Source organism: Armigeres subalbatus, chromosome 1 (assembly GCF_024139115.2).
Source record: "Armigeres subalbatus isolate Guangzhou_Male chromosome 1, GZ_Asu_2, whole genome shotgun sequence".
In the NCBI taxonomy this organism is placed as follows: Eukaryota; Metazoa; Arthropoda; class Insecta; order Diptera; family Culicidae; genus Armigeres; species Armigeres subalbatus.
The window spans coordinates 301,540,829-301,652,365 of NC_085139.1; the positions used below are offsets into that span (position 1 = coordinate 301,540,829).

Below are 111,537 nucleotides of genomic sequence, written 5' to 3' on the forward strand. Positions count from 1 at the left end.
GCTCTTAATGGGAAAGAATCTATGTAGGCCAAACAAAAAGATCATTAGATGTAAGGTTCAAGGAGCATATGGTGGAAGCACAGACAAACAGACATAACACATTGAACATTTACTCATCAAATTCATCGTCGTTCAAACACTAACGACATCTGTTGATTTCGTGAGCAAACGTCAAACTCGAGCAAAAACGATGCGCGCGCCACGAGTGATCGATTGGCCGACTAATGATAATTTGAATTGACCAGTAAATCAGTGAACAATGGAAATTTGTCGAGTGTTATGTCTGTTTGTCTGTGGTGGAAGTAAGCAAAGCGAAAAGGAAAAATGATAAAGGGATTGTATTACGAATTTAGATCTAAGGTAGCAGAACATGTATACAGTGTTGACCCGATTTTGTCACTCCCCGATTTTATCACGTTTTCGACCCGATTTTGTCATCCCAAAATTTTTGAAAATTTTAGTCTTTCTTTTTATTTCCGTAAATAATACCGCAAACAACAGTGTCATGCAATAACTTTCACCGTCTGTAGTTTATTCCCTCCCCTCGGATATGTTATCTTGCCGCGATGGGTGGGCTTACGCCATTAGCACTGATATGGCAACCAAAGACATATCCTGTCGTGGTGATATCACATGTTGACTATTTTTGTTCAATGCCGTGTCACAATTTGACATTGACGCACTGATTTTACAGATGTGCATGTGAACCAACGGCCATCGTGGCTTGGAGCTTGGAATAGTAATGCGGGTCTTCCACGAAAGGCTGAATCACAAAAGGCTGAAAACTCATAAGGCTGAAAAGTAAAAAAATCACCTAAGGCTGAAATAACAAAAGGCTGAAACTCGAAAGGCTGAAAAATCATGAGAAACCAATTTAAGTAGAAGAATTCACATTTGACGTTAATAGGGACACAAACTAAAATGATCCACAACCTTCTTGTTGTCTTTCAATTTTTATACGGAATTCTTATTTTTAGTCTATACAGCTCAAAATTTTTTGAGGTAACATAGAAAGGAACAAGACTTTATTGTTCTTGATTCTTGTATTTGGTTTTTGATTCTTGTCAAGATTACTTTCTTATTTTTTATTATTTATTCTCTATTCTTCTCTCTTCTTCCTTCTTCTTTTTCCTTCTCTATTATTCTTTCTTTCTTCTCCTTTTTTCTTCATTTTTCTCATTTTTTGCCTTCTTTCTTTTTTAGCCCTTGCTAGTTCCTTCTTCGTTCTACCTTTCTTCTTATTTCTTTCTTCTTAATTCATCCTTCCTTGTTCCTTTTTCCTTCTTTCTTCTTCTACCTCTCCTGTTCCTTCTTTGTTCTTCCTACTTCTTTTTTCTGGTTTCTTCTTCCTTCATATTTCTTTTTTCTTTTTCTTCCTTTTCCTTTTTTTTCTTCTTCATTCTTCCTTCTTCCATGTCCTTGTTTTCCATCCCTTTTTGTCTTCCTTCCTCTATCTTCTTCCTTTTCCTAGTGTCTTCTTTCTTTTTCCTTATTTATTTTTCTCTATTCTTTCTTCATTCCACCTCTTTTCTTCTTTCAATCTTTTTTCCTTTTCCTTTTTTCGTCCTTCCTTCTTCGGTATTTTCTTCCTGCTTCCTTATGCCTTATTTCTTCATCTGTTTTTTTCTTCCTTCATTTTCCTTCCTTTTCCCTTTTCCTTCTCCTTTCTTTTACTGTCTTCCTTTTCTTTTTTTCTTCATTTTAGTTTCGTTTTCTTTCTTCCTTCTTACTTGGTTCTTCTTGCTTAATCATTATTCCTTCTTCCATATTTATCTTACTTTTTCCTCCTTTTTTCTTCTTTATTTTTCTTCAATCTTTCATCTTTTCCCTTCTCTTTTCTTTCGTCATATCTTCCCCTTGTTTCAGTTTCTTCTTCCTTTCCCTTGTTTCTTCCATCCTTATCCTTTCTTCTTCTGTCTTCTTTCTTCCTTGTTTCTTCTTGCTTCATCATTATTCCTTCTTCCAACTTTACCTTACTTTTTCCTTTTTCTTTCTTCTATGTTCTTTCTTCAATCTTTTATCTTTTTTCCTTCTCCCTTCTTCCGTCTTCTTTCTCTCTTCTTCCTTCTCCTTTACTTTCTTTCCTCCTTCCTTCTTTTCTGTGCAATTTTTATTCTTTATTCTTACGAGACACTGAAGACAACCTTACTGTTGAGGTCGAAATACAATTAGGTGGTGGAATTAAATGGGATTGTACAAACTCGTCTTATGACAAGTGAAGACATTCCACTAAAAAGCTAAAATATATTTTTTTCTTTCTTTTTTATTCTGAATTCTTTATTTTTCATTTTTTTTTATTTTTATTTTTTATCTTTACTCTTCATTATTATTTATTATTTATTCCTTATTCGTTAATCTTTATTCTTTATTATTTCTTCTTTATTTTTTATTCTTTATTATTTATTCTTTGTTTTTCTTTACTCTATTCTTTATTCTTTATTTCTTATTCTTTATTCTCTATTCGTTTTTCTTTATCCTTTATACTTTATTCTTTTTATTTATCTTTTATTTTTCATTCTTCTTCCTTTATTCATTATTCATTATTCACTATAAAACTACTCAACATAGTTGGTACAACATATCGTATGGTTGGGATGCATTTCATCCCATCAATTTCAGCCTTCTGATACTTTCAGCCTTTTGAGACTTTCAGCCTTTCGGGATTTCAGCCTTATGAGTATTCAGCCTTATGTGTTTCAGCCTTTCGTAGGGCACCCGCACTATGTCACCGAAGGCAGTGCAGGGCATTGCGGCCTACCACTTCAAGGTGGTTCAGGCTGTGCTGATAGATTTCAGCGCAGTTCCTACACTAAACTTCAAAGATAGACGTGTTGCCTAGTGTTAAGACATTACAGATTGGCCGAGGCCCGGGGATACGTTGATAATAACAGAATCATCCTAACTTGAATGGTTTACAGCAAAGATTGTACATTTCCCTACTTCTAAAACGAAAATGCTATCACTCCTAGGTAAAAATATTCTGGGTTTCGTTCGGATGCATTGAGTTATTCTCTCTCCCATATGTCGGAAATACGAAAACGTTTTTTTTTTTGCCATAATAATACTCAATGGTATTGGATTTTATAATTCCAAAAATGATTTCATCTGGATTTCAGTCTGATTAATTTGTATCACACATTCATGGTAGATAATTGTCAAAAAAAACAATATAACAAACACACACTATTCATCCAACTGCTTGATAGATCTACTTAAAGCTACACAATATTATATTTTCTATTTTTCATAATCTAGTTTAGGTTTAGATGTCGACCTTCGGCTCGCACCCATGAAATTTGGGTTCGGATGTGTCCTGAGTCGCCTCATTAGACACTGAATGCGGACGTGATTGCTCGCCCGCCGAAGAATTGTCAGCCACACTGTTGCTGGGCGTGTCCTGCTTCTGATGCCTACGTGACATTATGTTGGGATGGAAGTTCTTATAGTAGCATACCATCGACAAGATTCCGATCATGAAAAGCACAATCGGAGCTGCACTCAGCAGTGGCAGATAATAGGACTCTTTGATAGTGGCGTTTCGCACATAACAGAGGTAGATTATAACACAGACGAGATTTTCCGTCCCGCACAAGCTATAGTAGATGAGGTATCTATAGAATGTCCGTCCCACTCTCGGCAGGATGTATGTAAAAATGAACACTACTCCCAAAACCAGAGAAAACACAAAACTGTGCAGCATAGTCGAACTGCAGAAGGGCGAACGGTCAAAGAAGAATATCCACAAGGTCATGGTAAAAGAATGTAAGAAACACGCGATCAGCGTGTACTGTGGGTAGATACTGGCCACGATTGCAATCGCCAGGATTCTTGACATGGTAACGCAGAAATGCCACAGAATTTGCGAAATAGTACCCAACCAGGAGATGTGCCGCTTATCAGGCTGGGAAAATCGTATGCACCGATAGTAAGAAGCCATGCACCACGCGATGCCAGTAATGGCTCCGAATATTGCGAGCAATTGAGGCCATGTTATACGATCCTCACCGGATAGGACGATCGTCAGCTGGAGAATTTTCTGCGGAGCGGCTTCCAACAAACATTCGAATATTCGCACCAATGCGACGTCACTGTCCTCCTGGATCATAAACTCGTAACATTTCTTCTGCACGTCGCGGTCGTTTCGGGCCTCAGCAATCTTGCTTTGGATGGCGTACGCCAACGATTGGCAGTAACGGAAAAACAACGGAATGATAATGGTGAAAAACAGTATCTCACAGCATCTTTTGCGAACCTTTTTGTGCTCTTTCATGTCTTCCAGGTACCTGCGATAGAAAGATGTATTACATCAAGGGGAACATCAAGAAGCTGCAAATGCTGCTTACATGTATACCATCAACGCGCTGGTCACAATACCGGGAATGATAATGCAACAGGTGGTCCATATGAAATAATCCACTTTTCCTTTCCGATAGTAGTCGTATGCAAGGTTGATGTTCAACAAGATGCTCACTATCCTACTGATGATGGAAACCACGGTCCACACGATATCCGAGTTGGTCACGGTGAAATTGCCTTCGTCGGTGCGAGTTAGGAAATCGAGCGGCTGTTTGGCCAGCACACTCAAACGAGAACCATCCGTTTCGGTGGCCGTGGTTGATCGAGGTGTGCCATTTCCATTGCTGTAGGAATCGGATTTATCCTGCATTTTGGTGTCTAGATGGTGATGATGTATCGTTAACTAAAAGGACGGAATTTGTCTCCTATATCAGATCTTGGTTCACTGTCATGCTCACTCTTACGGACCACTAATTTACTAATATCTTTGATATTCTGAGGAAAACGAAAGTGCGTCAAAAGATCGCATCATCATCACTCCCAGATTCCTTTAGGCGCACAGCAGAGATGACAATAATATTTGTGTTTTTGCTGTATACTCTCTGACATCGCCTTGAAGTGCAATGCACGTTCACACACCGCCATCTATACACGAAATCATTTCAGTTGTACAGTATTGGTCACAAAAAATGCAACATGATCGAATCAGAAAAGCAAAGTACATAATTTATGTATACGAATATGTGTGACAACCGAGCTCCCTGAGACATTTTCAAATTTTATACATTACGCCTAGTAATAGACATTTGGAAGAAAGTTCGCAGTACCAAACCGAATTCATGGACGTACGTTAGATATTGCAGTCATGCCGACAATACAACATGCCAACAAATCATCTGTTCATCGACTTAAAAGCCGCCTGTAATACAAATTGATCGAGACCAGCTATGGCAGCTAATGCACGAATGCGAAATTTCGGATGCACGAATGCGAAATTTCGGATGCACTAACACGGTGCACTAAGACGACCATTATGAACGGTTATGAACGTAGTTCGAGTTTCAGGAGCGCCTTTGAATCCCTTTGAAACGCGCTGAGGGCGGCAATGTGATGCACGTTCGTGTCTGCTACGATTTTCGGCATTGACGACATTGATGTCCATGAAAAGATGGAATAAGCCTACATCAGATTAACGAGCGAAACTAAGCGAATCTGACTTGTCATCAACCCATCGAGGACACGGGGAAGCTCAAGAGAGGACGATATTAGCCACCCATTACAAGTTTGCTTTCGATGGTGACAAAATCAAGATGTTAGAAGAATTCGTATACTTGCCAGCAGGGAAATTCGGTGACGTATTAATGGCAGTAAATCGTACGTACGTTGGACTCCACAGGAGCGTCTTGATCGAATCTGCAAGCCATGACTATGTTTGAATAAAATTCTTCAGTTATTATTGTGCCTTACAACAAAATGACAATTTTCGTGATCATTTCCAAGGGTCTCATAGATGTGTGAAATGTATCCGCAGTACAAATAGCACGTGCTATCAAAGCTTTCATCGCAAGAATCCACCACGTAACGACCAAATTTTCGAAAATATGAAGGTAATTTTTTTCTGGAGGTATGTTTTTCTTAGGCGACTATCTGCCGCTTATTTTTTGTTGCGACTGGTCCAGGTAATTGTCTCGACTTCCCTGGGCATAAAAGTATCATCGTGTTAGCCTCATGATATACGAATGCAAAAATGGTAACTTGGTTAAGAAACCTCGCGGTTAATAACTGTGGATGTGCTGAATGAACACTAAGCAGCGAGGCGGCAATGTCCCAGAGGGAGATGTAATGCCAATAAGAAGACAAGAAGAAAAATAAGCGAAGGAGAAGATTTTTTGTATGAGCGGTACAATACATAGTCGCACATTAAACGAACAATTAGCTCCAATTAATTTACTTTGAAGACACAATAGGTTATGGTTTTTTTCATCGTTTTCAAGCCGAAACTTTGAATAATCAAAAAGGTCCGATAGCCTTTCAAGCAGGTCAAGTCAAGCAGGATCAAGCGGAAGTTTGCTGTGCAAGCAATTTCAAGTCTGCCGAGCCATCAAGCTGAAGCAGAATGTGGACGGATCGTATGAAGCTGTGGACTCTGCGAAGAACTGAAAGGCAAGAGCTATAAGTCCTTATTTTTATTGAGCCGATTAATTACGTTCACGATAAGGAGGCGAAAACGCAACTTGAAATGTGCTTGAAGCTGGAAAACAGCATTTGAGGATTCCGGTTTGACCATGCGAATCCGCCTCTTTCACAAGCTGGGAAAATCGGTGTATGAAACGAGTGATTTCCACAACGTACCAATTAAAAGAGCAATGGTCATGGCACAGTGCTGACGGCATTCGAATTATTATTTATTCAAACTAAGGCCGAAGTAGCCTGTGCGGTATATAAGAGTCTCCTCCATTCGGCTCGGTCCATGGCTACACGTCGCCAACCACGCAGTCTACGGAGAGTCCGCAAGTCATGTTCCACCTAATCGATCCACCTTGCCCGCTGCGCACCTCGCCTTCTTGTGCCCGTGGGATCGTTTTCGAGAACCATTTTCAGCGGGTTACTGTCCGACATTCTGGCTACGTGCCCGGCCCACCGCAGTCGTCCGATTTTCGCGGTGTTAACGATTCGATCGAAGCGTCTTGCGGAGTCCAAAATACGTACGATTTCCAGCCACTATGCGTCTCCGAATATCTATCATTTTCGGCAGTCACCAGTGAGCCCAAGTACACAAATTCTTCTACCACCTCGATTTCGTCACCACCGATGCAAACTCGCGATGGGTGGCTCACATTGTCTTCTCTTGAACCTCTTCCTATCATGTACTTCGTATTCGACGTTTTGATGACTAGTCCGTTCCGCTTGGCTTCCCTCTTCAGTCTGATGTAGGCTTCCTCCATCTTCTCAAAGTTACGTGCCATAATATCTATGTCGTCGGCGAAGCCATCTGGACGGACTTGTACCACTGAAAATTGTACCACTCGTGTTAATCCCTGCTCTTCGTATTACCCCTTCCAAAGCGTTGTTGAATAGCAGACACGAAAGACCATCACCTTGCCGTAACTCTCTGCGGGTTTCGAAGGGACTCGAGAATGCCCCTGAAACTCGAACTACGCACATCACCCGATCCATTGTCGCTTTGATCAACCGTGTCAGTTTATCGGGAAATCCGTGTTCGTGCATTAGCTGCCATAGCTGGTCCCGATCGATTGTATCATATGCGGCTTTGAAGTCGATGAATAGATGATGTATGGGCACGTTGTATTCGCGGCATTTCTGCAGTACTTGGCGAATGGCGAACACCTGGTCCGTGGTGGAGCGTTCGCCCATAAAACCCGCCTGGTACTGCCCCACGAACTCCCTTGAAATTGGTGCTAGTCGACGACATAAAATTTGGGAGAGTACCTTGTAGACGGCGTTCAGCAATGTGATTGCGCGGTAGTTGCTACAATCCAGCTTATCGGCCTTTTTTGTAGATGGGACACACGAGATCCGGAGCCGGTAAAATTATGTCCTGCGCGCGTTCTCCCAGGTTCATCACCATACCGCCATCTTCGTCTGCCACATCGCCGTTCAGGGGCTCTTCGTAGTGCTGCCGCCACCTTTGGATCACCTCACGCTCGTTTGTAATAAGGTTCCCGTTTATGTCCTTACACATATCGGGCTGTGGCACGTGGCCCTTACGTGAACGATTAAACTTCTCATAGAACTTTCGTGCGTTATTAGCGCGGAACAGTTCCTCCGTCTCTTCACGGTCTCGGCCTTCCTGCTGGCGCTTTTTCCTCCGGAAAATCGAGTTTTGTCTGTTCCGCGCCCGTTTGTATCGTGCCTCGTTCGCCCTCGTGCAGTGTTGCAGCAATCTCGCCCATGCTGCATTCTTCTCTTCCACTAACTGCTCACATTCGCCGTCATACCAGTCCAGTCGTTTCTCTGATCCGGGGGCACCGTGCCAAGTGCAGCGGTTGCGATGCTACCAATGGCGGATCGGATATCTCTCCAACCATCTTCAAGAGACGATGCACCTTGCTGCTCTTCCGTTGGGAGTCCCACTTCCAGCTGCTGCGCGTATTCTTGGGCTAGTCCACCGTCTTGGAGCTGCCCAATGTTAAGCCGCGGCGTGCGACTTCGACGCGTATTGTACACCGTCTAGAGTTTTGAGCGCAGACATACTGCAACGAGGTAGTGGTCGGATTCAATATTCGCACTGCGGTAGGTGCGGACGTTCGTGATGTCGGAGACGAATTTACCGTCGATTAGAACGTGGTTGATTTGGTTTTCCGTTTCTTGGTTAGGTGATCTCCATGTGGGCTTGTGGATATTTTTGCGGGGAAAGAAGGTGCTTCGGACTACCATTCGAAAAGCTATCGTGCCTACGATCTAGTGATGAAGATGATTTCGTGAAGCCATAATGTGACATTTATCGATGAGAACGATGTTGGTACCACCCTTTCGATAGTCAACAGGTAGTAGCAAACCAGAGTTCATCATGCTGAATGACTAACAAGCGGTATCATTGTCTCTAAATCTCAAATATGCTACTGTCAAGCAATCAATTTCCTTAAATGATTCACTGGTCCAGTCCAGGTCGATAAAAGTGACTGGAACGAGAAAGATTTTGAGGAAACTGAAAGCAACATTAGTGCTTCCGATTATACCGTGACAAACGTGATTGTGCTCCCACCACGTCAAACTTCAAATCCTCCATCGACACAGGTGATGATGCGGGTGGCCGTGGTCTCAAACTTTCAGGCAAGTACATATAATGATTTGATCGGAAGCACAAACATTCAGGCAAGTATAAAGTTTTTGCTATTTCGAGTAGAGGCTTCCCCTCTTCTCATTCTGCTCAGATCTTGTGGGTCGTCCTTGGGGCCTGTGATATTGCTACCACTTACTGGTTTACCTTCCCAGCAGCTGAATGACGAGCGTCTTATCATTTGGGATGGTCCAGTTACGGGATGGTCCAGGGCAATGTCGCATGACGATGCCAACAAGTGGAAGATTACTATGCAAGAGGAGTACGATTAACTGATGGACGACCAGAAATGGACCCGAACGGAACTGCGTACAAGATTATATAATAGTCTTCCTGTGGGTAAGAAGGCGATCCGTTGGAGGTGGATACACAGAAGTAAGGACGTAAACGGACATCTTGAACGGTTTCGCCATGAAGGGGCTCTATCATCGAAAGAAGTAGATTGCAGGCCTGGTAGCGAGTCACTTTTTAGTGACTTGGTCACTATTTTATGATTTTGCATCCAAAAGTCACTAAAGTCACTATTTTTCGGAAAATGGTCACTAAAGTCACTATTTTTGCATTGCCTGTTGTAAAAAAGTTCAAAATAAAAAATATTTGTACCTATTATTGTCAACCAACTCAAATGTGAATCTGGTAGCAATATATTGAATTTGGGAAATATGCACCAAAGAAGTTCCAAGTGTGTTGTGAAAATCGTTAGGTTATTTCCTATTCATGTCTTTTTCTTCACGAATGGAATTTGCGAAAGGCTAACCTCAAGGAAAAAGTACAGAATTGAAGAGTATTGAAACCAGAACCACGTCTGTTGGTTAGCGTTGATATCATCCGGTGACAAAGACAGTAAACAGCCTCAGTTTCATCACATGACAAAGAATATGTTCGATGTTTCTCAACGTCGCGTCAGGGAGTATAATGAGCGATAAGGGCGTCGATGACAAGAAAGTACATTATGATTGTTAAATCCGCCCTGCGATCCTTCGAGATAAAGTCTCAGTAAAAAAATGTAGAGCAAGTTATGTCAGCAGTAATTCTAGCACAAGCCACTAGATTCAAAACTTTTTGATTTAAATTATTTCAGAAATATTACATTTTTATAAAAAAGGTTCCGTTTATTAACAATTAAGAATAGATACCCAAAAATTTAGTGTGGAGGTGAATGGATTGGTCGGATTTTTTTATCTGAAATAAAGTTTATTTGACCATCAATTTTTAATTAACTTTAATACTCAAGTCTGCCACTTAGAAATTGAAGTTTATAAGAATTTCTGGAATTCTAATAAGAGACCATCGTTTTATTGGATTTTCAAACTTTTCCTCAGAATGCCACGTAGAGCTCAAACTCTCAAAAACTTCATTTAAATTTGTTATTAAACCATAGTTTAATAACAGGTAAAATCGCATTTTTTTAAATTTCTTCATTATTTTATTATTTTATATTTCTCAAACAGATGGTCCTGCCAAAGATTTCTAACCTTTGTGAGTTCAAATAGCTCACCGTCTAGGAATCAAATAGATCATTTTATATTATTCTTTGGCTGTTATACAGAAAACAACATAATAACGCCGGGTAGATACCTTCTTGTGGTATGTTACTTAATATGAGGTACCATGGCCACATTCACAAGTAACCAATAAGCACTATATTTCGCCAAATCAGCCATATAGTGCTACCTTAATGCTAATAAGTTTTTGAACAGCCGTATAGTGGCCCTATATGGCAGTTTGGCGTAATATAGTGGGGTTCAATTAAAGATAATTGCCTATTTCCGGGGATTAAACCACCCGACTTGGACGTTAATTTACAATGTTATGAAAACTCATATGTGGATATGTACGTTATGTGGAAGATATTGATTTGGAAAATGTATTGGAGGTAACCACTTTCCCTTCGATGGGACTCGAACCCATGACCCTACAGTACGCTAGACTGGTGCTTTAACCAACTAAGCTACGAAGGACCTCCGTCGGCCTTCGCAACCTAGCGGCTACTGAACGAGCTCGAGATTCCAAAATTGGACGCATAGTCAAATCACTCGCAATCCATTTCTCAAGCCAATACTTCCACATGTGTATTGTACACGTCCACATTAGAGGAGCGTGAGTATTTAGAATGTCTGGCGGCTATACACATTCTTCATCAGCAACGGTACTGATCAAGTGAGGTTGTGTAAGCTATTTGCCAGTCGGTCGTCAAGCTCAGACCCGACCGCATTGCGTAGGCAAGAGCACGCAACTCAAGTTCAGTTCAATTCGACGGAATCCAACCCTGATGTGCCGCTTGAACAAGACACTGTACGAACTGAAAAAAATCCAGCCGTGTCTGGAACAAAAAGCTGGTTTTAATGCTGAAAGAGTTTGGGCTGACCCAGGCGGAATACGACTCGTGTGTAATCCAAGGCGGAAGTACCTATAATATTCGTGGCAGTATACGTATACGCCGTCATGCTGTTTTCGAATGAGAGTGATTGGATCGAGCATACAAAAGCGTGGGCCGGGCACGTACCCAGAATGTCTCACAACATGGCAAGGGCACGGTAGGCATGATCTATCAATCATATGGAAGACGATTTGCAGCCCATCCGTGGACCGAACTGTATGGAGACAACACTTGTACTAAAGAGACCCTCGAGATAAGAAGAGATCGATGAATGGATGGAACAATGAAATGGGTATACTAGATCGAAAAAAGCTCGTTGTAATGAAAAACGACAACAATCCAAATGTCATTTTGTTTTGTCTAGAAATTTGAATATCAGTTGGAAAGTATACACAGGTGTATCAGTGCGCGAAACGCGTTTTTTTCGGAGGAATAAATTCTAACCTCAAACATTTTGATTTGCGTCGGAAGTGCTCTTTCGGCCATTTTGATTATTGTTGACTTGTGAAAAAGTGTGCGGATCACGTTTGAATCAGACTCCATTGGTTTTGACTCCCAACAAATAAGGTAGGTCTCGGTTCTGCTCCGCGGTCTCGAAAGAGACTCGTGGGTGGACATGGATGAGGATGAAGATGAGGCTCATAACCTCATAGATAAGGACGGATCTGGTACAGGTTACGAGTCGGCTAGCGATGGCTCCATGGCTCATCGCAGAAAATGGAGTCATCATCGGACGAAGAGGAAAACTGCAGAAAAAGAAAATTAAGAAGGACAAATCGACTCAGAACATTACGCAGACAACCGAACACACCGACGACAAGAACTTGAACACGACGAAACACGACAAGAAAAAGGACAAGAACGCAACCCATACGGACAAAGCTAAGAATAAGGGCATGAAAAAGAAAAATGAGGCCAATGGTTTTCTGGAAGATGGATGGATTCAGAATAAAATCTACAAGACATTTATCATGGAACCAACTGACGAAAAACACAAACTACACATAATGGAAATAGCTAAATTTCTCCAAAACATCAAAATCACTCAATACAAACAGCTCAAACCCGCCGGAAACCATCGCTTCAAAATAACTTTCGACAATCCCAGACACGCTGAAAACTTGATCAATTCCAAAATACTGACAGAAACATACAAATACAAAATCTACGTCCCTAAAATGTTCCAGGAAACCATTGGCGTCATTAGGGACATACCACTATCGTTCACGGATGATGAACTTCTGGAAAACCTTGAATGTGAGCGAATCAAAATAACGAAAGTAGAGCGAATCCAAAAATGGTTGACAAAAAGCTAGTACCCACATACTCAGTTAAAATTTACGCGGAAGGAGAAAAACTACCACAAGAAGTGGTGGTTTATACAATACCAAGAAAAGTTGACGTGTATTTGTTTCCGCTGAAATTCTGCTGGAAGTGTTTGCGTTATGGGCATATCTCGAAGGCGTGTAAATCAGATCAAACCCGATGCTACAACTGCTCACTAAATGGACATGAGGGAAAAGACTGCACATCACTCAATACCTTGTGCTTCCATTGCAGAGGATCGCACAAAGCATTTGACACAAATTGCAGGGAACGAGACCGACAAGACAATATTCGAAAAGCGATCGCATATAATAAACTGTCCTTTGACGAAGCCGAAAAACTCTACCCCAAACAATCACAAACACAACAACGACTCCAATCACTAGTAGACTTCCCTACAATCACTCCACCAACCACACAAAATGAAATACACACAATCAAAGAAACACCGAAGCCCATAACTAACTATTCCACCCAAACAGTTACCAAGACAATGCCAGGGACACACGGACTGAAAGAAAACGAAGACTCCAACTACATTACCAAGACAGAGCTAACCCAAATAGTAAACAAACTCAAAATTGAAATAGTTAAACAACTAAATTTAAACAAACTCATCAACAAAATCAAAGAAATTCAGGAAAAAATATCAGAGAACATTACAGACTCAAACGACCTCAATAAGGGAACCGACAAGCAGTTCCTTCGCAACATTAGTGAGCAGTTGAATGAACTGATCAATCCCGAAATACTACAACCTGCAAAACCACCCTTTAAACAGTAATGGATTTAGTTCGTAATTTAACGATACTACAGAACAATATCAATAGCATCAGACCTGTATCTAACCGTTCACTACTCACCAAATTATTACAAAAACATAATGTCGACATTGCAATATTATCAGAAATTTGGTTGAAACCCGATGAAAATTTCAAATTTACCGGTTATAAATTCATCAAAAAAACAAGAGATAACGGCTACGGCGGCGTAGCCTTCTTGATAAAAAACGAAATAGCTTTCCAAGAAATCCCCTTACCAGATATCCAGCCTGTAGAAGCAATAGCAATAAAAACCACGAACACTATTAATCCAATACTGTTTATTTCGATTTACATACCTCCGAGTCCCATAAATAACAGTCAGATTAGGAACCCTCTTTCAACTCTTTTAAACTTTATTGACCAAGTAAATCTCAGAACAGTTTTAGCGGGTGATTTTAATGCTCACCATCCGGTATGGAATGTGTCGGACAAAACATGCCCAAGAGGGGAACTTCTTTTAGGCTCAATAGAAAATAGGAACATGGTAATTTTAAATGATGGTACTTCAACAATGATAACTCACCCAAACAAACTACCTTCCGCAATAGACCTAACACTAGTTTCAAATTGTCTTGCCCCATTGGCTGAATGGTCAGTATTAGACGAGGAAATTTGTGGAGATCACAAAATAATAATTCTTAAAATAATAAATCAGGCACAAAAGTTTATCTACAATACCAGTCTTATAAACAAGAAAAAGTCAATCCAAAACATTAACGCAATAGACCCAAATAGCATAACATCACCAGAACAACTAAGTAACATATTTAAAAGCGAAATCGATAAAACAAAATATAAACCAAATAAAAAATTTAACCCAAAAACATGGTGGAACAGTAACATTCAACAACTCTTTGATAAAAAACAAAATAAATTTCACAATTATCTTAGAAATCTTACAATGCAAAATTTCACTGAATTCAAAAAAGCTAGAGCAATCTTAAAAACAGAAATAAGAAAAGCCAAAAGAAAAAGTTTTCAAGATCTCACAGATACACTAACACCAGATCTAAACATAAAACAATTATGGTCGACAGTAAAGCTAATCAGTGGTGGCTTTCCATCGAAAAACAACCTTAGATTAATGAATGATAGGGAGTTAGCCGATAAATTCATGGACCTCAATTTTCCCAGCATAACATCCGATATACAGTACAAAGTAAACAAAACCCCCTCGCCTTTAACAATAACCCCAAATGAACTAATCAATACAATAAGATCAAAAAAGGATAGCTCGGCACCAGGTCATGATAACATCTCTTACTATATTTTAAAGCATGTAGATGTTGAACTTATAAAAGTCATAACAACAATGTGTAACAAAGTTCTAAATAGTCTTAAAATTCCTGAAAGCTGGTTGATCATAAAAGTTATACCTATTCTAAAACCGGGTAAAAATGAACACTCTCCAAACTCTTACCGACCTATCTGCCTTATACCAATATTCCTTAAAACAATTAATATTAAAATTAAACAAGAAATAGTCAAATTTATACACAATGGAAGAACATTATCCCCATACTCGTTTGGTTTTAGAAGCAAAACATCCTCTATAAATTGTGTTAATTATGTAGTACATAGCATAGAAAAAGCAAAATCTCAAAAAAAGTGTATAATGGTCACATTTTTAGATCTTTCAAAAGCATTTGACAATGTCGACATTACCATCCTTTTGAAAATAATAATTGAAAAGAACTTCCCTCCACACATCACTGATTGGCTTTTCTTTTATCTAAGTAAACGTACAGTACAGTTGACATTAAACGACGGCTCCACAGTAACAAAAATATCTAATAAAGGTCTTCCACAAGGATGCCCTATATCACCCGTATTATTCAACATTTATACATCCACATTACATGACATAACAGAAGATGGTACACTCATTCAATTTGCCGATGACTTTTCCATAATAGCAATAGGGACAGATCCAACAGAAGCTAGCAATAATATGAACAGTACACTAGATATAATATGCACAGAATTAAATAAACTAGGCTTAAAAGTGAACCCAGAAAAATCCGCTACCATTATATTTATGAATAAGCCCCCAGACAATATTAACATCGTAATAAACAACATCCCAGTAGAGATAAAGTTTATTCACAAACACTTAGGAATTTGGATAGACCATAAGTTAAACTTTAAAGCACACATTACACACACAGTTAATAAAGCTAAGAAGAAGATAAATGTTTTAAAGATGTTGAGCAGAAAAAAGGGAGGGTGTCACCCTAAAGTCCTACAAAGAATAAGCAATTCAATAGTCCGATCGCAGTTAGATTATGGTTTAACAATATATTCCAAAGCATGTAAAACAGACCTAACCAGAATAGAAAAAGTACAAAATCTTGCAATCAGAACTTCCAACAGATACCTTCAATCAACCCCCAACCATATTCTCTATGCAGAAATAGGCGAACTACCCATACAATACAGAGCCCAATATTTAGCATACAAGGAAATATTAAAAACATTAAATTTCGAAATTAGCCCGATAACAAACCACATAAAATCATTAATAAACTCAGACGAACTCCCTAAGCAGCATAGTTACCTTGAAAAAATAGCATCGATTAACAACTACCACATTCTACAATGCAAAATACAAAATTATCCAATTATAACTAGAGACCATAGTTTAGTAGAAATAATACCGCACATAAAAAATATAAATAGAAAAAAATACTCCACTTGCTTTACAGAAATCAATAGTTCAAAAGCTCATTAGAGAAGAAATACATACTTTACACAGACGGCTCTAAAACCGAAGTCGGCGTAGGATATGGCATATATGACCAGGAAAACAGAATCTCTTTGAACTATAAATTGAATTCAGAATTCTCTATTATGAATGCTGAGCTAGTTGGTATAATCGAGGCCCTAGAATACGCGATCAGTGTTAATCAATTTAGAATAGCTATCCTTACGGATTCACAATCTAGTTGCATGGCACTCATAAACAACACCATAGAAAATTATCTAGTACAACAGTTCAACACAATAGTTAGTTGCAACAATTTACAGAAAATTATTATTCAATGGATACCAGGCCACATTGATATTGTCGGCAATGACAGAGCAGATGAAGCTGCTAAGCTAGGAATTATTAAATCCAATGCAGAATATTATCCCCTAACTACAGGTGACTCACTTGTTAGTTTTAAAAAAGAGTTGGTTAGAGAGTGGAACGAAGAGTATGTAACAAAATCACAGGAAAAAGGCAAAGAACACTTCCAAATTATGAACACGGTAGAAATGAAGCCATGGCATTACAAGATGGAAATGACTACGACACAGACTATTACCATAGGACGAATAAGAACACTACACACAGCTACTAAAGACAGACTCTATCGATGGAACCTTATCCAATCGGAAAACTGTGATGACTGCGACGTTCAAGAAAATTTGACCCACATCCTCTATGACTGTCCAAAGTATAATTTGGCTAGACAAAAGTATCCTGTACTGGATCGTAAAACCGACCTCATCCGTGTCCTAAAAACAAAAAACAAATGAATACATTCAAATAGCCGAATTTGTGAAGGAGATCGGAACCAATGTTTGAAGGATTCCCGCGTATCAACAATAAATAGAATAAATAATAAGTATCAACTCTTTGATTTGCACTGGATTCACAAGACTGCAATTTTGGAATTGATCGGAACTGCATCTGACAGAGGTCAATCAAAATATTTACTCGCTACCGTACCGTCAATTGACAAGACAACCATCACTTGATACACCTGGCATATATGGACCAACAGGTCTGTGCCACAAAAAGGGAAAGAAAAAAAAAAAAAAAAAAAATTTGAATATATCGACATATGCACGGAAGCTTTGGAATACCCATTAAATGAGGCAAATTCACTCATTTTTATAAAATGTGCTGAGATGTCATAAAATGAGTATTTTTTCATCAATCAAAAGAGTATTTTCTCCCCATCAACAAGTATCTCTTCCGAAAGGTTAGATTGGGTAAATTGTATGCATTACATATATTTGTCCGCCGCGGTCGCCATTTCTGATATTTTCAGTTTCTACGTAGAAAACTCATTATTCTGTTTGAAACTCGCCCGGCAAAACGAGAAAAACGCATTATGGTTGATCTACTCTCTTGAAGCGTGAGGTAAGTTGAAATAATTTTAGTTTGTCTTAGACTGTTTGCGCAAAGGAAACAAATAGCCGTCCTCATACACAGGAATTTTAAATAAAATTCTGTTTTCTAGTGAAAAACTTGCCTGTGAATCATGGAAATATTGGCCCATAGGATAGTCACTGGCCATAAACTCCAGTCAGGAACGAAACGACGAGTGGGAGAAAAAGCATCGCGATGTGTATCCTATTCCCCGATCCGACAGTGTCAATGAAAGGCGGTCACTTCAAGGCAGAAACAAGAAGCACTGTGAAAACAACATTCAATTCCGGATCATATCAGAAGGGTCAAGTCTCATCATTGGACTTTCGGAGGATGATCACAACAGGGGCTCAAAGTATGGGACATCATCCAGTCGAAGGTTGTAAAAGGACAAGTATCAGAAGAAACAGATACGACACGATGTGGGACCGCAGCCAACGAACCAGCTAGGTTTGATGAAAGGAGCAAGGAGGAGGTTGAGCACTTGAATATATGAAAGAAAGAGTTATTTATTTGTTGCCACACAAAGTAAATTTTTAAATAAAAGATAACATATCCATGCGTTTTAAATTATTAAACAAGGTATTTCATGTTGATTCCATTTTATTTCATTCTAACCTCAATTCTGTTGTTTTGATGAAATGAGGATTTTTTACCCATTTCTTAAAGAATAAACAAGAGTATTAAAAGCCCATTTTTGAAGTTTGGGGCACGTACTCATTAATGGGTAAACGTGATTTACCCATTAAATGAGTTATGCCGCTTTTGTTAGAAATGGGTACGAAAATACCCATTAATGGGTACTTGCGTGCTACCGTGTGGAGAGTGCATCATGAACAAAATATGACCAGAACACATAGAGATAGAAATACATCGAAATAGAGAGGTTGTCGAGATAAAGAAAGCAAAAATGAATGTGGATTGTAATGACCGAGAGAACCATCGACACAGATATTGAGATATGAATATGAGAGATATTGAGATACGAAACAAAATCTAAATTCGGCTGATGTACATAAAAATAAATTACGAGACTACGAAACTTGGTGTGTATCAGTGGATAAAATCATATCATAACATTTATGTTGTACTTTAAAGCTTATGGCTGGTTTCATTTTCGATTCACTTCAAACGACCTTTTTAAAAATCGTGTTTGAATCCATGGTTTCCCATTTATTAGATACTGACTGATAGAAATGTAATTCAATTGAAGTGCATCTTTCTATAAACATACATACTCGTATTAGTAGCGGTTTATGCTTATCAAACGTGCGGCTTGCGCAAAACGTGTAGGTATCCAAATCAAATGCATACAAAACCAAACGAAAGAGGGTAGGGGAGACTGGGTAGACTTGATCCCCTTTTCTGATTTCCGATGTATTACAACCAAAAATAAATAAACATACACGATTTCAACACAGACTCTCTAAGAAATATAGTATTTAACTTTACTGATGTATGACAGTCCTTAAATTATTGTTGTTATTGATACACAATCGATTTTTTGGAGAGCTGTCAAAAATCGACTGAAAATATTCGGGGGAAATTGATCCCTCCAAGAACTTGCTTTGATAAAATTAGAAAGGTGCCCTCAAGTTTTTTAAATATTTTCCCTTCAAAATACGCGGAATTATCGAATTATCTGTAAAAAAAATGAAAGACTGGTCATTGTTATGAAAAGTTGTTCATATTTTGCGAGGCTAATAAAAAAATCTTTAGGAAGGTCAAAACATACAAACCGCCCTGCAGAATAAACAAGGTTGTCAATCCAAAGAATAACTCACCACATAAAGGTCATTTGTCTAGAGGATCTGTACTAAAAAAATACGCTAGAACAAAACTACTTTAGTTCTCGATAAAACAGGGGGTGATCAAATCTCCCCGGGGATCAAGTCTACCCACCTTCCCCTAATAAATTAATGAGAGAAAACAGAGCGCATATTTTAATCGTTCGTATAGCTCGCTCTCCCATACAAATACCAATGAATTTGAACACACCAAAACAGTGCGCGAATAGGTTTAAATATCATGGGACCATCTGACGACCGGTCATCGCATTGTTGTAGGTTTAATTCGTCTCCTCTATCTCAATCAAATGGTGGGTGGTGGTGTGGCGCCTACTTAGAAGTCATCCGCACTAGCCATAGCCGTATCGTTCGCCGCAAAGCGCTATCAGTCTCTAACGGGTTCCTACGATCGTTGGACGCAACAGAACGAGCAATGAAGTGCTACCATTCGTTGAGACTTATTTTGGCCTGCCAATTGGGAAGTGTGCACAGCTAAAAATAAATCTGTATTAATTAGTACAACCGGCGGATTAAAATAGGCGCTATTTTAGTGTTTGATAAGTGTGATTACCATTAAAAATAGATCGGCAAATCCAGTTTTATTGTCATGTCCCGCTAGGCAGCGTGTCTGCGTGTGTTTTTATAAGCATTACCAAGCTCATCATAAGGCATATGTAGACAGTCCGAATCAAGCTCTGTGTAACTTGTTTCCATTCAAGCATCACTAATATTAAGCAAGTGCGATTGAGACAAACGTACGGAATGTGTTCGTGTGCAGATTAAACATTCAAAACATATGTCAGAGTGGCTTAGCCAATTTCTTCTGTTGCTTTTAGTATTGTTTTTGCCTATTTCTTACGTGAGTCTATTTACATTTCCCCAAATAGATGGAAGGAATATTTTGAGCAAACTACGTTGTCATAAAGACTTGCCTCGTAGATTCCTCTCTACAAAATTTATTATGATCGAAACGGTTACACCGTTTGATTGCGGCAATGTTTGTTCAGTGGAAGTGATAAGTTGGAATTCGAGAGATAAAACTTTTTTTTCCGGGTGTGAATGGAATACATATTTGCTGATAAAAAAATACAAGGCGGTGTGATTTAAGCCATTTAAGTTCAAGAACAGAGCGAAGTCGTGAAGATTTACAAAAGGATTATTCCACAACAAGATGCAATTGGGAAGTGCCTTATCTCTCGGCGCCTATCTGTAGAAACTATAGTCGTCGCCATGAAAGTGTATTACTGCGTGTAATGCACCAGCCCAGGGTGCATCCATTGACTGTAGAGGAGTCTGGAATGCACGAGAGAGAACTGTAGTTTATAGTTGTTTGTAGTGAAGAGTGTAAATATCATAGCAGCGCTCAAATAAGAACAAATTTAGATTAGACAACAATAAGGGTAAGTAGTTAATCTGTTTATCATAACCATCACATTATATTATTGTCTATGGAATGCTTGTATTATTTATCACTAGCAGACCCGACGAACTTCGTTTCGCTTAAAATTAATTAATTCTCTGATTAGATCTCGAGTTATGAAGTAATTGATTTTCAATTTGTATGACAGCCCCCCTTTCCAAAGCGGGGAGGGGTATCGAACCATCTTAAGAACCTTCCCCGACCCCAAAAACCTCTGCATACAAATTTTCACGCCGATCGGTTCAGTAGTTTCCGAGTCAATAAGGTTCAGACAGACAGAATTGAGTCATTTATCATTTATTCAGTGCATTTGCAATTCTTGTGTGCAAGAAATCAATCCATAGCTGATGGTTATCCTATTTATTCAGATTTCATTCATTATTCAATTTGTGGTAGATATATAGTATATAGGGCCCTATATACTGCCTGTAATCCACTATTTGTCCATTTTTGCTGCGTTTCCTATTCGCATAGAACAGGTATGCGATAACAGGCGATGCCAATTTGATAAAAATATATATTTGAAAACTTCATTTCGTCTATTCAAATTAAAGCCGGTGTGGTCTATGCCACTGTTTTCTTCATTGTCCGACATTCTGCCTCTATTCCGATCGAAGTGTCTTGTGGAGTACAAATTACGTACGATTTCCTGCTACGATGCGTTTCCGAATTTCTCTGCAAGTATCGTTGTCGGATGGAGTGAAACGCTCCGACCGAATAGAGTTCGCCGCCGCACCAAACTAATTATCTACAAGACGCTCATTAAATCAGAAGTCCTCTACTGACACTAGACCTGAACGCTGCACGTGGAGGACCAAGATCGACGCGCACTTGGAGCTTTCGAAAGGATCATCTATGGTAGCGTGCAGATTGCAGACGGTACGTGTATTAGACGAATGGACCACTAGTTGCATCACCTGTTGTGAGAACCACCCATAGTTCTAAACGCGGAAATCGGACGACTGCGGTGGGCTGGACACGTACCCAGAATGCCAAACAATAACCCGGTAAAAAAACTCAAAGGTGCAGCCCAATCGGGTTGTACGCAAAGGTGACGTTGAACTACGTAGCTATGTGGTACAGATTTACGACTTTTCTGTTCGATGAGACCAATTAAAGCAAGCGTTTTTCAAGCCCATGGTGAATCTGTTTTCGTTGTTTATCCTGTTCTCCTGAGATTGAGTGGACATTACGAACCATAGTGATGTATATAAGTTTTAGACCAACATTTAAAAAAGACGATAAAAATAAAATTTTCAAATAAACGAGGATGAATAACACTCTCAACCGATCACATATCCAAATTATGAATTAAAAAAACTCGCTAGAGAGTAAGAATCGTTTGATAATTGTATCTCGATTCGAAGCATTATTGGTAAATGCTACTTTTGAACTTATTTTCCTACATAACACCAATACACAATGCCAAACATCCGATTGAGCTTCATTGTTGACATTAAATTGGAATTAGTTAGGTTTACATTGAAATAATAATTTTGTGTTTATAATTAATCGTTTGCAAGATTTGAAAAGGAGGGCCCTCCTTAGCCATGCGGTAAGACGCGCAGGCTAAAAGCAAGACCATGCTGAGGGTGGCTGGGTTCGATTCCCGGTGCCGGTCTAGGAAATTTTCGGATTGGATTGAAACAATTGTCTCGACTTCCCTGGGCATAAAAGTATCAACGTGTTAGCCTCATGATATACGAATGCAACAATTGGCTTAGAAACCTCGCAGTTAATAACTGTGGAAGTGCTTAATGAATACGAAACTGCGAGGCGGCTCTGTCCCAGTGTGGGGATGTAATGCCAATGAGAAGAAGAAGAAGATTTGAAAAGTTATCGCCGATGACAACTCTCCTACTTTCCACACCTGATCAGTTATCATTGAATGATGATTGCAATAATCTGGCTGATAGTGTGCCGCTGCCTTGACCGCTGCTTGACAGTTTGAAAGTTTATTGATAATAATTATCATTCCTTCACGTGAGTTGCGCCGGACTTTGCATTTACTCCGGCAGACACCTAGGAATCAGTGAAAACGAGCCGAAAAAAAATACCAGAACGCATCCACTGCAGCAGCGAAGAAGATTTCGATACTCTCTACTGGCATCAATAGACATAAGCGAGAAGCTATCGTCAAATGCCCCATGCTTTAGAGAGAAAACGCGCGTGTAAGTTAGCAGAAACATTGCCCAGTTGCATTAATTTGACGTCTATGCTGGCCTGAGGGCCCCAGTTAGAGGGGAACTTGAGAACAAAAGCGCAGAATCCGGAGATGGCGAGATCGATTCTCGATCTGATCTAAGATGTTTCAGGTGGGAAACATTCTAATGCTATGGCAGCAAGGAAAGCTTTCAATTAATAACTAAAGAAATACTAATAGATTACTTTGAAAAGCAGGCCAAGTTCCAGTTGGAATGTAGTGCTATGGAAGAAGAAGCTTGCTATGCACTCATGAGATTGACTGATTCACCGAAACCGATTCCTAAACTGTTAGCAAGTTTCAATACTAAATATTATCATACGTAAATATTGTAATACACTGGAGTCAGTTTTTACGCGGAGGATATGGGCCGCGTAAATTAAAACAACGTAAAAAACCGCGTAAATCCCAAAATATGTCTGAATAATCCGCGTAAATCCCAAAATTTGAGTGAAAAAAAATCGCTCAAAAATACGATTCGTGTTAAAAAACCGCCTAAAAAACGACTTCAGTGTACATCAGATATGAAGCGTTGACTCTTCCTTGATCGAATGGTCCATGAAAATAGAAAATCCATCGAGAAACGGCTGAGATATTAATGATCAAAGTCTATCATATTTTCGTGACGTTTTTCAATTTTTTGCAATTTTAAAGTGTACCCCAATATAGAAAAGACAGACGTAGTTCTACGTCAATAGTTATCGACAACGATCCGACGGACACAAGCAGGCGAAGTGTCTAACTAGAAAGCCGGTTCGTTCAAGTGAAAGACGATCTATGGACCCTCCGTAAACTGCGTGACTGGCGTAGTGGCAAAGTGGCAAAACGCACCACAGTTAGAAGCGAGAGAAACCCCTTCTGTCTAGCAACATCTATTCGTCGTTTCCAACTGACGATTTCGGTAATAAAAACCCAAGAAGCAACAATTCATTCCAGCTGCCTCAGGTCCACAAAAAGTAAAAGGAGGAGTGCCCGCCTGTGTTTGTGAAGGTCGATCCGCCGGATTCGCACTCAAAGATCCGTCATTTAATCGCGAAAAGACCCTCTGTCTAATTGTGAATTTCGTCGGCTGACGGAGAACAAAACTGTCCCAAGAGCAGGGTTTGAATCCAAAAGAGAATGAGGGGTTGTATACAAGACACGACCGCTCGACGTAAACTACGTAAAACCAAATATAGTACACCGAACCAATTATTCCGCTCTATTTAGAAGAGAAGAAACTATCCCACCGACACTACTACCCAGCTTTAGTAGCATCTCCCACTGTGTGAGGAAGTAAGGACCCCACTGTCTAGCAGCTGGGTTAACCCATTCACACACCTCAGTTTAACAATTGATAATACCCTAAAAGTAGGCAATTATCAAGGCTTGGAACGCGCTACATAGGGTATGAATAATGCATGAAAGAACTAAAATTTTCAATACTTTAGCGATGATACTCAAAAGTTTCAATAGTACTGGCAAATTGGTGGAGAGTTTATGAATCGATTGATATATAAATCTTTAAAATCCATTGAAAGATATAGGACCTATTAATGTTACAAATCTTACATGATTTCGTGACGGTCTCCAATTTTGAAATTTTCATTTTACACCCTGTATCCGAGTCTTCCCCTTAGGCGTAGTTTACGTCAAAAGTCTTTTGAGTACACAGCCCATGAGAATTCAGATATTCGAGGACCCTCGACATTCGCTTGGCCACGACAGATATCATGACATAATACCTCACCAGGTGGAAGATCTGTATTAACGTTTGTTTATTTCGTTTGCTTTCTTTTCGTTTGCTGTTGCTTTTCCGATTTGGTCGTGTGATTTATTACGTCGAAACATTAGAACGTTTCTGTTTCTTAAACATTCTTTTAAATAAGTGAAATTACGTCAACCGGATAAAAAGTTTCGCGCGTTACGATCAAGTATAAAGAGTTTGCATTAAATTGATGAAATATTTGATTATGGCTCAGTCAAACGTTCCCAACCAAATTGCAAAGATGGTAGAATGCAAAAACTGTGCGCGCCAAATTTCCTCCGAAGTTGGATTATACGTTGTTTGTGCTGGACCGTGCAATCATTCGTTTCACGCTTCATGTGTTGGTATGAATAAAGATCAGCTGCGTTCCATATCAAACGGTCATAGGGGAGCTCTGTGGATGTGTGATGGATGCCTTAATTGCTATCAAAATTGGAAGAATTCTAAGCAAAATACAACGTTGCCTGACCCTATCACCCTACAAATCGACATATGTACTACAAGACCTACAAACTCAAGTTTCTCGAATCATGGATGCACTGAAATTACGAGCTTCGAATGATCTAGCACCACATTCTGAAACTAATCGATATGCGACACCTATTGCTGCTTCTCAGTTGTTGAAAAAGGAGGACGAGACCATCGTGTGCCCTACAATAAATATTGCGAAAAATGAACACAAGGGTGGATTAACACATCAACATCGAGTCTCGTTGGATGGATCGTTCTCATTGTTGTTAACAAACATAGACAACTCTGTTTCTGAAGATGTAGTGAGGGACATGGTTCATCGATGTATTGGAGCTCCGGTTCGTGATTGCGAGAAAGTGATCAAACTTGTGTCTAAACAGGTAGATTGTAGATCGCTAGATTATATTTCATTCAGAGTAGTACTGAAAGAAAAATGGAAAGTGTTAGCATTGAGTGAATCGACTTGGCCAAATGGTGTAAGATTTCGCGAATTTGTGAATCATTCGATTGATGTGTGGAAACCAAGCTCGTCTAGTTTTACTTAGTTTATCAATTTGCGAAACGTTTCAAATGAATAATGTATATTGTTCTTGAGTGCTGTTTGTTTGCCAGTTTGTTATAAATATTTTCTTTCTGATCTTCTGAGCATATTATTAACATTTATACATTAGACTAGATTTAAGCCATTCAATTAAACCACAAACAGGTTCGTTGGATTAATAAAGTAATAATAATAATAACATGACGAAGACCCAGGTCACCAACGTCCCTATACTCAAAATCTCCCAAACATGTTCTGCCTGAGAATTATATAACCGGTTTTAGTGGCACGACAGTGGAATGGGCTACCGAGGCTGACTACTTTAGTTTGACCCTCGACAGCAAGCTTATTTTTCGGCAACAGATTGACAAAATTGTGAGAAAACGGCAAGACGTGTTTTCCTTTCGACTGTCACAGTTTTTTTCTTCGTGACAATTTGACATAATGTCATTTGAATGACATTTTGCCTCCCACGCCCCAGATTACATAATTACAGCAAAGTCATGTAAGACAAAGTTGTAGGTCCATTTAAGCGCTATAAGTTCGTCATACAACATGAATTGATAGCTACTTTCTGAAAAAAGTTCTGCGAAAATTATACAAACGAATGCAAATGACATTTTACAACACTGGTTGCCACCACTGCCACGAAACGTTATTGCGAAAGTCCCAACGGCTTCGTAAGAATATCCGCCACCATGTCTTCAGTCGCGCAATACAAAAGTTCTAGCTTTTTCTGCGCACACAACTCTTTAACGTAACACTCTTTCGTTTCTATATGGACCGCCGAGTAATACGACCAGAATCAACAAACTGAATACAACTCTGATTATCCTCCAGAATACATGTTGCACTGTTCTGCTTCTCACCCAAATCTTCCAAAATTCTTCGTAGCCAAACTGCCTCCTGACTTGCTTCACCAAGTGCCACGTACTCGGATTCCATGGAGGAAAGAGTCACACGAAGCTGCAAATGGCTCCCCATGCAACCGCACCACCAGCGTAGAGCAAAGGAACACAATACCTGTGGTCGAGCGTCGAGTGTTCGGTTCTCCCGCCCAGTCAGCGTCGGAGTACCCAACAAGCCCTGTATCACTATTATACTCCAGTCGTGCACCCTTAGTACACTTTAGCTATCGAAGTACTTTCTTCGCGGCTGCCCAATCAGCTGCCGTAGGTGAACACACTTTCCTTCCCAATATTGAAGCACTCACATATAGTAATGCGCGGACAAGACTGCGATAAGTGGTATTGTCGGGGAACGGAACGCTGGAATCCTTCACGTTGCAATCTTGTCAACCAAAGCTGTGGCACCACCACAAGGCCACATGGAGATCACCTAACCACGAAAGGGAAAACCAAATCGACCACGTTCTAATCGACAGTAAATTCTTCTCCGATATCACAAACGTTAACACTTAACGCAGTGCGAATATTGAATCCGCCCACTACCTCGTTGCAGTATGCCTGCGCTCAAAACTCTCGACGGTGTACAACACGTGTCGAAGTCGAACGCCGCGGCTTAGCATTGGGTGGCTACAAGACGGTAGACTAATCCAAGGATAGGCGCAGCAGCTAGAAGTGGCACTCCCAACGACAGAGCAGCTAGGCGCAGCGTCTCTTGAAGATGGCTGGAGAGGTATTCGATCCGTCATTGGTAGCACCGTAACCGCTGCACTTGGATGACGGCGAATGTGAGCAGTTAGTGGAAGAGAAGAATGCAGCATGGACGAGATTGCTGCAACACCGCACGAAGGCGAACGAGGCACGATATAAACGGGCGCGGAACAGATAAAACTCGATTTTCCGGAGGAAAAAGCGCCAGCAGGAAGATCGAAACCGTGAAGAGACGGAGCAACTGTACCGCGATAATAACACACGAAAGTTCTATGAGAAGTTGAATCGTTCACGTAAGGGCCACGTGCCACAGCCTGATAAGTGTAAGGACATCAACGTAAACCTTCTTGCGAACGAGCGTGAGGTGATCCAAAGGTGGCGGTAGCACTACGAAGAACACCTGAATGGCGATGTGGCAGACGAAGTTGGCGGTATGGTGATGGACCTGGGAGATCGCACGAAGGACATAACTTTACCGGCTCCGGATCTCCATGAAATCCAGAAGGAGATTGGCCGGCTGAAGAACAACAAAGCCCTTGGGGTTGACCAACTACCAGGAGAGCTTTTAAACACGGTGGTGAGGCACTGGCTAGAACGCTGCACTGGGTCATTACCAAGATTTGGGAAGGGAGGTTTTGCAGCAGGAGTGGATGAAAGGTGTCGTGTGTCCCATCTACAAAAAGGGCGATAAGCTGGATTGTAGCAACTACCGCGCAATCACATTGCTGAGCGCCGCCTACAAGGTACTTTCCCAAATTTTATGCCGCCGACTAACACCAATTGCAAGAAAGTTCGTGGGGCAGTACCAGGCGGGATTTATGGGCGAACGCTCCACCACGGACCAGATGTTCGCCATTCGCCAAGTACTGCAGAAATGCCGCGAATACAACGTGCCCACACATCATCTATTCATCGACTTCAAAGGCGCAGATGATACAATCGATCGGGATCAGCTAAGGCAGCTAATACACGAACACGGATTTCCGGATAAACTGAAACGGTCAGGGCTTGTAAAAAGTGCAGATTTGTGAATATACTCTATGATAATTTGTTGCATGGAAATTCTCAGATTCGTCGAAAGAGAGGAGATACACATATTCGATGTACTGTGTTTGTCGCACAAATACTGCACGAGAGAGTTGTCGTGCTTCATTTTTGCGTATGAAGTATTGTTGCTCGGTGTTGCAACCTACTCACAACATCATTTAGCGACAAAGCTTCTCTCTCGCTTTGCTTGTGTTGCTGGCATTATTTACTGGTTTGTTTTGCTCGGAAGTTCCATTTCTACGGGTCGGGACCGAGAAGGATTGCTTCATGCTACAACATGGCACTGAGGAGATACATGTTTAATTCGTTCAGTACTGTAGTAAGAGAGCGTATAGACACAATCAACATACGTTCACAATTCGCACGCTGGAAGCGTGTAATAATAGAATGGTGGAGCATAGGGAATGCACCTAAATTTTGAACTAAAAACGGGAATTTCAATAATTCAATTATTTTCTATGAGAACATTAATGCTTTCAGAGAAATAATACCAATAATACCTTATGGTAACTTGGAAAAAAAAATAATACCTTATGTGAATAAATCCTTAGAATATTCAGAAAATTGTCTCCCACAAACTTTTTCCAACTCCAGCATTTTCAGTTATAAAACATGCCATCAAAACAGGAAGTACTGTGGCACACATAGTACAGTACTTTTAAGCGAACAAAGATCGTAGGAAAAGTACACGGTGGACAATATTAAGCGTGAAAATGTTTCGAAAACTGCTAAAGTATTTTTGGTCTACTGAGCTCCATTATATACAAACGTGATTGGAAGACCAAAGACACGAAGCAACTCATCAATAGGATAAGAACATTTAAAAAATTTAGAATTCATCTGCATTGTGGCGCTAGCGTCTATGAGACAACCAGTTGAATAAGATATCTCGGAGTCTGTGAAATTTAGACAGTTGTGATATTCTACAAAGTTGTTCGAAAGATCAAACCCATTGTGAACAACATTTCAATAATTTGGAATTCATCCGCATGGTGGCGCTATCGTCTATGAGACAACCAGTTGAATAAGATATCTCGGAGTCTGTAAAATTTAGACAGTTGTGATATTCTACAATTGGGGGCCCTGTACATTGGGCCCCTACATTGGGGCCCTCCTTAGCCGTGCGGTAAGACGCGCGGCTACAAAGCAAAACCATGCTGAGGGTGGCTGGGTTCGATTCCCGGTGCCGGTCTAGACAATTTTCGGATTGGAAATTGTCTCGACTTCCCTGGGCATAAAAGTATCATCGTGTTAGCCTCATGATATACAAATGCAAAAATGGTAACTTGGCTTAGAAACCTCGCAGTTAATAACTGTGGAAGTGCTTAATGAACACTAAGCTGCGAGGCGGCTCTGTCCCAGTGTGGGGATGTAATGCCAATAAGAAGAAGAAGAAGAAGGATATTCTACAAAGTTGTTCGAAAGATTAAACCCGGAGAATATCTCATTATTTCGTAATTCATCCGCATTGTGACACTAGCGTATATGAGACAACCAGTTGAATTAGATATCTCAGAATCTGTGATATTCAGAGAGTTGTGATCAGAGTTGCAAAGTGTCACCGTTCAAGTCATGCAAAGCGTGACAATAACAAAATCCAAGTCATGTGTGATGCTTAATGTGGATCTCACATGCTTGGTGTAACGATCACCATGAAAGTAACATTTTAGCAACTAGCGCTTGGTCACTCACCATGTCTTCACTCTTCTACCTGTGATCACCAGCATGAATGATAGGAAAACTTTCCTGATGTTGTGGTTGTCATATCCATGTCATCTTGACTATCGTGATGATCACTTGACCTATGCGGTGTTTGGTTCGAAATCAACGCTCGACAGCAATGAAATAATCCCTTTAGCGGAAATTAATGGATTGTGATAATATGTAATAAATGTAATAAAAATGCATGAAGCCAAAATAGAACTTTTGGGTAAATGTTCCCAGTGTTCTTATTGTTTATGTTGACTTTATGTGCAATATTCTAAGAGGTGCTGTAAAAAGAAAAGTACATACATACCCGACTAGAAGAGCATAACATAAATTGAACACAATTTTAACATATTGTGATATTTATAACTTATTTCGATACAATTTTGTTTTCAGTAGTCATTATCTTTCAAATATTGTAACAGGATTCTATCATAATATGATTTGAAAAATGCTTAACACCGAATTGCCCAACAGTAGGCAATTAAAATAAATGTAGCAAAGTCTCCCAGCCATAGATATCACAACGCTAATATAATTTGAAGAGGTTGCCTTATTTGTAATGTTGTTAATTTCATGTTCTCGAAAAATATTCTTGTTCAGACAAAAACAAAACAATTATGATTGTTGATCACAATCTGGAGATCTATCACGATTTGTAAAAAATCCAACTGAACAGAAACAATATATTTTGTATCTGATTCTGTTATAAATTTCTAACAAAATATGTTATTTTTATGATAAAATCGTAACAAAATTTGATAGTTTTTTGTTTCCAGTAGTGTAGTTTTTGATAGAAATTTAGATATTTTAACAACATCCTGCACCATGTTTCTAACAAATTCTGTTATAAAAATTTAGTATAACATAATAACATAGGATGATATAATTTTGATATGACCTTCTAGTCGGGTAGTTTTTCCAAATTTGATCCAGACTATCTTTTGAAAAAGGCCAAATTTTTTTTATTGATTTTTTTCAAATGGATACAATCAAAAAACGACGCATCCTACAAAACAAATGTTGTATGGGTGACTATCGCAAAATCAGTCAAAGTTTCTAATAAAGATATCGGAAACAATTCAAATTGAGCCCTACACTGAAAAAAATCAGTTTTAAAGATTAAAACTCGATTTGCGAAAAAATGCTTTTTTTGATTTGTATGAAATTGTGTCTCAAGATAGGAAATTATGTTCCCTACCAACCGTCCATACATCGCAAGCTTGACACTTTTAAGGGAAAAAAGTTTTTCTACCAAAAATTTTTTTTTGTCGGAGATTTGTTTTTTTTAGTGTCAAGGAGTGTCAGTGGAATTAACATATACATACATATACTAAAATATTCCTGTACAGTCAAGCAGAGTACAATATTTAGGTCGTAACTAATCGCAACGGATAAAAATACACTGAAAATAATTTCGACAAGAAAAAGTTTTTGTTGAAAAAAACTTTTTTTCCTTCAAAGTGCCCAGCTTGCGATGTACGGACGGTTGGTAGGGAACATAATCACCTATCGTGAGGCACAATTTCATTCAAATTAAAAAGTGCGTTTTTTTGCAAATCGAGTTTTAATTTTAAAAACTGTTTTTTTTTTCCAGTGTGGGGTTCAAGTAGTCATCCATAAAACATTTTTTTTATAGGATGCGTCGTTTTTTGATTGTATCCATTTGAAAAAATCATTAAAAAAATTTGGCCTTTTTTAAAAGATAGTCTGGATCAAATTTGTAAAAACTTAGTTTAACTAACTAGGCCAAATTCACCATTCACCAGCCATTCACAAATACGGCCCATACAAATTTCAAAACCCTTGCATACAAAATACGTTACGAGAGGGTGGGTGGGGGCTGAAAATGGTCCATTTTAGCGTTATGTAATTTGTGAATGAACCCTTAATTTAACTATTGATTTATCCGATTTATCAATTAAAAACGACGTCAGTCCAATCAAACGACGACAAAATCAATCAATAACGGTGCTCACCTGCACTTTTGACAGCTGACCGACCTGATGCTCTTTATGGCTCTCAGCTTGTGGTTGTGAATCTGGGTGTCACGCTTACCTAAGGTACTCACGTGTCAGCTTCTACATGTCACGATGCGCTTGCAGTGATTGTCAGTAAAGAACATGGTTTAAAAGCGTGGTGGTTTTTGTTTTCATATCTGATCATCTGGTGATGGTCACGACATTTTGCAAGACTGGTTGTGATATTCCACAAAGTTGTAGATCAATTCTTAACTGAACTAATCTTCAACATAATGGTTTTTGGCTTCCAAACAAATTTGTAGTATACAGCTACTTGCCAAATTGTATAGATTCCGAGATATCCTACCTTGCCGAAGGTCTCATGTACACTAGCGCCGTTCGGTGGATCAATTCTGAACTAAACTAGTCTTTAACATGATGGTTTTGACCTTTCGAACAACTTTGTTGAAGACGGCTTCTTTCTAGATTGAATAGCTTCCAAAATATCCAACCTTGCCGAAAGTTTTTTGTACACTAGCGCCATTGAGTGGATGAATTCTGAACTAAACTAATCTTCAACTTAATGGTTTTGCCTTTCCGGACAACTTTTTAGAAGACAACTACTTTCTAAGTTGAACAGGTTCCGAGGTATCCTACCTTGCCGAAGATCTCATGTACACTAGCGCCGTTCGGTGGATCAATTCTGAACTAAACTATTCTTCAACATAATGGTTTTGATCTTTTGAACAACTTTGTAGAAGACGGCTTCTTTCTAAATTGAATAGATTCCGAGATATCCTACCTTGCCGAAAGTCTCTTGTACACTAGCGCCGTTGGTTGGATGAATTCTGAACTAAACTAATCTTCAACATGATGGTTTTTACCATCCAAACAGATTTGTAGAATACAGCTACTTGCTAAATTGTATGGATTCTAAGATATTCTACTTTGCTGAAAGTCTTATGTATACTAGCGCCTTTGGGTGTGCGAATTTCGAACTAAACTAATCTCCAACATAATGGTTTTGACTTTCCGAACAACTTTGTAGAAGACGGCTACTTTCCAAGTTGAATAGATTCCGAGATATCCTACCTTGCCTGAACTAAGCTTATCTTTAACATAATGGTTTTAAACTTGTGAACAACTTTATAGAAGACGGTTTCTTTCTGAATTGAATAGATTCCGAGATATCCTACATCATCTTCCAAAAATATTTGTAGAGTACGTCTACTTGCTAAATTGTATGGATTCCGAGATATCCTATCTTGCAGAAAGTCTCATGAACAATGAATTCCGAACTAAATTAATCTTCAACAAAATGGTTTTGACCTTCCGAAGAACTTTGTGAAAGACGACTACTTTCTTAATCTAACCGCTTCCAAGATATATTAGATATACTATACCCCATTAGTCTCTAACCCGTAGGAATAAACGCATTTTTTTAATGCGCTTGTGAATCAAACTGCTTCGTAAAAACACGTATTCAGAGAGAAGCGCTACATTTGTCTCGTATATTGCAGCCTGAGAACAGCTGCAAAATTCCGAATTGTGTTGGTTTGTTATGTATCATCTTCTCCCGTAATACAACGCAGGAGTGACATCAACACAAGAGTTCGTTACAATCGCTTCTCTCTGTAGGCGATCAAACAACGAACATGTATGATTCAGTAGCTTATGTGTGACAAGAGCATCGAAGCTTCGTGTTGCTTGCCGAATTTGTTTCCTCACTACCACTGGCTGCTTGTGAAGCAAGCAAGAGAATGAGGCATGCGTGGTTTGCTCATCTTCATTGGATTGCAAGCCCTGGAAACGGTTGATCAAAGCGACGATGGATCGGGTGATGTGCGTAGGGGCGTTCTCGAGTTCCTTCGAAACCCGCAGAGGGTTACGGCAACGTGATGGTCTTTCGTGTCTGCTATTCAACATCGCTTTGGAAGGGGTAATACGAAGAGCAGGGATTAACACGAGTGGTACAATTTTCAATAAGTCCGTCCAGCTATTTGGCTTCGCCGACGACATAGATATTATGGCACGTAACTTCGAGGGAAGCCAAGCGGATCGGACTAGTCATCAACACGTCGAAAACGAAGTACATGATAGGAAGAGGTTGAAGAGAAGACAATGTGAGCCAGCCACCGCGAGTTTGCATCGGTGGTGACGAAATCGAGGTGGTAGATGAATTTGTGTACTTGGGCTCACTGGTGACTGCTGAAGAGCAGAGAAATTCGGAGACGCATAGTGGCTGCAAATCGTTGGTACTTTGGACTCCGCAAGACGCTCCGATCGAATAGAGTTCGTCGCCGTACCAAACTGACAATCTATAAAACGCTCATTAGACCGGTAGTCCTCTGCGGACACGAAACCTGGACGATGCTCGTGGAGGACCAACGGGCACTTGGAGTTTTCGAAAGGAAAGTGCTGTGTACCATCTATGGTGGGGTACAGATGGTGGACGGTACGTGGAGGAGGCGAATGAACCACGAGTTGCATGAGCTGCTGGGAGAACCATCTATCGTTCCCACTGCAAAAATCCACCGCAGTGGGCCGGGCACGTAGCCAGAATGTCGGACAGTAACCCGGTGAAAATGGTTTTCGACAACGACCCGATGGGCACAAGAAGGCGAGGTGGGCAGCGGGCAAGGTGGATCGATCAGGTGGAAGATAACTTACGGACCCTCCGTAGACTGCGTGGTTGGCGACGTGTATCCATGGACCGAGCAGAATGGAGAAGACTCTTATATACCGCGCAGGCCACTTCGGCCCTAGTCTGAATAAATAAATAATAATAAGAAACAAACCAAATTCCTTTTTATTGCTTTGTTTTTGATGGGATGGAAATAGGAGCTATGGGATGAAATGCCGAACCGTTCCCCTACCTGTTGTTGAAAATGCTCCAACTATAATTCAAAGACAAGAAGAAAGACAACGTGGGCTCCTTGGCTGGCTTGGCTGGCCTCGTATGATCTCTTTAAAAAAAACCCGACTTAATCCACCTACAGTGAACGCAACCCTTCTTACACTTTTGAATGGTTGTGTGTGCCCAGTGCATATTACAATTTCTATGCATATGACCTTCAATTGAATATAAAATAACTGATATTATCATGCTTTTATCGATTTCAAAATAAATGAAAGGATATTTCTGGAAATTTAACAATTTTGAAAAAATACAAAAGACTGCAGATTTGATTTGCCGCCTCAAATGGCAATATTACAGCTTCTGTTTAAGCCCAAAAGAGTTCAAATCGGGTAATAGACGGCTGAGATATTGGTGTGACAATTCTTCATTAGTAGTCTGAAATATGTCTCATATTCGTATTTCACAGATATCTCTGAAACCGAATTTCCAATTGCAGAAAAAAATTAATGAGTCCAATGACAAAAACATAGCTTTCGTTTAAAGAAAAAATCGCACAAATCGGTCCAAGGACGACTGAGATCTTGATGCGACATATTTTACCAATGTGTGAAGTTGATACGTCTAATGCTTTATGTTCGTATTTCAGAGATATCTCCGGAACCCAATGTCTAATTGCAAAAACAAAATACAATGGGTTCAATGGCAAAGTCATAGCTTTCGTTTAAAGATAAAATCATGCAAATTGGTTTACAGACGGCTGTGACCATTATTTTGTAACCATTATGTGACATTATTTTGTTAGTTTTCTGAAAATACACTTCATGTTCGTATTTCTCACATATCTCTGGAACCAATCCGATTGTCCGATTGCAAAAAAAAATGAACTTGTACAATGACAAAGTCATAGCTTTCGTTTAGTGTTAAAATCGTGCAAATCGGTCCACGGACGGCTGAGATCTTGATGTGACATTTTTGTAACGCACACACGCACACACACACATACATACATGTGCTCAGTTCGTCGAGCTGAGTTGATTGGCCTCGGATAAAAAGTCGGTTTTTCAAGTGATCTTTATACCCTTCTTAGGGTGTAAGAAGGGTAAAAAGGGATATCATTGGATTTTTTTTAATTTTCAAAAAAAATGCACAAAGGCTGCAGATTTGATTTGCAACCAAGCCCGATGATTTGCAACCATTGAAGCCCGAACGAGTTCAAATCGAACCATAGATGGCTGAGATATTGATGTGGCCATTTTTTATTAGTTTTCTAAAAATATGCCTCATGTTCGTACTTCACAGATATCTCGGAAGCTAAATGTCCGATTACAAAAACATTTTAAAGCGTTCAATGGCAAAGACATAGCTTTCGTTTAAAGATAAAATCATGCAAATCGGGTTACAGACAGCTGAGATCTTGATGCGACATTATTTTGCAAATGTTGGTGTTGAATCGCTGAGAATTGAAAGACCGCACCGATATTTGAACAGCTATATTTTACGTGTTTATGAGCTTCAAATCTGTAAATACGTAGTTCATCTTAGTTTAGTTTAGTTTACAATTCTAATCAGTTACTCACATTTCAGTGACGCTTTATTTTGAATGGCCTTTCAGGTCAGCATTCAACTGCTCTATTGAGTGTGGTTAAGTATGACCCTGAATAGTTATAATTAGGCTATATTGCATGTTCATAGTATAATTTATAATACAATTACCTTTCCTAGCTGTACAGTTATAAGATTAAGCTAGTATGTAAGTTTAGTCGTAGGTAGCAATAACAAATTATTTAGAAATTAACAATATATTTATCAAACCAAACACCTTATTGCACGTGAGGTAGATTGACATTGACCTGTCATTTCTCATCGTTGACGTTCCATCTAGAGCTCCCTACTCATAGACTGGCCGCTTGCCGCCTGGCGCTCAGCCGACTGTGTTGCCAATTTTCTCGAGGTGCTTGTTGCAACAGTTGGGAACAAAATACGTCTAATGCTTTATGTTCGTTCATTCATTTATTTAGTTAACATCTAAATAGATAACACTGAATCAACAATTTGACGCCACAATGCACGGTTCGAGGCCGCATCTCTCCATCCTCGAATGCGCCCCACGCTCGCCAAGTCGTTCTGCACCTGGTCTGCCCATCTCGCTCGCTGCGCTCCACGCCGTCTCGTACCTGCCGAATCGGAAGCGAACACCATCTTTGCAGGGTTGCTGTCCGGCATTCTTGCAACATGTCCTGCCCATCGTACCCTTCCGGCTTTAGCTACCTTCTGGATACTGGGTTCGCCGTAGAGTTGGGCGAGCTCATGGTTCATTCTTCGCCGCCACACACCGTCTTCTTGCACACCGCCAAAGATGGTCCTAAGCACCCGTCTCTCGAATACTCCGAGTGCTTGCAAGTCCTCCTCGAGCATTGTCCATGTGTCATGTCCGTAGAGGACTACCGGTCTTATTAACGTCTTGTACATGACACATTTGGTGCGGTGGCGAATCTTTTTCGACCGCAGTTTCTTCTGGAGCCCGTAGTAGGCCCGACTTCCACAGATGATGCGCCTTCGTATTTCACGACTAACGTTGTTGTCAGCCGTTAGCAAGGATCCGAGGTAGACGAATTCCTCGACCACCTCGAAGGTATCCCCGTCTATCGTAACACTGCTTCCCAGGCGGGCCCTGTCGCGCTCGGTTCCGCCCACAAGCATGTACTTTGTCTTTGACGCATTCACCACCAGTCCAACTTTTGTTGCTTCACGTTTCAGGCGGGTGTACAGTTCTGCCACCTTTGCAAATGTTCGGCCGACAATGTCCATGTCATCCGCGAAGCAAATAAATTGGCTGGATCTGTTGAAAATCGTACCCCGGCTGTTACACCCGGCTCTCCGCATGACACCTTCTAGCGCAATATTGAACAACAGGCACGAAAGTCCATCACCTTGTCTTAGTCCCCGGCGCGATTCGAACGAACTGGAGTGTTCGCCCGAAATCTTCACACAGTTTTGCACACCATCCACCGTTGCTTTGATCAGTCTGGTAAGCTTCCCAGGGAAGCTGTTCTCGTCCATAATTTTCCATAGCTCTACGCGGTCTATACTGTCGTATGCCGCCTTGAAATCAACGAACAGATGGTGCGTTGGGACCTGGTATTCACGGCATTTTTGAAGGATTTGCCGTACAGTAAAGATCTGGTCCGTTGTCGAGCGGCCGTCAACGAAGCCGGCTTGATAACTTCCCACGAACTCGTTCACTAATGGTGACAGACGACGGAAGATGATCTGGGATATCACTTTGTAGGCGGCATTAAGGATGGTGATCGCTCGAAAGTTCTCACACTCCAGTTTGTCACCTTTCTTGTAGATGGGGCATATAACCCTTCCTTCCACTCCTCCGGTAGCTGTTCGGTTTCCCAGATTCTGACTATCAGTTTGTGCAGGCAAGTGGCCAGCTTTTCCGGGCCCATCTTGATGAGCTCAGCTCCGATACCATCCTTACCAGCTGCTTTATTGGTCTTTAGTTGTTGAATGGCATCCTTAACTTCCCTCAAGGTGGGGGCTGGTTGGCTTCCATCGTCCGCTGAACTGACGTAGTCATCTCCTCCGCTGCCTTGACTTTCACTGCCTGTACTCTCAGCGCCATTCAGATGTTCCTCGTAGTGCTGTTTCCACCTTTCGATCACCACACGTTCGTCCGTCAAGATGCTCCCATCCTTATCCCGGCACATTTCGGCTCGCGGCACGAAGCCTGTGCGGGATGCGTTGAGCTTCTGATAGAACTTGCGTGTATCTTGAGAACGGCACAGCTGTTCCATCTCCTCGCACTCCGCTTCTTCCAGGCGGCGTTTCTTCTCCTGAAAAAGGCGGGTCTGCTGTCTCCGCTTCCGTCTATAACGTTCCACGTTCTGCCGCGTACCTTGCTGCAGCGCGACCGCCCGCGCTGCGTCCTTCTCCTCCAGAATCTGTCTGCACTCTTCGTCGAACCAATCGTTCCGTCGACTTCGACCCATATACCCGACGTTGTTCTCCGCTGCGTCGTTAATGGCTGCTTTGACTGTACTCCAGCAGTCCTCAAGAGGGGCCCCATCGAGCTCACCCTCTTCCGGCAACGCTGCCTCGAGATGCTGCGCGTATGCAGTGGCGACATCAGGTTGCTTCAGTCGCTCTAGGTCGTACCGCGGCGGTCGTCGGTACCGAACATTGTTGATGACGGATAGTTTTGGGCGCAGTTTCACCATCACCAGATAGTGGTCAGAGTCGATGTTAGCGCCACGATATGTCCTGACGTCGATAATGTCGGAGAAGTGCCGTCCATCAATCAGAACGTGGTCGATTTGTGATTCTGTCTGCAGTGGTGATCTCCAGGTGTACCGATACGGGAGGCTGTGTTGGAAGTAGGTGCTACGAATGGCCATATTCTTGGAGGCGGCGAAATCAATTAGTCGTAGGCCGTTTTCGTTCGTCAGCCGGTGAGCGCTGAACTTTCCAATAGTCGGTCTAAACTCCTCTTCTTGGCCAACCTGAGCGTTCAAATCTCCTATGATGATTTTGACGTCGTGGCTCGGGCAGCTGTCGTACTCACGTTCCAGCTGCGCGTAGAATGCGTCCTTATCATCATCAGTGCTTCCGGAGTGTGGGCTATGGACGTTGATTATGCTGAAGTTGAAGAACCGGCCTTTGATCCTCAACCTGCACATTCTTTCATTGATCGGCCACCACCCGATCACGCGCCTTTGCATATCGCCCATCACTATGAAAGCTGTTCCCAGCTCGTGTGTGTTGCCGCAGCTCTGGTAGATGTTATGATTACCTCTAAACGTTCGCACCATTGATCCCTTCCAACAAACCTCCTGCAGCGCTACGATCCGGAGAGGAGCAAACCCCCCCTTCCCTGTCAGCATACGACCATAGTTCCCACCGGGGTTGGTTACCCGATCTTCCCTAAGGTTGCTCGTATCCCGGCCAGCACCGCGGGGAGGTAGGGATAGGAGTTGCTGGGTAATTACCTATTTTATTCCTTCAATTACCTATTTTATTCCTTCAGGTACGCGAAGTACCAATGGTACGCTTTACCCAGCATTTGCCGTGCCGCTTTATGTTCGCTTTATGTTCGTATTTCACAGATATCTCTGGAACCCAATATCTGACTGGAAAAAAAAATTAATGGGTGCTATCGCGAAGCCATAGCTTTCGTACAAAAATGAAAGCGTGCAAATCGGATCACAGACGGTTGAGATCATTATGTGGCATTATTTTGTTAGTTTTCGTTAGTTAGTTTATGTGGCATTAGCACACACGCACACACGCACACACGCACACACACATACATACACATGCTCAGTTCGTCGAGCTGAGTTGATTGGTATATATGACTTGGGTCTCCGAGTCTCGGATAAAAAGTCGATTTTTCAAGTGATCTTAATACCCTTCTTAGGGTGTAAGAAGGGTAAAAAAATAGTGGTTCAATGGTAAAGCCATAGCTTTCGTTTAAAGATAAAAGCATGCAAATCGGTCCACTGACGGCTGAGATCTTGATGTGACATTATTTTGTTAGTTTTCTGGAAATACGCTTCATGTTCGTATTTCTCACATATCTCTGGGACCAAATATCCGATTGGAGAAAAAATCAACGCGTTCAATGGCACAGACATACTTTCCATTTAAACATAAAATTGTACAAATCGGTCCGCAGACAGCTGAGATCATGATGTGATATTATTTTGCCAATGTTGTGAACAAAATACGTCTAATGGTTTATGTTCGTATTTCACAGATATCTTTGGAACCCAATATCTGATTGTAGAAAAAAATAATGTGTTCTATCGCGAAGCCATAGCTTTCATATAAAAATGAAAGCGTACAAATCGGATCACATACGGCTGAGTTGATTATGTGACATTATTTTGTTAGTTAAGGTACACTGGGGGAAGTGGAAAAGGAAAAATCGATAGTTAATGTTCAAATTATTGTAAAACCAATTTAAATGATCTAAATCAGCGGTTCTCAACCTGGGGTACATGTACCCCTGGGGTTACCTTTGCTGGCCCTAGGGGGTACCTCGAACAAAAATTCGTAATGGCGGACGAATTACAATTCCAATCAAAATTTATTGATAAAGTTTTGATAATTGTGTGTTTTTTTATTTCAAAACTTGGTTTTGTAAATACATAATATGCATGGCGATTCCAATAGAATCCTGCCCTCTACAACCAGAACAGATTTCTTCCAAGCAGCTCGAAGGCTTCCTTACAAAAGGCTCGGACGGAGGACTCCTTTCAAGTTGTTCAGAAGCCTTTTTTCAAAAGGTTCGGAAGCTTGGAAACCTCCTTTCAAGAGGCCTGGAAACCTCCTTTCAAGAGGCCTGGAAACCTCCTCTCAAGAGGCCTGGAAACCTCCTTCCAAGAGGCCTGGAAGCCTCCTTTCAAGAGGCCTGGAAGCCTCCTTCCAAGAGGCCTGGAAGCCTCCTTCCAAGAGGCCTGGAAGCCTCCTTCCAAGAGGCCTGGAAGCCTCCTTTCAAGAGCCCTGGAAGCCTCCTTTCAAGAGGCCTGGAAGCCTCCTTTCAAGAGGCCTGGAAGCCTCCTTTCAAGAGGCCTGGAAGCCTCCTTTCAAGAGGCCTGGAAGCCTCCTTTCAAGAGGCCTGAAAGCCTCCTTTCAAGAGGCCTGGAAGCCTCCTTTCAAGAGGCCTGGAAGCCTCCTTTCAAGAGGCCTGGAAGCCTCCTTTCAAGAGGCCTGGAAGCCTCCTTCCAAGAGGCCTGGAAGCCTCCTTTCAAGAGGCCTGGAAGCCTCCTTTCAAGAGGCCTGGAAGCCTCATTTCAAGAGGCCTGGAATCTTCCTTTCCAAAGGCTAGGAAAGCTCTTTTCCAAAGGCTCGGAAAGCTCCTTTGAAGAGTCTACGAAGCTTCTCTACAAGAGGTTCAGAAGCCTTTTATCAAGACGCTCGGAAGCCTGCTTTCAAGAAACCCGAAAGCCTCGTGTTAAGAAGCCTGAAAGCCTCTTTTCAAGAGGCTCGGAAGCCTTCTTTCAAAAAGCTCAAAAGGCTCCTTTCAAGAGATTCGGAAGGTTCTTTTCTAAAGACTCAGAAAGCTCTTTACAAAAGGCTCGAAAGCCTGCTTCTAAGTGACTCGTAAGCCTCCTTTTAAGAGGCTCGGAAGCCTCCTTTTAAGAGGCCCGGAAGCCTACTTTTAAGAGGCTCGGAAGCCTCCTTTTGAAAGGCTTCTTTTCAAGCGGCTCGAAATGTTCCTTTCAAAAGGCTCGGTCAGCTCTTTTCAAGAGGATCGGAATTCTATCTTCAAGAGGCTCGGAAGCGTACTTTCAAGAGGCTTTGCAGTGTCCTTTCAATATGCAAAGCCTCTCAACAAGATACGTGGAAGCCTACTTTCATGAGGGGGTACCTCAATGCAAAAGTTCGAAGGGGTACCTCTCAAGAAAAAGGTTGAAAACCGCTGATCTAAATGCATTCAATCATTATGGGCTCCCAAAAACAGTCCATTTTGCACCAACTGTGCGGTAATTCATACCATTTTAGCCGCTTGAAATTTATAAAAATATATTTGAAATTTGGGAGTTATTTTTCCACTTAACCTAGTGGAATGGGGTAAGTGGAAAACCCAAATTATCTTGACCTTCAATTGTGATGAGTAGTGATATATGATTAAAATCAAGACGGTAATTGCTCTGAGTATCTTTTGTTGAATAATTTCATTGGATTAAAGGAATACACCCGATTCTTTTTTTACACGAGGGATGCGTTCCGTGTAAAAAAAGTTTACAGTTCCAATTTTGAAAAACCGTGAAAAAAAAGTTTGATGATTTCTCGACGAATCATGCAAAATGGAGCAACTTTGCTAAAATTATGTATGGGATTTTTTTTACACGGCCGTGTAAAAAAATCCGTGTAAGAACAAAATCTGGTATAGGTCCCCAAGGAATGCTTGAAATAGCCTTCTCGAACACTAAGTGTACGTAAAATCTGTATGTTCGCCTCAAAGATGAACTTTTTTGAGGGAGAATGGGACTTACAGTGTTATAAACTTATCGACTCAGTTTAACGAATTGATATTATGTCGGTGTGTGTGTGTTTGTTTGTATGTGTGTGCGCAATACACGTACAAAATTATCACCTATTTTCATGCACTTGTCCCTACCCGATTTGTTCGCAACAAATTGCATTCAACGGCGAAACTTGTTATGAATATAAATGAATATGTATTATGGAATATATTTACCTATCAGTGCTATTTTATCTTTCTCGTACATTTTTTTCATATGTAAAACATGTGAAAGGCATCAATACCGATAGGTGGATTAATAAGGCGTTTTCTTATGTATGTTAGTCCAATCACCACTGAAATCACAATGATAACAAAGAAGGAACATATTAAGCTATGAAAGCTATCGAAATAAACCATGAAGGGAAGGAAAAATTTGCGTGATCAGAACATTTTCCACTTCCCCCGCAGTGTTCGATACCAGGGGTAAGTGTAAAATCTTTAAATTATTTACTTTCATGGTACAAACCACTACTAATTGAATGTGATTAGTTTAATTGTATTATGTACAATGGTCACCTGTGGTGCAAAATCACCGGAAAAGGGAACAATTTATGCAAGTAAGAATTGATTTTATGAATGCAAAAATCAACTTCTCGCGAAACCTAAAATGACTGCTTCAGCGTAAACTGTGTTAGTGTAAGTATAACACAGATTTTAACATAGTATTAGTGTGAACAGTAAACTATATTTTTGCACAATGTTATGGTGTGGTAAAAACTGTAAAGTCTGTACAATTGAAATTTTTCGAGTCGATTTTTACACTTACCCCCTTTTTCCACTTCCCCCAGTGTACCTTATCTGAAAATACATTTAAGATTCGTATTTCACGAATATCTCTTTTTTTTTTTTTTTTTTTTTTTTTTTTTTTTTTACAAGGGAGAATGCATTTACACACTAACCCAGTACACGTGCATTGTAGTTGCCAAACTACCACACGGAAGTGTACTGGAGTGTCGGACTCGACCATACCGGTAATACCGACCTTGGGCTCCGCCATCGTTTCCCCCAGGAACTACCTCCCAGTACTACTTCTGGGGGGACGGCAGTACTAAGCGTACTCACTCATTATCGCTCACACAGGCACTCGTCCCACGCGAGACTGACTCGCACCCCATTCACTCCATTTGAGTCTTACTTGGATGCTCTCCCGGACGCTCCGCTGCCATGCCTCGAGGTAACTGCCTGGGCCTACAGATATTGCGCTACGACACTCTGCCTCAGCACGAGCAGATCAATCACACCACTGCCGAAGCAGACCATACGCTACCCTGCCGAAGCAGGGACACTCCCCATGCACCACATGTGCACAACTGTAGGTGTGTGGGTACAACCCACTGCTACCCTGCCGCCGAAGCAGCTTCTCCAAAGACCATTCGCTCCATGTGACCCTTTTTCAGGTGCTCACTCTAACACTCCACTGCAATGCCTCGAGGTGTCGATGGGATACCTCGACTCCTGCCTCAGCATGTGCAGTCCATACTCAGACTTCTGCTGCGCTTTGAGGTGACAATAGCGGCGGAGACACGCTATGACACTCCTGCCTCAGCACAACCAGATCACTCACTCCCTGCCGAAGCAGCTCACGCGCTACCCTACCGAAGTAGGTACACTCCACAACTTATTCTAACACTCCACTGCCATGCCTCGAGGTGTCGATAGCGGTAGCAACGCTACGACACTCTTACCTTAGCATGTGCAGTCCATACTCAGACTTCTGCTGCGCTTCGAGGCTGCCATAGCGGCGGCGACTCGCTATGACACCCCGGCCTCAGCACAAACCGATCACGCCCCCCCTCCCAACGCAGCTCACGCACTACCCTACCGAAGTAGGGACACTCCACATGCCAGTTGGCACTCCCTCCCTGGGCTTGTGCTTTTGAAGCGGCACACAGTCGCTTTGATAGAGTCCGCTTACGGGCACTTGTGGTTTTTTGGGAGGGATTTTAGCAGAGCCCACTGCTAAATCCCACCACGCCCTAGGCAGTTCTCCCTGACTCGCAGACAGCTGGGGAGGGGTCGTCAAGCCCTTGGACATGGTCCCTGCTGCCCCAACGAATATCTCTGAGAGGATCGTAGTGTGCTGTGGTAGCTGATGGACGTGGAAAAAAAACCTCCCGTCAAATCCGTGTTCAAATCTCCAAAAAAATGAAATAAGAAAGCTAGAGGATATTCGATATTAGTCCAATATTTCTTGGCCAGAGTCACCGTCAGCAAAGGATCCTATAACATGTTCGTCATCTTTAACTAAAACTCGGTATCGGCGATAGCAGCAGTTGGCAGCAAATCCGGTAGCAGTTCCCAGTCCTCCCACCGGATGCATCCTTAGTGCAGCAACCAACAACTCATCGTGGCACCAGCAGTGGCAGCTTCCGGTTACTACAACTTACCCGAGACATAGAAGAATCGATTAAATCGACATAATCTGGAGTTTAATTCTTGCACCGTGTATATGGATATACCTTGTGGAGCTCGTTAAGTATCATTTTTTATTCAATGTTTTATTTCATATTTAATTCGTTTTCAGAGAATGTACTTTTTATTCACTTTGTTTCCTTTTATTATTTTTTATAGGGCAAAACATGTATAGAAAATGTGTTGGTATTATTTTGTTTGCATAAGCCATAATTCGAAGAACGCCATTAAACCTTTGCAAAATTTTACTTTTTTTCAAATTGTAAACTCGTATTCGTGCCATGTTATATGCACATGGTTTAGCGTGACCTCCGCATGCATTATCTTCAAGCTTAAATTATATAAATTAGGTTTATATTGATATAAACATTAAATATAGATTTCAAAAAGCAAAAATTCTAAAGTAATGTACAGAAACCTGGCTTTACTCTATGTATTTTAAGTTCCAAGAAAAAATATCTCATATGTTCAATGTTATTTAAATATTCTTACATATCGATTTTTTCTGTCTATACGGAAAATTATTTTGAATGAACCATAATTTTTGGGTAATGACGAACTGATGGTATAGGTATACTGTTGGTTTTAATTGATTATTTTATCTTGATCATCCATACGATGGGTCTTTTAATACCAGGCTAGCTAGTTGTTTTATTTGATGTATCTGTTTTTATTCCTTATTTTAATAACTCCATAGCATTGTTAAGGCGAAGGACTTTAGGACATCAGAATAATATAAAATTAAAAACAAATGTTGGCCTAACAAAAAAAGTAAATATACCTTCAGTAGGTTAAATATCTAGAAACCATTCGCAAATATATACTCTCTTGAGAGCTGTCGGTCACTGGTGAACGTTCAGATCCAGGTGTCTTATGTCGTTTTCGGTTTTAAACCTGGGTCAGGTCCGACCCCGACTCTGAATAACCGAACGAAAAACGAATCGGGATCGAGTCAGTATGATGGTATTAGTGAGAACTCAAGCCCTATCATCTGTTTTGCTTACAATTCGCACTTTTATCAGCTGGCAGAAACAGACATATTTCATCTATTGAATTTTGTTATTTATTAGAGTTATTTTTTTTCTTGTTTTATGAATTATGGGGGAAATCAGACGTTTCTTCTGTTAATTGTTTAATGACTAAAATGATTATTAATCCATCTATAAATTAATGTAGGGGGGTCCCGAAGCGTAGTTGGCTACACGTTCGCCTTTCAAGCGAATGGTCATGGGTTCGATTCCCAGCCCCTCCACCAAAACCCTCGTCAGTCGCCGGACGCGCAGCCTTTGCGGTGGCGTATTGGGGTGCACGCCTCACCGTCAGGGCTGCCTGATGACGACTGACAACTTGTTCTTCTCGGAGGCATTCCTCCAACGTTACCCGGATAAATGGCAACCGGACAATGCAATGATCATTGGATACACGACATGGACAAAACGAACACAATGGACTCACGACGAGATGGACCAGCAACGACAACAACAATGAATAATGGAAAAATCTAAAAATAGATTCTGTGTGGATTCTGGCTGCAGAATACCACAGTAGATCTCGGCACAGTAGCGGTTAAGTAACACAGAGTGCCTATCAAATAAATAAAGGAATAAAAAAAATGAAATAAATTAATGTGATTAGGAGCTTATGATGAATGACGACGGTAATGCGGTTTGCCGTGAAAGAATTTTTGCCAATCCGTGTTTCCTGATAAACTATTATTCTGATTCTATATGGCTTTAATGGTAACAGTAATTGTGTTACAGTAGATTTGAATTATCAATTATGTCATTGAAATGGAACAGATCAAGAAAATATGGAACACTTTGTAAAGAATCCAATACAAAATTTATTTAGATTTGGTGCCTTTTATTTTAAAACAAAGAATCAAATCGTACAAGAGTTGAACAGCATTTTTTTTGCTATTTGTATTCTTTCTGCTATTTTTCTTCCCAGAGGGGACCCTTTGGGATAAATTGCGATTTCGTCAGAACTGCAAAGCCAAAAATTTAAAAATACAAAAATACAAATACAAATACAAAAGAGGCAAATAATTTTTCACTACAAAATCTAAACAGTAGATTCAACATAATAAATATCAATGAGAATAAATATGTCTTGTGGGTTTTTTAACGAATTACAATTAAAAACCTTTCTTCCACTCAAAAATTATGCACAATTCGTAGTTGCTAAAGCCTTATAAATGGTTAATGCCAGGGTTAATACATTATGTGTATATTCTTCAAATCCGTAACCTTGAACAAATTATGCACAGAACTGCAATAATGAATAAAATAATGGTAAGAACATTTTGGTATAAATAACTTCATAGCAGCAAATACTCTGGTACGCTTTTTCCCATTAATAGAGCAATTATACCTAAAGTATATGTACGAATACACAACGTAATAGTGAACAAATAGCAGCTACCTTCTCGTCACTGCATTTCATAAATCACATTTTCAACAAAATATTCAACCCTCATTTTGTTTATAATGGAGCTACCATCTGAGGTAATCAGCGAAAAATATGTCAATATCTGAACCCGATTTACCATCAGAGAAACTTGAAGACAGCAGAACATTAAAATAATCAATTTTTGCGTGGAAGACAGCAACCAAATTGATAAATTTAACAAATGAAACAAACAAAATCAAATACCCATCCGTGTCTTTTACGTTTTCATTTTCCTTTAGCGTAAACATAAACACCAGTTTGACAGTTTGTGTTCGAATGTATTGGTGAATCTAGGTTGGATCTCGATAAATCGGCAGAGCGAACCTCATTCATTTTGGGTCGGATCTGGTGCGGATCGCGATCCAACCTGAACGAATAACCGAACGTTTTGACAGCTGTTAGAGCGGATCCGGTGCAGAACTAGGTTCGACCCAGCAATAACCGAAAACGACATTAATTAAGTAGCACACAATATGCTTGCTTTTCAATTTAATTGAAATCCGCATAAAAAAGTGTCGACGATCACGATCACGCATGACATAATAATAATAATTAATAATTAATATACATATATCTGAGAGTAACAGACAATTGATATATATTCATAATCTTTTTAGATAAATATTCTTGGATTTCCAAAAGTCTATATGTGATATTGATGGATAAAAAGAAGATTTTCCAAATGTTGAAAGCCTGATTCTGAATATTTTGGAACACGTTGTAGAATTTTAGGATTAAGTAATTTTAGATTACAAATAAATGAAAATTGTTTACCTTTTGAAAAAATGAATGCATCGGAGCCTTTATTAAGTTTTTACACTACAACGGTTTCTTATTAAAGAATCTGATGTAAATATTTTAAAACAATGGCATTGCCATAACATCTTTAAAAAAAAACTTGTTGGATTTAATGTTTTCATAGTTGTAAAAATACCTATAATTGATACTTTTGGCTCGTCATGTTTCATACGTGGTTTTACTGATGAGAAATTTCAGGTAAATCAAACATATAAATTTAAAGTTTGGAAATCAAAATTGTCATTCCCGTTGGACGATACAGCTATAAAGGCCTCATTCGCATGCAAACTTGCCTGCGATATTTATGATTTGCATCTTCTTTCTTCTCGTAAGCTATAATGTTTTACTTTCCATTATTTTTCTCTAATTCATTCATTTTTTTCTGTAAAACCCTGTTTACACAATGTTTATATTTTATATTTGAAATATACTAGGAGTATAACTCTGATTCTAGATGTAAAACAATTATTATTTAGAGATGAGCCAACCCAGGGCTGGAAATCTCTTTAATATGGATAGTAATAATAATAAAGATAATAATAATTACTATTCCTAAAGGAAATTATTTTTGAACTTTCAAATGTTGGATTATTTTTAAAATGAACTGGAAATTCTGGCATACTTGATGCGTCTTAACTGTATGGTATACACTTAATTTTTTTCACCGGGATCTCAGCAAAATGTTGAACTTTTACCGAGAACCGCACAGCCGTGCCCCAGCAAACATGTTTTTTGCCGAGATTTCTGTCAAACTTGCTGATAATCAGCAAATAATTTGCCGAAATTCAGCTAACAAACGCTTTTTTTGCCGATATAGCAGTTTTTTTTATTTTGCTGGCGCACGGCTGTGCGGATTTTTGCCGAGCTGCAGAAATAAAAACTGAGTGTGTAAACTTTGAAAGTAGAACGATTCAGAAAATTTCGTACAGTCGCTGATAAAAATGAATCTTCATTTATTTGTAGCAAGCGTTATTCAGGATGGTCAATTCTTACCCAAGAGTGACTTTATGTGAACGCATATGGCTGAGCTGGATCTATTTGACTGCATCAGCGACAAACGACGAACCCAACAAATACTTTTGGGGCTGCCAAATCTGCCGCAATTGGGAATTGCAATAACGGTTCCATGTAGAAGCAAAGGAGGATGAGAAATGCAAAACTTCAGAACATCATGCGGTCCTTTATGGATATCACTGGTCCTTCCAAATTGAAGAAATGGACAGCTAAATGAAGAACTTGGACGAACGTGGACAAATTTAATTGGTGAGCACGTTCCAGTACTTTTTCTTTATTTCTATCATTGATTCATCGATTGGTAATTTCATAAAATCTAACACTAAATACGTACAGGGCATCGTTTGCTGCTATTGCCGCGGATATTGTGGGAGTCCCAGATATCCGGTTCACGCTTTAGTAAGTAGCGGTGGCTCTTCTCGACCTTCTACTCCCTGAGTAGTTAGTACGAATAAGGGCGTCCTTGTGAAGTTTTGCTGTACCTGTTATGAGCCACTAGTACATCCCATCCCCGCACTACCTGAAGAAACCTTTCTTGCTTCAGATGTGCATCCTTTTTGTTGTACTAGCCTTCGTAACAAAAAGGGCACCATTACGGAGCACGAGATCTGATCAAATTATTCGTATTACTACTTGACCAACGCCCCCAGATGGGTGAGGGATAGAGGATGACTCACACACACTCACACACGTATTTCACGAATATCTCTGAAACTAAATATCCGATTGCAAAAAATTCAATTCAATAGCAAAGGCATAGCTTCCGTTTAAAGATCAAATCATTCAAATCGGTCCACAGACGGCTGAGATCTTGATGTAACATTATTTTGCACTTAATGTTTGTATTTCTCGAATATCTCGCAAACTATATGCCCCATTGCAAAAAAATTTCAATGCGTTCAATGGCAAAGGCATAGCTATCGTTTAACGATAAAATCATGCAAATCGGTTCACAGACGGCTGAGATCTAGATGTGACATTTTTTGAAACACACACACGCACACACATACATACACATGCTCAGTTCGTCGAGCTGAGTTGATTGGTATATATGACTTGGGTCTCCGAGTCTCGGATAAAAAGTCGGTTTTTCAAGCGATCTTTATACCCTTCTTAGGATGTAAGAAGAAGGGTAAAAAGGGAGATGTTGTATGTCTATCGCCAAATGAAGTAAGCCATAATTACTAGCAGAAAATGGATATAGGTATGTCACATTTAGTTTTTCAGTTTTTTTTTTCTGACTACTGGTAAAAGAACAGTCATGATATATTAGTGCTTAATACAAACTGTCTTATTATTCTCTTCAATATCATAACAAATAGGTACAAACATGATCAGGCTTTTAAATGTCGCGACGAACAATATTGTAGAGCGCCTAAATTGTGGAGAACCGCTTTAGGCAATGCTGGCAATGTGATTAGGTCGTATTTCACACATTTTACTTCACTCCACAAGCATGAGAGGGTTGAAAGAAGCAGGATGATACCGCCTTAACAATAATGATACGACCAGCCCACCCAAGAGCAACGACAAAAAAACAATGATTGCAATATCGCCTCGTTAAATAGTTATGCAAACACGGTTGACGCCGCACCGGTCACTGCATGCATGGAAAGCCACACGACAGACGATAATGGGAAAATTAATGTCCGCTTTGCAAACATACTTCGCAAGCAACGCCATCACTGCTATGATACCATCTCTTCTCTTCACATTAGATATCGGTCGACTGCAAATTGATGTAAATTTATGACTTTGTTCGTCTTCTCTTTCTTCCCGAACAGATGGTGTTCCACCTGATGTTGGTCGTTCTAACGGTCACTTCAACAGTGGTGCAATGCCGGATAGTGGCCGAACATCCTGGATTAAACTCGCTAACAACTGAATCCATTATGACGACCCCGTCAGTTGCCACCCCTTCCGCAGAAACAGCTACATCTGCTGTTCCGGAACCGATCAGCAGCAGTACGTCCACCACCGTGTCAAGTACGACTACTTCCACTACACCCGAGCCAACAACGACCCCGTCTACGTCTACGTCCACAACGACCACGGAAGCGACGACCTCCACCACAACAACCACCACCACCACCACTTCGACGACGACCGTCCCTACCACCACAACGACGCTGATTCCGCCCACCAACGAGCTCGGCTGTTACAATGCCGCCCCGGAACTGTGCCACAATCGCAGCAACGAGTGCGAGTGCAGTCCCGATCCGCTCATCCCGGGAGCCATGTACTGCTGCAACGTGACGGACATCAACAAAGCAATCGCGTGCGCCTCCAATGGTGGATCCGAAGGAAGCTCGTGGCGCTACATTCACATGCGGAACGTCACCGTCCGGGAGCTGGTGCTGAACGTGTCCAACCGGTACATCAAAACGCTCCTGTCCGTTTCGTTTACCGATGGCTCGATCCGGAAGATTAGCACTTCGTTCACGCGCTTCTCGTCGCCAGTTTGCTTCAACATTTCCAACAACAACATCAGCGAAATCGAACCGAGGGCGCTGAAGGAGCTTCGCAATCTGAAATCGTTGGACATTTCCCATAACAATCTGTCGACGATTCCGTCCATGGGGGCCAACTTGACGCTGGATATTAGGTAATGGTGGGTGTTATGGAAAGTTCGATTTTTTAAATTTCCCGTTCTATCTTTTCAGAGGCAACAGCGGAATGTTGTGCAAATCCGTACTGGAATCGCTCAAGGAGGGCATCAAGTTTGTCGACGAAACCTCCACATTCTGCCTTACGAACCGAACCTTCAACTGGTTCGATTCGACGGACTTCATTCCTCTGCCTCAGCTTCTCCTGAGCCAACGTATTCAGAATGACTGTCCCACGAATTGCACCTGCGCGCTGGAGCGCCTCAACTTTGATCTGAACAACACCGATCGCAAAACGTTTACCGCCCAAGTGGACTGCTCCGCGTTGGGATTGATGGACTTTCCGGAGCATCTTCCCCCGGATACGGTCACGCTGAACGTGTCTAATAACAATGTAAGTTGCAAGATTGCACTCAACGAAAGCAGTCGTTTGTCCTAACACAAATTCTTCAATTGCAGATAACCAGTTTGAAGGCATTGATCGGAAAATCCTACAGCACTCTGCAACGTTTGTATGCGGACAACAACCAGATCGCCTCGCTAAGCGACCTGGAAGGAACGGACTTCATATCCCGGTTCACCGTTTTTTCGATTCGATGGAACAAACTAAAAACCATCCAAACCTACCAGTTCCGATCCAGTCTGGATCTCGGATCGTACATGTTCCTCGAGGGAAACCCTATGATATGTGACTGTACCGCGGCGAAAAACCTAAAAAATTGGCTCCTCAGTAAGAAGGCCCAGGTGTTTGATCACGACCAGATCTACTGCGAAGGAAACACGCACCTGACCAAGGTCGTGCAGATCCAGGAGAGCAAACTGTGCCAGTCGCAGCACGACTGGACCGACTACATCTACTATCTGATTGCGACGGAAATCATTCTGCTGATCGCACTGATCGGCAAAGTGTCGTACGACTACTGGGTGTTCAAGACGGCCGGTTACCTTCCGTGGCCGGCGAACAAAATGCCCAAGCTGCCGTGCGACTGTCTGTGCGAGTGAGTTCGCGACCGTATGGAAGTGCCTCTCTATCTCTCTGATTAGGTAAATCTCAAAGTGCCTTGTACCGTCTGTGATTGAACTTTTGAAGCGTATTGATCGATAACAAGATTTCGAAGAATCTTCAGTAAACTAACTGATTAGTGTAGCCAAATTACGTGTTTTGGAGCAACTATAATAATTGAAAGAACTGACCTTAATGTTATCCATAACGGAGAAAGCGGAGGCTCTTTGTTCTGATAAACGATACGTTAATAAGCAACCAAATATAACGCTTGTTTAGCATCAGATGGCAGAACGAAACAAGAATTCGAAGAATCTTTAGTAGAATAACTTTTTGAACAGGTTCGAATAAACAAAGACGTATTTTATTGTTTAACTAGCTTACCTTTCTTCGCCTTCTTTTGTGTATGATTCTTCCCCTGACCGTTGTGGCTGTGGCTATGACCGTTGTGAACTCGATCTTCTCCTAACTTCTTCTTTGCTTTAGATTTGGCGATCAGCTTCCTTTTCTTGGCACGCTCCTGCATTTCGAAAGCCGGCAGCGTTCGGATGGCCGCCCGCTTGGGTGCCTTCTGTTCCAGCTTCTTCCTCTCCCGTTTCGAACTTTTCCTTAGCTTCAGCATGTACTCCGGCACAGTTCCACCCGATTGCTTGATCAGCTGGGCTATGCTCCGCAGGTTGACCGTATCATCCTTGGTGAAATAGGTGACCGCTTTACCGCGTCTGCCAGCACGTCCCGTTCGACCGATTCTGTGGACGTAGCTAATCGTGGAAGGAGGGAAATCGTAGTTCACCACTAGATTCACCCCCTTAAAGTCAATTCCTCGACTCATTAGCTCTGTACAAATCAAAATCCATATCTTCCCCTCCCGGAAAGACCGCACCACATTATCTCGCTCCCTTTGACTCCGATCAGCGTGGATCACATCCGCATTCAAACCGTCATAGATCAACTCCGTAAACAATTGCTGGGCGCGATCCTTGCTTTGCACAAAAACAAGAACCGGCGGCGTCAATCCCTTGTGAACCATCTCTCGGAAAGCCAACAACTTACCACTCTCGCTTCCAACAAACAATAACTCTTGCTCCACCAAATCCACTGCCATGTTTGCTACCCCAACTGAAAATCGCACCCTATTAGACATATTTTCACTGGCCCAGGCAGTAACTTCTTTCGTGATTGTTGCACTGAAAAATGCCACTACCTTGCAAGGATTTGTGCAGGCATTCATAATTGAATCCAATTGGTCTCGGAAACTGTTCTTCGACTCCTCAAACAACTTATCCGCCTCATCCACAACAACGTACTGAATATTGCTTAAATCTATCAACGGAGGCTCGCGGTTTGCCAGGAAGCAGATCCTGTTCGGAGTCGTAACCAAAATATCGTAGTGCTTCCTACTTTCCAACCCATAATCCGTGGTAGTCTCATCAACTTTCGTAATCACGTGGGTCCTCAAATTAATCTCCTCGCATAACCGGAGCGCTTCTCGCTGTGTCTGCTTCGCCAGTTCTCTCGTAGGGCACACCACCAGCGCCCGGAAGCCGCATTTCATTGGCTTCTTCAGGTGGTGAATTATAGGAATCAAGAAGGCGGCCGTCTTCCCCGACCCGGTCGGGGCACAGGCATGCAGCGGATGACCCTCCAGCAGAACCGGTATCGCCTGCATCTGCACTGGAGTAGGCGCTTTATAGCCACAATCTTCAATGTTTTTTATCAACTGATTGGACACATTATACTTCTCGGCCAATTCACGGAACTGCTCAATCGGATCCGGAACCGTCACCTTCGCCCCCTTCTTAACCTTGATCTGATGCAAATTGCGCAATCGATTCACCTTGAACTGACGGTACCGTTCACGTTTCTCCGGTGACATCAGGCGAACGCGTTTACGTTCCGAATCATCACCGGTGAACTCCTCGTCATCCTCGCTTTTAATTTCCTCCTTGATATCATCCTCGCTAAGCACCAGCGGACTGTGCGAAAACAGCGGAACCGAATCCGCTACAGAGGCGCCTTCCTCCTCTTCTTTGATCTCCAACTTCACCTCGGCAAGTGATTCGACTTCCGTGGCCTTCGGAGTGGATTCCGTGCGCTGCGAATGGGTACAGAAACCAAAATCAAACACAATCGTTACCCCTACTGCGAGATAGCAGCACACGAACCTTTCGCTTCAGCAGCGATGGATTATTTTTGGAAGAAAACTTTGCACCACATGTCAGCTTGCGGAATAAATCACTGGTATCCATTTCGAACAGCAAATCTACATCAGTTTTGTTTTAAATTAAATTATTTTAAATTTTGAATCATTCATCACACGTGCATGCGAATGTTTTCAAAGCCCGCGGTCAACGATTAAATTTTGTTTTGATTTGCATGAGACCGAAAAGTCAAATCATAGATCACGGGCGTACACTGATAAAAAAATACACGTTCGATTCATGTTTTTCGGAATATGGATATTTTCAATAAGCTGACACCATGAAGTCTAGTGTAATCCACATCACTATGATGTTCTTGACATTCTTATTTCAAATGACAAAGTTAGTATCTGAATTCATTATTGATACACCACGATATGATATGCATATCCATGAAGACCCATAACAAATACACGTACGACTCGTATGTTTCAAAATGTTGATATTTCATTCCAAGTTACACCATCAAGTCTAATGTATTTCACATCACTGCGATGTTCTTTACAAACTCAGTTTAAATGACAATGTTTATAGAAAATTCCATACTTGATACACCACGATGTCATATGTTTATCTTAAATATGTTATGAATCAATTGAAACGAATTTAGGTATGGATTCTGATGATTCTCCAATTGTCATCATTCCAATAAAGTCGCACATGTTCATGCATGTTTCGAAAAGGTTGTGACAATTTTCAGCTATCAGCGATAGTGAACTATAGTTTTATATTAAATTCCACTCAATAAATAAGAAAAATACTATGTTTGAATATTATTTATGAAGAAATATACTCGTGTTTCTATAATGGTTATAAAGCGGTGGTGGAAGGATGAGGCATTTCACTGTTCAGTGACCCAAAGGGCACAAGACATTGCGGCATCTGTGGAACAAGCAACTTCGCACATAAATAGACGAAAAAAGTGAAGTTTACCAAATTTAAACTAAACTGCTGTCTATGTACAAAGAAGTTCTCGAAATCTTTTTATTCTATATAGTTTAAAACCGTAAAAAAATGTAGATTTTTTTTTCTTTAAATAATTTGTTTTTATTTCATTTGATCCATTCGGAATGCGATTTCTATTATACGGTTGAAAACCAATAACAATACAGAAGTAAGTTGAATATTTTATTATTTTTTTATATACTTATATAAATATTTCAAAATTGATTTTCTTGCTCTGGGAAAACTGGCTGACCTGCTGTGGCTCCTCGTTGGTGTTGAATCGAATCGGAGCATACTAACTTGGTGCATTTTCTTATTTATTCCATGTTCTCCTCCCTTCCTGTTATTGGTAGGCATCAGCACCGAACCGATCACGTTTTCCGGCAGCAATCCTTTGAATTTCTTGGTGATCTGTGTAGATGATGAGAATCTTATTCATTGGTTGCAGATTTCGGAAGATGAAAGCACTTACCTGTCCTAGAACAAACTCTTCGGCCTCAGTTCGTTAATGCTGGTTGGTGTGGTTCAGCATTTCTTAACATAATAAATACAATCACCTACATTTTAATCACACTTGTTCGAATTTTATTCTATCCGTTCGGAATGCGATTTCCATCATAGTTTCGAAAACCAACGAGAGACGGCTAATCAAATAATAGTTGAAGTTATGAAAACTGTTTTTCGAAATGGATTTCGATCCGCTGACGGAAATCGGATTCCGGACGGATATGCAATCATCATTATCATTTAAATATGAAAGAAAACACGAAATTCACTTGTTATAACAAACGAAATTCAACACGAATACATTTCGATATCACATATCTAACAAGTGACTCTGACAAGTCAAGCAACAGAATTCTATTTGTTTTACACGTTAATATCGTGTGGTTTGTTTATAAACAAATGCAGAGTTTTGAATGAGCGATGTCATATGTTTTACACGTGCGATATTGATTTGCTTTGACAACATGCGCAGATTCATGTGTAGAACACACGGTCTTCTCGTGTATTTTTTTTATAGTGTAGGAAAAAGTAGGAGTCTTGAGTAAAGATCTCGACGATCTCGACTCTCGATTCTGAGGTGTCGGATGTTAAGTCGAAGTATTGCCTGATAGGCCTTTTCATGTGACACTGCCGCCCGGATAAAAATGTACTATTGGTTCAATAGTGTAAACAATTGAATTACCATACCATGTACGGTATACAATAGGATACATTGTTTCTTGATGGTTACACAGATTGTATCAACACTGAGGATACAATACATCAACATATTTCTCTAATGTAACAATACTTGCAATTGTTTTTGAAACGTTTTCGTACATAAGATTCATACATTGATAACTTTTGAAATGTTTCATTACATTGCATATAAACTATTTAACAATATTTACCTCATATACGAATACAATACAATCCATTGTATTTTGAACAGATTTGTTCGGATATTTCTAGAGTGCTTTGAGAATAGGTCGTATGTGCAAAAGAGAGTTTCTCTTTGCTTCCTTTCTCTTTCGATTATTACAGATCTATACTACACTTTACTCCATGTTTCTTGGCAGATGACTAAAGATAATAGCTTTGTCTAGCGTTCTGAAGTGAAAATGTACCAAAATATGCAAAACTACTTTATATATTAGCGAAAGAGAGCGTGACCAAAGAGAGCCTCTCTTCTGCACATACGACCTATTCTCAAAGCAATCTAGATTTCAACAATATATTAACCATACACTCTATTGTGTGACGAAAAAAATGTATGGAAAAATCTCAGATTTTGTATAGTTACGATACTTAACAACCCGTACATTGCGAAAACTTCATTTACATTTGAATAAATGGTTCATAACAATGCATTCAAATGTATTTCTAAGGTTTCATTTACAATAGGCGAATTCGAGCAAAGCTCATCGATCATTTCGACATCTGGTGGTTGTCACAAGAACCACGAATAAAGTGTCGTTGGCCAAAAAGTGCATTGGCAGCATACGGAGGAGTACGATTTTCGCGTTTTCTGGTTAATCCAACCATTTATGAAAGCTGAAATAGTCGCAAACTGGAAGAAAATTTTGTTCTCTTTGGGATGATATTCCATCCGGTGAGTGCTTGCATATGATTTTTCCGATTAAATAGCACATCTCTTGCAGTGCCTCCACCGCACTATCGTGGTTATGAATTCCCGGATTTTATATTCGCGGCTTATTTGGGTGGGATTCATCTTCAACAGCTGCTTAAAGACTGTAAGAAGCCATTGCCAGTGGAAAACATGTGACTATTTACCAAAAAGTGAAGTAAATTTTATGGAGAAAATTTGATTTTGAATGTAAATAATCGCTTCTGACGACTTTTCTCCCAAACTCTCGCAGCGCACTCTACCACTGGATCCTTCTCGAATTCGCCTATATAATCTATCGCCAATTCAATGTTGTTAATAGTAGTGTTACAATAAATTGTACTGTTATTCTACTGTATTTTTTATTCGGGCGGGACTGCACTTGTTTACAACCGCTGAGCAAACCGTTCAAATCGGACGCTGCCACTTTCATAGGGCACTGCACGGAAACATCTCTTTCTCCTTCGTTCCTCATAAATTTTGACGTTTACTGGCCTTGTTGTTTTCTAATTTCTATGCAGCGAGAAAGAGACAAAGCAGTCCGTGCCAAGGCCAAATTTTGCGTATAGGCCTTTTGTCGAGACGTTTAAAATCAGCTTATTTTACCGTCAATTAACAGTTCTTCTATGAAAATGAGAGCTTCGGGTTTGCACGGCCTGTTCAGTATGGTTGTAAACTAGGATAGGATGTGCCAAGTATTCAGTAAAAATCGTACCGATTTGCTGTCACAATCGTTTCTGTTACCAACCCTGTCAGCAGTACAACCACTTTTGCTCGGGTACGGTGAATGCCACGATGCGACCGTTGTTACCATGACGACCTAAGCGCACATCGAAGTAGGCGAGTATGGTACATCGTGGTAGGCAAACGTGGTGCGTCGAAGTAGGCGTTTTTTTCAATTTGAGTTTTTCACTCACTCCACATCTTTCTGCTGTGTAAGACGCACGTGTAAAAACATTTTTCTATCAATAAAATTGAAATCTGTTAAAATTAAATAAATGATTAGTAAGTTTAATCTATTTAATCTATAAAAATAAAACGAAAAAGTGATTGGCCCAATTTGATACCCTGTGGTGTGGACCGTCCCTTCATCAGCGGAATAGGCTTAATGCAACAGGTGAGCACTGTCCCCGCGTTTCGCTACCAGGAAGTAGCTTACATTTTGGTCCTGCTCCCGCAGGTGAGCACAGTCCCCGCGTTTCGCTACCAGGAAGTAGCTTACATTTTGGTCCTTCTCCCGCAGGTGAGCACTGTCCCCGCGTTTCGCTACCAGGAAGTAGCTTACATTTTGGTCCTTCTCCCGCAGGTGAGCACTGTCCCCGCGTTTCGCTACCAGGAAGTAGCTTACATTTTGGTCCTTCGAAAGCCAACTGCCAGTTTATATGGAACCACAGTTGCGCCGCTCTACACGAGAAAATAGAGGCATACCACCGAAGCGATTGGACAATTTCCTCATAGGACTTCCAAGTCAATCTACAATGTTTCGTACACCGGTTAATCAGCAAGGTGAGTCAAATCAGCGAATTGAATTGTCAGTGCCCTCTTTCAAAAATGTTACGGTGAACAACCCTGTTACTGGTTCCCGTGCATCGCTTGGTGCTGATCTTTCTGTTCGACATTCGAATGCAAGCCGATCTTCACGATCCAGCAAAGCCGATAGCCAACTGAAGGCACTGTTATTGGAAGAGCAGATCGAAGAAGAGGAACTGAAGGCTTCAATAGAACGAGACACTATCCTGGCTGAACAACAACTAGCTGCGCTTCGAATTCAACAAGATTTGACGTTAAAAACGGAGCAGAGAAAAGCAGAGTTCCTGAAACGAAAACGTGAGCGTGAGATGAAAAAAGAGGAAATAAGACAAGGGGCACGACACTTCCGCTTTTATAGAAAAAATCACAAAAAAACTCATCAAACTATTTTTGATTTTCAAATATCCTATCAAATTCATCTAAGCGTGCATTATCATCATCTATTCTTTGATATCTGTTTCTAATCTTTAATATCCCATCCAAGCATATGTCAATTTTGGCAAAAGGCCTTTTCATGAGACGTTTAAAGACAACTGAGTTTGACAGGGCATGAAATAATGGCGAAATGATACAAAAGAGATACACAAAAACAATCAAGAATCTTCAATGAATCCAACCAACTGTGCAGGAACCGAGACAGGAACCAGGACAGGAACACCCGAGGGGGATGCAGACCATTTCGTTCTTGCTTCGGTTTCTGTACCATTCGTTAAATTTACGGCATGATACATTTTCAAGTACATTTCTTCACAATGCCCCATAGATCATCATCCGCACGATGCATTCAAATTATTTTAAATACACAGCTCTGCGAATAAACGGTGTTCATCAAGCTCTCCCCGATCAATGGTCGGAAACGGCACAGGGGCCGGATCATCTAGGAATATCATAATATTGATCAGGAGCGAGGACATCGGTGACGATGATGCATATAACCTCGATAACTTGTTTGGCAAAAATCTGTAAAGGTTATTGTGTACACTCAGAATAAAGTGCATATTATTGCTATTATTTTCGCACATATATTTTGACCAGTTACTTTGGCTGTTGTAAAATATGTGCGACACTAATAATTAATGATCGACGCAGTCATGATAAATTATATGTGCAGACCATTTATAATACGATAAGACCTGCGCATAGATTTCATAATGAAGTATTTCAAATCATTTATTAGTGCTGCACTTAATTTTGAATACAAATCTCATAGGAGAAGATAGCAAGGATCATTATATTTAGAAAATCAATTCAAACTCAGACCGACATTATTTATGCAATAAGTAATTTATTTCTAATATTAAGGCATGTTGTCCACGTAAAGCGGCTGCTTTACCGTTTTTCTCCGGTGCACACCTGCAGCATGCTTCTTTAAATTCGATTGAAATCATTTTTCTTCAAAATATTTTCTGATTGGTCCCTTCACTTTTGGTATGAAGTTTGAATTACCAATTGTCTCGAAAAATGGGACCCTTCTGTTGGTGGACAACAACCGCATTCTGTTCAACATTAGTTCCTGAAGAATGTACCTGATCCGAAAAGAGAAATATACAGAATTGAATATGTGTTGTGTTTATCATGACTAGTAAAAAAAAAATAAAACTCACGACTGCATGTTCCACGTTTGACCTGTAGCATCCTGCAATAGAAACAGAATAACTTCCGCTGTTGAGATGTTCCTGTTTCATATTATAGCGAAAAACAGTAGGGTTAAGAGCTTCGGGAAAAGTTAACCTCAATTGCCAGGATGGAGCTGTTCGGCAGGCACTTAATTTCAATTCTTCATCGCATTTTTCGTTTCACTCCTATTTAGAAAAAAAATTGAGGATCATATATATAGATGGTAAATACGAAACTATGAGAACTCATTTTGGTTACTTACCGTTTAATCAATTACTGATATGGTAATGCCGGTGAAGCTGATATTGATTTCCGAGCAAATTTGTCTAGCAGATTTTTCCGGCTGAAGGTTTTTGTTGTTATTTTTGCTTTATGACAAGCTTTTAAATTATATGTGCAGCATATTGTTTTCTATTTAGTGCACTTCAAATTCATTCAACTAAATATTGTGTTCCACAAACCTTAGAAATAGTTTTTATTAGGCGCATATAAATCTTAAATTGTGCCTCCAGTTAAAGTTTTAAGTGCGAATACATTTAGAATATATCATTTGATTTATTTGAGTGTAGAATAATAACAAAACAAAACCAAGGATACTATATATGTTTGCTTGTCATTTGTCTTTACCATCTCCCTTTTGACCATCATTCTGACAGCATCTTGACAATATGCCACACGGAAATATCCCGAAATATCCGTATCCAAGCATTTCTAATCTCATGAAAGACAAGCCAACTCATGATATTCTTATCTAAGACACTGAAAGTAATGTTTGGAACAAATATTATCTAAAAACCGATGAAAAGTACGGGTATTTTTTTGTGAATTGGCTTGTGTCGTCCCCCTTGATTATTCCGCTCTATTTAGAAGAGAAGAAACTATCCCACCGACACTACTACCCAGCTTTAGTAGCATCTCCCACTCTGTGAGGGAGTAAGGACCCCACTGTCTAGCAGCTGGGTCAACCCATTCACACACCTCAGTTCAACAATTGATAATACCCTAAAAGTAGGCAATTATCAAGGATTGGAACGCGCTGCATAGGGTATGAATGATGCATGAAAGAACTAAAATTTTCAATAGTTTAGCGATGATATTCAAAAGTTTCAATAGTACTGGCAAATTGATGGAGAGTTCATGAATCGATTGATATATAAATCTTTAAAATCCATTGAAAGATAAAGGACCTATTAATGTTACAAATCTTACACATGATTTCGTGACGGTCTCCAATTTTGAAATTTTCATTTTACACCCTGTATCCGAGTCTTCCCCTTAGGCGTAGTTTACGTCAAAAGTCTTTTGAGTACACAGCCCATGAGAATTCAGATATTCGAGGACCCTCGACATTCGCTTGGCCACGACAGATATCATGACATAATACCTCACCAGGTGGAAGATCTGTATTAACACGACGAAGACCCAGGTCACCAACGTCCCTATACTCAAAATCTCCCAAACATGTTCTGCCTGAGAATTATATAACCGGTTTTAATGGCACGACAGTGGAATGGGCTACCGAGGCTGACTACTTTAGTTTGACCCTCGACAGCAAGCTTATTTTTCGGCAACAGATGGACACAATTGTGAGAAAACGGCAAGACGTGTTTTTTAATTTTGAATGTACTCATAACGCTTGAGTAGGGCTATATTTTTGTCCAAGGGTACATTGCTCTAAGTATAACATCTGAGGCTGGAGAGTGAAAACCCTCCAAAATGTCACGTGTCATTTGACATAATGTCATTTGAATGACATTTTGCCTCCCACGCCCCAGATTACATAATTACAGCAAAGTCATGTAAGACAAAGTTGTAGGTCCATTTAAGCGCTATAAGTTCGTCATACAACATGAATTGATAGCTACTTTCTGAAAACAGTTCTGCGAAAATTATACAAACGAATGCAAATGACATTTTACAACACTGGTTGCCACCACTGCCACGAAACGTTATTGCGAAAGTCCCAATGGCTTCGTAAGAATATCCGCCACCATGTCTTCAGTCGCGCAATACAAAAGTTCTAGCTTTTTCTGCGCACACAACTCTTTAACGTAACACTCTTTCGTTTCTATATGGACCACCGAGTAATACGACCAGAATCAACAAACTGAATACAACTCTGATTATCCTCCAGAATACATGTTGCACTGTTCTGCTTCTCACCCAAATCTTCCAAAATTCTTCGTAGCCAAACTGCCTCCTGACTTGCTTCACCGAGTGCCACGTACTCGGATTCCATGGAGGAAAGAGTCACACAATGCTGCAAATGGCTCCCCCATGCAACCGCACCACCAGCGTAGAGCAAAGGAACACAATACCTGTGGTCGAGCGTCGAGTGTTCGGTTCTCCCGCCCAGGCAGCGTCGGAGTACCCAACAAGTCCTGTATCACTATTATACTCCAGTCGTGCACCCTTAGTACACTTTAGGTATCGAAATACTCTCTTCGCGGCTGCCCAATCAGCTGCCGTAGGTGAACACACTTTTCTTCCAAATATTGAAGAACTCACATATAGTAAAGCGCCGACAAGACTGCGATAAGTGGTATTGTCGTGGAACGGAACGCTGGAATCCTTCACGTTGCAATCTTGTCAACCAAAGCTGTGGCACCACCACAAGGCCACATGGAGATCACCTAACAAAGAAACGGAAAACCAAATCGACCACGTTCTAATCGACAGTAAATTCTTCTCCGATATCACAAACGTCCACACTTAACGCAGTGCGAATATTGAATCCGCCCACTACCTCGTTGCAGAATGCCTGCGCTCAAAACTCTCGACGGTGTACAACACGTGTCGAAGTCGAACGCCGCGGCTTAACATTGGGCGGCTACAAGACGGTAGACTAGTCCAAGGATAGCCGCAGCAGCTGGAAGTGGCACTCCCAACGGAAGAGCAGCTAGGCGCAGCGTCTCTTGAAGATGGCTGGAGAGATATTCGATCCGTCATTGGTAGCACCGTAACAGTGTTAGAGATTCTTATTGCTGGGGGACTTTGTCTTGCCCTTGTCGTGACCTCAGGGTCGTATAATTGCTAGCTCTTGGGAGAATTGGAGGGTGGTCTTAGGGAGGGCGGAAATGCTTCCCTTAATAAAATGGTCGAGGTGGAGTAAACGAGCTAATGAAAATTCAGATGGAAATAATAGTTTATAAAAGGTCTAGAAACCGTTGTAATTAGATTTACATTATATATTATTATTCATTATTAATTGGGGATTAGGAAATAATAGGAAATGCACATCACATACCAAATCTCACTTCTCCTGAGTGCCGAGCGGGGACAGTGCATACCGTGGGCACTGGATCCAGAGCACCGACTTGGCGTGGCACCCTTCAAAACTTGGCTGTTTTTTTTTCTTCCTTTGGACGACACTTAATGCTTCGGCCGGACCGTATCGTGGAAAGCCGGCGGTTTCCGTCGGATGACTTCTTCGAGGATGAGCGTTCTCACCGGGCCCCCACGTGGCACGTCGGTGGCTTTCGAGACTTTTTCCACACCTTGACCGGGCCAAAACGTGGCACACCGGTAACCTTCGGAACGAGCAATCGTGATCCGCCAAATAGACAACAAAAGTAGCCGGGTCTGGCCGGGGAAAGCTTGGCAGGTAGCTCCAGAAGACGCTATTGTCGACACAAAACACGTTGCAGCGGATTCTGGGGTCTGTATCACACAACTCGCTAAACTGGCACTTTTTCCGCTCCTCCGTTTGGCACACACGACTGGCAAGCCGAAGAAACTGGGCTTCACCGATTTGGCGAATAAAGTGGCGCACTAATTTAAAGAAAAAAAAAGGCGTGATTAGATTCGCGCACTATACGAGGTGGTGTGTTTGACGGTTCACCTTCTAAGAGAGCTATCGTAGGTCCGACAACTGTCGGTTGTTTTATTTCCCGTTATTTTTCCGTTCTTTTCTACACGTTCTCGCGCCTTCGGGAGCTGACGCGGCGCCAGTAACAGTCATAATCGACTGTGGCTGCCATGGGTTGTGCATAAGCGATGATCGGCGTGTGATCGAATAGGATTGGGGGAATTCAAGGAACATAGGGTTTTCGATATTTTCGTTGCATTTTTCATTTCAGATTTCAAAGGGTTTAGGCCCAATCAATATTAATGTGCATTATGTACAAGAAACAAAAACTGAATGGAAAATCTTATGTAAACTCATTTGACAGGTTACATTCATCCCCCACCTCGAGTAAAAAAAAATACATTTTTTTTTTGAGAAGTCAAAGTCAAGGAATCTGTCCTAGTAGCTCTCTTTTCAATTAGAGTTAGATTGATTTGGCGAATTGATTTTTCCGTTCAAATGAGAGGAACTCTTCTCCGCAAAATCACTTAACTCTCATTGATAGAGTCTGGCTATTAGAATAGAATGGACCACGGTAGCTCTCTTTTCACTGAATGGTGAATAGATTTGGCGGAATGATTTGTCCGTTCTTATGAGAGGAACTCTTTTCCGCAAAATCACAAACCATTCAGCAATAGAGTCTGGCTACCTGAATGGAATACGGCGGGAGGCGGTAACTTTCTTTTTAATGAAGGGTGAACAGCTTCGGCGGAATGATTTGTCCGTTCTTATGAGAGGAACTCTTTTCCGCAAAATCACACACCATTCCGTAATAGAGTCTGGTTACCTGACTGGAAAAGGATATTGGGCTCTACACAAAGTAGCTCTCTTTTAATTCAGCGGTGAACTGATTTAGTGGAATGATTTGTCCGTTCTGACGAGAGGAACTCTTTTCCACCAGATCACAAACCGTTCAATTAAAGAGTCTAGCTACGAAGGAATAGGTCTTGGTCAGGAGTTCTCGCTGTTGCAGCTCTCTTTTGGTTACGAGTTGACTAGATCTGGTGGAATGATTTGTCCGTTCTTATGAGAGGAACTCTTTTCCACCAGATCACTTAACACTCAACCATAGAGTCTGGCTGCTCAGCTAGTGAACGAAGTGAATCAAAATAATATGCATCACCGGGGTCATGCCCTTCCGGCATAAGGGTTCGTCAGAAAAAGCAGGTCCAACCTCTCGAAATCAAATCTTTAGAAATATTAAGCTTTTATTTACCGAATTGATACTTTTATTGTAAATTTAACTTAAGCTAAGAAGAGAAAAATAAGTATTCTAGAAACCTCTTCATTTTATTTAATCATCACCGAAGTGAAATTCGGGATTAAAAAATACTCATTCACACTTTCATTCATTCCCCCACCTTTCAGACAATTTTCATTCACACCTTCCATTCACATGGTTGTCTGGCTAAAAACTATCCTACCAAGAACAACACATTCGCACCCACCAGTTATCGACTATTGTATTAATTCTAGGGCCCTTATAATAAATTTAAGAAGGTCTAGCGTTCTCGCTAGACTCATTCGATCGTAGGTATCATTCGATCGACGAAATTTACCACCTGGGAGGCGTTACTATTTTAGTAAACAATCGCCTTAAATGTGACACTGGCAACGCCAGCGGTTGTCACTAAAGAAGAAAACGAGATGAATGAGAGGAAGAGGCATCATATGATGTGTATCAGGAGGAAACAACCATTGAAACTCTAACGACGACGAGAACCGAGAAGCATGAATGACGCATGTTTTTTTTTTTTTTTTTTTGTTCTATTTGTTTTTCTCCGGTGAGAGGCAATTTACCGAATTTTCAATAGTCCTTCTAGGGGAATTGAGTTGGGAAGAGAAAGCGAAACAGATGTTCCTACCGGCAGATTCTACACTACCCTGGTTTCAGGTGAACGGCTGGCCAGATTCCTAAGTTTTTCCCGCTTAGGTCCTCCAGCTCATAGGAGGATGAGCCGATTTTAGCTTTCACCCGGCAGGGTAGATATTGCCGGCCAAGTTTGGCATTGTAATTTTCGACGGCCGAAGACTGCTTCATGTTCTTCCGGTAGACTAACTGTCCTACCGCAAAGGACTTGGCGAACGTACGGTTACGCAGATTGTAACGGCTTCGGGAAACGTCGTGAGATTTTTCGAGATTTTTCCGAACGATCTCGTGAATGTTCGTGAACATCTGTTTGCGTCTTTCCACTTTCTCTTCCGCGGATAATTCGTCTCCGTGACGAGATAGACGGTGGTCGGACCCCTGCTCCGATAGCTCTTGTCCGTGGGTAATGAAGTACGGAGTGAACCCGGTCGAGGCATGGATACTGGTGTTGAGCATTAGCTCAATTTCGGGCACTTTTGTATCCCATACACGCTGGTCTTCCTGGACATAAGTGCGTATGGCCGCGTTTATTGTCCGGTTGACGCGCTCGACCGGATTCGATTGCGAATGGTAGCGGGAGTTCAGCCAGTGTGTGATTTTGAAGTGGTCTAATAATTCTTTGAAGTCCTTTGAAGTGAAAGTACTGCCATTGTCGGTGATAATGGTTTCAGGGACAGAATTCCGGTAGAACCACTGATTCTTCAAAATCACACACATGGCTGAACTATCCAGTTTTTTCATCGGGTGAATCATTACCCACTTCGAGAAATAGTCACATATCACTAAGATGTGCTGATTCCCCTTCCGGCTCCGTGGCAACGGACCAACAAAATCCATCGAAATGATTTGCCACGGCCGGGACGCACAGCGCATTTTCCCCATTTCCGGGGTTGTTTGGACGTAAGACGGCTTGACCTCCTTACAGGTGGAACAAGCGTGAATATATGCTCTGACGTCCTTGGCCATCTTGGGCCAATAATAGCGCTGTTGGACACGAGCTATCGTTTTGTCAAACCCAGGATGGAAGTGCTCATCGTGAGCTTGCCTCAAAATCTCCGCAACATCATCGGCTGGAACTACTTGCTTCCATTCGAATCGCGAGTCAAAAGGTACATTCCGGGCAGTGACGAACTTATACAGCCTGCCATCTTCAACCTTGAAGTCGACGAAGTCGTCTGGGCGGCTGCTGACCTTATCCATCAAGGAGGCGTACCAATTTAAAGAAAAAAAAAGGCGTGATTAGATTCGCGCACTATACGAGGTGGTGTGTTTGACGGTTCACCTTCTAAGAGAGCTGTCGTAGGTCCGACAACTGTTTTTATTTCCCGTTATTTTTCCGTTCTTTTCCACACGTTCTCGCGCCTTCGGGAGCTGATGCGGCGCGAGTGACAGTCATCATCGACTGTGGCTGCCATGGGTTGTGCATAAGCGATGATCGGCGTGTGATCGAATAGGATTGGGGGAATTCAAGGAACATAGGGTTTTCGATATTTTCGTTGCATTTTTCATTTCAGATTTCAAAGGGTTTAGGCCCAATCAATATTAATGTGCATTATGTACAAGAAACAAAAACTGAATGGAAAATCTTATGTAATCTCATTTGACAGGTTACAACAGCTGCACTTGGATGACGGCGAATGTGAGCAGTTAGTGGAAGAAAAGAATGCAGCATGGACAAGATTGCTGCAACACCGCACGAAGGCGAACGAGGCACGATATAAACGGGCGCGGAACAGATAAAACTCGATTTTCCGGAGGAAAAAGCGCCAGCAGGAAGATCGAGACCGTGAAGAGACGGAGCAACTGTACCGCGATAATAACACACGAAAGTTCTATGAGAAGTTGAATCGTTCACGTAAGGGCCACGTGCCACAGCCTGATAAGTGTAAGGTAAACCTTCTTGCGAACGAGTGTGAGGTGATCCAAAGGTGGCGGTAGCACTACGAAGAACACCTGAATGGCGATGTGGCAGACGAAGTTGGCGGTATGGTGATGGACCTGGGAGATCGCACGAAGGACATAACTTTACCGGCTCCGGATCTCCATGAAATCCAGAAGGAGATTGGCCGGCTGAAAAACAACAAAGCCCTTGGGGTTGACCAACTACCAGGAGAGCTTTTAAACACGGTGGTGAGGTACTGGCTAGAACGCTGCACTGGGTCATTACCAAGATTTGGGAAGGGAGGTTTTGCCGCAGGAGTGGATGAAAGGTGTCGTGTGTCCCATCTACAAAAAGGGCGATAAGCTGGATTGTAGCAACTACCGCGCAATCACATTGCTGAGCGCCGCCTACAAGGTACTTTCCCAAATTTTATGCCGCCGACTAACACCAATTGCAAGAGAGTTCGTGGGGCAGTACCAGGCGGGATTTATGGGCGAACGCTCCACCACGGACCAGGTGTTCGCCATTCGCCAAGTACTGCAGAAATGCCGCGAATACAACGTGCCCACACATCATCTATTCATCGACTTCAAAGGCGCAGATGATACAATCGATCGGGACCAGCTATGGCAGCTAATACACGAACACGGATTTCCGGATAAACTGAAACGGTTGATCATGCGTAGTTCGAGTTTCAGGGGCATTCTCGAGTCCCTTCGAAGCGCGCAGAGGGTTACGGCAAGGTGATGGTCTTTCGTGTCTGCTATTCAACATCGCTTTGGAAGGGGTAATACGAAGAGCAGGGATTAACACGAGTGGTACAATTTTCAATAAGTCCGTCCAGCTATTTGGCTTCGCCGACGACATAGATATTATGTCACGTAACTTCGAGGGAAGCCAGGCGGATCGGACTAGTCATCAACACGTCGAAGATGAAGTACATGATAGGAAGAGGTTCAAGAGAAGACAACGTGAGCCAGCCACCGCGAGTTTGCATCGGTGGTGACGAAATCGAGGTGGTAGATGAATTTGTGTACTTGGGCTCACTGGGGACTGCTGAAAATGATACCAGCAGAGAGATTCGGAGACGCATAGTTGCTGCAAATCGTTGGTACTTTGGACTCTGCAAGACGCTCCGATCGAATCGAGTTCGTCGCCGTACCAAACTGACAATCTATAAAACGCTCATTAGACCGGTAGTCCTCTACGGACACGAGACCTGGACGATGCTCGTGGAGGACCAACGGGCACTTGGAGTTTTCGAAAGGAAAGTGCTGTGTACCATCTATGGTTGGGTACGGCGGACGGTACGCGGAGGAGGCGAATGAACCACGAGTTGCATGAGCTGCTGGGAGAACCATCCATCCTTCACACTGCGAAAATCGGATGACTGCGGTGGGCCGGGCACAAGAAGGCGAGGCGCGCAGCGGGTAAGGTGGATCGATCAGGTGGAAGATGACTTGCGGACCCTCCGTAGACTGCGTGGTTGGCGACGTGTATCCATGGACCGAGCCGAATACCGCACCGCACAGGCCACTTCGGCCCTAGTCTGAATAAATAAATAATAATAAGAAACAAACCAAATTCCTTTTAATTGTTTTGTTTTTGATGGGATGGAAATAGGAGCTATGAGATGAAATGCCGAACCGTTCCCCTACCTGTTGTTGAAAATGCTCCAGCTATAATTCAAAGACAAGAAGAAAGACAACGTGGGCTCCTTGGCTGGCTGGCCTTGGCTTGCTAAGCTGGCCTCGTACGATCTCTTTTAAAAAAGGGAGATGTTGTATGTCTATCGCCAAATGAAGTAAGCCATAATTACTAGCAGAAAATGGATATAGGGTAAAATGCCCAATAGTGGACCCCCTAGTAGCGAAATTTTGCTCTTCCTGGCATAAGGAGTGGAAATTTTCAAAATATTAATTTTGCGTGATATCTAATATCAAGCTCTGCATCTCCTCTTCACGATACATACATAAAACACTCAAATACTCGACGTTATTCTTTGAAATTAACATTGTAAAGTCGGACTGAATTCGCCCTATAGTAGACCCCCTGGGGGTCCATAATACAAATGACACACTGGTGGTATAAGTACCATGGTACAAAAATCTTGAAATGAGTTCCGTACCGATTATTGTCATTATCAAAGATAGTCTTGGAATAATTTTCTTGTCCTCTTGTACCATGGTACAAGTACCACAGGTGTGTCCTTAGTATAATAGGAAATTGCTTCCCTATAGTCGACACTTCATTTGATTTTCATGTTTCGTTTCGGGACGTTCTTCTTCCCTATTATGGACCCCCCAAAATATTCCTATAGGACACTCTCGTGTTTATTTTTTATAGAATTGTAAAAAATCATCTAATTTTACTTTCCATAGCATTTTCAATGCATGTAATCAAATCATAGGACTGTAAGGTAGGTTCTCTCGATGGAATTTCAAAGCAAAATGTTTCCATTGTGCTGTAATAATGAAAAAATGGCTGGAGGGTCCACTATTGGTTGAGGGTCCACTATTGGGCATTTTACCCTAGGTATGTCACATTTATGGCGGTAAGCTCCAACGAGGATAATACGCCAATCAAGTATTATCCTCGATTTTCATAAGCACCAAGCGGCATTATCCTCGATTTTCATCCTGGTATTAACTTTAATACGCCGATTTTGGCGTATTAAGATAATCCGAGATTTTTTAAATGTACGCAGCCAAAACCGTACTTGCTCTCACGCACACCTGCAAAGGTAAATAACGACAGCTGCATGTTTACTTTTTGCGCTCTGCTTCGAATCCAAGTTTTTCGTTCTGATGCAAAAGTTTTAAAATAAAAAGTATTTTGTCGATCCCTAAAATAACGCGTAAGTACCTACAAAATATATAAGCCAACGAAAGTCGTTATCTTCTAATGTTAATCCGTCATTCCCTTGCAGTTTGTTTTGCAACGACGCTCCGATGGAACAACTGAAGATGTTGGAAGCAGGTTGGAAGTAGTGCTGTTGCCAACGATCACGTTAGTTTTTGATTCGCTATTCGTCGGATCGCTAAACCATTTTATTAAAACTTTGTGGTCTCTAGAACCGATATTGAACGACGTGGCGCACCGGCGCTAAGTGCTCGAGATCAGGCGAAAAAATTGGTTCCGGATAAAAAGATACCATCGTTATCAATCATATCCGTAAGTAACCAGTGAAAATGTCGATTCCTTCTATTCATTAGAAACTGATTTTTTCCTTGCAGTTTATCGATAAAATCGGATGGGAAAGGTGTGTCTAATTATGCATCTATTTCAATCAAAATTCAGGTGGCATTAGTGGCCGTTTGTGTGCTAATTAATAAGAGAGTTCACAAAGTGGTCCAGGAGATCCTTTCTTTTCAAAGATGGGCCGGATATGTATTCAATCATCAAAAAGTAACAACAGAACAACCTGACAAAGCCATATAACAATGATAATAATGTAAATGTTCCAGAACATGATTTTTAAAAATAAATTCAAATACAAACGAAACATTTGTTGAGTTTCTGAGCTATCATGCGAAATGCCAATACAAATCTAAATTATAGTGTTTCTCGATTTTACCATTTGATTTTTTTGTCGTTATTATATTGAAATAAGTAAATATCCCAATAACCTGTCGAATAAGGTTACAGCGAAGCGATTTGCAAAATGAGTCAAGCAACCGTTTTCAAGTTTTGCGGATACGAACAGACCATTTCATTTTTAGTATATATACAGATAAATAAGACGTAGATTGTAATGGATTATTTAATAATTTATTCAGACCGGAGTGGCCTGTGCAGAACATAAAAGTCGTCTCCATTCAGCTCGGTCCATGACTGTACGCCGCCAGCCACGAAGTCTGCGGAGGGTGCACGAATCGTCTTCCACCGGATCGATCGTTCTTGTTCATTGGTCACCTAGCCTGCTTGTTCCCGTCGGATCGCTATCGAGCACCATTTTCACCGTGTTATTGTTCGACATTCTGGCTACGTGCCCGGCCCATCACTGTCTTTCGATTTTTGCTGAAAAACATTTGAAGCGGAATTAACAATTACTATGAAATTTCATCGTAGATTTTCGAAAAGTTCCAACAATTTCTAGTTGCATTCTTTTTGGATAAGCTCAGAGAATCCGTTCACAAACACCGTATCAAAGACATCGCTCTTGAAGTTTTTTAAAGAAGAAATTCATGAAGAACTTTCAAGAGTTCCTATAAAAATTCTAATAACTCCAAAAAGTTTCAAGAAATACAAAATCCTGGTGGAAAATCCGATTTTTTTTAAAGAAACCTCTCGATGAATACCGATGGAATTCCTTTAAGAACCATATCAAAATTTCCGCTAGTTTTTCTTCTCCAGGAACTCAGCTAGGATTTTTTTTCCAGTAAATCTATCCAGGAATTCGTCTAATAATTCCTTCGATATATTCTCCAGGAATTCATATAGAGTTCGTCCATGAATTTCTCTGGAACTTCCTCCAGGAATTCCTTTGGAGGTCCCTCCTGGAATACCTCTGGAAGTTCCTCCAAGAATCCCTCCGATTTTTTTCGGAAGTTCCTCTAGGAATTCCTCCGAGAGTTCCTTCAGGAATTCCTCTGGAAGTTCCTCCAGGAATTCCTCTGGAAGTTCCTCCGGAAGTTCCCCCCAAGAAATCCTCCGGAAGCTCCTCAAAGAATTCCTCCGGAAGTTCCTCAATGAATTTCTCCGGAAGTTTCTCCTAAAATTCCTCCAGGAATTCGTCATATAATTCCTCCGGAAGTTCCTCCAAGAATCCCTTCGGAAGTTTTTCTAGGAATTCTTCCGGAAGTTTCCTGTTCCACGTTTCGAGTTCCACGAATTCCTCCAGGTATTCTGAAAGTTCATCCAGGAATTCCTAAAAAAGTTCCTCCAGGAATTCCTCCGGAAGTTCCTCTGAAGTGCTTGAAGGATTTCTGAAGTTTTTTCAGTAATTTATCCTCGAAGAAATGCCTGGAGGAACTCCGCGAGGATTTTCCCAAGGGGCACGACACTTCCGCTTTTATAGAAAAAATCACAAAAAACTCATCAAACTATTTTTGATTTTCAAATATCCTATCAAATTCATCTAAGCGTGCATTATCATCATCTATTCTTTGATATCTGTTTCTAATCTTTAATATCCCATCCAAGCATATGTCAATTTTGGCAAAAGGCCTTTTCATGAGACGTTTAAAGACAACTGAGTTTGACAGGGCATGAAATAATGGCGAAATGATACAAAAGAGATACACAAAAACAATCAAGAATCTTCAATGAATCCAACCAACTGTGCAGGAACCGAGACAGGAACCAGGACAGGAACACCCGAGGGGGATGCAGACCATTTCGTTCTTGCTTCGGTTTCTGTACCATTCGTTAAATTTACGGCATGATACATTTTCAAGTACATTTCTTCACAATGCCCCATAGATCATCATCCATCATCCGCACGATGCATTCAAATTATTTTAAATACACAGCTCTGCGAATAAACGGTGTTCATCAAGCTCTCCCCGATCAATGGTCGGAAACGGCACAGGGGCCGGATCATCTAGGAATATCATAATATTGATCAGGAGCGAGGACATCGGTGACGATGATGCATGTAACCTCGATAACTTGTTTGCAAAAATCTGTAAAGGTTATTGTGTAGAATAATAACAAAACAAAACCAAGGATACTATATATGTTTGCTTGTCATTTGACTTTACCATCTCCTTTTGACCATCATTCTGACAGCATCTTGACAATATGCCACACGGAAATATCCCGAAATATCCGTATCCAAGCATTTCTAATCTCATGAAAGACAAGCCAACTCATGATATTCTTATCTAAGACACTGAAAGTAATGTTTGGAACAAATATTATCTAAAAACCGATGAAAAGTACGGGTATTTTTTTGTGAATTGGCTTGTGTCGTCCCCCTTGGATTTTCCGGAGGAATCCTCTGAGGAATTCCCGGAGGACGTCCGGGTGGAATTATATGATGAATTCCTGGAAGAATTTTAGGAAGAATTTCTATAAAAAATTCCGGAGAAATGCCTGGAGGAACTTCCAGAGGAACTTCAGTAGGAATTCCAGGAGGAATTTCATGAAGAATTTCTGGAGTAACCTAGGAAGAACTTTTGGAACAACTAACGGAGAGATTCTTGGAGGAATTCCCGAAAAATTCCCCGAAGTTTTCTCTGAAGAATTCCTGGAGGAGTTCTTTGAGGAATTCCCGGAGTTCTTTGAGGAAATCCTGGTGGGATTTTTGGAGGAAGTCCTGGAGAAATTCCCGGGGGAATTCTTGGAGGAATTTTCGGAGGAAGTCCCGGAAGAATTATGTAACCAATTCCTGGTGGAATTTAGGGAGGAACTTCCGGAGAAACCTCTGGAGGAACTTCCGGAGGGTTTCTTGGGGGAAAATCTGGAGGAATTCCTGGAGGAGTTTCCGGAGGAATTTATGGATGAACTTCTAGAGGAATTTCTGAAGGAACTTCCAGAGGAATTCCTGGAGAAACTTGCGGAGGAATTCGTGAGGGAACTTCCGGAAGATCTTCCGGAAGAATTCCTGGAGGAATTTCTGGAAGAACTTCTAGAGGAATTTCTGGAGGAACTTCCGGAGGAATTCCTGGAGGAACTTCCGGAGGAATTCGTTAGGGAACTTCCGGAAACATTTTTTGGAGGAATGCTAGGAGGAACTAATGGAGGAACTTCTGGAAGAAGTCCTGGAGGAACTTCCGGAGGAATTCCTGGAGGAACTTCCGGAGGAATTCCTGGAGGAACTTCCGGAGGAATTCCTGGAGGAACTTCCGGAGGAATTCCTGGAGGAACTTCCGGAGGAATTCCTGGCGGAACTTCGGAGGAATTCCTGGAGGAACTCTCGGAGGAATTCCTGGAGGAACTTCCGGAGGAATTCCTGGAGGAACTTCCGGAGGAATTCCTGGAGGAACTTCCGGAGGAATTCCTGGAGGAACTTCCGGAGGAATTCCTGGAGGAACTTCCGGAGGAATTCCTGGAGGAACTTCCGGAGGAATTCCTGGAGGAACTTCCGGAGGAATTCCTGGAGGAACTTCGGAGGAATTCCTGGAGGAACTTCCGGAGGAATTCCTGGAGGAACTTCCGGAGGAATTCCTGGAGGAACTTCCGGAGGAATTCCTGGAGGAACTTCGGAGGAATTCCTGGAGGAACTTCCGGAGGAATTCCTGGAGGAACTTCCGGAGGAATTCCTGGAGGAACTTCCGGAGGAATTCCTGGAGGAACTTCGGAGGAATTCCTGGAGGAACTTCCGGAGGAATTCCTGGAGGAACTTCGGAGGAATTCCTGGAGGAACTTCCGGAGGAATTCCTGGAGGAACTTCCGGAGGAATTCCTGGAGGAACTTCCGGAGGAATTCCTGGAGGAACTTCCGGAGGAATTCCTGGAGGAACTTCGGAGGAATTCCTGGAGGAACTTCCGGAGGAATTCCTGGAGGAACTTCCGGAGGAATTCCTGGAGGAACTTCCGGAGGAATTCCTGGAGGAACTTCCGGAGGAATTCCTGGAGGAACTTCCGGAGGAATTCCTGGAGGAACTTCCGGAGGAATTCTTGGAGGAACTTCTGGAGGAATTCCTGGAGGAACTTCCGGAGGAATTCCAGGAGGAACTTCCGGAGGAATTCCTGGAGAAACTTCCTGGAGGAACTTCCGGAGGAATTCCTGGAGGAACTTCCGGAGGAATTCCTGGAGGAACTTCCGGAGGAATTCCTGGAGGAATTCCTGGAGGAACTTGGGCAGGAATTCCTGAAGGAACTTCCGGATGAATTCCTGGAGGACTTTCTGGAGGATATTCCTGGAGGAACTCCCGGAGGATATTCCTGAAGGAACTTCCGGAGGAATTCCTGGAGGAACTTCCGGAGGAAATCCTGGAGGAACTTCCGGAGGAATTCCTGGAGGAACTTCGGAGGAATTCCTGGAGGAACTTCCTAAGGAATTTCTGGAGGAAATTCCTGAGGAATTCTTGGAGGAAATTCCTGATGAATTCCTGGAGGAACTTCCGGAGGAATTCCTGGAGGAACTTCCGGAGGAATTCCTGGAGGAACTTCCGGAGGAATTCCTGGAGGAACTTCGGAGGAATTCCTGGAGGAACTTCCGGAGGAATTCCTGGAGGAACTTCCGGAGGAATTCCTGGAGGAACTTCCGGAGGAATTCCTGGAGGAACTTCCGGAGGAATTCCTGGAGGAACTTCGGAGGAATTCCTGGAGGAACTTCCGGAGGAATTCCTGGAGGAACTTCCGGAGGAATTCCTGGAGGAACTTCCGGAGGAATTCCTGGAGGAACTTCCGGAGGAATTCCTGGAGGAACTTCCGGAGGAATTCCTGGAGGAACTTCGGAGGAATTCCTGGAGGAACTTCCGGAGGAATTCCTGGAGGAACTTCGGAGGAATTCCTGGAGGAACTTCCGGAGGAATTCCTGGAGGAACTTCCGGAGGAATTCCTGGAGGAACTTCGGAGGAATTCCTGGAGGAACTTCCGGAGGAATTCCTGGAGGAACTTCCGGAGGAATTCCTGGAGGAACTTCCGGAGGAATTCCTGGAGGAACTTCCGGAGGAATTCCTGGAGGAACTTCCGGAGGAATTCCTGGAGGAACTTCCGAGGAATTCCTGGAGGAACTTCCGGAGGAATTCCTGGAGGAACTTCCGGAGGAATTCCTGGAGGAACTTCGGAGGAATTCCTGGAGGAACTTCGGAGGAATTCCTGGAGGAACTTCCGGAGGAATTCCTGGAGGAACTTCGGAGGAATTCCTGGAGGAACTTCCGGAGGAATTCCTGGAGGAACTTCCGGAGGAATTCCTGGAGGAACTTCCGGAGGAATTCCTGGAGGAACTTCCGAGGAATTCCTGGAGGAACTTCCGGAGGAATTCCTGGAGGAACTTCCGGAGGAATTCCTGGAGGAACTTCCGGAGGAATTCCTGGAGGAACTTCGGAGGAATTCCTGGAGGAACTTCCGGAGGAATTCCTGGAGGAACTTCCGGAGGAATTCCTGGAGGAACTTCCGGAGGAATTCCTGGAGGAACTTCCGGAGGAATTCCTGGAGGAACTTCCGGAGGAATTCCTGGAGGAACTTCCGAGGAATTCCTGGAGGAACTTCCGGAGGAATTCCTGGAGGAACTTCCGGAGGAATTCCTGGAGGAACTTCCGGAGGAATTCCTGGAGGAACTTCCGGAGGAATTCCTGGAGGAACTTCTGGTGTAATTCCTCGTTGAACTTCAGGTGGAATTCCTGGATGAACTTCCGGAGGAATTCCTGGAGGAACTTCGGAGGAATTCTTGGAGGAACTTCTGGAGGAATTCCTGGAGGCATTTCGAAGGAACTCCTGCAGAAACTTCCGGAGGAATTCCTGGAGGATCTTCCGGAGGAATTCCTGGAGGAACTTCCGGAGGAATTCCTGGAGGAACTGCCGGAGGAATTCCTGGGGGATCTTAGGAGGGAATTCCTGGAGAACCTTCCGGAGGAGTTCCGGGAGGAACTTCCGGAGGAATTCCTGGAGGAATTTCCGGAGGAATTCCTGGAGGAACTTCCGGAGGAATTCCTGGAGGAACTTCCGGAGGAATTCCTGGAGGAACTTCCGGAGGAATTCCTGGAGGAACTTCCGGAGGAATTCCTGGAGGAACTCCGGAGGAATTCCTGGAGGAACTCCGGAGGAATCCCTGGAGAACTTCCGGAGGAATTCCTGGAGGAACTTCCAGACGAATTCCTGGAAGAGCTTCCGGAGGAATTCCTGGAGGAACTTCCGGAGGAATTCCTGGAGGAACTTCCGGAGGAATTCCTGGAGGAACTTCCGGAGGAATTCCTGGAGGAACTTCCGGAGGAATTCCTGGAGGAACTTCCGGAGGAATTCCCGGAGGAACTTCCGGAGGAATTCCCGGAAGAACTTCCGGAGGAATTCCCGGAGGAACTCCCAGAATACCTCCAAAGAATCCCTAGATTTTCTCCAGAGAATTCCCTGAATGAGTTTCCAGAATTCCTCCAAGAAATTCCCAGAACTCCTTCATGAAATTCCCAGAATTCCTCCGAGTATTTCCCACATTTCTTTCAAAGAATTCTCAGAAATTCCCTCAAGGAATTCCCATAATTCCTCCAAGGAATTTTCAGAATTCCCGGAGGAACTTCCGAAGGATTTCCTGGAGGAACTTCCGGAGGAATTCCTGGAGGAACTTCCGGAGGAACTTCCGGAGGAATTCCCGGAGGAACTCCTGGAGGAACTTCCGGAGAAATTCCCGGAGGAACTTCCGGAGAAATTCCCGGAGAAACTTCCGGAGAAATTCCCGGAGAAACTTCCGAAGGAATTCCTGGAGGAACTTCCGGAGGAATTCCTGGAGGAATTTCCGGAAGAATTCCTGGAGGAACTTCCAGAGGAATTCCTGGAGGAACTTCTGGAGGATTTGCTGGAGGAACTTTCGAATGAATTCCCGGAGGAACATTAAGAGGAATTCCCGGAGGAACTTTCGAAGGAATTCCCAGAGGAACTTTCGAAGGAATTCCCGAAGAAATTCCTAGAGGAATTTCCAGAGATTTTCCTGGTGGAACTTACGAAGGAATTCCCGGAGGAACTTGCGGAGGAATTCCCGGACGAACTTCCGGAGGAACTTCGAAAGAACTCCTGGCGGAACTTCGATAGAATTCTAGGAGCAGGTATCAGAGCACTTTCTGGTGGAATTAACGGAGGAATTTGTGGAAGAATTTTGGAAAAAAATCTATTGCTTGAAATAAGCTTACGCCGACCCTAGCTGCCGCCGCCACCGATTACCAACGGCTTGACTCCGCCACCACTGGCTGAAAATCTATCACGCCGCCGCCGATAAATTTTCAATCGTCGCACAGGTCTACTACGAATAACTTCCAGAATTCAAATTCATCCATGGGATTCTCGCAATTCCTTATAGGAATTCTCAGGAATCCTCGAAGTAGTTTTCAGAATTCATCCAAAGAATCCCTAGATTGTCTCCAGAGAATTCCTTGAAGGAGTTTCCAGAATTCCTCCAAGAAATTCCCAGAACTCCTCCATGGAATTCCCAGAATTCCTCCGAGTATTTCCCACATTTCTTTCAAAGAATTCTCAGAATTCCTCCAAGGAATTTCCAGAATTCCTCCAAGGAATTTCCAGAATTCCTCCAAAGAATTACCAGAATTCCTCCAAGGAATTCCCAGAAATCCTCTAAGGAAATCCCAGAATTTCTCCAAAGAATCCCCAAAGCTCCTCCATAGAACGACCAGAATTCCTTCAACGATTTTTCAGAATTCCTCTCAGTAACTTCAAGAATTCCCCAAGCATTTTCAAAAATTCCTCCAAAGAATTCTCAGAATTCCTTATTAGGAATTCTCAGAAATCCTCAAAGGAGTTCCCAGAATTCCTCCAAAGAATTCTCAGAATTCCTCCACTGAATTTCCGGAACTCCTCCAAGGAATTCCCAGAATTCCTAGAACTTATCCGAGTAATTCCCACAATTCTTCCAAGGAATTCACAGAGCTTCTCCAAGGAATTCACAGAAGTGCTCCAAAGAATTTCCATAATTACTCCGAGTAATTCCCAGAATTCCTCCATGGAATTCCCAGAATTTCTTCAAATAATTCTCAAAGCTCCTCAATAGAAAGGCCAGGATTCTTTCAACGAATTTTAAGAATGCCTCTGAGTAACTTTTAGAATTCCTCCTCCTTTCTTATAGGAATTCTCAGAAATCTTCAAGGTGTTTCCGGAATTCCTATAAAGAATTCTCGGATACCCTCCAAGGAAATCTCAGAATACCAAGAACTCCTAAACATAAATTCTCTGAATTTCTCCAATGAATTGCTAAAAATCTTTCAAGGAACTTCTAGAATTCCTCTATGGAGTTCTTAGAATTCCTTCAAGAAACTACTAGAATTTTTCCAAGAAGGTTCAATAATTCCTCCGGGAAACTTCCAAAAATCCTATTATTAACTTCCAGCTCCTCGATTGTATTTCCAGAATTTTTCTAACGCACTTGCAGAATTACTCCAACGAACTTCCAAGAAACTTCGAGAATTCCTCCAATAAATTTCCAGAATTCCTTCTCATATGAATTCCCATAAATAATCAAAAGAATTGTTTACCAGGATTTTTCCAAGGAATTCCCAGAACTCCTTTTAAATTATTTTGCAGAATTCCACCAAATAAAAAAACCAGAATTCATTCAAGGTATTCCCGGAATTACTCCAAGAATTTTCCAGAGTTCCTTCAACAAATTTTCAGAACTCCTCTGAGTCACTTCCTGGATTCTCCAAGTATCTTCCAGAATTCCTTCAAGGAACTTCAAGAATACCTTCAAGAAGTTTGCAGAATTCCTCAAAATAATTTCAAGAATTTCTCCAAAAAAATCTTAAATTCCTGAAAAGAATTAATAAAATTTATCCAAATAATTTTCATATAATTTCATCCAAGACTTTATTCTGCGAGTTTTCAGGGTTCTTCCAGGGAGTTTCCAAAGAACTTGCTGGTGGATATACCCCTGGAAGATCTGTTGAAATTTGTGGCGTAAACCTTCGAGGAATACCGCTACTTCTATTTCTACTTCCTCTGCCTTATTACCTCCAGGAACTTTCAAGAACTCCTGCTAAGAGCCACAGTAGTATATTCAGAGGAACATTTTTGCACGATATTTCTTGGGTGTTCCACTTGTCGAACTCTCTGGGGCATAACTCGTAGAATTCTTGGGCAACTGCACTTCCTAATTAAAATCCTGAAGGAATTTCTGGTTGGGTTCCTGAAGCTGACGAAATTCTTGAAGAAATCATTGGAATAACTTCTGTTGGAGTTCCATGGAAGGATACCTGGAAAATCCCTGAAGGCATTTCAGTCGGAATTGCAGGAAGAGTTGCTGGTTGAAACCCGGAACAAACCGGTGAAAAAACCCTATAGGAATTTTTGTTGCTATTCCCCAGGCTATTCCTTGTCGTTTTGCTGAAGAAATTTATGTTGGTGCTCCAGGTGAATTCCTGTTAGGTTTTAGTTTTGAGGAATACTGAGGTGAAATGTTAAAGAAACTTCTGATCCTGAGAAACTTGATTCCTGATCTGGTCTGGTCTGATTTCGGTGACTTCCAACATATTTTTTTCTATACGATTTTGCCACGAAATATGAAACAAAACAAACAAGAAACGTCATCGTTAGTTATTTATGTTTTTACCATTCTCGCACGCACACTCCCTTACTACACTGCAACGTGAAAATTGGCTGCGTGCTTAATACAGATTTGGAGCTTACCGAACGAGGTACTAAATTTAAACCAGGATTTTTTTAAATCCAGATTAAATCTAGTATTATCCTCGTTGGTGCTTACCGCCATTAGTTTTTCAGTTTTTTTTTCTGACTACTGGTAAAAGAACAGTCATGATATAGGTATTAGTGCTAAATACAAACTGTCTTATTATTCTCTTCAAGATCATAACAAATACAAACATGATCAGGCTTTTAAATGTCGCGACGAACAATATTGTAGAGCGCCTAAATTGTGGAGAACCGCTTTAGGCAATGCTGGCAATGTGATTAGGTCGTATTTCACACATTTTACTTCACTCCACAAGCATGAGAGGGTTGAAAGAAGCAGGATGATACAGCCTTTACAATAATGATACGACCAGCCCACCCAAGAGCAACGACGAAAAAACAACGATTGCAATATCGCCTCGTTAAATAGTTATGCAAACACGGTTGACGCCGCACCGGTCACTGCATGCATGGAAAGCCACACGACAGACGATAATGGGAAAATTAATGTCCGCTTTGCAAACATACTTCGCAAGCAACGCCATCACTGCTATGATACCAACTCTTCTCTTCACATTAGATATCGGTCGACTGCAAATTGATGTAAATTTATGACTTTGTTCGTCTTCTCTTTCTTCCCGAACAGATGGTGTTCCACCTGATGTTGGTCGTTCTAACGGTCACTTCAACAGTGGTGCAATGCCGGATAGTGGCCGAACATCCTGGGTTAAACTCGCTTACAACTGAATCCATTATGACGACGCCGTCAGTTGCCACCCCTTCCGCAGAAACAGCTACATCTGCTGTTCCGGAACCGATCAGCAGCAGTACGTCCACCACCGTTTCAAGTACGACTACGTCCACAACACCCGAGCCAACAACGACCCCGTCCACGTCTACGTCCACAACGACCACGGAAGCGACGACCTCCACCACAACAACCACCACTACCACCACTTCGACGACGACCGTCCCTACCACCACAACGACGCTGATTCCGCCCACCAACGAGCTCGGCTGTTACAATGCCGCCCCGGAACTGTGCCACAATCGCAGCAACGAGTGCGAGTGCAGTCCCGATCCGCTCATCCCGGGAGCCATGTACTGCTGCAACGTGACGGACATCAACAAAGCAATCGCGTGCGCCTCCAATGGTGGATCCGAAGGAAGCTCGTGGCGCTACATTCACATGCGGAACGTCACCGTCCGGGAGCTGGTGCTAAATGTGTCCAACCGGTACATCAAAACGCTCCTGTCCGTTTCGTTTACCGATGGCTCGATCCGGAAGATTAGCACTTCGTTCACGCGCTTCTCGTCGCCAGTTTGCTTCAACATTTCCAACAACAACATCAGCGAAATCGAACCGAGGGCGCTGAAGGAGCTTCGCAATCTGGAAATCGTTGGACATTTCCCATAACAATCTGTCGACGATTCCGTCCATGGGGCCAACTTGACGCTGGATATTAGGTAATGGTGGGTGTTATGAGAAGTTCGGCCTTTTCAATTTCCCATTCTATTATTTCAGAGGCAACAGCGGAATGTTGTGCAAATCCGTACTGGAATCGCTCAAGGAGGGCATCAAGTTTGTCGACGAAACCTCCACATTCTGCCTTACGAACCGAACCTTCAACTGGTTCGATTCGACGGACTTTATTCCTCTGCCTCAGCTTCTCCTGAGCCAACGTATTCAGAATGACTGTCCCACGAATTGCACCTGCGCGCTGGAGCGCCTCAACTTTGATCTGAACAACACCGATCGCAAAACGTTTACCGCCCAAGTGGACTGCTCCGCGTTGGGATTGATGGACTTTCCGGAGCATCTTCCCCCGGATACGGTCACGCTGAACGTGTCTAATAACAATGTAAGTTGCAAGATTGGACTCAGCGAAAGCAGTCGTATGTCCAACACACAAATTCTTCAATTTCAGATAACCAGTTTGAAGGCATTGATCGGAAAATCCTACAGCACTCTGCAACGTTTGTATGCGGACAACAACCAGATCGCCTCGCTAAGCGATTTGGAAGGAACGGACTTCATATCCCGGTTCACCGTTTTTTCGATTCGATGGAACAAACTGAAAACCATCCAAACCTACCAGTTCCGATCCAGTCTGGATCTCGGATCGTACATGTTCCTCGAGGGAAACCCTATGATATGTGACTGTACCGCGGCGAAAAACCTAAAAAATTGGCTCCTCAGCAAGAAGGCCCAGGTGTTTGATCACGACCAGATCTACTGCGAAGGAAACACGCACCTGACCAAGGTCGTGCAGATCCAGGAGAGCAAACTGTGCCAGTCGCAGCACGACTGGACCGACTACATCTACTATCTGATTGCGACGGAAATCATACTGCTGATCGCTCTGATCGGCAAAGTATCGTACGACTACTGGGTGTTCAAGACGGCCGGTTACCTTCCGTGGCCGGCGAACAAAATGCCCAAGCTGCCGTGCGACTGTCTGTGCGAGTGAGTTCGCGACCGTATGGAAGTGCCTCTCTATCTCTCTGATTAGGTAAATCTCAAAGTGCCTTGTACCGTCTGTGATTGAACTTTTGAAGCGTATTGATCGATAACAAGATTTCGAAGAATCTTCAGTAAACTAACTGATTATAGTGTAGCCAAATTAAGTGTTAATTGAAAGAACTGACCTTAATGTTATCCATGACGAGAAAGCGGAGGCTCTTTGTTCTGATTCGATACGTTAATAACGTTAATAAGCAACAAAATATAACGCTTGTTTAGCATCTGTTGGCGCAATAATCAATCGGCCGTAGCGCTGTTACGTTGTTATGGGAGCTACATAGCAACACAAGTAACTTGTTAGGAAAAATAATTTCCACGCTCATTCCTACATTGAACACCGTACTGTTAAGAACGTTTTGCTTAATAAACTTTTAATCCATTAAATAAAACCTGACTTCATTCGGAGTTCCGACTCGTCTCTCAAGAGGTTATGGGCACCACCGCGAAAGACGTGACCTGCAACATCCCGTTATTACGAGGAAGTGGAGCAGATTTCCAAAACTGGAGCTATCGAGTGAAGGTATACCTCGAAGCGAAAGGCGTTGCGGATGTTTTGACCGGAGTGGCTCCGGTAGCAGCAGAAGATAAAGCCAAGTTCGAGAAGAAAGACCGGATTGCAAAAGCGTTGCTGGTGGGGTGTCTATCGGACGAGTGTCTCGAAATCGTTCGAGAGAAGACGACCACTAAGGATATGTGGGCCAGCTTAGAGACGACATATGCAAAGAAATCCGTGGCAAGCCAAACAATCATTGGCGTAACTAATGAAAAATCCTAGGGGGGGCTAATTTTTTTTTTAACTTTTCTATTTCAACACTCATAACACAGGAAGTTTACCATTTTCGCTCGATTCAACTGATGTATATTGTTGGTCTACCAGATATCAATGGACGACTTAAATATTTCAAATGTTGTTCATCGACGCTTAGCCCTGTTACAAAAATCTAGAAATCTCGTAGGATTCCCAAAATCCTTGATAGGTTCAGAAAACCATAGGTCTTGCGCTCGCCGTAAATAGAATGTGAAGCACAATCCTGATTTTTAAAGGATTTTTTGATTTGCTTCGAACCTAAAATATATTATAAATTAAGTATTAGTTAGTTAAACTTTTTAAGCCAGCTTTCAATTCAGTGGCCTGACAATTCCTGCGAGCTTTCAAACAGCGATCTGACCACAACAAACTAACCTTTCTTTTCTGTTAGAATAACTTCTAGGATGATTTAAAAAATCAGTTTTACATCCCAATACAACTTATTGGTCGTTAATTTTCAATTTAGTTAAAAAAATGCAACAAATTAACTTATAAGAGCATTTGTTAACACATAGGAACATTTAACACATCTTTTCTCTCAATAGGTCTGTTTCACGCCTACTGAGACATTTTCACTGGTTTCATTGCTGCAGTGACAATAGGAGTTTAGAGAATTAAATAGTATGCGGAGTTTCTAAAATCCACCCGAAAGAATACAAAGTTCTTTTTATTCAACTTTAGTTACCTCTACTTGAAATCTAAAAGTTTTACCGAACCTTTCTCAAGAAGCCTACAGTGAAAATGCGCTGCAGCTTTAAGGATTGGTATTAGTTAGGAAGGCTAAGATCATACGCTCAATTTAGATAACAATTACTAACAAAACCCTGGAAAAACTTGAAAATCTCAAGGAATTGTCCATTATCCATTAAGTACTTGTAATACTAATAAATTATATATTTTTTGATTCACTTGTTGATGAGGTATTTCCTTTGGTATTTCATAAGTTATAACGTGTTTTGAGGGGTCCAGATTTTGTCGTGAGCTAAGCCTTAAAACAATTGCTTGAAGTTCAAAAACTTGAGCGAATAGATTCAACTTGCTGTAGTGTTTCGAAGAGAGGGATTGGATAATGAAGACAAACCTTTCTCTGCATTTACCCCCGTATATAATCAGTGGATTAGATATGTGCAATACTTATACAAAGTAACAAATTTTCTAGGGGGGGCTAGCCAGATCCTAGGTGGGGCTATAGCCCCCCCTAGCCCCCCTGTAGTTACGCCAATGCAAACAATCATTCGGAAGCAGTTGGCTCGTTTAAGGATGAAGGAAGGCGCCGATATGAGGACACATCTGTTGGAATTTGATGGACTGGTAAGAAGATTGAAGACCGCTGGTGCGACGTTGGCTGCAAGTGATCTGGTATCGCAACTATTTTTAACGTTGCCAGACTCTTTTGACCCTCTAGTCACGCCCTTTGAGAATGTAGCGGAAGAAGAATTAAACTTGGATCTCGTCAAGCAACGTCTGTTGGCCGAAGAAAGCAAACGATCCGATCGGCAAGGTGATTCGGTTGAAGACAAGTCTGCAGCTTTTACCAGTGACTCGAAGAAGAAGTTCTCAAAATTCCTCGGAAAGTGCCATCGATGTGGTCGCCGGGGACATATGAAGAAAGATTGCCGTCAACGGGAAGCCAATTCAGCGAAGAAGAGTGCCGTGAGTTTCTTGGCTGATGCAAATGTTGCGGAGAAGAGGCCAGGACGTATCGTATTCAAGCTCGATTCCGGATGCAGTGACCACTTGGTATGCGACAAGACCGTATTCACTAGTTTGAAAAATTTGTCAAATCCTGTGGAGATCAAGGTTGCCAAGGAAGGAGAAGCAATGATCGCTGGTCAAATTGGTGAAATTAACGCAATGAGCAACAAAGGGGTACCGTTCAACATCAAAAACGTGCTTTACGTCCCTGAATTACGTGAAAATCTCATGTCGGTCAAGAAAATGACAAATGCAGGTATAGATGTGCTTTTTTCCGAGAACGTAGCAGTGTTGAAGAAGGACGGAAAGCTGTTGGCTACTGGACACCTCCGTGTAAATTTGTATGAACTCAATCTGTCGTTTCAAGAAGTCCAAGCAAACCATAGTGAGGTAGGAATTGGAATCTTGTGGCACCGTCGACTCGGGCATATTGGCCAACATGGATTGGACATCTTAGCCAGGAAAGGTATGCTGAAAGGCATGAATGACAAATCAAGTAAGATCGATTTTTGTAACACCTGCGTACAAGCTAAGCAATGCCGAGAACCGTTTAATGGAACGAGAATTAGGGCCAACCGGCCGTTGGAGCGTATACACTCGGATGTATGCGGACCCATTGATCCACCAGCATGGGATGGTACTCGATACTTTGTGAGTTTCATCGATGACTATACTCATTTCTCCATGATTTACTTGTTGAAGAGAAAGTCTGGCGTGTTCAAGAAATTCAAAGAATTCGAAGCGAGTGTTACGGCCATGTTCGGGAAGTCCATTTCAAGGATGACTGTGGATCAAGGAACGGAGTACTGTTCTGCAATTCAAATGGAGTACTACAAGCAAAAAGGGATCCAACTGGAGGCTACGGTTGCTTATAGTCCCCAACAAAATGGTGTAGCGGAGAGGTTCAACCGAACCTTGATTGAGAAAGTTCGCTCTGTGCTCATTCAATCGAAAGCGCCGAAGCGTTTGTGGTCAGAAGCAGCTCTGGCGTGCGTTTACTTGATGAACCGAAGTCCAACAAGCGCGCTGCCTTCTGTTGGCACTCCTGCTGAAATGTGGTTCGGTCGTACACCGGATCTGGAGAAAATTCGTGTGTTCGGCTGTACGAGTTTCGTTTGGATCCCGAAGCAGAAAAGACGTAAGTTAGATACCACTAGTAAAGAGATGATAATGGTTGGGTATGCTCCCAATGGATACCGTGTGTTGGACCCGGTGACTCGAAAAGTTACAATTGCTCGAGACGTCAAGTTCGATGAATCAAGCTTCCCTACGATAAGATGAAGAAGGAAAATGATGTGCCTTTGACTGTTCATCTTTTCCTCGAGCAAGAGGGGGAATACAACCAGCCAAGCTTTGAAAACGAGAACGCCGTCGATGAATTAGTCCCCCAGGATGATCAAGCCCAAAATGAATCTGAAATCAGTCAAAATGAAGAGTCAATTGATGATGTCGATGAACCAGAAAATGCGCTCCCTTCGCCCACAGAAAGACACGAAATTCCCAGTGAATTGTTGTCGAAGCGATTTGCTAATAGCTGGGAGAAAGCTGGAAACGATAGAGAAACTGAAGAAGATTGTATTGTTATTTATTGTCAACAGGTGAAATGGTCACCCCAATGACCGTTTACTTAAAACTAAATACATTAGTATTGTCAAGATTAACATAAAACACGTCTGAAATTGCACTTATTAGTTTCTCGTGACACATTAAAATTAAACACAGAATAACATCTATTGAATAGGCGAGACATGCTTCGTATGGGCTCGTGTAGCCCATAGTTAGTTCTGGATGCAGGAAGATTGAAGAACGAGTGCGTTCGGAGGTTACGGCGGCGTGTGTTGATGTCCAGCATGCTAAGAAGCGTTTGGCAGTCGATGTCTGCTTTTAAAGGTCACCGATGAAGCAAGCTTTAGCCACATTACGTCTTGCCTCAAGCGAATCGAGATTGATGAGCATGCAACTATAGTAACCTAGCTGGGAAGGTTGACTGGATCTCTCCATCTCAAATGTGGTAGAGCAAAGCGGACAAATTTGCGTTGGATAGTTTCGATGCGCTGAATTTCGTTCTGATAATACGGGGACCGGACGAATGAGGAATATTCTAATATTGGTCGAACAGTGGCGCAAAACAATGATTTTAGGCAGTACACATCCCGGAATTTCTTAGCAAATCGGAAAAGGAAACCTAGCTGTGAAGATGCCTTCGAAACAATATATGCTACGTGGTCCTTGAATGTCATTTTCGTATCGACCAAAACACCTAGGTCTTTGACTGTTGATTCTCGTTGAAGCCTTTTATCTGCCAAAGCGTATTCATGCTGGAGAAGAGAGTGTTTGCGTCCAAAAGATATGACCGAGCATTTAGCAACATTGAGCGTCATTCGGTTGATACGGCACCATTCTGCAAAGGATTCAAACTGTTGTTGCAGAAACATTGCGTCTTGAGTTTGCTTGATACAATAATACAGTTTCAAGTCGTCGGCGTACGATAACTTTAGACATTTCAAAATAAAGTTGACGTCATTCATATAAAGCAGAAACAGAAACGGTCCAAGATGACTACCCTGTGGAACGCCGGAACGGACTACAAACGGTGAGGAAATGTGGTCTCCAATTTTCACCGCCATACTGCGACCTGATAAATAGGATTGAAGCCAGCTGAGCAGAGCGTTATTTATGCCTAATTTGTCAAATTTTGCTACGGCAATCTGGTGATTCATTTTGTCGAATGCAGCAGAAAGATCTGTATAGATTGCATCCACCTGATGGCCATTCTCTATTTGTCTTATTACAAAGGAAGTGAAGCACGCTAGGTTAGTGGTCGTTGAACGTTTGGGCATAAACCCGTGTTGGTCGTTTGAAATGTAATGGGCGTAGCTTGAAGTCAATTCGCCAAGAACAATCAACTCAAATAGCTTGGAAACGGCGCACAGCGCAGCTATTCCCCGGTAGTTTGATACGGTCCTCTTGCAGCCCTTTTTGAAAACTGGAAATACATATGACTGCTTCCAGCACACCGGAAACACCCCGGAAGTCAGCGAGAGGTTGAATACTGCAGTAAGAGGTCTGACAAGCGACTCTGCGCAACGTTTAATAACAACCGATGGGATACCGTCTGGGCCGCATCCCGTGGAGGATTTCAACTTCTTACTGGCAGCTATTATTGAATCGTTTGTGATGACCAATGGCTGTCTAGCGGCAGGAAGACTGGGAACATTCCTAGTGGCAATAACTACATCTTGCGGGTCGAGATACTCATTAGTAAATACACTACTGAATTGAGTACGGAACAAATTAGCAATGTCGTTGGTAGTTTGGGCTTCAGATGAACAATTAGTCATCGTTGAGGGCAACCCATATTCCTTCCGTTGTTCGTTGACGTACCGCCAAAAGCTTTGGGATTATTCCTGAGACGACTTTGCAAACGATTTTGAAAGGCGTTATAGAGGTGATCGTTGAGTTGCTGATATTCGGAGTTGGCCTTGATATAGCTAGCTTTTGTAGAGTCCGTACGATACTTGCAGTGTTGTCTGAGGGCCGCGCGTTTGACTCTTTTCAGATTTTTGAGATGAGCGTTAGACCAGGCTGGTTTGACCGGTTCTGGTGTGGATCTCACGGGAACAAACTGGTCGATGGCGTAAAGTAGTATGTTTGACATGGTCGAAGCAGCTAGGTTGACGTCAGAATCTCGAAGAGCCGTATCCCAGTCAACTTGAGCAAGAAAGGCATTCATCCCGTTAAAATTGGCCTTGTAAAAGTCATATGAAATGCTTTCAGACGGCTCGTGGAAGTTATGGAGCGGTTTTATCTTGAGTTGCATCTGGACGGGAGGATGATGTCTGACAATCTTGACGAGCGGTGATGGGGCCTGCATAACCGAACAGCTCCAGTTCGTTGCTGATGAAAAGTAGGTCAAGTATTCGGTTGTTTTCATTTTCCACATCATTCATCTGGTTCAGTCCAGCTGTGCTGTACGCGTCAAGCAGCAAACGAGACGTCTGGCCGATCAGGGATCTCGATGCAATCGGGAAGAGAAATCCGGATTTATGGCGCTGCCAATTGATTGTGCTCAAGTTGAAGTCACCGAGGATAATCATTTTGTCCCTTGGTCCTGTTACATCTTGAAAATAATATGTATAATTCACGCCAAAGGTGGTATCCGGAGGAAGATGGCAAGACATTTTATAGAGGATAATACAAACACGTCTGGTTAGGTTTACATGCAAATAACAACAACTTTATTCAACATCATACTTCACATAGTGCAACAGATTCTCAGTAGCTCAGATCTCTAAATTATGATTAGAGTATATCTCTCGTAATGGAACTACCAGCAGGGGTTCCCCATCTGGTCACTACAACACCTCCTTCCTCAAGAAGATACTTATGTATCCAATTCACTTCTCAGTGACAACTTACTTATATTTTCGTCCTTTTGTACACATTGTTCTGACTGAAAAACGCTTTCAGTAATTCACTTTTTTCTTACAAGTTTCTTTCCATACAGTCAAGGTTAAATAAAGTCAAACAGCTTCTGAACAGCTACATCAAAAATAAAATTAAAATTAACATAAAGTGTCGTTCTACGTATGAATACCTATCTTTGAATTAATCATCTGTGCTTATATGTTATTATTGAATTCCAATATACACTATATACATATATGCCTAAAATGCTATATGTTGTATTTGTTATGTGATGCTGATATACGCGTTGAGATTAAAACATGTTTTATATTATGTACTATTACCATATGTAATGTCTAAGTGTTCCCAATACGATCTATATATTATCCGGATACAATTGTGTTCTAACAGAATAAAAAACTATGCTATAACCACGGCAAACTGAAATAAAACACAGGCAAACAATGCCTCAAAACAACAGGTAACACTATACACTCACTGATAAAAAAAACAATGTCACCCAAAGATTTAAACTTGATGTGGGGTCGCTGAATGATCCAAAATTACAGTAAGTGTCGGATGATATATACTATACCGACATACCGACATTGTTTGAGCTGCCGCCTGTAGATAAGCAATCCACATTTGTGATAAACAATGTTCCTGATAGTATTTAAATAGATTCATGCTTCCACAAATGCAATTAAAAAATTGTGCTAATTTTCTACCGCCAAAACACAAATCGAACAACAGTACACCATCACACATAAAAAAGGAATAACAATTCACGCTTCAATCCCTGCTTCAATCGCAGTAAACAATAATTGTACAGCGCAACTGTGATGGCGATTTATTTATTGAAGAAATGTTACGAATAAAAATGTGCGAAGAAAAAGTACAATACACTGTACACAAAAGCGGATCAAGGCACTGAGGAAAATCCGCGTTCTTCGCAATAATAAAGTCTATTGAAAAGCTAACAAAATCTTAACAAAATGAAAAATAAAACATTGCGGTGCACATAAAAACACGCGAATCAGCATCTTGATTCACCAAAAGCACTTCACTTCTAACATAGCACCAAAAAGATTCTTTGTGGAAAAAAAATCACGCCAAATGGTGGAACACGAGGTCGTGAAAAACAAATTCTAAAATGAAACACTATTTATCCTCGTCGCCACTGTTACATCTTGAAAATAATATGTATAATTCACGCCAAAGGTGGTATCCGGAGGAAGATGGCAAGACATTTTATAGAGGATAATACAAACACGTCTGGTTAGGTTTACATGCAAATAACAACAACTTTATTCAACATCATACTTCACATAGTGCAACAGATTCTCAGTAGCTCAGATCTCTAAATTATGATTAGAGTACACTGTGCCACCAAAGTACTCTTTAATGGGTAAAATAGTACCCATTATGAAGTTAAATAGTTCAACTCATTAAAAGAGTAAACAGTGTTTACTCATTAATGGGTAAACCGCCCGTACGTCAGTTCAGCGAGTGATTTTTACCCACTATTTGGAAAATGTTTTTCTAGAAAATGTGTAAAAATCACTCTTTATTATTTTGAAAAGTATATTCTTAAAAACTAAAATAAATTAAAACTAAGTAGTTATTAAATTATGTTTTGTTTTGAATAATATGCAGAAATATGATAGTATTTATTCGCACAACAAGTATACACAAAATACAATACTATAGTTCCTAAAATCTATTAAATCCGGACCAGCGGCAATTTTTGGAATCTACTGTCTGATATCATTACCCGTCTAGTGCGGGCAGCGGCCACCACCCCACTAAGTTGGAGATATCGCCGATCAACAACTGGGTCCGCTGGATTGGCTGGCCAACGTCATCGCGAAGGATTCAATTCCGAGGAGTTACTTCCAAAGGAATTTGCTAACAGCATAATTCAAGGGTCTCTGATACGGAATGAGTGCACTCTTGTTTCTAAAACTTCGGTTTCGCAGACCGCGGATTTCCATCCTTACTACCTTTTTTTGTCCGGTGGAACTCGCTTGCCAGTCCCAATCGAATATTGTCCCGGGAAGTAAACAATGCGATTCCTTTTTCGTCATCCGACTCCGGGTTTCACGGGAGGTATAAGTCTCCTAATTTCCTTGACGATTCTTCGTAAAACTTAACAGTTACAGTACGTGAAGTTTTACCAACGTGAAGAATAAATTAATGAACCGTTAGCTGAAATAATCCGTCGTTTTTATTTCGTTTAATCACGCAAACAAATTAAATTGATCAAAAATAAATAATACTTACATTTAATTCTTTCGAATTGGTTTTTGCTTCTTTTCGTTCTTGTTCAAGTAGATTTTCACCCACTAATGGGTATAATATCTCAACTTCGAAATGGGGAAAAAGAACACATTATCGAAAATTTCAAAATACTCATTATTATGACAGCTCAATATATCATCAAATAATGGGTCTTTTTAACTCTTTAATGAGTATTGTCAGGTTTACAGTGTATATCTCTCGTAATGGAACTACCAGCAGGGGTTCCCCATCTGGTCACTACAGGTCCTAATTGCGAGACCACCCAGTTAAGCGAAGCGAGGTGACTGTCGATCAACTCCGCATCATTGATTCGATCGGGAGGGATGTAAAGAACGCAGATGAAGAGAGCGGCATCAGCAGTAGTTACAGCGACCCACAATTGCTCAACCGACGAGTTTCCAGGAGGACTCACTAAGCAAGATTTGAAGCAGGAGCGAACGGCTAACAGAACACCCCCTCCAGTGCTTTTGTTACTGTTAGAAGATGACCTATCTTGCCGATAAACGCAGTATGATTCGTCGAAGAGTTGATTTACGGTGGTATTATTGTTGAGCCAGGTTTCAGTGAAGGCATAGACGTCGTAGCAGCCATCGCTAATGGCCAAATGATAATCGGCAAGAGAACTATTGATCCCGCCCACGTTCTGGTAGTATATCAATCAGTCTTGCAAAATGTCGTGACCATCACCAGATGATCAGATATGAAAACAAAAACCACCACGCTTTTAAACGATGTTCTTTACTGACAATCACTGCAAGCGCATCGTGACATGTAGAAGCTGACACGTGAGTACCTTCGGTAAGCGTGACACCCAGATTGACAACCACAAGCTGAGAACCATAAAGAGCATCAGGTTGGTCAGCTGTCAAAAGTGCAGGTGAGCACCGTTATTGATTGATTTTGTTGTCGTTTGATTGGACTGACGTCGTTTTTAATTGATAAATTGGATAAATCAATAGTTAAATTAAGGGTTCGTTCACAAATTACATAACGCTAAAATGGACCTGGGACCCACCCACCCTCTCGTAACGTATTTTGTATGGGAAGGTTCTGAAATTTGTATGGGCCGTATTTGTGAATGGCTCTAACTAAGTTTTTACCAATTTGATCCAGACTATCTTTTGAAAAAGGCCAAATTTTTTTTATTGATTTTTTCAAATGGATACAATTAAAAACGACGCATCCTACAAAAAATTGTTGTATGGGTGACTATCGCAAAATCAGTCAAAGTTTCTAATAAAGATATCGGAAACAATTCAAATTGAGCCCTACACTGAAAAAAATCAGTTTCAACAGTTTCAAAATTAAAACTCGATTTGCGAAAAAACGCTTTTTGATTTGTATGAAATTGTGTCTCAAGATAGGTGATTATGTTCCCTACCAACCGTCCATACATCGCAAGCTGGGCACTTTGAAGGAAAAAAGTTTTCTAACAAAACTTTTTCTTGTCGAAATTATTTTTAGTGTATTTTTATCCGTTGCGATTAGTTACGACCTAAATATTGTACTTTGCTTGACTGTACAGGAATATTTAAATATATGTATGTATATGTTAAATCCACTGGCACTCCTTGACACTGAGAAAAAATCAATTCCGACAAAAAAAATTTTGTTAGAAAAACTTTTTCCTTAAAAGTGTCAAGCTTGCGATGTATGGACGGTTGGTAGGGAACATAATCACCTATCTTGAGACACAATTTCATACAAATCAAAAAGCGTTTTTCGCAAATCGAGTTTTAATTTTTGAAACTGTTGAAACTGATTTTTTCAGTGTAGGGCTCAATTTGAATTGTTTCCGATATCTTTATTAGAAACTTTGACTGATTTTGCGATAGTCACCCATACAACATTTTTTTGTAGGATGCGTCGTTTTTAATTGTATCCATTTGAAAAATCAATAAAAAAATTTGGCCTTTTTCAAAAGATAGTCTGGATCAAATTTGGAAAAACTATGTATGTACTTTTCTTTTAATAGCACCTCTTAAAATATTGCACAAAAGTCAATATAAACAATAAGAACACTTAAATGTTCCCAAAAATTCTATTTTGGCTTCATGCATTTTATCACAGCAAAAATCCATTAATTCCGCTAAGTGGATTATTCCATTGCTGTCGAGCGTTGATTTCGAACCAAACACCGCATAGGTCAAGTGATCATCACGATAGTCAAGATGACATGGATATGACAACCACAACATCAGGAAAATTTTCCTATCATTCATGCTGGTGATCACAGGCAGAAGAAGTGAAGACATGGTGAGTGACCAAGCGCTAGTTGCTAAAATGTCACTTTCATGGTGATCGTTACACCAAGCATGTGAGATCCACATTGAGCATCACAATTGAGTACTTGACACATGACCTGGATTTTGTTATTGTCACGCTTTGCGTGACTTGTACGGTGACACTTTGCAGCACTGATATCAATACATTCGAAGATTCTTGAACCGCACGCCTATCACTTGAAACATCCGGTAACATGGAGTTGAACTGGCGTGGAGATGGTGTAGCAATACTGGAAATCGGAATGCTTTCAGGTACAGAAGATACTGGTAACTGATTGTACTTGCCGGTTATAGGATTTCGAAGACCCCTGTCTCCCAACTCAGACGCAGGACCGGGACGGCTGCTGGTCGCTGGCAGCGGAAGCTCGACTGCGCTGAGAGGAATAGGGCTTCCTTACAGCTAGTATCGATTGTGCGTCCCGGTGAACGATTTGACGACTGGGTTGCAGCGGCTTGATGATGAGGTCTGGAAGTACTGTGTGATGCTTGTAGGCACGACATTCGGGTGGATTCGCTGGAAATCGGGAAACTTTCATACGGAGACTGAGATGAAGGCTGATCATACTTGCCGAAAGTTGGTGTCCGGAAGACCTCGTCTCCCAACTCACACGCAGGGCCGGGACGGCTGCTGGTCGCTGGCAGGAATGGCTCGACTGCGTTGAGTGGAATAGAGGCTTCCTCACAGCTGGTGTCAAAAGTGCGTCCCGGATGAGAACTAGATGAATGCATAGCAGAGACTTGACGTTGCGGTGGAGAAATGGTTATTGATTCTTGTAATTGCGGCGATCCTGTTCGTTCGATGAAACTCGGACTCAATTCCGAATGGATGTTAGCAGAGATAACAGAAATTTGGCTTGGCACGAATCGGAAGTTTGAAGTAATTGTAGGCGACCAACCAGCAGAGGTTGAGAGTTGATCGATGAAAGCAATAAGTTCAACGTTTTCCATGACAGACTGCGGAGAAGTCAATCGTTTCTTGGGTATGAAGCTGGAGTACGACCGGACGAAAAATTCAATGTGCCTTTGCCAGGAAGCGAACATTGAAAAACTGTTGGTGCGCTCAAAATGGTGGATTGTAACCCTACCAAGACGCCTATGGATAAGAGTCTGCGTGCTTCGCGAGATGGTGAAACAAGCAAAGAACCGTACCGCAAGCTTCTGGGTACAATCATGTACATAATGCTGTGCACCAGACCTGATCTGTGTTATCCCGTCGGATTCCTGGGCCGTTACCAACAAAATCCAACAATAACTGATTGGCAGTGCCTTAAGCGAGTTGTACGATACCTGAAAGGAACGAAAGCGAAGCATCTGAAATACGTTCGTGATGACTCAGCTGAACCGCTGGTCGGATATGCTGACGCCGACTGGGCATCGGATACAGAAGACAGGAAGTCAGTTCACGGTATTCGGTAACGCTGTGTCATGGTCGAGTAAGAAGCAGGTGACAGTTGCCCTTGCCACATCTTCAAGCGAAGCAGAATACGTGTCCCTTAGTTCTGCTGTCTCAGAAGCTATCTGGCTTTCAGGAGTGATTAGGCTGACCAGATCATTTCGGTGAAAAAACGGGACAAACGCCCTTGCAAAACGGGGCATGTCACTCTTCACAGGGACGCGGACAAAAACACAAAGGAATATGAAATTACGCATCTCTCAATATTTAAAAAAAGTAGAATTTGGACATTTTATTTTGATCTACTCTTAGATATGCATTAAGGATTTGTAAGGAAACGTGATTTTAAATATTTCCGTGAACATGGTTGGCGCATTAGAATAAATGTCAAATCTAATCAATTCACAGTATTTTTTATTGAAATTGATTTAAAAGATGTTTAAAGTAGCCTCACACTTTGGAAATCTTGTCCATTGATTTAGTTCTTATGTGCTCCCAAAAAGGCGAGATTCATGCAATTTCGTCACGAAAAGTAAAAAAAAAATATGGCCTCGGAGATTTCTTTTAAATCGGGCCAAATTTATAATTTTATCATAACGGAATATCATAATAAATCCCGTCCACACACATGGAAGCGAAATTTGCAGAAAAGCTCCTGATTTGTAAACTAGCTTTAAAGTACGTGATGACTATAAATCTAGCCTTCCATCCGACCAAATTTTTCCTCGGTCATGCCGTCGTTTTTTTTTACAGTGGATGATTTCGAAATTTTCAGAATTGTTATGAAAGACGTTGATTGATTATTAATGTTTCTAAAAGATTAAATGATTGAAAGATAATGTGGTAAAGCAGATTTGAAAAAAAAAAATGAATTTCCTACTTCGAAAGATTCAAAAAGAATAATCGAAAATTAACAAAATCTGAAAATTAGAATGTCTGTCCCTGCGCTTCATTTTATTGACGTTGAGGCGTGACCTGATTTTCAGGAAATACTTGCTTATCAAGTTACTAATTCTGTTCAATCCACTGATTAAATTGGCCATATTTTAATGCCTCCGGAATAAACAGCAAAAAATCATTGAAATAAAACTGTATGAAAAAAACTCCCGGAGAAGCACCTGTTTTCATTAACTGTTAATAGCCTTAAGAGAAGTCGATCAACGTAAAATGCAAAACGGCATAGATAGCATTAAGGTTCCCCCAAACACACGCGACACGACAGTCGCGACGCGATTCTATCGCTTGGTGACAGCGATTCTGTCGCCGTTGGTATGGAAGCGTAAATCAAACATTGCCTGCAGCGACCCAACGATAGAATCGCGGGGACTAGTTGTCGCTGTCGCGGCGATGAAATCGCTTAGGTCTGGGGGAGCCTTTATTTTAAAAGCAACACCAATAACATAACATCTCACACTTTTTTGATGGGTTTCGTCCACTTTCTGTGTTGAGAGATGAGCCAGCCGAAGGCTGCAAATTTTTCTAATAAAGACTCACAAAAAACAAAACAAATGATTTTGGATTCCTGCCAAAAATAATAAATTTGTTTGAATAATATTTTGAAGCCCTTTGGAAAAATCAATGAAAAAACGGGACAAATTGGGGATTTCTTACATTACGACGGGACAGCATAATAAGGTCTAAAAAGGGACTGTCCCGTTAAATACGGTACGTATGGTCAGCCTAGAGTGATGGAAGACCTCCAGCTGAAGCGGCCATCAGATCCAGTCTCAATATACGAGGATAACCAAGGAGCGATAGGCATGGCAAACAATTGCGAAAACAAACGATCAAAGCACATAGATATCAAGCATCACTTTATTAGAGATCATATTGCGAACGATCGAATAGTATTGAAGTATGTGCGAACCGAGGACCAGTTAGCGGATCTGTTTACCAAACCGGTGGACGCTACACATCTCAAGAAACTGTGCCAAGGTGTCGGATTATCCCATTGAGAGGGGGTGTTGGCGCAATAATCAATCGGCCGTAGCACTGTTACGTTGTTATGGGAGCAAAATAGCAACACAAGTAACTTGTTAGGAAAAATAATTTCTACGCTCATTCCTACATTGAACACCGTACTGTTAAAAACGTTTTGCTTAATAAACTTTTAATCCGTTAAATAAAACCTGACTTCATTCGGAGTCCCGACTCGTCTCTCAAGAGCATCAGATGGCAGAAAGAAACAAGAATTCGAAGAATCTTTAGTAGAATAACTTTTTAAACAGGTTCGAATAAACAAAGGCGTATTTTATTGTTTAACTAGCTTACCTTTCTTCATCTTCTTTTGTTGACGATTCTTCCCCTGACCGTTGTGGCTGTGGCTATGACCGTTGTGAACTCGATCTTCTCCTAACTTCTTCTTTGCTTTAGATTTGGCGATCAGCTTCCTTTTCTTGGCACGCTCCTGCATTTCGAAAGCCGGCAGCGTTCGGATGGCCGCCCGCTTGGGTGCCTTCTGTTCCAGCTTCTTCCTCTCCCGTTTCGAACTTTTCCTCAGCTTCAGCATGTACTCCGGCACAGTTCCACCCGATTGCTTGATCAGCTGGGCTATGCTCCGCAGGTTGACCGTATCATCCTTGGTGAAATAGGTGACCGCTTTACCGCGTCTGCCAGCACGTCCCGTTCGACCGATTCTGTGGACGTAGCTAATCGTGGAAGGAGGGAAATCGTAGTTCACCACTAGATTCACCCCCTTAAAGTCAATTCCTCGACTCATTAGCTCTGTACAAATCAAAATCCATATCTTCCCCTCCCGGAAAGACCGCACCACATTATCTCGCTCCCTTTGACTCCGATCAGCGTGGATCACATCCGCATTCAAACCGTCATAGATCAACTCCGTAAACAATTGCTGGGCGCGATCCTTGCTTTGCACAAAAACAAGAACCGGCGGCGTCAATCCCTTGTGAACCATCTCTCGGAAAGCCAACAACTTACCACTCTCGCTTCCAACAAACAATAACTCTTGCTCCACCAAATCCACTGCCATGTTTGCTACCCCAACTGAAAATCGCACCCTATTAGACATATTTTCAGCGGCCCAAGCAGTAACTTCTTTCGTGATTGTTGCACTGAAAAATGCCACTACCTTGCAAGGATTTGTGCAGGCATTCATAATTGAATCCAATTGGTCTCGGAAACTGTTCTTCGACTCCTCAAACAACTTATCCGCCTCATCCACAACAACGTACTGAATATTGCTTAAATCTATCAACGGAGGCTCGCGGTTTGCCAGGAAGCAGATCCTGTTCGGAGTCGTTACCAAAATATCGTAGTGCTTCCTACTTTCCAACCCATAATCCGTGGTAGTCTCATCAACTTTCGTAATCACGTGGGTCCTCAAATTAATCTCCTCGCATAACCGGAGCGCTTCTCGCTGTGTCTGCTTCGCCAATTCTCTTGTAGGGCACACCACCAGCGCCCGGAAGCCGCATTTCATTGGCTTCTTCAGGTGGTGAATTATAGGAATCAAGAAGGCGGCCGTCTTCCCCGACCCGGTCGGGGCACAGGCATGCAGCGGATGACCCTCCAGCAGAACCGGTATCGCCTGCATCTGCACTGGAGTAGGCGCTTTATAGCCACAATCTTCAATGTTTTTTATCAACTGATTGGACACATTATACTTCTCGGCCAACTCACGGAACTGCTCAATCGGATCCGGAACCGTCACCTTCGCCCCCTTCTTAACCTTGATCTGGTGCAAATTGCGCAATCGATTCACCTTGAACTGACGGTACCGTTCACGTTTCTCCGGTGACATCAGGCGAACGCGTTTACGTTCCGAATCATCACCGGTGAACTCCTCGTCATCCTCGCTTTTAATTTCCTCCTTGATATCATCCTCGCTAAGCACCAGCGGACTGTGCGAAAACAGCGGAACCGAATCCGCTACAGAGGCGCCTTCCTCCTCTTCTTTGATCTCCAACTTCACCTCGGCAAGTGATTCTACTTCCGTGGCCTTCGGAGTGGATTCCGTGCGCTGCGAATGGGTACAGAAACCAAAATCAAACACAATTACCCCTACTGAGAGATAGCAGCACACGAACCTTTCGTTTTAGCAGCGATGGATTATTTTTGGAAGAAAACTTTGCACCACATGTCAGCTTACGGAATAAATCACTGGTATCCATTTCGAACAGCAAATCTACATCAGTTTTGTTTTAAATGAAATTATTTGAAATTTTGAATCATTCATCACACGTGCATGCGAATGTTTTCAAAGCCCGCGGTCAACGATTAAATTTTGTTTTGATTTGCATGAGACCGAAAAGTCAAATCATAGATCACGGGCGTAGGAAAAAGTAGGAGTCTTGAGTAAAGATCTCGACGATCTCGACTCTCGATTCTGAGGTGTCGGATGTTAAGTCGAAGTATTGCCTGATAGGCCTTTTCATGTGACACTGCCGGGACTGCACTTGTTTACAACCGCTGAGCAAACCGTTCTTATCGGACCCTGCCACTTTCATAGAAAAACTGTCAATTGACGGTAAAATCAGCTGTTTTCAAACGTCTCGTGAAAAGGCCTATTTTCTCAAAATTGCACGCGGCGTACCCTTCCACGGTAAACAGATTATACACTACTAAAAATCCACACATATTTATTGGCAAAAATCCATAGATTTAACTTATGATGTATATCAGCGCACACATGACCATTCTCCACGCGAACTATAGTATACTAATAAAATATATATCCAAATAAACTTTATGTGTGGTGTCGTATTAGCAATTATTTAATTTATGTGTGGTTCTATATCGATTATCTTAGGGTGAAGCTATTGCAAAAATTTATAACGGCGACACATATATCTTATATAGATATTTTTGGCAGTGTACTCTTAGCACTACAAAGTACCTGGGTGCTGCGGATAGAGCCGCTTTTCTGCTCTCAAGCAAGTAGAGGGATATTTTGAAATCAATCCCATAAGCAAAATTATTTTGCAGTTACTTGGCTGTCAAACATTTCCCGCTCTTCGATTTTCTCTTTCCATACTGCATGAGGGTACACAAATGCGCGAGACTCTACATGACTTTACGATGGTTTACATACATTCCTGCTCCAATCAGCTGTTGAATTTCGTGAAATTTCATAATGAGTGCTTTTTAATTGCATTCTTACTAATTTTCCACTATAGAAATATAATATAAACATATTTGCTACTCAAAAATACCAGTTTTCCATTACTCTTGAAATGAAATGTAGAAAATGTAGAAATCCCAACTTTTTTTTGCTCTGTGTATCAGCATTACACACAGCTTTACTCAAATAATTGACAAATACATCACCAGGTTCAATCTTATCTGCAATTAGTGCTTTTATTTGTTTTCCAAAAATATTGCTTAATGGTAAAAAATCACCAAAACAAATTCTACAGTTGATGAGAAAATTATCCAACCACGTTCTACTCAGCAAATAAATAAACTGGTAGTCACAATCAAACACTAACAGTTGATTAGAACTTTTACACAAAGGTAGTTTGAATTGCAAGATATACACATTTTTGCTCATCACTGTTACCGAAGAGCTACAGTCAACCTCCATCTGCAACACCTTATTTTCAATAGAAATATCTGGCAAACAGGAATTACTAGAATTATTGATGGAAGAAATATGCATACATTCCAATTGTGTGTGTGTGAGTGTGAGTCATCCTCTATCCCTCACCCAACTGGGGGTGTTGGTCAAGTAGTACTACACTACTAAAAATCCACACATATTTATTGGCAAAAATCCATAGATTTAACTTATGATGTATATCAGCGCACACATAACCATTCTCCACGCGAACTACTAATAAAATATATATCCAAATAAACTTTATGTGTGGTCTCGAATAAGCAATTATTTAATTTATGTGCGGTTCTATCACCGACGAACCGACGTGTCACTAGCGCTCTCTGATTGTCCCACACTTTTTAACGGCCATTCGCTTTTGCGGGCGATCGCTCCTGTCAAATGAGCTAAGACACAACTCCGCTGCAATGTTAATACACGCAGGTTGGTGGCTGAGCTACGAAAACTTCGCGAGCCATTATGGTGGTGGCACTAGTGTTCGATGATTTTTCATCATTTCATCATGCTCTATTATACCTCATTACCCTAAAATAGAATAACTGGAACTGGCTCACCAATGTAATTTGTCCTTTCGTTATTAGCAGCTTCGGAGTAACTGCAAAATGGTGTCACTCAGCCATTTGAATCGAGAAACATTCTCCGAACCGACATCCCGTCTTCGAATACGAATACGTAATCCGAATACGTCTTCGAACACGATAAGGAAGTCTCGATACAAAACGATGGCCGTCAGCTCGCAGATCATCTTCATGGGCACTGCTTCCTCCAGGTCACTTGCAACGGCGTCTGGATTTGCGTCCAGATAGCACGTTAAATTTCTAGCTTCTAATCCTTCCTTGTCACGTGTCCATCAATTCGGCTTGTGCGGTTTGCTGAATGGTTGATAATCGGCCGAAAAACTTTAAAAAATATGACATCAGAAACAAACTGTGACCGTTCACGCACCAATATGCATACATTCCAATTGGGTCCTAAAATGAAGAATCGATATTCGATATTCTTTAAGGGAACGATGAAGGTAATCATTCTAAACGTGTCAGTTTTTCTTTAGACTCAAAAATAGAAAAAAAAAACATTGTTTGATCCAAATCTGATATTGAAAATAGATGAAAAATGCTTCCTCGACATTTTCGGTCTTGTTTGACGTACGGATTCAAACGCACTAGCAAAACACCGCAGGGCACTTGACTCAACCTTTGACAGGTAATATATGGGGCTGACATTTTGGGCTGATGGTTCATTCGTTCTGAAATGATGAACAGCCCAAAATTTGCCTTAAAATGTCTTGAACACAAAAATATTATTTTTACTGATTTAGAATTTTACCAGAATTTTTATAACAACGGTACAAGTATTCTTGACTGATGTACTATCGTTTGCAACCATAAACGAGGTAAGGCTTTAGGACCCAAGTGAATATAAAATAACTGATATTATCATGCTTTTATAGATTTCAAAATAAAAACCCGACTTAATCCACCTACAGTGAACGCAACCCTTCTTACACTTTTGAATGGTTGTGTGTGCCCAGTGCATATTACAATTTCTATGCATATGACCTTCAATTGAAAGGGATATTTCTGGAAATTTAACAATTTTTAAAAAATACAAAAAGACTGCAGATTTGATTTGCCGCCTTAAATGGCAATATTACAGCTTCTGTTTAAGCCCAAAAGAGTTCAAATCGGGTCATAGACGGCTGAGATATTGGTGTGACAATTCTTCATTAGTAGTCTGAAAATATGTCTCATATTCGTATTTCACAGATATCTCTGAAACCGAATTTCCAATTGCAGAAAAAAAATGAATGGGTCCAATGACAAAAACATAGCTTTCGTTTAAAGATAAAATCGCACAAATCGGTCCAAGGACGACTGAGATCTTGATGGGACATATTTTACCAATGTGTGAAGTTGATACGTCTAATGCTTTATGTTCGTATTTCAGAGATATCTACGGAACCCAATGTCTAATTGCAAAAACAAAATACAATGGGTTCAATGGCAAAGTCATAGCTTTCGTTTAAAGATAAAATCATGCAAATTGGTTTACAGACGGCTGAGATATTCATGTGACATTATTTTGTTAGTTTTCTGAAAATGCACTTCATGTTCGTATTTCTCACATATCTCTGGAACCAAATGTCCGATTGCAAAAAAAATGAACTCGTACAATGACAAAGTCATAGCTTTCGTTTAGTGTTAAAATCGTGCAAATCGGTCCACGGACGGCTGAGATCTTGATGTGAGATTTTTGTAACGCACACACATACGCACACACGCACACACGCACACATACACACACACATACATACATGTGCTCAGTTCGTCGAGCTGAGTTGATTGGTATATACGACTTGGGTCTCCGAGCCTCGGATAAAAAGTCGGTTTTTCAAGCGATCTTTATACCCTTCTTAGGGTGTAAGAAGGGTAAAAAGATATAAGATATAAGTATACATATCGCCAAAACTTTAAAAAAAATGGACACAAACACTAAAACAGCTATCTATTCACTACTAAAAATCCACACATATTTCTAGAGTGCTTTGAGAATAGGTCGTATGTGCAAAAGAGAGCCTCTCTTCGGTTACATTCTCTTTCGATTATTACAAAGCTATACACAAATTTATGTTGGATTTTTGGCAGATATCAAAAGACAATAACTTTGTCTAGCGTGCTAAAGTGGAAATGTAGCAAAACATGCAAAACTAGCCGATATATTAGCCTAAGAGAGCGTGACCAAAGAGAATCTCTCGTTTGCACATACGACCTATTCTCAAAGCAATCTAGATTTATTGGCAAAAATCCATAGATTTAACTTATGATGTATTTATATCAGGGCAAACATAACCATTCTCCACGCGAACTACCAATAAAATATATATCCAAATAAACTTTATGTGTGATCTCGAATTAGCAATTATATAATTTATGTGTGGTTCTATATCCATTATATTAGGGTGGAGCTGTTGCAAAAATCTATAACGGCGACACATATATCTTATATAGATATTTTTGGCAGTGTTGCGAAGTGAAAAATTCTTTGAATCTTCGACGCAGCGTCTGACGAGGCAGGTTGAAGTCGAATATTGTAGAAACCCTGTTGAATATACGCTGTAATCCTTCAATACTACCGTTCATACTGTAGTTAGTCCGACGAAATGGCATTCTTAACATAGCGTTATTGCGAAGTGTTCTCGGCTGTACGTTAATATTAATCTGTTCCAAAATGTCACTACAATCTATTCGGCCTTGCAAAACGTCTGCAACAAGTACAGCTCGAGCGGTGTTACGGCGTTCTCTTAGCGGCTCCAGATCGATAAGCCGACAGCGGCTTTCATAACTTGGCAGGCGTAATGGATCTCTCCACGGTAGTCTACGCAGAGCAAATCGTAGGAAGCGTCGTTGCACGGGCACCGTTCGTATAATTGGGATTCCAAACGGCGGAGCAATACTCCAGTATCGACCGCACCAGTGAGCAATACAAAGACTTTAGACAGTAAATGTCAGAAAATTCTTTACCCATCCGAAAGATGAAGCCCAGGGTTTTGGAAGCCTTACCTACAACGTATGAGATATGCATTTTGTACGTCAGCTGGGAATCCAAAATTACGCCCAAGTCTTTGACATGACTCAGACGTTCTATGCTGCTGGTATTCAAAAGCGTGTAGTCGAATCTAACGGGATTTTTAATAAGAAAATTATTTTGAGCTTTTTAGTGGAATGTTTTCACCTGTCATAAGACGAGTTTAAACAATCCCATTGAATTCCACCACTTAATTGTATCCTGACAGATACGTATTTCGACCTCAACAGTAAGGCCGTCTTCAAGTCGAGTCAAGTACGAGACACTGAAGACGGCCTTACTGTTGAGGTCGAAATACGTATCTGTCAGGATACAATTAAGTGGTGGAATTCAATGGGATTGTTTAAACTCGTCTTATGACAGGGGATTTTTAATCCGAGAAAAGGTGATCATCGAGCATTTTGCCGGATTGACTATCATACGGTTGACGTTACACCAATTGGCAAAGGATTCTAACTGACGTTGAAGGAAATAGCAATCTTCGATGGATTGGATTTGCAAGAACATTTTCAGGTCATCAGCATACGATAGGCGGGGAACTTCGAGTACAAAATTCACGTCATTGAAATATAGTAGGAAGACTAATGGACCCAAATGACTTCATTGGGGTATTCCCGATGTAGCCACGAAGGAATCAGACCTGCAGTCGCCGATAGCAACCGTTAGTTGGCGGCCGGATAGATATGATCGGAACCATTCCAATAGAGTGCCATTTACTCCTAACTTGTCTAATTTGGCGATAGCGATGCAGTGGTTTAACTTATCAAAAGCAGCTGACAGATCTGTGTAGATGACATCTGTTTGAGCTCTTTTCGTCATGCTGTTCGTGATGAAAGATGTAAGGCACAATAAATTAGTACTAGTGGAGCGACCGGCTATGAATCCATGCTGAGTTTCAGACAGATACTGCTTGCTGTGGGAAAGCAGAGGATCCATCACAACGAGTTCGAACAGTTTTGATATTGCACTCAGCGAAGTTATTCCTCGATAATTGTCCACGTCACGTTTGTTCCCTTTCTTGTGCACAGGAAACATTTGTGCAATCTTCCAACATGAAGGAAAGATGCCACTGGATAAGGAAAGCCGAAACAGGAGGAGCAACGGATACTGCAAACTGGAAATGTGTCTTTTCAGGAAATTGGATGGAATACCATCGGGACCAGGTTTGATCGATGACTTTAGTTTTGATGCAGCAGAGGAGATCATTTCTTCGCTGATGTCGATAACACCTAGTACATGGCCATATAGAGGAACATTGTCTGCTGCGTGATGTACTTCGTTGTCGGTAAGCTGTTCATCGGTAAAAACGTCAGCAAACTTTAGCGAAAACAGTCTGCAGATCTCCTGCAGTGATGATACAGTTTCGCCCTTAAATGTCATAGAGGAAGGTAGGCCAGATTCCCCGCGTTGCTTGTTGACATGATTCCAAAACAGTTTAGGATGCGTTTTGAGATTGGTTTGGATCTTACTTTGATATCGGGAATAGCATATACGACTGACCCGTTTATAGGCGTTGTTGAGTCAGACGTAGCGATCCTTTAAGGAAAACGTGCGGTATTTAGTGTATTTCCTTAAGGCGGGTCTCTTGGCAGTTTTAAGTTCTCTTAATTCCCGAGTGTACCAGGACGGTTGAGATTACGGATGTAGATTACAATACCCGTCCTGCATTTAGTACCGATTGGTAATGTTTGTTTACTTTGCTCGTTTGGTACCGCGTTTCACGGTTCGTTTGGTACTTTCGGCTTCACCCTTTGCGGGTCTCTATCTATAAACAACGTCTCTGGGAGCGACTATTTCGAACGGTCGGGTCCAATAGGGAAATCCACGTACAATACTGTGATTTCTGACAGACTGAACTTATTTACAACCATACTGAACAGGCCGTGCAAACCTGTTAATTGACGGTAAAATAAGCTGATTTTAAACGTCTCGACAAAAGGCCTATACGCAAAATTTGGCATACCGATATTCTATACCGATATGTTCGGTTATTTGTTTTTTCGAACTATCTTGCTGAACCCATAAACCTTGCAAAATTTGATGATTTTAATGACGCCAATGATGACGGTTTTGTCGGCACATCCGTTCGAATCGAATCGAAGATCGGTTCCGTTTTTTTGAAAATTTTATTGTTGAAAAGTTAAAAAAGTGTATTTTTTTCAATTCAGTGGAATTATTAACTATCTAAAGTATATCAAATTACGCAAGAATAAAACATGCTCTATATAGAAAGCGTAAGTTATATTAATATTGTGAACAGAATAGATCGAAATTAAAAAAAAAATTGCAGCTCACCATTGGCGGATTCCCCGAGCTGGACGACTGCACACTTCTGTTCCGACCGGGACTGAATTTGTTCCAGCAACAGCCGAAGCATGCAGTTAAGCTACTCGCGTGGTTCCTCCATTATTCGGAAACGCTGGATCCACAACAACTGCGATTAACATTGAACGCAGAATCCTACCTGGAGATTCGCATTCGGTCCGACCAGGGGCAGTATTCTTTCGGGGAATTGCGGGTTAGGAAGAAACGCAACACTCAAAGTGAGAACGTGATCAGCCTGCGTCGAGTGCCAACGAAACCAGCGACGGTGCAGGTCGACGGAGGAAGTACGCATGTTTCGTTCGCGGTGTTCCACCAAGAAATGGAACAGCTGGGGCTTCGTTTCGGAACGGAGAAGTTTCCGATGCTCAACGTGATCGGACAAACCGAACTGGAGGGCAGGATCAAACCGGCACAGAATCTATGGGAAGCCGTGCACGATTGCGTCCAGGTGGACGCATTCCGCCATTTACAAGCCGCGGATCAGAACTCAAAGGCTTTCTGTCTTCGAAAGCTGAACAGTGCGATGATGTTCGATTTGCAGGAAAAAACAGACGAGCTGCAAGATCGAATCGATTCCAGCAAACTGTACCGCAGGCTGCGACTTACGCTGGATATCAATGCCGGGATCGTTGCCCAGAAGGAAATCAAAGCGTACGGCGCTGTTTGTAGAGACTACGAGAGGAACTTGATGGAGGTTGTGGCCCGAACGGAGGATTTAGAGGGCAGAAAACTTGAACTGGAGGATCATCTGGACGAGCTTGCGAGTATTGTACCCCAGGTTCGAGATCTGGTAGCGACGGATTTGCAAGGAGAATGTGAGACGATGGAGAGTCTGTTGGCACAGTTTGAGCCGGAAGAACGGACCGTTGGCGAGGTTGAACAGTTATACAAGCAGATTGAATGCTTAGTTGGGAAGATCTCTCAGTCTCTCGTTGATAATATGCTTGGTTGCATGGATGAGTGGCTTCAGGAGGGTAAGATTGTAGCGCAGCTGGAGTTGGAAATGGAAACTGATGAGAACTGCTTGCACTTCGTAATCCAACCAGCTAAAGTTCGAAAAAGCTTACTGAGGGAAATGCATCATTCACTGAAGTATTCGTTGGAGAATTTGGATAAAATTATGAAAGTTTCTGCGAAAGAAACGGAATTACTTAACATGACGGTGCTGTCGCATAGACAACTTTTAAATATTAGACAAATTGATCGGAACCGCTTCGTTCAGGGAGAGGATATCATAAAAGAGTGGAGCGAAGATTTTCTGAAACTCACGTAAGTATGAACATAATACTTTCTAACAGCACGTCAAAAAGTGTAAAACATTTTTATTTCTAAAATCCTATAGTCAAACAAAGCTGTTAAAAGTATTCTTCGAAACGGAAATACGCCAGAAATCAGCGCACCTTAGGCAGAACATCCCCGAAGGCGTATCGCTTGAAACCGTCCAGGGTATGGCGTCGCTTAAGTACTACCTGAACGAGTCCGACGACGAGGCATTGAAGGAAAATTTTATCGCATTCGGTTGGCAGCATTTGAAGTTCAAGAATTCGGCGCTCGGAGCAAAGGTGGCGGCCTTGGCACTGCCGCATCTGTGCGATTTGTTAAAGTTGGCCATTTTCCGAGAAAACAATCCAATGGCGGATGTGATCAACGAACTTCCGCCGAAAAACACGTACCATGTTCTGGCGCTTGATTCTTTTTCGTATCCGGAGCAACGCCTAAAAGTGCCAGCACGTGTTCGCCCGCTGTCCAGTTTGCTTCTCGATAGCCCTGTGAAAAATGTGCTGGTGCGGTTGATGGATGGATTCTACTATACGAACGTATGCTATGAAACTCTAGCTGATGGCATTGGTTCCGATATCACCCTCATCTGCGCGCACGATGACGACGAATTAGTAATCAGTAATGGCCTCATTGCCGGCGGATGGACTCGGAATGCGGAACGC

General features: G+C 41.6%; 4 protein-coding genes, 2 long non-coding RNA genes and 1 pseudogene across 8 annotated transcripts; 3 read left to right on the forward strand and 4 right to left on the reverse strand.

Moving 5' to 3' along the window:
* Positions 1-3,024: 3,024 nt before the first annotated feature.
* LOC134207521 (XK-related protein 6-like) lies at positions 3,025-5,163 on the reverse strand. Its single transcript, XM_062683225.1, has 3 exons — positions 5,146-5,163; positions 4,344-4,699; positions 3,025-4,283 (listed from the first exon to the last, which is right to left on the reverse strand). Exons 1-3 carry the CDS (start codon positions 5,161-5,163, stop codon positions 3,263-3,265), a joined length of 1,395 nt encoding a protein of 464 aa, XP_062539209.1. The 3' UTR covers positions 3,025-3,262.
* A 14,801-nt stretch (positions 5,164-19,964) lies between these two features.
* Positions 19,965-53,600, forward strand: LOC134207820 (protein halfway-like). Its single transcript, XM_062683759.1, has 4 exons — positions 19,965-20,955; positions 51,626-52,446; positions 52,505-52,841; positions 52,907-53,600. Exons 2-4 carry the CDS (start codon positions 51,626-51,628, stop codon positions 53,447-53,449), a joined length of 1,701 nt encoding a protein of 566 aa, XP_062539743.1. The 5' UTR covers positions 19,965-20,955; the 3' UTR covers positions 53,450-53,600.
* LOC134207817 (DEAD box protein 52 homolog) lies at positions 34,894-55,820 on the reverse strand. Of its 3 annotated transcripts, XM_062683755.1 has the most exons (4): positions 55,616-55,820; positions 53,835-55,545; positions 35,145-35,234; positions 34,905-35,035 (listed from the first exon to the last, which is right to left on the reverse strand). In XM_062683755.1, the coding sequence occupies exons 1-3, from the start codon at positions 55,697-55,699 to the stop codon at positions 35,173-35,175; spliced, it is 1,857 nt and encodes a 618-aa protein (XP_062539739.1). In that variant the 5' UTR covers positions 55,700-55,820; the 3' UTR covers positions 34,905-35,035; positions 35,145-35,172. The 3 variants fall into 3 exon arrangements, with proteins under 3 accessions (XP_062539741.1, XP_062539739.1, XP_062539740.1); XM_062683757.1 differs by lacking the exon at positions 35,145-35,234 and having other exon boundaries at positions 34,894-35,035; XM_062683756.1 differs by lacking the exons at positions 34,905-35,035; positions 35,145-35,234 and having other exon boundaries at positions 53,793-55,545.
* A 5,369-nt stretch (positions 55,821-61,189) lies between these two features.
* Positions 61,190-62,381, reverse strand: LOC134216604 (uncharacterized). The gene is made up of 3 exons (XR_009980739.1): positions 62,119-62,381; positions 61,844-62,041; positions 61,190-61,765 (listed from the first exon to the last, which is right to left on the reverse strand). It is a non-coding gene; the product is annotated as an uncharacterized LOC134216604 (long non-coding RNA).
* Positions 62,382-72,051: 9,670 nt separating this feature from the next.
* Positions 72,052-72,960, forward strand: LOC134216613 (uncharacterized). Its single transcript, XR_009980744.1, has 3 exons — positions 72,052-72,312; positions 72,385-72,629; positions 72,692-72,960. It is a non-coding gene; the product is annotated as an uncharacterized LOC134216613 (long non-coding RNA).
* A 10,040-nt stretch (positions 72,961-83,000) lies between these two features.
* LOC134216621 (protein halfway-like) lies at positions 83,001-85,311 on the forward strand (annotated as a pseudogene).
* A 15,030-nt stretch (positions 85,312-100,341) lies between these two features.
* Positions 100,342-102,358, reverse strand: LOC134216629 (DEAD box protein 52 homolog). Its single transcript, XM_062695491.1, has 2 exons — positions 102,156-102,358; positions 100,342-102,088 (listed from the first exon to the last, which is right to left on the reverse strand). Exons 1-2 carry the CDS (start codon positions 102,237-102,239, stop codon positions 100,358-100,360), a joined length of 1,815 nt encoding a protein of 604 aa, XP_062551475.1. The 5' UTR covers positions 102,240-102,358; the 3' UTR covers positions 100,342-100,357.
* Positions 102,359-111,537: the final 9,179 nt, after the last annotated feature.

What these genes read in the sequence shown, in the direction of transcription:
- LOC134207820 (XM_062683759.1), top strand. Translation starts at nt 51,626, where the DNA reads ATGGTGTTCCACCTGATGTTGGTCGTTCTAACGGTCACTTCAACAGTG. An exon ending in AACTTGACGCTGGATATTAG is followed by an intron (nt 52,447 to 52,504) that starts GTAATGGTGGGT and finishes CTATCTTTTCAG; the next exon opens with AGGCAACAGCGGAATGTTGT. An exon ending in TGAACGTGTCTAATAACAAT is followed by an intron (nt 52,842 to 52,906) that starts GTAAGTTGCAAG and finishes CTTCAATTGCAG; the next exon opens with ATAACCAGTTTGAAGGCATT.
- LOC134207521 (XM_062683225.1), bottom strand. An exon ending in AGCGCGTTGATGGTATACAT is followed by an intron (nt 4,284 to 4,343) that starts GTAAGCAGCATT and finishes TTTCTATCGCAG; the next exon opens with GTACCTGGAAGACATGAAAG.
- LOC134216629 (XM_062695491.1), bottom strand. Translation starts at nt 102,239, where the DNA reads ATGGATACCAGTGATTTATTCCGTAAGCTGACATGTGGTGCAAAGTTT. An exon ending in CATCGCTGCTAAAACGAAAG is followed by an intron (nt 102,089 to 102,155) that starts GTTCGTGTGCTG and finishes ACCCATTCGCAG; the next exon opens with CGCACGGAATCCACTCCGAA.
- LOC134207817 (XM_062683755.1), bottom strand. Translation starts at nt 55,699, where the DNA reads ATGGATACCAGTGATTTATTCCGCAAGCTGACATGTGGTGCAAAGTTT. An exon ending in CATCGCTGCTGAAGCGAAAG is followed by an intron (nt 55,546 to 55,615) that starts GTTCGTGTGCTG and finishes ACCCATTCGCAG; the next exon opens with CGCACGGAATCCACTCCGAA. An exon ending in ACAAAAGAAGGCGAAGAAAG is followed by an intron (nt 35,235 to 53,834) that starts GTAAGCTAGTTA and finishes TTTTTTTTAAAG; the next exon opens with AGATCATACGAGGCCAGCCA.